At 42.7% G+C, this 144,179-nt stretch overlaps 2 protein-coding genes across 5 annotated transcripts; one reads left to right on the plus strand and one right to left on the minus strand.

Annotated features, from left to right (window-relative positions):
- The first annotated feature begins 11,763 nt into the window (after positions 1-11,763).
- Positions 11,764-45,323, plus strand: LOC135523507 (F-box only protein 11). 4 transcript variants are annotated; one of them, XR_010452833.1, is made up of 21 exons: positions 11,764-12,065; positions 29,024-29,154; positions 29,682-29,763; positions 30,061-30,205; positions 31,896-32,025; positions 35,729-35,812; positions 36,073-36,205; positions 36,475-36,581; positions 38,406-38,517; positions 38,856-38,962; positions 39,072-39,209; positions 40,017-40,234; positions 40,400-40,580; positions 41,038-41,160; positions 41,291-41,376; positions 41,560-41,636; positions 41,903-42,157; positions 42,511-42,618; positions 42,812-42,862; positions 43,214-43,312; positions 43,595-43,729. XR_010452833.1 is itself a non-coding variant. In XM_064950246.1 (21 exons), the coding sequence occupies exons 1-21, from the start codon at positions 11,978-11,980 to the stop codon at positions 43,722-43,724; spliced, it is 2,643 nt and encodes an 880-aa protein (XP_064806318.1). In that variant the 5' UTR covers positions 11,765-11,977; the 3' UTR covers positions 43,725-45,323. The 4 variants fall into 4 exon arrangements, 3 of the variants coding, with proteins under 3 accessions (XP_064806318.1, XP_064806319.1, XP_064806320.1); XM_064950246.1 differs by having other exon boundaries at positions 11,765-12,065; positions 42,812-42,920; positions 43,595-45,323; XM_064950247.1 differs by having other exon boundaries at positions 11,765-12,065; positions 30,064-30,205; positions 42,812-42,920; positions 43,595-45,323.
- Positions 45,255-72,920, minus strand: msh6 (mutS homolog 6 (E. coli)). Its single transcript, XM_064950245.1, has 20 exons — positions 72,545-72,920; positions 70,296-70,501; positions 69,022-69,200; positions 62,904-63,590; positions 62,488-62,640; positions 62,124-62,321; positions 60,602-60,748; positions 60,096-60,186; positions 59,513-59,772; positions 58,937-59,177; positions 58,485-58,783; positions 58,065-58,267; positions 57,790-57,904; positions 57,421-57,607; positions 50,909-51,198; positions 50,506-50,623; positions 50,118-50,207; positions 49,543-49,697; positions 48,129-48,331; positions 45,255-45,582 (listed from the first exon to the last, which is right to left on the minus strand). Exons 1-20 carry the CDS (start codon positions 72,802-72,804, stop codon positions 45,501-45,503), a joined length of 4,164 nt encoding a protein of 1,387 aa, XP_064806317.1. The 5' UTR covers positions 72,805-72,920; the 3' UTR covers positions 45,255-45,500.
- Positions 72,921-144,179: the final 71,259 nt, after the last annotated feature.

Raw genomic sequence — 144,179 nt, forward strand, 5'->3', positions numbered from 1 at the left:
AACGGTCAAAATAATTTCTAAACTAAGGAAGTAACTACTTTTTTGTGATGGTTCTAATTATAAGACCCCTTGAAGTATCAAAAATAATATTTGATGAGGAATTATTTTTGGCCTGACTGCTATTAGCCCATACAAATGCACTGAATAACAGATTCATTACATGGAACAACTATATGCCCCACAAAAAAAGTGTCTCCTATATCTGAGAGATGCACTAAACAGTCAACCCTGTCTATGCCGGGGGGTTCTACTAAGCTATATGGAATTGTTTTAAGGGCTGTCGAGTGGCGCAGCGGTCTAAGGCACTGCATTTCAGTGCTAGTGGTGTCACTACAGATACAGCCTGGATTCAAACCAGGGTATCACAACCGGACATGATTGGGAGTCCCGTAAGGCGGCGCACAATTGGCCCAGCATTGTCTGGGTTTGGCCGGTGTAGGCCAGCATTGGAAATAAGAATTTGTTCTCAACTGACTTGCCTCGTTAAAGGTTAAAAGTGTTAGATAGCCGCATGTGGTTTGAGATGGATTATTATGCTAATTAGATTTCCCGCTGGGGCACGGACATTGACTTTAGGGGATTTTAACAAGTCTTAGCTGATATATAATTATAGTCTTAGACCTAGATAATACAGTAGCATCCTCTAGTAGTGAAACGTTCTTTTATCAATGAGTTTACTTATAAACTTGGTGATGTAACACAGATAAATCTGTTTTATTCATGTCTAGATAGTATTTTCCTGGTGAATAACCCATTACAGTCTAAGCCCTGTTCGTGAGAGTCTCACCTTTACACTGAGGGATTATATTAGTGTGCAGCCCCAACTGTTCGGACGTTACAGACAGAAGTCGACAGATCGTCTGTGTCGACTTTAGAGTCCCAAGATGCTTGTTGGGGTCATTGAGCAACACCATGGTGTTCGTGAGAGTCTCAACTTTCCATGGAGGGTTCATAATAGGTTATAGACAAACCGTTCAGACGATTGTGAGAAGGACGATTGTTTTTGGATGTCTCATGGTTTGACAAACATTGCTCTGTCACCTTTCACTGCAGGTGCGGATGAGCGACATCGGAGGATGCAGTGGATTGAGACGCATCCAATGCAGAAAAACATATCAATTCAATTCAAAGGGCTTTATTGGCATGAGAAACATGTTTACATTGCCAAAGCAAATGGAATAGACAGTGAACTAAATAACAAGGGAAACATTAGTAAACACTCACAAAGGTTTTTAAAGAATATCGACATTTTAAATGTTACATTATTGGCTATGTACAGTGTTGTAATAATGTGAATGTAGTTGAAGTTTGGAAGGGAAAATAAATAAACAGATAAATATAGGTTGTATTTACAATGTTGATACTTCTTCAATGGTTGCCCTTTTCTCATGGCAATGGGCCACAAATTATGCTGCTGTGAATGCACACTGCAGTATTTTGCCTAACAAATATGGGAGTTTATCAAAGGTTGAATATGTTTTGAAATTCTTTGTGGGACTGTGTGATCTGTAAGAAATATCTCTTAAGTGGTCATACATTTGGCAGGAGTTTAGCAAGTGCAGCTAAGTTTGCAACTCATTTTGTGGGCAGTGGGCACATAGCCTGTCTTCTTCCTATGGCGGCCACTCTCAATAGCAAGGCTAAGCTCACTCAGTCTGTACGTAGTCAAGAATTTTCATACATTTGGGGTTAGTCACATTGGTCAGGTATTCTGTCACTGTGTACTCTCTGTTCAGGGTCAGATAGTATTCCAATTTGCTCTGTTATTTGATTGATTCTTTCCGGTGTGAAATAGTTATGTTTTTGCTTCCTTATAATTTGGTTGGTCCAAATATGTTTCTGTCCTGAGGCTGTGGGGTCTATTTGCATTTCTGAATAGAGCCCCAGAACCAGCTCTCGGTTCATCTCTCTGTAGCTGATGGCATTATTGTGGATTGTGTGGGCATCGCTTCCTTTTAGGTGGTTGTAGAATTTAACAGCTCTTTTCTGTATTTTGATAACTTGTCCTAATCATGCTCTGCATGGATTGTTTGGGGTTTTGCGTTGTACACTAAGTATATTTTTTCAATTGGGTGTTTGTCCCATTTCAAGAATTCTTGGTTGGTGAGTGGACCCCAGGCCTCACCACCATAGAAGGCAATGGGTTTGATAACTGATTGAAGTACTTTTAGCCAGATTCTAATTGGGATGTTGAGTTTTATGTTCCTTTTTGATGGCATAGAAGGCCCTTCTTGCCTTGTCTCTTAGATCTTTCACAGCCTTGTGGAAGTTACCTGTGGTGTTGATGTATAAGCTGAGGTAGGTGTGTGCTCTAGGGCAACAGTGGCTAGATAGAATTTGTATGTGTTGCCTGGCTACTGGACCTTTTTTGGAACACTATTTTTGTCTTACTGAGATTCACTGTCAGGGCCCAAGTCTGACAGAATCTGGGCAGAAGATCTAGGTGCTGCTGTAGGCCCTCCTTGGTTGGGGACAGAACCACCAGATAATCAGCAAACAATACACATTTGATTTATGAATCCAGTAGGGTGAGGACAGGTGCTGCAGACTGTTCTCGTGGCCTCGCCAATTCATTGATATACATGCTGAAGAGGGTGGGGCTCAAGCTGCATCCCTGTCTCACCCCACTGCCCTGAGGAAAGACATCTGTGTGTTTATTGCCCATTTCAACTGCACACTTGTTGTTTGTGTACATTGATTTTATAATGTCAAATGCTTTCCCCCCCAACACCGCTTTCCATCAATTTGTATAGCATACCCTCTTGCCAAATTGAGCAAAAAGCTTTTTTGAAATCAACAAAGCATGAGAAGACTTTGCTCTTGTTTGTTTGTTAATAAGGGTATGCAGGGTGTACACGCGGTCTATTGTGCGGTATTTTGGTAAGAAGCGAATTTGACATTTGCTCAGGACATTGTTTTCACTGAGAAAATGTTGGAGTCTGCTGTTGATGTACATATGTACATACTACCTCAATTGGCCCGACCAACCAGTGCTCCCGCACATTGGCTAACCAGGCTATCTGCATTGTGTCCCACCACCCGCCAACCCCACTATATGCTACTGCTACTCTCTGTTCATCATATATGCATAGTCACTTTAACCATATCTACATGTACATTGTCCCCCAATCAGCCTGACTAACCGGTGTCTGTATGTAGCCTCGCTACTGTATATAGCCTCGCTACTGTTTTAAACTGTATTTTTACTGTTGTTTTTATTTCTTTACTTACCTATTGTTCACCTAATACCTTTTTTGCACTATTGGTTAGAGCCTGTAAGTAAGCATTTCACTGTAAGGTCTACTACACCTGTTGTATTCGGCACACGAGACAAATAAATGTTGATTTGATTATACTGCAGAGGATTGTTTCTGATATTGGTGCTGACGCATAGTTCAAGGTAATTATTGGGGTCAAATTTGTCTCCAGTTTTGTGGATTGGGGTGATCCGGCCTTGGTTCTAAATTTTAGAGAATATGCCAGAGCTGAGGATGATGTTGAAGAGTTTAAGAATTGCCCATTTGAATGTGTGGTCTATATTTTTATAATATTGTTTAGTATACCATCAACACCACAGGCCTTTTTGAGTTGGAGGGTTTGCATTTTATCCTGTAGCTCAACCAATGTAATTGGAGAGTCCAGTGGGTTCTGCTAGCCTTTAATAGCTGATTCTAAGTTTTGTAAATTATCATGTATAGTGTATTCGGAAAGTATTCAGACCCCTGGCCTTTTTCCACATTTTGTTACGTTATGCCTTATTCTTAAATGGATTAAGTCCGGGCTCTGGCTGTTCCACTCAAGGAGATTTGAGTGGACATTCAGAGACTTGTCCCGAAGCCACTCCTGCATTGTCTTGGCTGTGTGCTTAGGGTCGTTGTCCTATTGGATGATCAACCTTCACCCCAGAATGAGGTCCTGAGCGCTCTGGAGCAAGTTTTCATCAAGAATCTCTCAGTACTTTGCTCTGTTCATCTTTCCTTTGCTTTTGACCAATCTCCCAGTCCCTGCCGCTGAAAAGCTTCCCCACAACAGGATGCTGCCACCACCATGCTTCACCGTAGGGATGGTGCCAGGTTTCCTCCAGATGTGACGCTTGGCATTCAGGCCAAAGAGTTCAATCTTGGTTTCATCAGAGCAGAGAATCTTGTTTATCAGGGTCTGAGAGTCTTTAGGTGCCTTTTGGCAAACTACAAGTGGGCTGTCATGTGCGTTTTACTGAGGAGTGGCTTCCGTCTGGCCACTCTACCATAAAGGCCTGATTGGTGGAGTGCTGCAGAGATGGTTGTCCTTCTGAAATGTTCTCCCATCTCCACATAGATACTCTGGAGCTCTGTCAGAGTGACCATCGGGTTCTTGGTCACCTCCCTGGCCGAGGCCCTTCTCCCTCGATTGCTCAGTTTGGCCGGGCGGCCAGCTCTAGGAAGAGTTGGTGGTTCCTGACTTATTCCATTTAAGAATGATGGAGGCCACTATGTTTTGGGGACCTTCAATGCTGCAGACATTTTTTGGTACCCTTCCCCAGATCTGTGCCTCGACACAATCATGTCTCGGAGTTCTATGGACAATTCCTTTGACCTCATGGCTTGGTTTTTGCTCTGACATGCACTGTCATCTGTGGGAGTTTATATAGACAGGTGTGTGCCTTTCCAAATCATGTCAAATCATTTGAATTTACCACAGGTGGACTCCTATCAAGTTGTAGGAACATCTCAAGGATGATCAATGGAAACAGGCTGCACGTGAGCTCAATTTTGAATCTCATAGCAAAGGATCTGAATACTTGTAAATAAGATATTTCTGTTTTTTTACATTTAATAAATTAGCAAACATTTCAAAAACAATATTTTCGCTTTGTCATTATGGGGTATTGTGTGTAGATTGATGAGGAATATATTTTATTTGATCCATTTTAGAACAACGCTGTAACGTAACAAAATGTGGAAAACGTCAAGGGGTCTGAATACTTTCTGAATGCACTGCTATATGTTTTTTGCCCTTGGTTCTTTGTTATATGGCCGAAAAGGTTGGAGAAGTGGTTTATACATCTCCATACATCTCCATTTTGGATAGATTGCTCTTTGTGTTGTTTGTTTAGTGTGTTCCAATTTTCCCGGAAGTGATTTGATTCTATGGATTCCTCGATCACAATGAACTGTTTTCTGTCATTCTGTTCCTTCTTTTTTCTTTGCATATTTCCGTATTGTTTTTGTGTTCCACCATAGTGAAGGCGTAAGCTAAGGTTTTCTGGTTCTCTGTGTTTTTGGTTGGATAGGTTTAATCAATTTCTTTCTTAGGTTTTTACATTTTTCATCAAACCATTTCTCATTGTTAGTTGTCTTAGGTTTTCTGCCAGAACTTACGTTTGATATGTCAGCTGAAAGGTCAAATATATTATTCAGGCTTTCTACTTCTAAGTTATGTTGTTGGCCAGTTGTTTGTTGATAGGTTAATACACTACCCACCTTCCATCTATACAATTTCTTAATAGTATGTAGTTTGTTCGGCTTTGATGCCTCATGCTTGATTCTTACTCCATTCAAGTAGATTGTGATTTTGCTGTGATCTGATAAGAGTGTCAGTGGGCTGACTGAACGCTCTGAGAGACTCTGGGTTGAGGTCGGTGATAACGTAGTCTACAATACTACTGCCAAGAGATGAGCTATAGGTGTACCTACCGTAGGAGTCCCCTCCAAGCCTCCCATTGACTATGCACTATGCACAACAAAGCTGCAAGAGTTGTGACCTGTTTTTGCTGGTTATGTTGTAGGTAGGCTGTCATTGTAAATAAGAATTAGTTGTTAACTGACTTTCCTAGTTAAAAAAATTAAATGCCTTTTTGAATTTCAAGCCAAATGTTTCTGTTTTGATTAATGTGATAGTTCATATAATAATGTAATAATTGTTCTTTTTAAAATGTTATTTTGTGTTATTGACTGTACGTTTGTTTATGTGTAACTCTGTGTAGTTATTTTTGTCGCACTGCTTTGCTTTATCTTGACCAGGTCACAGTTTTAAATGAGAACTTGTTCTCAACTGGCCTACCTGGTTAAAAGACTGGCCTACCTGGTTAAAAGACTGGCCTACCTGGTTAAATGACTGGCCTACCTGGTTAAATGACTTGCCTACCTAGTTAAAAGACTGGCCTACCTGGTTAAAAGACTGGCCTACCTGGTTAAAAGACTGGCTTACCTGGTTAAAAGACTGGCCTACCTGGTTAAAAGACTGGCCTACCTGGTTAAAAGACTGGCCTACCTGGTTAAATGACTGGCCTACCTGGTTAAATGAAGTTGAAAGAAAATAAATAAATAATAGACGAGTTAGGTCTTTTCTATACCAGATTAGCATACCCCCTGAGTACCTTCCCTGTTTCGCACCTGGTAGTTTGGTGGATGGAACTACCAGCTCTCTGTAACCTAGAGGGCAACCAGCGTCTCCTCTATACCATGTTTCTTGTAGGATGACAATGTCTGTATTTCTAATTTTTTGGTGAATTCCAGGTTCCTGCTCTTTAGGCCTTGGATATTCCAGGATGAGATAGTGAAGGTTTGTGTTCCATGAAGTAGCCAATGTTGTTAGTCCTGTGGTTTGGCCTCAGACCAGGAAGTATGAGCAGAGCTTGCTGAGCATCTGATACATGCCAATGGCTTGGGCAAGTGTAAGAGTGGGGTTGCTTCTGTTTGCCTGCTCATGGCCTGGGCGTATGTGTGATTTTCATGTTGAGGCCCTCTTTGCAGAGTTGGGGGGCAGGAGGGGCATAGGTCTGATCTGAGTGGGCCTGAGGAGAGGTGTAGGCATGGGGTGTGGGCATCTTTAGTTTGGGGGAGTATTGATTGGTCAGGGTCGGGGTGTGGATGTGGCTGGTGGTGCTGTGGTCTGGATGTAGGTCCTCTCAGCGTTGATTCTCTAGGTGTAGGTCCTGGGGGGTCCCGCAGGTCTGGGAGAGTGTCTCGCTGGTCTGGGCGGGGTGTCCGTTGAACTGTTGCTCCTGTGTGAGTTGTTAGGGCTGCGGTTGAGAGCGATGTCCTTTAGGATCCTGGCGAAAGTGGGCACTGCTGCCTTGTATAGGTGGACCTGGTCGTAAAGGTTGTTCAAGTCCAGGGTGAAGTGGTGAGCCAGGTAAACATTAGATTTTGAGGCAAAGTCACAGGAAATAATTGCGTTTACCCGCTGCATGGTAGCAGGGTAGAAGTCTTTTTGTGGTAGCAGGGTGGAGATAACCACTTGTGCGTGGAGTAATGTAGAAGAAGCCTTTTCAATCACTCACAAGCACACTGTGCCTGTGTTTCATTATTTGGCTGGGTGACCCTAATTGGTCCTCATACAGAAGGTCTAGGGCACGTTGGGTGTTTGGACACTAGAGTTTAGACACTGTGTGTTTGGGAAAAAGGTGTATTTTCTTGTATATATTTCTCGTTTGAGTCCATATGGATTACAATTTGTGGCTTGTTTGACAGGGGGGGGGTGCTAGGAGTGCGTGGGGTCCCCTGGGCTTGGGGTTCTTCAATTATCTGTCCTGCTGTGATGTCAAGGCTATGGTCAGGATCTGAGGTGGGATGTTCTGCTGGCTTCTCTAGCTTATCACTAGCTTAAACTGACAGATTTTAATGGGGATTTTGTTATTACGCCAATTAAACTTCCGTGGGGGTGCGGACATTGACATCGAATGATTGCCTACACCGGCCAAACCCGTGCCAATTGTGCACCCCCCTATGGGACTCCCAATCACAGCTGGTTGTGATACAGCCTGGAATCAAACCAGGGTGTTTGTAGTGACGCCTCAAGCACTGAGATGCAGTGCCTTAGACCGCTGAACCAGGGTCTGTAGTGACACCTCTAACACTGAGATGCAGGGCCTTAGACCGCTGAACCAGGGTCTGTAGTGACACCTCTAACACTGAGATGCAGGGCCTTAGACCGCTGAACCAGGGTCTGTAGTGACACCTCTAACACTGAGATGCAGGGCCTTAGACCGCTGAACCAGGGTCTGTAGTGACACCTCTAACACTGAGATGCAGGGCCTTAGACCGCTGAACCAGGGTCTGTAGTGACACCTCTAACACTGAGATGTAGGGCCTTAGACCGCTGAACCAGGGTCTGTAGTGACACCTCTAACACTGAGATACAGGGCCTTAGACCGCTGAACCAGGGTCTGTAGTGACACCTCTAACACTGAGATGCAGGGCCTTAGACCGCTGAACCAGGGTCTGTAGTGACACCTCTAACACTGAGATGCAGAGCCTTAGACCGCTGAACCAGGGTCTGTAGTGACACCTCTAACACTGAGATGCAGGGCCTTAGACCGCTGAACCAGGGTCTGTAGTGACACCTCTAACACTGAGATGCAGGGCCTTAGACCGCTGAACCAGGGTCTGTAGTGACACCTCTAGCACTGAGATGCAGGGCCTTAGACCGCTGAACCAGGGTCTGTAGTGACACCTCTGACACTGAGATGCAGGGCCTTAGACCGCTGAACCAGGGTTTGTAGTGATGCCTCTAGCACTGAGATGCAGGGCCTTAGACCGCTGAACCAGGGTTTGTAGTGATGCCTCTAGCACTGAGATGCAGGGCCTTAGACCGCTGAACCAGGGTTTGTAGTGACACCTCTAACACTGAGATGCAGGGCCTTAGACCGCTGTACCAGGGTCTGTAGTGACACCTCTAACACTGAGATGCAGGGCCTTAGACCGCTGAACCAGGGTCTGTAGTGACACCTCTAACACTGAGATGCAGGGCCTTAGACCGCTGAACCAGGGTCTGTAGTGACACCTCTAACACTGAGATGCAGTGCCTTAGACCGCTGAACCAGGGTCTGTAGTGACACCTCTAACACTGAGATGCAGGGCCTTAGACCGCTGAACCAGGGTCTGTAGTGACACCTCTAACACTGAGATGCAGGGCCTTAGACCGCTGTGCCACCCGGGAGCAATAGTGTGATGTGCATTTGATGGTGATTAAAGGTCCAATGCAGCCGTTTTATCTTAATATCAAATCATTGCTGGGTATCAATTAAGTACCTTACTGTGATTGTTTTCCATTAAAATGGTCAAAAACAGACAAAAATTGTTTCTAAGCTAAGAGCAATTTCTCAAGCAAGAATTTTGCTAGGACTGTCTGGGAGTGGTTTGAGTGTGGAGGAGAAAACAGAAAATTAGCTGAGAAATTTGGAACTCTTTCTTATTGGTCTATTAACTAATTTACTGCATGGTGATGTCACCATGGAAGGCCAAAACTCCCTCCCACCAAAACAGGCTGACATTTCAGGCAGTCTTTTCAAACAGCTCTAACACTACAAGGGCATTATCATAATTTTCACAATTTCACAGTATGATTCCAACCTCATAGTATGGAAATATAAAACCCGGGTAATCATGGTTTTGACTGCACTGGGCCTTTGAGCAGAGTGGGAATCTCACTGCTGCTGTAGTTTGTTGATGGTGCTGTTGATATTGCTGTTGTCAAAGAGGGAGCTGACTGAGACTGGAACAATTAGTAGTCTCTTCCCACAGCCCATAAAGGATTGAACAATTAGAAAAAACAAATCAGTAGAAGATTTGCATCCATCTGTGATATGTATCTCTTTTCATTATATGACATCTGGGGTGTAATCATTACACAGATTCTGTTGCAAAAAGTTTTTCAACAGAAACCGTTTACTCCAACGGAAAATGTAAACAAGAGTTTTTATTGAACAAATTCAGGTAGGTTCCTCCCCGTATCATTTGCTTCTTAAATGGTATACGGTTTCCATAATGAATACACCCCTGATCTTTTGGTTTGGAGTAAACAGATTCCATTGCAAAAGTTTGCAAATGTTAGCAACATTGTCTGACTAATGAATACACCACAGGGGTCATTCCTAGGTTTGAGGTTTACGTGGCATCATCATTACCTCCCAACAGATGGCGTTCTTTCCTACGTGACATTACTAACCCTTCGCAATGAGGAAATCAGTGCACGATGCCTCAATATGGCTCCATCTGTGAGTGAACATTCACTAGACTAGAGTGCATGAATAGATAGGCTACCTCCTCTCAGTCAAATGTATATTATTCATGATACCATTCCAGTGTTTCCCCTAGGACTTTTTTCAGCAGCAATGGCAAAGTTAGCGCAGGGCAGGCATGGCCAATTGCGCGGCTTCCGACCAAAGATTTTAGAGGCTCACCTCTTGGTCTCAGAGACAAAATTTTGCTTGTTTCCTGCATTCCTACACATTTTGCCACTGGGCTGTTATTTAAAAAAAAAATGCAGTTTCAAAGCTCATAATTTCCTGCAATTCTAAACATTTTGCGGCGGCCCGCCACTGCTAAATGAATATCGAAGAAACACTGCATTCAAGGTCCCATACATTAACACTTGAATGATCACTATTTCACTGAAATATTTAATCATGAATGAGCTTTGTTCAGAAATTTCACAAATAAACTGCCCATTGAAACTCAATATCTAACTCTCAGAATGTTTACCATACTATGACAAATACACAAGTACAAAGAGCATTTAATGAGACCTGAGCATTCTCTCAATAATTAACACTAGAGCTCAGAATTAGTAGCAGGACGGCCTACTACTGGATATGCTCAGTCAGAGAGACCCATCAATCCCTATGCATAAAATGTGGCTACCTCTTGTTGTAGTTCAATGATGCCAATTACTTAACAGACACTATTTGCCATGGGCATCAGTGTCTGCATCCCAAATGGCCTATGGGCCCTGTTCAAAAGTAGTGCACTAAATAGGGAATAGAGTGCCATTTGGGTCACAATCAGCCGGCCACCAACCACACAACATGTGGTCTATACAGCTGTCAGTCAGGAACTAAAATTAATGACAGCTGACCACAAAGGAGAAGACCTCAGCTGTGAGGTGAAGTTCAACACTGGTGATTGATAAAGTATGTTTTTATTACAGTGATTTACATAGACAGCTGAGCTGTGAGAAAGATCATGGACAGGAATAGTGATGTCTGTCTGTAGGCTTATTTGTTCCTTCTAAGCACTGAGTCAATCACTGGCAGTGGCACACAAACTCAGGGTTTGAATTACACATTGACTCTTGGGGTGCACGACAAGGTGTCTTATGGGTCCCACACATTGATATATTTGAAAATTGTGGGGGTGGCATATTGGTATTAAAATTCTTCTGAGGGGCCCTGATTTGATGACCCCTCTAGCCCACCTGTTATCCAAACCCTGTGCCCAACCCTATGTTGTCAGGGGGGAAAGAAAAGGGTCATCCAGTCTATCCTACAGGAGTCAATCAGGTGCCTGTTTAGACATCGTTATGCAAGGCATTTGTGCCAGATATGTCAGGACTGTAATAATAAACCTATACTGGCTTCTACTTCAGACAACACAAGGAAACCACATTGACCAATTATATTTTCCAATAGATGAATTGGCAAATAATACTTTGAAGTGGAGTGGGCTTCTTTAGCCATTATTGCCTTTGTTCTTCAGTCCCTATTGTGGGTTACTAGCCCCCTGTACTGAATAATGTCTATATATCTCGAAAGACTGTTCTGAACAAGAGACTCACAGGGTGTGTCGGGTTTGGTTCCAGCCTAGAACTATCACACATAATAGTGATCAGTAGGCTAATAATAGTTTAGAGGTAACGTGAGCCCATAATATACATTGTTTCATTCTCAGCCATTTTCAGACACACATTCATGTTTGCAGTGGCAAGAAAAAACGTCGAACTACGATGTGCTATTGGTGGAAGTTCTTCCCATGTGATTGATGTTCAATTTTCTTGTTGTCGGACGGTCTCTGCGCTAATGGCTCCTCCTGCAATAGCAAAACGCAGCTGAGCAAGGGTTGCAGGGGCAACGCAAATATACATTTTTTTTCTCAAGCCGAAGGAAAGGGGTGACTTATTGAGCAATGTTTAAGAAAAAAACATTTTAGATTGCGTGCTTAGACGTTCCAACTGCAGCGAAGGGTTCGGTTTTTCTTTTAAATTCTAAATACCCCAAATGAACTCCGTCAGAGCAACCAGCAGAAGACCCAGGCGAGTGTCGAGGCCGCGCCCGGTACAGCCGGAAAGGAACCACCAGGAAAGAGGTAATGCATTTAATGTAGTCGCTAAGCTAATTGGGCCCATTTCAAACCTTTACAGACACACGTTAATTACGTGACTTGTTGACTCAAGTTGAACGATTGCGTGTTGTCAGGTTGATTTTCAAAATTAGGGTTGAAAACATTTCCCTTTTGGTTGAGACGGTAGGAAACATCGAGGCATCCTGCTCTGTCCGCAATCCTTAAGGCCGCGCTTTGTTTGGTTTGTTCCTAGACCTAAACTAGTCCTTGCTGATCTTGACTAGCTACAGATCGTAGAAGAGAATACTCAAACGCATTGTAAATAATGGTTAGTCAGTCTCTTGTGGATGTCTTAGTATTTCTAGTCTCGCTAACATTAGTTTTTACTGGTATAAAGTTAGCCAGCTAAGTGAACTAGTAGTACGTTAACGTAACGAGCAAATTGGCAACACATGACGGACGTTATCGGTAGACGGCTAGCTAGCCAACTAGCTAGTTGGCTACGCCTTTGTTTAAATAACAATTAGGTAATTATCGAAGTGAACATTAATTGTTATTTGCACATTATGTAGAGGACCATTTTAGTTTCCTGTCATTACGCATTCCCCGTTACTAGTTTAACCAATGTTGCGTTCTCTAGAGTTGTGATTTGTTGGCTGGTTAGCTAGCTAACATTAACCAGCTAGCCAATGCAGCTAGCTACTGTTGCTGGTCAAATTGTAGAGAAAATAACTAACTAGGTGAATAAATCACGTTTTAGCTGTGGCTAAGGCTAGCTACTCTCGTTGGCGTAGACAGCTAACGTTAGTAGCTTGCTAAATTCGCTTGACGCATCTAAAGTAACTAACACATTTGTCTGTGCGGCGTCTCATACCACCTTAACCAAGGCCTGGTTGTTAGGATTAGATTAGTATCTATGACTGAGGACATCCACCGGCGTTGTACCGAGGCTCACAATGGGGTAACCAGGCACTCTTACGAAAGCTAACCTTTCAAATGTAAACAACGTTTAGGTTCTATGTGCGACAATCTCCGATGACAGCAATCGTTTAGTTACCGGCACGTTGACAGCTGATGGTTAGACAAAGCGAGCTAATTACAAAAGCAGGGGAAATTCACTTGGGACCGACCGTCAGAGCTTTTTGAGTAATAACATACTCCTTTCTCTATTTTGGTGCGAGCGTTATAGCTAGATGATTCTCATTTGTCTTGGTCTAACTATATTTGAGTCAATTTGCCAGCTACGTTTTTGTGAACATTAACGTGTAAGTATGATGAGGCTTCAAAATAGTCACGGCAACTTCACATGATGGTCTGAGGCCTCCAAAGTGAAGAGGTACATGTAGGCTATATTGGCTGCGCTGCCCAATTATTGGCAAAGGCGCTGATCTGATTGGTCAAAAGACCAATCAGTTGAGAAAATATCAGTTTTGGGCTGCCTGTGTACATGCAGCCATTGACATCTAAAATAAATTGGGAATAAGTTATGGGGTACTCATCATGTGACAGCATGACCAAGCAGAGAGGTACTACCACATCCTTTTTTAATACGACTACCTCCAATTGTTAGAAAAGAGGGCACTCTGTACTAATGTGTATTTTTCTAATTAAGTATTTAGGGTGTTTAGACAGGCAGCCAATTCTGATATTTTTTCCTGCTAATTGGTATGTTGACCAATCGCATCAGATCTTTTCAGAGCCGATCTGATTGTTCTTTTGAACAATGAGTGAAAAAAATATCAGAATTAATCTGCCTGTCTAAAAGCAGCCTTAGGGAAACATAGCTATGAAGTGCAATAAGTGTTTGATGCTGTCACTTGTGATCTGAGCTCTCAATACTACAGATTACAGGCCTACATATAGACATTTGCATTCTTCATTGGCCTGAAAGAGGGGAACATTGTTTTGTTTTTGGTCATGCTGCCACCTCTTAAACTGTTCCCAATTCATGGTATCCTATTAAATTAGAGACACATTTGTTTTTGTACCCTAAAAACCTGAAATGTTATTTATCAGAATTTGGCAAAGTCTTTAAAAGAGGGTCGGGATGATACCAGTAGCGTGACACTCGCTTGTATCATGGCAAGAAAACAAAACAAGACACGGACTTAATGTTGGAAACAAACATCATTATGTTGTCATCTAAAGTCACATGTATTTATTTTCCAAGCTATAGCACACTATTTTACATACAGCAGGTTTTTAAAGGACCTAAGAGTTTAGTGTGCTTCACGTCTTCATTTTTGCCATGGAAAAAATATTACAATACGGGTATTGCCCTTGCCCTACTGCCCATATCCATTGATCAGTTTGATTACTAACTAGTGGGGCACAGGAACAATGCAGCTATACTCTTTCGTTAGGCTGTCTTGATTAAGTGAACCCTGCTTCTTCCTGATGAGGTCTTTACTGTCTCCTCCCCACCATCCCCATGATCCGAACTCCGGTCTTGTTTTTTTCCCAGCAAGGATGCATTTTTTGTGCTAAAACAAAAGTGGAGCGCAATGCGGCACACTATATGTCCTTTGTAATGGTTGTCAACAGCAGGGAATCGGTTGGCTTTTCTGTGTACTGTGTTTTGAATAGACTATATGTACGGCTTTTAGGCCTAATGAGTTAGTTGCTTTAGTGCCACTTGTGTTTAGGATGCACTTGTTGTAGAAGACGAGAGATGATGTTGTAGTGAGCTAAGCAGAGACAGTGTTTGTAGTGGTTACTGAACTAGTAGCCTGGGAGAGCAGCCTTGCTACCAGAGCAACAGACAGTTTGCTGGAGCTAGGAGCTCCCAGCTTGGGTGGTTTTGATTGGCAACAGTTAGCCTATGGATTCATACGTTATGGATCCTCCAGGCAGAATGGACCTTTTGTTATTTCCCTGGTGAAGGTAAACGGTCTGCAGTCATTGCAAATTATTTGAATCCTCTGTCATCTGGGTGCTAGCAGGAGATGTAAAGAGTGTGTCTATGAATATGGTCAAAGGTTAACAATCTTTTGTCATAAACAAACACATTAGATTGTGCAGACAGTGGTCAATACGTTTCAGAAATTGATCTTCACAATTACTAATATATGGTCTGTCAGCTTTTTTATGGGACATTCATTTTATTCTGTGTTTCATGTATAGGCCTACTATGTAGTTTGAATGGTTCTCCCAATGGACTGCATTAGGCTTTACATGTGACACAATCTAATCAGAGGGAAAGCTCAGTAGCACCACACAGCTGCTTGAAAGTTTTAGCCAATGAAAATATCCTCCTCTGCCTTGTTAGAAGGCTCTGTGCAAAATTGCCAGAAGGCTGCAACATTTCAGGGACTGAACTTTTTTCATCTGTTGCAGCCCTCCCAAATGTTGTCATAGTCTGCTGTTCCCTGAGGAGGGAATGAGTCCTGTCTCAATTCTATATATGGTACCAGTCAAAAGTTTGGACACACCTTCTCATTCCAGGGTTTTTGTTTATTTTTTACTATTTTCTACATTGTGGAATAATAGTGAAAACATAAATTATGAAATAACACATATGGAATCATGAAGTAACCAAAAAAGTGTTACACAAATCAAAAATATATTTCAGATTCTTCAAACTAGCCACCCTTGGCATTGATGACAGCTTTGCACACTCTTGGCATTTTCTCAACCAGCTTCATGAGGAGGTAGTCACCTGAAATGCATTTCAATTAACAGGTGTGCCTTGTTAAAAGTTAATTTGTGGAATTTCTTTCCTTAATACGTTTGAACCAATCACTGGTGTTGTGACAAGGTAGCGGTGGTTTACCAAACAGTGCCATCTTCTGTATAAGACAAATTCCATATTATGACAAGAACAGCTCAAATAAGCAAAGAGAAACAACAGTCCATCATTACTTTAAGACATAAAGGTCAGTCAATCTGGAACATTTTAAGAACTTTGAAAGTTTCTTCAAGTGCAGTCGCAAAAACCATCAAGTGCTATAAAGAAACTGGCTTTCATGAGGACTTCCACAGGAAAGTAAGACCCAGAGTTACCTCTGCTGTCGAGGATAAGTTCATTAGTTACCAGCCTCAGAAATTGCAGCCCAAATAAATGCTTCACAGTGTTCAAGTAACAGACACATCTCAACATCAACTGTTCAGAGGAGACGACTGTGAATCAGGCCTTCAAGGTCAAATTGCTGCAAATGAATCACTACTAAAGGACACCGATAATGAGAAGAGACTTGCTTGGGCAAGAAACACGAGCAATGGACATTCTTCACCTGCGGGATTGTCTGAGACAAGCCACCCAGACAGCTGATGAAACTGAGGAGTATTTCTGTCTGTACGAAAGCCGTAAATAATTAGTCCTATGTCTTCCAGGCAGAACCCTTTTGGCTTTTCCAGGGGAACGTTCTGACCTGCTGCTTCTGAACCTACGATGTGGTTTTCTTTTTATGGTCTTTCAGACCTAGTGGAGGTCACGAATTACAAGTTTAGTAGTGGGAGGACTGGTCTGGGATCGATGTTCTTTATTGTTTGTGTTACAATTAGCCTACTTTCCCAAACGGCTCTTAATTTTTGTTGCTCCCGATCGAGGCCTAGAATCTGACCTCTCATCAGGAGAGTTAAATAGTCATAAAGCTGCTGCTGGCACAGAGTCATGATAGGATCGAGGCTGGCTCTGTTGTTGTTGCTACACTCTAGGGAGATCTTTGTAACCCATCTAAATGTGTTTAAGCCTCCTCCTTGTGGGCAAAGGGGCTGTGCCCAGATGTGAGCAAGCTGTTGGGTTGTTACTTAATTCACTGCTCATTTCATTTCTGTCAGGAGGACTTCTCATCCAGCAGCTAGCTTCGCTGGCCAATATCCTTGTATTTATTCTCTCTCTAACCAGGTTTTGGTTACGCGGTAATAGCTGGTTTTAGGGCTATTAAAAAAAATGGTTAAGCCAATAAATAAAATTGAGCCCGGGCCAATTGTCAAGGAGAAGAGATATTATATTGTGAAATAATGCATTTTAGCCTATTAATTGATGGAAATACATGCTTATTGGTTAACTTAGTGGAATTAAATTGGCGCGTGTGTACATAATTAAAATATTGTATCTTATCACACCCGTATAGCATACAGATAGATACAGAGCAGAGACTCTGTCACAGTGTGAGAGCTGCTACTGCAGCATCTCAAACGGCAACAGAAGGCAGGCTTCATCAGCATGTCACACACCACTTTGCAATGAGCTGGAGGCAGTAGGTTATGCATTTTGAAAATATACTTCATCGTTCGAAACCTGGAAGTTTACATACACCTTAGCCAAATACATTTAAACTCAGTTTTTTTCACAAATCCTGACATTTAATCCTAGTAAAAATTCCCTGTCTTAGGTCAGGTAAGATCACCACTTTATTTTAAGAATGTAAAATGTCAGAATAATACTAGAGAGAATTATTTATGTCAGGTTGTATTTCTTTGTGATGGCCACTCCAATACCTTGACTTCATTGTCCTTTTTTTGTCCCATTTTGCCACAACTTTGAAGTATGCTTGGGGTCATTGTCCATTTGGAAGACCCGTTTGCATCCAAGCTTTAACTTCCTGACTGTCTTGAGATGTTGCTTCAATATATCCACATAATTTTCCTACCTCATGAATCCATCTATTTTATGAAGTGCACCAGTCCCTCTTGCAGCAAAGCACCCCCACAACATGATGCTGCCACCCCCGTGCTTCACAGTTGGGATGGTAATCTTCGGCTTGCAAGCACCCCCTTCTTCCTCCAAACATAACTATGGTAATTATGGCCAAACAGTTCTATTTTTGTTTCATCAGACCAGGGGACATTTCTCCAAAAAGTAGGATCTTTGTCCCCATGTGCAGTTGCAAACTGTAGTCTGGCTTTTTTATGGCGGTTTTGGAGCAGTGGCTTCTTCCTTGCTGAGCTGCCTTTCAGGTTATGTCGATATAGGACTCGTTTTACTGTGGATATAGAAACTTTTGTAGCTGTTTCCTCCAGCATCTTCACAAGGTCCTTTGCTGTTGTTCTGGGATTGATTTGCACTTTTCGCACCAAGTACGTTCATCTCTAGGAGACAGAACGCGTTTCCTTCCTGAGCGGTATGATGGCTGCGTGGTCCCACGGTGCTTATACTTGCGTACTATTATTTGTACAGATGAACTTGGTACCTTCAGGCGTTTGGAAATTGCACCCAAGGATGAACCAGACTTGTAGAGGTGTACAATTTTTCTTCTGAGGTATTGGCTGATTTCTTGTGATTTTCCCATGATGTCAAGCAAAGAGGCACTGAGTTTGACAGTAGACCTTGAAATACATCCACAGGTACACCTCCAATTGACTCCAATGATGTCAATTAGCCTATCAGAAGCTTCTAAAGACATGACATAATTTTCTGAAATTTCCCAAGCTGTTTAAAGGCACAAGTCAATTTGGTGTATGTAAACTTCTGACCCACTGGAATTGTGACACAGTGAAATCTGTCTAAACAATTGTTGGAAATATTACTTCAAAGTAGCATATTAGATCTCCTCTTTTTCTCCATTTCTAATGGATATTTTCATCACTGTCACATGAAACTGTGGTGCCCTTTTGACAACAGTGTTTTCCAGCTAATTGCATTATGGAATGAACATTTGCGTGTGTCCTATTACCTTGTCCGCTTATAATGTGAAGGAATACTAGTTAATTTACATTTTAAGCCAAACATTCTGATATGTTGCATCAGACTCATTGCTTTTTAATGTTGTTTTTTTTTATGTAGCCTAGGCCTTGTTGTTGTATGCATTTGGGCTCTGTCTTCCCACAACTGTACTGGGGTCATAATCTAAATGTGATTTCTGTCATTCTGAGCACCGTGGGTGGACACCCTAATCAGGTTATGCACCCAGTGTATGTGTGTCCTACAGATTTCTCAAATGTCCGGTAAATTAAAATGTTGCCGGTGAAATGTCCAGCGCCACATATTCCTAACTAGTTTATGAATTTGTTAGTGCACTGCATTGTAATATTTATCTTATGTCATGCTGTCAAGGAACCTGAGACAGAGATTGTATAACACAGTGGGAAAGTTTGTGGGAAATGACTACAGCTAAAAGGAGAGGATAGCCAATGCTATAACAAAAGTCAAATAGATTAGAGAGGAGACTGAGAATTGGTGAGTGGGCTTGGTCCCTTCTGGTAATTCTATGATCTGTGATCAGCATACACCACCATCCATGTGTCACTGCGTCACTAGTAGTGATGCACCGATATGCCATTTTTGGCCGATACTGATATCTGATATTTTCCTTACCAAATAAAAAATGATACTGGTAACCAATATTTTATATTTTAGCAGCCTTTTAAGCATTCTCGTACAGTTAAATAGTTAAAACACACACATGGACTCAGCGGTCTAAGGCACTGCATCCCAGTGCAAGAGGCATCACTACAGTCCCTGGTTCGAATCAAGGCTGTATCACATCTGGCCGTGATTGGGAGTCCTATAGTGCGGCTCACAATTGACCCAGCGTCGCCCAGCCGTCGTTGTAAATAAGAATTTGTTCTTAACTGACTTGCCAGCTAAATAAAGGTTACACACACACACACACACACACACACACCACACTGACCAAAAGGTTATTTTGTTGACATTTACGTGTGACCCCATTACCAGTAAAACATCATCAAAAACCTTTTTATTTTACTTGCTGTTTTGTTGAGTCGTTTTATTCTCAACCAGGATTTCTATGGAACGGCGTTTGGGTCTTTGCGTGCCAAAAAATATATACGTCGAATAGCACTATTTGACAAATAAGCTTGTTGACCCATCAGGACCTGAATATGACTGCACATCACATAATAATTTAACGACTTGATAAACTTTTTACCAAGTTATTACACTATCACTCGTATATTATATGTCCCAACGATTCATCGATACGTATGCTATGATGCTGGTAAAGTTGTCTCGCGCACCTACAGTGCTGGTCATAAAAAAAGCTAGCTAGCTCATGGATGCAAACAATGTTCTTCCCCAAAAACATAGCAACATGACATCTGTTTCAGTAGCTATATAGTTAACTAGCTAACTATATAGCTAGGATTCATCTAAAATAACCCTAATTTACAAGACTGTTGTTATTTGATTAATGGTGGTCGGACCCATCTATGTGAAGCTAGCCATAATAGTGGACGTTGCGGTTAGCCTTCAAAATAAAAGTATGTCATTGACAGTGATGCAAATTGATACAAATAGTGGAATTATGCCATAATTGAACGGATCATGCTAAAAGAGGTTGCAATGTTATTGTGTCAAATGATTGTCTTTTGTTGATTTTATAATCTGTTGAAATCACACTGGATGTATTATACTTTAGAATTGCATTGGGGGCATACTTATTTCACTGTACAGTCTTACCCCATGTCATTGATTGACAATCCATAGGTATCAGTCTACTCAGTGACACACAGAGAACATTAGCGTCATAGCTCTTATTGCGGGACTCTGAAACAACTGTGAATTGAGACACATTTGTCAACCTATGTGTATTGAACACCTGAGGAAAAACAATACTGCGTGAATGTTTTGGAGTCTAACTCTGAAGAATATCTTGGGTATTGAGTAGACTGATACCCAATTTCATTGATCCCCAATCCTTAGGTAAAGCTGTACAGTGCAAAATGAATGTCGATACACACAATAAGCTGACTGGTGAGGTGATTTCACACAGTCACTGTCCAGCAATAAGAGCAACAACGCTAATATTTGCGTAAATTCTTCAGTTGTGTTCTGTAGGTGTCACTGAGTAGGCTGATACCCCATTTCATTGCTTCACATTCCAAGCTTGTTTAACTTCTTATGGCTGAGATCTCGTTACTGGGAGCGATATAACAACAACCATTGATGGTACAGGGCGCCACATTCAAAAGAACAAATCTCTAAATTAAAATTCCTCAAACATACATGTATCTTATATCGTTTTAAATGTAGTCTTGTTGTTAATCCCACCACAGTATCCGATTTCAAATAGGATTTACAGGGAAAGCACCACAAACGGTTATGTTAGGTCACCAACAACTCACTAAAATACACAGCCAATTTTACCAGCCAAAGAGAGAGAAAAGGCACATATAGAGATAAAATGAATCACTAACCTTTTGATAATCTTCATCAGATGACACTCATAGGACTTCATGTTACACAGTACATGCATGTTTTTTGTTTGATAAAGTTCATATTTATATCAGAAAATCTGAGTTTACATTGGCGTATTAGATTCACAAGTTCCAAAAACATCCAGTGATTTTGCATAGCCACATCATTCAACAGAAATACTGATCATAAATGTAGATGATAATACAAGTTATACACATGGAATTATAGATATACAGTGGGGCAAAAAAGTATTTAGTCAGCCACCAATTGTGCAAGTTCTCCCACTTAAAAAGATGAGAGGCCTGTAATTTTCATCATACCAACTATGACAGACAAAATGAGGGGGAAAAAATCCAGAAAATCACATTGTAGGATTTTTAATGAATTTATTTGCAAATTATGTTGGAAAATAAGTATTTGGTCAATAACACGTTTATCTCAATACTTTGTCATTGCCAACAAAGGGTATATAACAGAGGTCAAATGTTTTCACAAGGCTTTCATACACTGTTGCTGGTATTTTGGCCCATTCCTCCATGCAGATCTCCTCTAGAGCAGTGATGTTTTGGGGCTGTTGCTGGGCAACATGGACTTTCAACTCCCTCCAAAGATTTTCTATGGGGTTGAGATCTGGAGACTGGCGAGGTCACTCCAGGACCTTGAAATGCTTCTTACGAAGCCACTCTTTCGTTGCCTGGGCGGTGTGTTTGGGATCATTGTCATGCTGAAAGACACAGCCACGTTTCATCTTCAATGCCCTTGCTGATGGAATGGGGTTTTCACTCAAAATCTCATGATACATGGCCCCATTCATTCTTTCCTTTAATTGTTTTCAGGCTGGTTGTATTGGTGATAGCTTGGTACCAAACATAAGCTAGCTAGCTACTTGCAGTCGGACAAATAATGCTTTATTACCAATGCGGTATTGTAAACAGATCTTTCGTGGCCGGTGTACAGCTTTGACAGTGCTACTGATAGTAGTGGTGGCGCTTGCAAATTCAGAACACACAACTTTCTATAATAGAACTGTGTTATTTAACACATCAAATATTGTTCTTTGACGTGTATCTTTTTTGACATGCAAAAGACCCAAACTGCGTTCCATAGTATGCCGTGAAGCTAATAGCAGTGACGCTATTACAGTGTAAGTCCGGTAGGGCAACATCTGAAAAATAGCTCACTTGGTAACCTTAGTGTGTCTGGTGCTCGATCAGTCGCGAAAGCCAACATCACCCACGACAGAACGGTTGATTGTTAAGGGAAATTAATTTGTTGTCTTGCCGTTTAATGGATTTAGCCTTTTTAGTTGTCTTGCTGACATTTTCATAATCTTTCAAATGACTGCTCGACTTGTTGACTGCTCGCTCCACACAGCAGACATTGTGGGCTAGGTTAGGAATGCGGTGTTGCACATGTAGTGCAACATTTTACGTGGCGCCATTACATCATGTACCTACGTTAAATAGGTATGCACGTCAGCTTTGACATCGGTTTTGCACATCGACTTTAAACTAGACATTGGGCCGATACCGATGTTGGCATTTTTAGCTAATATCAGCCAATTCCGATATGTTCACCGATATTGTGCATCACTCGTCATGCAAGCCGGTTTCTCTTGGTTCTGTAACCTCCTCCGTTCAGCACAGCTGTTGATATTAGGTGCTTTCCATGACAAAGCGGGGTTTTGTAAACTGCTGCTTCTAATTTCTGCTCGGCATCACACATTCTGTGCTTCAGTTGCACTTCTCCACTTGGATGAGAATTCACCAACGGGCATTCTATCAGCAGACATCTCTCTGACTGTGTAGCTACATTTCTCGGCTTAGCCAGCCTACTTTTCTCTGGTAAAATACCAGATTAACTTTAGACAAAACATTAGGGAACGTAGCTGGCTACATTCGTTCTATGATAAACATTAGACATAGGATGGCCATGTGTCGTTTTTGCGGGGAAAGAACACCTTGCTTTTTCATTGTATGCTCATTTACTTGTGTGGCTGCTAAGCCAAATAGCCTTGCACTTCTGTTGTCTTCTGATGAATACGTTACGCTCATTTATTTTCTGTGAAGGAAAACTATAGTTGCATGTCCCTAATCACTCCATTGAAGCAAAAAACACAGCTGACTTTCAATATAAAACGCAGCCCTGTCAATACTCAGCTGGATTCACCTGCTCCCGCTTTCTCCTATTGTGCTTTTTACAAACACATGACGTGCTCAACCGCTCTGGTGAACTATGGTAAGCTTCATAATGTGACTGATGAAATTAAGAACGTGTATGCTTTATCCCCTAACATATTGCACAAGTTAACTGCAGGTATTCACTTAAGTAGCTTCAAATATGAACATTTATTGAAAAACGTCTAAGAAATAGTTTCAACAGTATTGAAAAACCATTGTGTGGTGGAGAAAGTACTCAATTCTCATATTTAAGTAAAAGTAAAGATGCCTTAACTCTTGAATCTCCCCATCCCGGATCTGGGATCGTGACTAAAGCCTCAGGCTCATTAGCATAACGCAACGTTAACGATTTCTGAAAATCGCAAATAAAATGAAAATAATGCGCCTGCTCTCAAGCTTAGCCTTTTCTTAACAACACTATCTCAGATTTTCAAAATATGCTTTTGAACCATAGCAATGGACTAATTTGTGTAAGAGTATGCTAAGCTAGCTTAGCATTTTGAGTAGCATTTAGCACGCAACATTTTCACAAAAACCAGATAACCAAATAAATAAAATCATTTACCTTTGAAGAGCTTCGGATGTTTTCAATGAGGAGACTCTCAGTTACATACCAAAAGCGCAGTTTTTCCTGAAAGCGTCTGTGTGTAGGAGAAATCGCTCCGTTTTGTACATCGCATTTGGCTACCGAAACGAACCGAAAATTCAGTCACCTACAACGTCAAACTTTTTCCGAATTAACTCCATAATTATCGACCGAAACATGGCAAATGTTGTTTGGAATCAATCCTCAAGGTGTTTTTTCACATATCTCTTCATTGATATATCGTTCGTGGAAGCCTGTATTCTTCTCTAAATTCCATGGAAAAATACTTGCAGCTGACTTTTGCGCACCAATTTCGGCGCAGGACACCGGGCGGACACCTGGTAAATGTGGTCTCTTATGGTCAATCTTCCAATGATATGCCTACAAATACGTCACAATGCTGCAGACACCTTGGGGAAACGACAGAAAGGGCAGACTTACTCCTCTCGCATTCACAGCCATATAAGGAGACATTGGAAAACAGAGCCTCAAAAATCCTGCTCATTTCCTGGGTGCCGTCTCATCTTGGTTTTGCCTGAAACTCACGTTCTAGGGCACGCACAGAAAATATCTTTGCAGTTCTGGACACGTCAGAGTGTTTTCTTTCGAAAGCTATCAATTATATGCATAGTCGAGCATCTTTTTGTGACAAAATATCTTGTTTAAAACGGGAACGTTTTTCATCCAAAAATGAAATTGCGCCCCTAGAGTTCCAAGAGGTTAATAGAAAATGACAAGTAAAAGTGAGTCAACAAATTTTTTCATATAGATACACACCCTATGTGTTTGAATAAAATAAACTACATATGCACTTTTATTTATTTATTTGACCTTTTATTTAACTAAGCAAGTCAATTAAGAACAAATTCTTATTTTCAATGACAGCCTAGGAACAGTGGGTTATCTGCCTTGTCAGCTCGGGGATTCGATCTAGCAACTTTTCAGTTACTGGCCCAACGCTCTAACCACTAGGCTACCTGCCGCCCCACTGACCTTGTCTAATGCTTTAAGCACATGTGTTTGATTAGATAATAGACGCACAAATTACTCAGAGCCTGATGGTCACACTGTTTAAAGAATAAATGACAGCGTGTGACTGGTGCACGTTGTCTCTATCTCCTCCCTACTGCAGCGAAAAGGCACCACAGCAAGTGTTTATTGCGCTGTCCGTGCTGAAGCCTCTACATCATTTCAGCCATTTGGTTACTTACTTGTTTGACTGAAAAGTTCTGTTACTGAAATCCCTAATTTGTTTAGGAAAAACATTCCCTATTCGCTCAACCCTAGCTCTCTCTACATGAAACATGTAAGCAGCATGTGAACAATATGGCCTGAGCTATAGCCTATCATAATCACCTCAATAAATTGGTTATAACAAACTCCGAACACAGTAACACATGACAGCAAAATGGATGTGGCGCATGTGAAAAAGAAACGCGAAACGGGTGAATGTTTACTGGTTGCCCAGGAGGGAAAAAGTAAGTCAGATCTGTGGAAGACATATGACTTAGTTGTGGAAACTACTGGAAATCCAGATAAATGAGAGTATAGGATCACGCATTTCTAGAGTATTGTGCCTGAACAGTTGCTGTTAGATGACAATCTAATTTTTTTGAAACTGTGTAAACAACACTAAATAAGTGTATCAGACAGTCTGTTTTAACGTAATTTTTTTTATTTTTAATATTATTTTATATATATCAACCTTTATTTACAGCGGTATAACAACGGTTGCATGCATTCGTGAATTGCGGTTGATTTATTGTTTAGGCTGATTATTCAAAGCTCCATTTTTGTTTAATTTTTAAACTACACTCCTGGATTGCATTTCAAAGCATGAATGTCTCGTATGCTGTGTGATGGAATGAATGATTGATTGATATTGTAGCCTATATATTGAAATATAGGCCCAATAAGTTGCAGAATTAAGACTAAACAGGACGCGCTCTTAGGCCGACAGCTCGATGGTGGTTATACAAGGATGCTATACTAAGCCTACTGATAACAACATTACATTATTATAATGATGATTGTAATAATAACAATAAGAAGGGGGTATAGGAGCGAGAGCTGCGTGCAGATGTTAGATTAGTTATTTTTCTGCCTGTTTGGAACAGTGTAAACAACACTGAATAAATGTTAAGTAATACCAGTCTGTTCTAATGTAAAAAATGTGTCAAGCCTTTATTACAGCCTAGCAAAGATTAGAAACAGCTCAATCTGTGAAATTGCTTTATCTGACATTTGCTGTTGCACGAGGCTTGGTGCTCATGGAATCAGTAGGCTATTAAACAAACACTCAAACAGGCAACAGAAGCAGGATCTGTCTTATTTATGTAGATATACAGTGGGGCAAAAAAGTATTTAGTCAGCCACCAATTGCAAGTTCTCCCACTTAAAAAGATGAGAGATGCCTGTAATTTTCATCATAGGTACACTTCAACTATGACAGACAAAATGAGAGAAAAAAATCCAGAAAATCACATTGTAGGATTTTTAATGAATTTATTTGCAAATTATGGTGGAAAATAAACTTTTGTTATTGACCAAATACTTATCTCAATACTTTGTTATATACCCTTTGTTGGCAATGACAGAGGTCAAACGTTTTCTATAAGTCTTCACAAGGTTTTCACACACTGTTGCTGGTATTTTGGCCCATTCCTCCATGCAGATCTCCTCTAGAGCAGTGATGTTTTGGGGCTGTTGCTGGGCAACACGGACTTTCAACTCCCTCCAAAGATTTTCTATGGGGTTGAGATCTGGAGACTGGCTAGGCCACTCCAGGACCTTGAAATGCTTCTTACGAAGCCACTCCTTCGTTGCCCGGGCGGTGTGTTTGGGATCAGTGTCATGCTGAAAGAACCAGCCATGTTTCATCTTCAATACCCTTGCTGATGAAAGGTTTTCACTCACGATACATGGCCCCATTCATTCTTTCCTTTACACGGATCAGTCGTCCTGGTGCCTTTGCAGAAAAACAGCCCCAAAGCATGATGTTTCCACCCCCATGCTTCACAGTAGGTATGGTGTTCTTTGGATGCAACTCAGCATTCTTTGTCCTCCAAACACGCCGAGTTGAGTTTAACAAAAAGTTGTATTTTGGTGTCATATGGTCAGATGAAATTCTCCCAATCTTCTTCTGGATCATCCAACTGCTAGCAAACTTCAGACGGGCCTGGACATGTACTGGCTTAAGCAGGGGGACACGTCTGGCACTGCAGGATTTGAGTCCCTGGCGGCGTAGTGTGTTACTGATGGAAGGCTTTGGTACTTTGGTCCCGGCTCTCTGCAGGTCATTCACTAGGTCCCCCCGTGTGGTTCTAGGATTTTTGCTCACCATTCTTGTGATCATTTTGACCCCACGGGGTGAGATCTTGCGTGGAGCCCCAGATCGAGGGAGATTATCAGTGGTCTTGTATGTCTTCCATTTCCTAAGAATTGCTCCCACAGTTGATTTCTTCAAACCAAGCTGCTTGCCTATTGCAGATTCAGTCTTCCCAGCCTGGTGCAGGTCTACAATTTTGTTTCTGGTGTCCTTTGACAGCTCTTTGGTCTTGGCCATAGTGGAGTTTGGAGTGTGACTGTTTGAGGTTGTGGACAGGTGTCTTTTATACTGATAACAAGTTCAAACAGGTGCCATTAATACAGGTAACGAGTGGAGGACAGAAGAAGTTACAGGTCTGTGAGAGCCAGTGCTTGGTTGAAGGTGACCAAATATTTTCCACCATAATTTGCAAATAAATTCATTAAAAATCCTACAATGTAATTTTCTGGATTTTTTTTGTCTCATTTTGTCTGTCATAGTTGAAGTGTACCTATGATGAAAATTACAGGGCTCTCTCATATTTGTAAGTGGGAGAACTTGCACAATTGGTAGCTGACTAAATACTTTTTTTGCCCCACTGTATAGGGATGATTTATAAAGCCAGGCACATTTAAGTTGGGTTATTGATTATAGACCTAATTAAGTTGATTTCTTCTCTCCTCACTTTTCTTAGACAATTAGGCTAATGCAAGGGCTGTTTACTCATCTCTGCTGCTGCTGCCTCCACCACATTGTTCTCAATCTCAATATGCTGTTTAACTTTGCTATTATGCACATAGCAACATAGGGAAAGGCGCAAATTCTACGGTGTTCTGAAGATTGTTTCAGAACCGGGGACAGCGACTGTATCCAATGTGGGAAAGTGCATTTATTATAAAATAATATTAGATTTATTAGTGATGCACCATTTTTTTATGTAATATAACCATATACAATTTCAGTATCACGTCTTAGTGTTGGACTGTGCCATCCACATGGCCTCTGCAATGGATTAGTCCACTCAGTCAGGCGCAAATCAGATGAATACAAATAATTGCGACAGGTCGACTAAATGGGGCCAACCCTACATCACACATATTCTAAGTGATTTCAATGGGTCTTTCTCCATTCTGATACTTTTTGGTTGAATTGAATAGTATAAAACAATTTTAATTTGAGGTCATTTCCACACTGCCACATAGGGCTACACGATATGGGCAAACAGTCTAGGCATTATTTTCTACCAAAATGTTGCGATTGACTTGTGATTTTGAGCAAAACACTTTGGTGAACTGTTGGAATCATGGACATAGAATGATTATTCTAAATCTATAGTTTGTTGAATACAGTGTTTGACATGACAACAAATTTAAAATGCCAGGGAGCAGTTATTGTGACAGGGTAGGAAGCAGTGTTTCCTAGGAGACCTTGGACTACATGAAATGTTTTCTCTTAGCTACTTCATGTAGCGTTCATTCTTCACGTATTCCTCTTTTACGTAGAAGATACTGACCGGAATGAAGGAGAATACTCTGCTGTCAGTCAGCGATCTGAGAGGCATGCCGACTTCTGAAACTGTACTCTGTGAAAGATTTTAGCGCTGAGCAGGAAATGTAGCTCACTACGGTGCAGCCGTAACATTTCTACTTGTCGTAGCTTAAGCTAAGAGGGTTTTGACTGTCTTCCTCTCCAGATGAGGACGTCCCCTGCAGATAGGGTTGTTTTGACTGTGTCCTCTCTTCCTCTCCAGATGAGGACGTCCCTGCAGATATGGTTGTTTTGACTGTGTCCTCTCTTCCTCTCCAGATGAGGACGTCCCTGCAGATATGGTTGCAGAAGAATCAGGTCCAGGAGCTCAGAATAGTCCGTACCAACTTCGAAGAAAGTCTCTACTACCCAAGAGAACAGCAGCGTGTCCAGCAAAGACTAACATGGAGGTGAGTCATTAGAATGGAATGTGTCCCAAATGGCTGCCTATATAGTGCACTATATAGATAGACATATGTTATGTAAAACAAACATGATGCCTCTGACATGTAGAATAATGACTAATTTTAGCTCTACTCATGACATTTCTATCTGTTTGCCTGCTGAACATGGATCTGCCATAATGAATCAGCTCACTTAACTCGGGCTGTTGAGTGCCACTGGTTATAAAGACATATTGCAGACATTATAACCTAGACTGTTGAGCAATATCAGTGGGAAATGCATTCCAACCACAATGGTGTCTTTAGCATGTCATCCTTTCACCCACGGGCTGAATTTGATAATTCATCTTTTGTCTTTGCATAATTGATTAGTATTTCACTAGCGGTAGTGATTAATTGAAGAATTTGATTTATTAAAAACAATGCTGAAATATTGATACGGTCGTTTTAAGCAGATGACCACTGTTTGTTCTATCAAAATGTGTCAAAGCTATCAATGCTTATAACCATCCTTTTAAACATTTTATGCGCAGGGTGCTTCCACTTCAGCCACAGAAGACTTTGGCCATCGGGCAAAACGGGCCCGAGTGTCAGGAAAGTCTCAAGATTTACCAGGTAAAATAATACTTTGATCTTTAACTTTTTGTTGAATTTTGATTTATTAGAATCATTGTCCTGTCACTTCTCACCTCTGGCTAATCTTACAAAAATCTTTAAAAGACAACAATGACATACACAATAGAGTGAAACCAACAAAGGTTTTGGAGGTGTTGGTTAACGTGTTATGATAATTGGATGTTAAAAATGACCCTGCTCTGTGTTGGACATTCTTTCTGTCCTGCTCTTGTTATTACTTTGGATGTGTGAAAACCTCCATTAATAAAGTGTCCATCTCGTTGCTTTCACCACTAGCAGCGCCTGCGGAGCACTACCTCGAGGAGAAGCTGCCAGACGAGGTGGTTCTGAAGATCTTCTCCTACCTGCTGGAGCAGGACCTGTGTCGCGCAGCATGTGTCTGCAAACGCTTCAGTGAACTGGCCAATGATCCCATCCTCTGGTGAGTGGCTGGTTCAGCTGTCCCTGTGTCTCTGTCTGGTTGCCTGTCTGTTTCAAATTAAATTGTATTTGTCACATGCACAGAATACAACCGGTGTAGACCTTAGCATGAAATGCTTACTTACAAGCCCTTAACCAATTTTGCAGTTCAAGAAATGGTTTAGACAATATTTACTAAATAAACCAAAAAATGTAATAAAAAGTAACACAAAATAACAATGAGGCTATATACAGGGGGTACCGGTACCGAGTCAATGTGTGGGGGTACAGGTTAGTTGAGAGAATTTGTACATGTAAGTAGGGATAAAATGACTATGCATAGATAATAAACAGTGAGTAGCAGCAGTGTAAAAACGGGCGGGGGGAGTTTCAATGTAAATAGTCCGGGTGGCCATTTGATTAATTGTTCACCAGTCTTATGGCTTGGGGGTAGAAGCTGTTAATGATCCTTTTGGATTTAGACTTGGCACTCCGGTGCCGCTTGCTGTGCGGTAGCAGAGAGAACAATCTATGACTTGGGTGACTGGAGTCTCTGACAATTTTTTGGGGCTTTCCTCTGACACCGCCTAGTATATAGGTCCAGCATGGCAGAACGCTTGGCCCCAGTGATGTACTGGTCCATACGCACTACCCTCTGTAGAGCCTTATGGTCAGATGCTGAACAGTTGCCATACCAGGCGGTGATGCAACCATTCGGGAATCTCTCAATGGTGCCTCTGTAGAACTTTTTGAGGATCTGGGGACCCATGCCAAATCTCTTCAGTGTCCTGAGGGGGAAAATGTGTTGTCGTGCCCTCTTCACGACTGTCTTGGTGAGTTTGGACTATGGTAGTTTGGTGGTGATGTGGACAACCCACTTCACTTCAGCCCTGTCATGTTAATGTGGGCCTGTTCGGCCCTCCTTTTCCTGTAGTCCACGATCAGCTCCATTGTCTTGCTCACATTGAGGGAGAGGTGGTTGTCCTGGCACCACACTGCCAGGTTTCTGACCACCTCCCTATAGGCTGTCTCATCGTTGTCGGTGATCAGGCCTACCACTGTCGTGTAGTCAGCAAACCTAATGACGGTGTTGGAGTCATGCTTGGCCACGCAGTCGTGGGTGAACAGGGTGTACAGGAGGGGACTGAGCACGCATCCCTAGGGGCCCCTGTGTTGTGGGCAGCGTGGCAGATGTGTTGTTGCCTACCCTTACCACCTGAAGGCAGCCCGTCAGGAAGTCCAAGATCCAGTTGCAGAGGGAGGTGTTTAGTCCCAGGGTCCTTAGCTTAGTAATGCACTTTGTGGGCACTATGGTGTTGAATGCTGAGCTGTAGTCAATGAATAGCATTCTCACATAGGTGTTCTTTTTGTCCAGATGGGAAAGGGCAGTGTGGATTGAGATTATGCCATCTGTGGATCTGTTGGGGCGGTAGTGGATCTAAGGTTACCGGGATGATGGTATTGAAGTGAGCCATGACCAGTCTTGTTTGACTGGTTGTGTGTGTCTGGATGGTGAGACACACTGCCATTCGTTCTGACTGGATGGATGGTGAGACCATAGCAATAGAATGAACATCCCCATTGAAGTCCCTCCCGCACCACTCAGTTAATCAGCAGTTTCAGCAAGACGATGCACAAAATCTAATCTAGATCACATAGTGAAGTAACCCTGTCTGATGGTGTCTGTCTGTGTGTCTTGCTTTGCTTCACAGGAAGAGGCTGTACATGGATGTGTTTGAGTACACACGTCCCATGATGCACCCTGAGGCGGGGAAGTTCTTCCAGATAAACCCAGAGGAGTACGAGCAGCCCAACCCATGGAAAGAGAGCTTTCAGCAGCTGGTAGGACTATGACCTCTATACCCCAACTGTCCTAATTGTTACTCAACTCTGTCCTCTATACTCTCACTGTTACCTCTGATCTCAGGACAGTGATTGTTTACAAACAGTTACCTCTGACCTCTACCTTCACTGTTACTCAACCATATACAGTCCATTCGGAAAGTATTCAGACCCCACGTCTGTAGCCATGAAGTGCTTTGAAAGGCTGGTCATGGCTCACATCAACACCATTATCCCAAAAACTCTAGACCCACTCCAATTTGGATACCACCTCAACAGATGATGCAATCTCTATTGCACTCCACACTGCCTTTTCCCACCTAGACAAAAGGAACATCTACGTGAGAATGCTATTCATTGACTACAGCTCAACATTCAAAACCATAGTGCCCTCAAAGCTCATCACTAATCTAAGGACCCTGGAACTAAATACCTCCCTCTGCAACTGGATCTTGGACTTCCTGATGGGCCGCCCCCAGGTGGTAAGGGTAGGTAACAACACATCTGCCACGCTGATTCTCAACACGGGCCCCTCAGGGGTGTGTGCTCAGTCCCCTCCTGTACTATCTGTTCACCCATGACTGCGTGGCCAAACACGACTCCAACACCATTAAGTTTGCCGACGACGACAAAACGGTGGTAGGCCTGATCACCAACAACGATGAGACACACTACAGAGGGTAGTGTGTACGGCCCAGTACATCACTGGGGCCAAGGTTCCTGCCACCCAGGACCTCTATACCAGGCTGTGTCAGAGGAAGGCCCCAAAAATTGCCAAAGACTCAAGCCACCCTAGTCATAGACTGCTCTCTGCTTCTTCATGGCAAGCAGTACCGGAGGGCCAAGTCTAGGTCCAAAAGGCTTCTTAACAGCTTTTACCCCCAAGCCGTAAGACTGCTGAACACTTAATCAAATGGCTACCCGGACTATTTGCATTGTCCCCCATTCCCATTTTTACTCTTACTCTGCTACTCTGTTATTATCAAATCAAATCAAAAATCAAATCAAATCAAATTTTATTTGTCACATACACATGGTTAGCAGATGTTAATGCGAGTGTAGCGAAATGCTTGTGCTTCTAGTTCCGACAATGCAGTAATAACCAACAAGTAATCTAACTAACAATTTCTAATCTACTGTCTTATACACAGTGTAAGGGGATAAAGAATATGTACATAAGGATATATGAATGAGTGATGGTACAGAGCAGCATAGGCAAGATACAGTAGATGGTATCGAGTACAGTATATACATGTGAGATGAGTATGTAAACAAAGTGGCATAGTTAAAGTGGCTAGTGATACATGTATTACATAAGGATGCAGTCGATGATATAGAGTACAGTATATACGTATGCATATGAGATGAATAATGTAGGGTAAGTAACATTATATAAGGTAGCATTGTTTAAAGTGGCTAGTGATATATTTACAACATTTCCCATCAATTCCCATTATTAAAGTGGCTGGAGTTGAGTCAGTGTCAGTGTGTAGGCAGCAGCCACTCAATGTTAGTGGTGGCTGTTTAGCAGTCTGATGGCCTTGAGATAGAAGCTGTTTTTCAGTCTCTCGGTCCCAGCTTTGATGCACCTGTACTGACCTCGCCTTCTGGATGATAGCGGGGTGAACAGGCAGTGGCTCGGGTGGTAGATGTCCTTGATGATCTTTATGGCCTTCCTGTAACATCGGGTGGAGTAGGTGTCCTGGAGGGCAGGTAGTTTGCCCCCGATGATGCGTTGTGCAGACCTCACATGTGCCTCACTACATGCATAGTCACTTTACCTCTACCTACATATTACCTGGACTAACCGGTGCCCCCGCACATTGACTCTGTACCGGTATCCCCTGTGTATCGCCTCGCTACTGTTATTTTATTGTTGCTCCTTAATAATTTTTAATTTTATCTATTTATTTTTTACTTCAGTATATATATATTTTATATATTTTGTATATATTTTTCTTAAGGGCTTGTAAGTAAACATTTCACTGTTGTATTTGGCGCATGTGACAAAAACAAATAGATTTGTTACAGCCTTATTCTAAAAAATGTTTATTTTTTTTATCCTCATCAATTTACACAGAATAGCCCATAATGACAAAGCAAAAAAAATAAAAAATAAAAATGCAAATGTATTCAAAATAAAAACTGAAATATCACATTTTACTCAGTACCTTGAAGCACCTTTGACAGTGACTTCAGCCTTGAGTCTTTTGGGGTATGATGCTACAAGCTTGGCACAACTGTATTTGGGGAGTTTCTCCCATTCTTCTCTGGAGGTGCTCTCAAGCTCTGTCAGGTTGGATGGGGAGTGTTGCTGCACAGTTATTTTCAGGTCTCCCCAGAGATGTTCAAGTCCAGGCTCTGGCTGGGCCAATCAAGGACATTCAGAGACTTGTCCCAAAGCCACACCTGCGTTGCCTTGGCTGTGTGCTTAAGGTCGTTGTCCTGTTGGAAGGGGAACCTTCACCCCAGTCTAAGGTCCGGAGAGCTCTGGAGCAGGTTTTCATCAAGGATCTCTCTGTACTGACCTAGTCTCCAAGTCCCTGCCTCTGAAAAACATCCCCACAGCATGATGCTACCACCACCATGCTTCACCGTAGGGATGGTGCCAGGTTTCCTCCAGACATTACGCTTGGCATTCAGCCCAAAGAGTTCAATCTTGGTTTTATCAGACCAGAAAATCACGTTTCTCATGGCCTTGGAGTCCTTTCGGTGACTTTTGGCCAACTCCAAGCGGGCTGTCATGTGCCTTTTACTGAGGAGTGGCTTCCGTCTGGTCATTACCTTAAAAGGCCTGATTGGTGGAATGCTGCAGAGATGGTTGTCCTTCTGGAAGGTTCTCCCATCTCCATAGAGGAACTCTGAAGCTCTGACAGAGTGGCCATCGGGCTCTTGGTCACCTCCCTGACCAAGGCCCTTCTCCGATTGCTCAGTTTGGCCAGGCGGACAGCTCTAGGAAGACTCTTGGTGGTTCCTAACTTATTCCATTTCAGAATGATGGGAGGCCACTGTGTTCTTGCGGACCTTCAATTTTGCAGAAATTTGTTGGTACCCTTCCCCAGATCTGTACCTCCACACAATCCTGTCTCGGAGTTCTATGGAAAATTCCTTCTACCTCATGGCTTGGTTTCTGCTCTGACATGCACTGTCAACTGTGGGAGTTTATATAGACAGGTGTGTGCCTTTCCAAATCATGTCCAATCAATTGAAATTACCACAGGTGGACTCAAGTTGTAGAAACATCTCAAGGATGCTCAATGGAAACAGGATGCACCTGAGCTCAATTTCGAGTCTCATAGGAAAGGGTCTGAATACTTATGAAAATAAGGTATTTCAGGTTGTTGTTTTTTTGTAGTACATTTGCAAAAAAATCTAAACTTTGTCATTTTGTAGTATTGTGTGTAGATTGAGGGAAATTGTGTATTTAATCCATTTTAGAATAAGGCTGTAACAAATGTGAAAAAGGTGAAGGGGTTTAAATACTTTCTTTATGCATTGTAGATACTGCTGCTGCTAAAACGTACTGTCAATGGTTTGTACAGACGTATGCATGCAAGAACAGAGTCCCAGTAATTCTATGGCGCAAGTAGTCCCAGTGGAATCTAGTATCACTTGAGGTTGCTGTGATTCTAGAAGGAATCTCACCATAAGTATTACTGTGTAATAATAGCAATGGCTAGATTCATTCTTTTTCTGCTTTCAGTATAAAGGAGCACACGTAAAGACAGGCTTCGCAGAACACTTCTACAGTAATCCTGCCAGATACAAAGGAAGAGAGAACATGCTTGTAAGAGTTGTTTGTTTGTTTCAGAGAGTTTAAGGGCCAGTTTCATTGACACATTGAGCCTAGTCCTGTACTAAAATGCACACTGATAGAAGAATGTCAATTTATATTGGCCTAACTTTTTAGTTTAGGACTAGACTTCTTAATCTGGGAAACTGGCCCAGAAAGTTCTGTTTGTTTTAAGGTTGTCATTGAGTGATTTGTCATCATGTGTTCACTGTGACTTGGCTTTAACACACTTCTCTGTTCTGCCTCTTCCTCAGTACTATGACACCATAGAGGATGCACTGGGGGGTGTTCAGGAGGCCCACTTTGACGGCCTCATATTCGTCCACTCAGGGGTCTACACTGACGAGTGGATCTACATAGAGTCACCCATCACAATGATCGGAGCTGGCACGTATTCATTATTGAGTTGCCCTACTGTCTGTTCGTTGTCTATCTGTACCAGTGGTTCCCAACCTTTTTGGGTTACTGTACCACCAAATCCATTTTGCTCTGCTTGTAGGCCTGTGGTCTCAGGAGTCTTCACAAGTACCCCCACCGAGTTATACCACTTGACCTGTTAACTAGGTTAATTGATTGTCGTTGCTGGACACCTTTTAGCTCGACGTTGTCTTCCTAACCTCGCCCTTTTAATCCTAACGACGTTCATTTTTCAACAGCACCTGGTAAAGTAGCGGACAAAGTGATCATTGAGAACACCAGAGACTCCACGTTTGTCTTCATGGAGGGCTCAGAGGACGCGTACGTTGGCTACATGACCATCAAGGTGAGCTATTATGTAATATGACTCGAGCCTAGCTGCCTGACTGTGTATGCAGGAACTCTGTACATTAGTGGTCCACATGTCATTATAAATACAGCTGGTTTGAAACAAAGGGCAGTCTTGACATATCAGTTGTGGTTGTTAGTCATACAGTGCCTTGCGAAAGTATTCGGCCCCCTTGAACTTTGCGACCTTTTGCCACATTTCAGGCGTCAAACATAAAGATATAAAACTGTATTTTTTTGTGAAGAATCAACAACAAGTGGGACACAATCATGAAGTGGAACGACATTTATTGGATATTTCAAACTTTTTTAACAAATCAAAAACTGAAAAATTGGGTGTGCAAAATTATTCAGCCCCCTTAAGTTAATACTTTGTAGCGCCACCTTTTGCTGCGATTACAGCTGTAAGTCGCTTGGGGTATGTCTCTATCAGTTTTGCACATCGAGAGACTGAAATTTCTTCCCATTCCTCCTTGCAAAACAGCTCGAGCTCAGTGAGGTTGGATGGAGAGCATTTGTGAACAGCAGTTTTCAGTTCTTTCCACAGATTCTCGATTGGATTCAGGTCTGGACTTTGACTTGGCCATTCTAACACCTGGATATGTTTATTTATGAACCATTCCATTGTAGATTTTGCTTTATGTTTTGGATCATTGTCTTGTTGGAAGACAAATCTCCGTCCCAGTCTCAGGTCTTTTGCAGACTCCATCAGGTTTTCTTCCAGAATGGTCCTGTATTTGGCTCCATCCATCTTCCCATCAATTTTAACCAACTTCCCTGTCCCTGCTGAAGAAAAGCAGGCCCAAACCATGATGCTGCCACCACCATGTTTGACAGTGGGGACGGTGTGGTCAGGGTGATGAGCTGTGTTGCTTTTACGCCAAACATAACGTTTTGCATTGTTGCCAAAAAGTTCAATTTTGGTTTCATCTGACCAGAGCACCTTCTTCCACATGTTTGGTGTGTCTCGCAGGTGGCTTGTGGCAAACTTTAAACAACACTTTTTATGGATATCTTTAAGAAATGGCTTTCTTCTTGCCACTCTTCCATAAAGGCCAGATTTGTGCAATATACGACTGATTGTGGTCCTATGGACAGAGTCTCCCACCTCAGCTGTAGATCTCTGCAGTTCATCCAGAGTGATCATGGGCCGCTTGCACAGTGCTCCTTGGGATGTTTAAAGCTTGGGAATTCTTTTTGTATCCAAATCCGGCTTTAAACTTCTTCACAACAGTATCTCGGACCTGCCTGGTGTGTTCCTTGTTCTTCATGATGCTCTCTGCGCTTTTAACGGACCTCTGAGACTATCACAGTGCAGGTGCATTTATACGGAGACTTGATTACACACAGGTGGATTGTATTTATCATCATTAGTCATTTAGGTCAACATTGGATCATTCAGAGATCCTCACTGAACTTCTGGAGAGAGTTTGCTGGACTGAAAGTAAATCAACAACAAGTAAATCTGAATAATTTTGCACGCCCAATGTTTCAGTTTTTGATTTGTTAAAAAAGTTTGAAATATCAAATAAATGTCGTTCCACTTCATGATTGTGTCCCACTTGTTGTTGATTCTTCACAAAAAAATACAGTTTTATATCTTTGTTTGAAGCCTGAAATGTGGCAAAAGGTCGCAAAGTTCAAGGGGCCGAATACTTTCGCAAGGCACTGTATATGTTATGAACATGACTCATATCTTAGTAATATAATATATGCCATTTAGCAGAAGCGCTTGACTTTTAGCCTGACGTTTGTCATGTCTTAGTAATATCTTAGTCATGTAATTAACTTGTCTAACTCCCGTATGTTTGTGGTCCTTTAGTTTAATCCTGACGATAAGTCTGCCCAGCACCACAACGCCCACCACTGTCTGGAGATTACAGTCAACTGCAGCCCCAGCATTGACCACTGTATCATACGCAGCACTTGCACAGGTACCTTACAACACAATGTCCCCCCAGACCTACACGCCTTTTATAAAACATAGTATTGCCCTCTCAGACCTACTTAGTGCAGTCCAATTATGGGGAATTGATTGGGTTATTTATAGGGCCTTTTCATTTTGGATTGCATTTTGACTCCCAAATGCATAATAATTATCATAGCACATAGGCTTCTACTCTTTAAAATAATGCTGGAGCTATGCTAGCTATTTTCAGTGTCTTCAACACATTCAATTGAGACAGTTGGTATCTGTCTGAGAAGTCTAACTTAGTTGATTCACGTGGCTCTAGCATGCTGACCTTGCTGGCTCTACACCTGTTTATTTCAGTGGGCTCAGCAGTCTGTGTGAGCGGCCAGGGAGCTTGTCCCACCATTAAACACTGCAACATCAGCGACTGTGAGAACGTGGGGCTTTACATTACCGACCATGCACAGGTAGGTAATGCAAACACACACACACACCTCTCTTTCCTTATGACACTTGATAACTCAAATAATCCCATTTCCAAGATTCTGCTGTGAAACTGAGACACTGTGTTTCCAGGGTATCTATGAGGACAACGAGATCTCCAACAACGCTCTGGCTGGGATCTGGGTGAAAAACCATGGCAACCCCATCATCAGACGGAACCACATCCACCACGGCAGAGACGTGGGCGTCTTCACTTTCGACCACGGCATGGTGAGATGACACTCCATATTGGTCTGGTCTCTATTGGTCTGATCTGGCTACCACTGAGATGACACGCCATATTGGTCTGGTCTGGCTACCACTGAGATGACACGCCACATTGGTCTGGTCTCTAATTGGTCTGATCTGGCTACCACTGAGATGACACTCCATATTGGTCTGGTCTCTATTGGTCTGATCTGGCTACCACTGAGATGACACGCCATATTGGTCCATTGTGGCCAGCTCTTTGTCTACTGTAGTGACTTAACCTTAAGGCGCCATCTCAATTCATCTTACCATCTCTTGCATCCTCTCACCTATTGCAAGAGAAAATCCAAGGTCACTCCCCTCTGACCTTCTTCTCCAATGTGTTTTGAGAAGGAGAGGATGCGAGGTAACAAGGAAAGAAGAATTGAGGAAGAACCTTCGTGTACTGTAGAACCTCAGTCTGCAGCCGTTTCTTCTTCAAGAGAAGCGTTGGCTTGCAGTTTAATCCATGTGTAGGTTTTAGAGACGCACCACTGATTTTAGTTACATAAGCCTTAATCCACAGCTTTTCCCTTTTTAAAAACATGTGAATGTGTTCCTACTCACACGGCAGCTTAGTTACATAACACATCGGATTGAGGTAATTTTCTCAAGAGGAAAGAACCGTTTAGCACCTTGCTCTTCTGAAACATATTAGAGAAGGTCCAAGGTTCCTCCTCACTGACCATCTTCTCCAATACTTTTGGAAAAGGAGGCAAGGAGAGAGAATTGAGAAAGAGCCTTGGCATTCTAATTATTTTGACTGACTGTGACTGTCACCCCCTGCAGGGCTACTTTGAGAGCTGCAACATCCACAGGAACCGAATAGCTGGCTTCGAGGTGAAGGCGTACGCCAACCCCACGGTGGTGCGCTGTGAGATCCACCACGGCCAGACGGGAGGGATCTACGTGCACGAGAAGGGCCGAGGACAGTTCATCGAGAACAAGATCTATGCAAACAACTTTGCTGGAGTGTGGATCACCTCCAATAGTGATCCTACAATAAGGTCAGTGGGGTTTTAAAGTCAAACACTTTCTATCGCCCCCCTTCTCTTTCCCGCTTTTTATATCGCTTGTGCTGTTGTCTGTTATACAACCCATATTAATTTATATTGATTCTGATGTGTAAATGGATACTCTGATGAAAATTTTCCACGTTGTGTCAATCACAGGGGCAACGCTATCTTCAACGGTAACCAGGGTGGAGTTTACATATTCGGTGATGGGCGAGGCCTCATCGAGGGGAACGACATCTACGGTAACGCCTTGGCAGGGATCCAGATCAGGACAAACAGCTGCCCCATCGTACGACACAACAAGATCCACGACGGACAGCATGGGGGCATCTATGTGGTAAGTAGGGCTTTCTTAGAACTTTAAAACAAAATGTGTATTTAAAGAAAATGTGTAGTCAAATACATAGCAAATACCTATGAGACATATAGCTGTGGTTTATTTGCAATCCTTTAGCATCTTTAACTACTAGCCCACCTTATTAGTGTCTGAAAATAAATTGCTCTAAAACGCTAGGCAGGTAGCCAAGCGGCTAAGAGCGTTGGGTCAGTAACCAAAGGTTGTTGGTTTTGATCCCCAGCCGACTAGGTGAAAAATCGGCCCATGTGCCCTTGAGCAAGGTAATTAAACCTAATTGCTCCTGTAAGTCGCTCTGGATAAGAGTGTCTGCCTGCTAAATGACGAAAATGTAAATTGATACAGAGCCATCTTGTAGTCAGTGGACTCTGAAAGACGGGGCAGTTCTCATTGGATAAGGGTATTAGTAATGTAATGAATCTGTGTGTCTCCCCTGTAGCATGAAAAGGGACAGGGGGTGATAGAGGAGAACGAGGTGTACAGCAACACGCTGGCAGGAGTCTGGGTGACTACAGGAAGCACACCTGTCCTCAGGAGGAACAGGATACACAGTGGGAAACAGGTACGGAGATGGAGAGAGACCCGTCTGTCTGTTCAGATGGCTCTATGGGCTACTCATCTCTTACAGATGAATGAATGACATTTGACAATAACCTGCAAACTAAACACTTGGCCTTGTGTGGGTCGTACAGGTTGGCGTCTACTTCTACGACAACGGCCATGGAGTGTTGGAGGACAATGATATCTACAACCACATGTACTCCGGAGTTCAAATCAGGTCAGAGATAGAGCAGGAACTCAAAATGAATGGCCAACCATACAATGGGACCTAATGGCAACCTGTGTAGATCATGTAGTGCATGTTGTAATACCTCACAGTGATATGAGCTTTGTTATAGCACTATCGATATTTTATTATATGCATTGATTGATTGATGGTTAATGTTTTCAACTGTAACAGAACTGGCAGCAATCCCAAAATCAGACGGAACAAGATCTGGGGAGGTCAAAATGGAGGCATTCTGGTTTACAACTCAGGTGAGAAACCAGTATCTATTATTCTGTCTTTATCCATCCTCCTCTCACACTGCTTGATCTTGTCTGGATAGGGGTGAAGTAAGCACACATGTACCTTTTCTACATTTTAAATTCATGTGCAGAACAGTGAAGACACCCTGGACTCACAGGTTCTGAATGAAGTGGACCAATCAAAATCCTGTGTAATTCAGATGCTCCCTCATGAACCTTCTAACCAGGATAAATGAAAAGGAGACCCATTGGCTGATATATTGACTCTGTTTCAGGTTTGGGCTTCATTGAGGACAATGAGATTTTTGACAACGCCATGGCGGGGGTGTGGATAAAGACTGACAGCAACCCCACTCTCCGAAGGAATAAGATCCACGACGGGAGAGACGGAGGCATCTGTATATTCAACGGAGGACGAGGTTTACTGGAGGAGAACGATATATTCAGGAACGCCCAAGCAGGGGTCCTCATCAGCACCAACAGCCACCCCGTCCTGAGAAAGAACAGAATATTTGACGGCTTCGCTGCAGGTGCATTAAGCAATTCTAGAAAGCAGGGTTCAATCCAGGTCGTGTTCATTAGGCACCATATGGTGGAAAGTGGAATGAAATGAGAGGGATGGACTACGTGGATTTGTCCAATAAGAAATCCAAATGTTCTGTTTTCCATTGTGTGCCCTAATGAACACAGCCTAGCAGTATTTTGCTTTGTATCCTTTTGATTAATAGTAGACAGAGTGAGGCCCAATCCAAAATGTGGAAGTTTCACCATGTTGCTTATACCAATCAAATCTTCTTGGATCTCCACAAGTGCATAGGGCTTAGGGGTCAGGCCTGAATCTCCACTTCCTCCACGCTGGTCCTGACCTGTCTCTATCCACCAGGTATTGAGATCACCAATCATGCCACGGCAACCCTGGAGGGCAATCAGATCTTCAATAACCGCTTTGGAGGGTTGTTTCTCGCATCTGGTGTCAACGTTACAATGAAAGGTAAGGGGGGGGGGGGCAGCAGTGTGTCACCATGATGTGATTTGTGGATGTTTTATTCCTGGAATCTAGCATTGTAGGATCTACTTACATCAGTTAGTCTTTGTCAAAAATTGAATGATCTTAAATTGCCTCATTACTTTTTCTTCTCTGTACCTGGACTGATCCAACTACACCTGACCTCCTGTCTCCCCAGATAACAAAATAATGAACAATCAAGATGCCATTGAAAAAGCTGTGAGCAGAGGTCAGTGCCTGTACAAGATTTCAAGTTACACCAGCTATCCAATGCACGATTTTTACAGGTAATAATTTCTTACCTTATATATCTAACTTCTACCAGTGGGATTTTCCAGAAAGCAGGATTATTAAATTAGCCATTTTAAACTTTGATAAACAGCCACTTAACTCTTCACTTTCTGGTTGATTTGAGAACACTATGTTCTGAAGATAACATTATTTCAAGCAATGTTGGACAGTTAGCTGGCTAACTCATTGATCCAGCTTTCTGCCCCAGCTGTCCACTTTAATTCATGTAACCTGGACAACTCGTTTGGCTCATCACCTGTTTCTTTGTTCTGTCCCTCCGTGTGGTCAGGTGTCACACCTGTAACACAACAGACCGCAACGCCATCTGTGTGAACTGCATCAAGAAGTGCCACCAGGGGCACGACGTCGAGTTCATTAGGCATGATAGGTACGTTACTCTTCCCTTGTTAATAAGACCCATACACACTGTATTTTACAGCGATACTTCATTCTAAATTACTTTGTAGATATGCAAATTCTGGTTTTGTTGCAGAACCTCTTCCTCTTGTGCCAAATGAAATGTTGCATTCAAACATGTTAGTATATCGTCAGTAATTGACTTTAATTTAAAAAATGTAGTCTACTAGTATTTCAGTGGCTACCTGATCAGTTGGTAGTTTAGTCTTCCATGTCATTTCCAGCATAATTCTTTCTTTTGTCTTCGCTGTAGATTTTTCTGTGACTGTGGAGCCGGGACGTTGTCAAACCCCTGCACGCTAGCCGGAGAGCCCACGCATGACACAGACACACTGTACGACTCAGCCCCTCCTATAGAGTCCAATACGCTGCAACACAACTGAGCTGGACCCCCCTTCAGACCCTTCCAGGCCTTTTCCCTATATAGTGCACTACTTTTGACTCAAACCCTATGCTGGCCCTGGTCAAAACTAGTGCACTGTAGGGAATAGGGTGTCATTTTGGACAGAGACTCCTGTTTGCTCAGCTAACTAGTCCACCTATGGGGAGGATGAAAAATACAAACTTATAAATATCACAATGTAAATAAATATGGGGGGAAATGGATGTCGTGATGGACAAAGACAAGCTGAAAGGAGACATGACATTTCTGCTGTGGAATCACTGACTGCACCGCTTCTCCCTTTTTATTTTCCTTCCAGCAACATGGTGATGAGGAGGCAATGGGACTTGGTCGGTGATGAATGGGTATTCTTATTCCCTTCATAGGGCACTACTTTTGACCAGGGCCATATTAGGGTCCTAGTCAAAAGTACCCTATGAACTGAATAGTGTGCCATGTCAGATATTGACTCAGGTTGGAGAATTCATGGGAAGCATTTCAGCTTTATAGCGGAGTTGTGGATGGACGCTAGACATTAATACCCCTCCCTTTCTTGGCAAAGTGGGCAAGTGAAGTCAGACTGCAGTTATTGTACAGAGCCATACGAGGAACTAGTTCCTCAGGCAGAGGAGGCAGCGCCTCGCCACACTGCTTGTCTGGCTACAGAAAAAAAATGACCTAGCACTTCGGGGGTTTTTTTAAGAAAAAAAGATTTTAAAATGCTTTTCTCATGTAGTTTTGTATTTTCATGCAGAAATGTTACTGTACTTGAATGTCTTAGTTTTTTTTGGTTTTACCCCCCCATGGACTTGGTGTAAGTGGAATGTCGCAGTATCTACATTCTTTCTGTGAAAGAAAACAAAGCAACATTTTCTCCAGCAATGTTGACTATTTTAATAGACTTAAGAAAAGCTGCGGAAAATACTTTGGTCTTGTTAACTTTTAGAATTGATCTAGAACTGTGGCCATTTTTGTTTTGACTCTTTGAACACCCAAATACATTTGTCTGCAATATGAAGATAAGGAACCATGAATGCTTCGCTACATATTATTTGGACCACACTGGAGGTAAACCTCTGTATAAATGACAAAAGTATTAAGGGTTGGATTCAATCGGTATCGTACCAGTTAAAATGTAAAGGACATTTCTGACTGAGCCGACCTGCAGCGTTTACCGATGACATTACCTTTAAAATTTAAATCGAGCTATAATGCAGATTGAGATACTGACTGAATCCAGCCCTAAGTTTTGTGAACTCACAGCTTTTCTAGCCTGGTCCCAGAGCTGTCTTGCAAACGCCTCTGGTTATGTAATTTCCCGTTGGCAATGCCACAAACCGATCTGAGCCCAGGTTAAGGCATATTTTCACATTGGAGTAAAGCTCTTAAATATAACCAGTATTTGGTTATTGCTTTCCCATTCATGTGTTTCGGTGACTGGGTTCTCAAACAGCCAGAATTGTATGCATGTACCATAACATCTAGACTTAATATATTGTGGAGTATTCAATAACCATTTTGTAGATGCTAGTGTGAATTAAAAGGGTTTAATTTCCTAGAGGAAAGTGGTCTTTTTTAAATAAACTTTATTCGATCATAATACAGTAGTGATGTGATGATGGAAAGGGGCGAAGAGCAAACTACAAAGAACAAAACATAGATGTGAAAGGTTTTAAATGTTGCAAATAGACTGAAGACAGTTTCCTATTCTACTCGATACAACACTCAAATTAGAGATGTAACGTTCTCTTAAACAGGCCCAAAAAACAAAACTGCTTCACAGGTTGCTGATCATCCGGAGGAGCAAGGCAAACTGTGTGCTGGCTGCTGTGGGGTCTTCAGCATACAAACACAGCTTCCTGTGGAGCAAACAGATGGAAATAACACGAGTTACTTGAAGACATTAACACCTGCTCTTTCCCTGACAGACTGACCAGGTGAACCCTATGGTCACTTGTTAAATCAATGTAGACTGAACACAAAGTAATTTGAGTTACAGTTCATAAAGAAAGTCACTGGGAATACAGATACTGTAAAAACATTTAAGGGGTGTGGCTCAGGCAGCGAGACATCTCCTTTGCATAGAGTTGATTATAGCCTGTAGAATGTTGCTTCAATGGCTATGCAAAGTTGCTGGACAGAAGCAGGAACTGGAACACGCTGCCGTATATGCCGATCCAGAGCATCCCAAATATGATCAATGGATGACATTTCCGGTTGAGTATGACGGCCATGGAAAAACAGGGACAGTTTCAGCTTCCAGAAATTATGTACAGGTCTCTGTGCAATCAAATTGTCAGGATTCAACCGTGAAGAGCACACTTCTCCAGCATGCCAGAGGCAATCGAAGGTGAGCAATATGCCCACTGAAGTCTGTTACGACGAACTACAGTCAAGTCAAGACCCTGGTGAGGATGACGAGCAAAAATGAGCTTCCGAGACAGTTTCTGACAGTTTGCAAACACAGTTGTCAGGGTGGCAGTTCTCAGACAATCCCGCAGGAGAAGCTGGATGGGGAGATCCTGGGCTTGTATGGTTTCAGTCTGCGGTTGTGAGGCCAGTTGGACATACTGCCACATTCTCAAACTACATTTAAAACAATCAATTATCTGGCAACAGCTCTGGCGCACATTCCTGCAGTCAGCATGCCAATTCAAAACTGCACATTTTAGAATGGCCTTTTAATTGTTCCCAGCACATGATCATGCTGTTTAATCAGCTTCTTGATATGCCACACCTGTGAGGTGGATGGATTATCTTGGCAAAGGAGAAATGCTCACTACCAGGGATGTAAACACATTTTGCCCAAAATTTGAGAGAAATAAGCTATGTGCGTATGGAACATTTCTGGGATCTTTTATTTAAGCTCATGAAACACAGGACCAACACTTTACATGTTTTTATATTTTTGTTCAGTGTTCATGAAGGGGAAGAGACAGATTAAGACATGGATTGTGTATGTGTGCCATTCAGAGAGTGAATGGGCAAGACAAGAAATGTCAGTGCCACCCGCACCAGTTTGTCAAGAACTGCAACACTGCTGGGTTTCACACACAGTCTCCTGTGTGTATTAAGAATGGTCCACAACCCAAATGACATCCAGCCAACTTGACAACTATGGGAAGCTGTTCTGAGGGGAAAAGGGCAGAGTGGGCAACTCAATATTATGGTGTTCCTAATGTTTGGTATACTCAGTTTAGTTCTACATGTACAGTTGAAGTCAGAAGTTTACATACACTTAGGTTGGCATCTATAGTTTTGTCAAGTCGGTTAAGAAATCTACTTTGTGCATGACAAGTAATTGTTTACAGATTAATTCACTCTCACAACTCCAATGGTTCAGAAGTTTACATGCACTAAGTTGACTGCCTTTTAAACAGCTTGGAAAATTCCAGAAAATTGGCATGGCTTTAGAAGCTTCTGATAGGCTAATTGACATCATTTGAGTCAATTGGAGGTGTACCTGTGGTTGTATTTCAAGGCCTACCTTCAAACTCAGTGCCTTTTTGCTTGAAATCATGGGGAAATCAGCCAAGACATCAGAAAACAAATTGTAAACCTCCACAAGTCTGGTTCATCCTTGGGAGCAATTTCCAAATGCCTGAAGGTACCACGTTCATCTGTACAAACAATAGTACGCAAGGATAAACACCATGGGACAACTCAAACCGATCAGGAAGGAGACGCGTTCTGTCTCCTAGAGAAGAACGTACTTTAGTGTGAAAAGTACAAATAAAAAACGTATCTATATATCCACAGTAAAAAGAGTCCTATATCGACAACCTGAAAGGCCGCTCAGCAAGGAAGAAGCCACTGCTCCAAAACCGCCATAAAACAGCCAGACTACGGTTTGCAAATGCACATGGGAACAAAGATCGGATTTTTGAGAAATATCCTCCGGTCTGATGAAACAAAAATAGAACTGTTTGGCCATAATGACCATCGTTATGTTTGGAGGAAAAAGGGGGAAGCTTGCAAGCCGAAGAACGCCACCCCAACCGTGAAGCACAGGGGTGGCAGCATCATGTTGTGGGGGTGCTTTGCTGCAGGAGGGACTAGTGCAATTCAAACTAGATGGCATGTGGATGGAAAGTTATGTGGATATATTGAAGCAACAGCTCAAGACATCAGTCAAGAAGTTAAAGCTTGGTCGCAAATGGGTCTTCCAAATGGACAATGACCCCAAGCATACTTCCGAAGTTGGGAAGGTGATTAAAGTAATAAAGCTTAAATAAATCACTAACATTATTCTGACATTTCACATTCTTAAAATAAAAGTGGTGATCCTAAAACAGGGATTTTTTTACTAGGATTAAATGTCAGGAATTGTGAAAAACTGAGTTTAAACGTATTTGGCTGTGTATGTAAACTTCCGACTTCATTGTAACTACAGTTTAACACATACTTGAAGACTCGTAGGGAAATGGTGCTCCTCTCAAACTCCTTGGCCTTCCTGTGGCCTGATTGTATAACATCCTCAGGCAGGTTGGCGAGGCGAGCAGCGTTGAAACCGTAGCTTTTAGGACAAGCTCCCGCGATAAACTTGTAGAGGAAGGTGATGGTCTCCTGACTAGGGTCCTCATCTCCCTCATTCTCCACCATACAGGCCTGAGGGGGACAGAGTGATTGGTTAATTGATGGGTTAATTGCTTGAACTTAGAGGATAGTGATGTCTCCTGGCGAGGGTCCTCATATCCTTCTTTCTCCACAATACAAGCCCAATAGGGGAAGACTGACTGGTTGATTAAAGGCCCAGTGCAGTCAATTATGTTTGCTTAATAGACTATTAGCAAAGAGTTCCAAACTGCTCTGCTAATAACAGCTAGTTTTCAGTTTCTCTTCCCAGGCAGTCCTAGGAAAATTGTTGCTTGAGAATAAGTTTAGCTAAAAAGCTATTTTTGCCCATTTTAAAAATGGAAATCTATCTAGTAGTTATGTTGTTATCCAAAATTCCTTCCAGAGATGTGTTTCCGTAAAATTGACCTGTTGCATATAAAAGGGTGTGTGAGATGACGTAGGGCACATAAAAATAGATTGCGGTTAAATTAGTAAGTACCAAAAAAAAAAAAAAAAAAACACAAGTCAAATAGGTTTCCATCGCATTTTTAACTGATGGTTTTCCTCAATTTCTTTTGCGTTATATAGCCAGTGTGCCCACTCTGATACTAGTCTAGCCAATGAATAACGCTATATACGTGCAGTTGGCTAGAACACACGTACAGCCTTCATGAATTTGTTATGGACAAACGAGCAATAATTTTATTTGTCAAACGACAGCCAAGCATCGATCATCATGTGAATAGAATAAGATCCTCACCTTGCACTTTCACCAGCCTATGAAGTTCATCATAACTGATTTAATCTGTAAAACAGCAAGCTCTCCTGACAAGTCGTAGTAGAAGGAACACAAGATGTCCTCACATACTTCGATATGATGGTTATCAATATTTGCGAAGAAAATTATTTCCACCGACAGTTCTAGCATAATTAATTTTACCGACACAAAAAGATGCCACATTGTCTAGCGAATGTGTTGTGGACATTTGGAAAGTTTCCACCAGTCCTGCCATTTGTTATCCGAATGTACTTTATAAGCATAAAAAGGTTGGCTGGAAACCTGGTTAGAAAAGTACGTAATTGTTACCCAGAATTATTTGATATGGCTATAAAAGTCTACAATTTGTGATTGATTGACAGAGCTGAAAATAACGTGTCCAGCCGTATAAAATCCGAAGGCACAATATTTGTCATTGAATTGTTATGTCCGTGTACTGTATTGATTATCATTGAGCTTGCTTGTGTGTGTGCCGTCTCCTCACCATGTGTCCGAGCCGTACAGCAGGGTTGTTGGTGTAGTCTTCTACTAAGGAGTGGTAATGTGTGGAGAAGAGGGTCCGACAGCAGATCCTTTTCGCCAGCTCGTTCACCACAGCACTGGCTATCGCTGTGCCGTCATATGTGGCTGTGCCCCTTCCTGTCACACAACGGATCAGTTTCTCTTTCACTTAAACTTTATGGGCCGATTTCCCAGACACAGATTAAGTCTGACTTAAAAACATGTTCAAAAGAGAATCTCCATTGATCATGCTTTTAAGTCCCAAACTAGTCCTGTGTGGCTCAGTCGGTAGAGCATGGCGCTTGCAACGCCAAGCGTCGTGGGTTCGATTCCCGCTGGGGCCACCCATATGTAAATGTAGTGGCCCCAGCCGACTTGTAAGTCGCTTTGGACAAAAGCGTCTGCTAAATGGGATATATTGGGACTGAAACTGGCCAAAGAACTATGCCTCAGAAGTGGAGGATGAACCCTAAAGCTACATTCTTGTAGTACCCACACCATGTTGAATTCAACACAAAGATTTAAAACAGACAAATAGATAAGAGATGTGTTGTTTACCCAGTTCATCCAGCAGCACCAGGGAATGCTTGGTCCCATGGTGGAGGATACTTGCAGTCTCACTGAGCTCTACAAAGAAGGTGCTCTCCCCTGGAACACACAGACCAGGGTTACATTCACTTAGTTCAGGAGGACATCTTAAGGAACTCCTGGAACTCGGGGAAAACACTTATGTATCCCAATTCTCAACCCTTATGCCCCAAGTGTGCACTTGTTCACTTCACACTTAATAGGAAAGGTTGAATAAATATGGTCAAAACTCCCAGTTGCCCATACTTACACCAATCAAATACTTTTAAAATGCACGGGGAGCAGTGCACAAGTCCACACTTCAGAAGAATTGGGACACACCCATTCACTTGCTGGGGAGTGGGGTACGAGTCCTTACCAGCCATGATACGGTCCGATGCTCCCAACCGGGTGAAGACTCTGTCCACAGGGGTAAAGGACAGGCTCTCAGCAGGAACATAGCAACCCAACTGGGCCAAGACCACCACCAGACCACACTGCGGGAGGAGTGACCAAGCACAGGAAATAATACACATCAGGACCAAGGAAATCCAGAATCATATTAGTCCAGACTGTGCCAGGAACACAGAACCACCACAGATGGAAATCTAACAACTTCAAGCCAACAACTACAGGAGAAGCAAAAGTACACACATGACCTAGGTGAGGTTCAAGATCAACTGCCATTCCCGTTAAATGTTTATTTGTTGTCTTTAATGTGTGATCTTGCAGCACAACCACTTTCTCTCTAGGAAAAACAAAGTTGAAAGAAAAACCCATACCTGTCTCATAAGAGTCGACTTTCCTCCCATGTTAGGCCCAGTGACCAGCACGCAGGGTGCATGTCCTTTATCCTCCTGGCCCTGCTCCTCGCCGCCAGGGCACCCAATAGCAATGTCATTAGGGATGAAGTCGTCACCGAAGAAGGTTTTGGTGACACAGGGGTGGCGGGAGCCCCTCAAGTCAAGGAAGGCTGCTGATTGGCTGATGTCACCAGGAAGTAGTACTTGAGGCCGTGCCATTGGTCCTCCATCACCCCCCTGGCTGTACCGTGTCAGACTCAGTAACACATCTACACAGGTAAAAGCAGACCCTAACTTAGTATATAAACATGCATTTTGTTTTTGTATATATGTAGATGTGTTGTTTCTTGTGTATAAATCCAGTTACATCCTACAAAATAGTATTTAAAACACACATGACGATAACATAAAATATAGACCAAATGTCAAATGCATTTAATATTGTGATTGGGGTTGCACATTTTGGGGAATATTCAGAGATGGAAACTTTCCGTGGGAATTAAAGGGAATATATGGGAATTAACAGAAATATGCAAATTAATACCATTTAAACGTAGATGTTTTTTTGTGTTGGATATATTTACCATAACATATGGAGACAGAAACAAACCTTTTACCTTATAAGTAGACAATTGCAAATTATTAAATCCTTCCAATAGAAAAAAAAAAAAAAACTATTTAGTTACGAATTGAACTTTAATTAAATGAGTTGACTCTTCACATGGGATGATTTCACTAAACAACAAAAGGGAATATTGAATGATCCATCGCATCACCCAAAAACGTTTTCAATATCTGTAAAATGTCTAGAAACTAAAGCTTTGGTTGTCTTCCTCTCAGGCTTCCATGTCTTCTCCCTGGACCTCCTCAATGTCCACCTCTTGAACATCAGACTGAGGCCTCATTTTCACTGTCACTTCCCACCCTTGTTGAGGATGGCTCGTTGTCAGGCTCAAAAAGCCTAAAATTTGCCCAGATGGCCACCAATTTTTTAAACCCTTGTATTGGTCAGCCTGTTGCGTGCTTTGATGTGTGTTCCCAAACAAGGACCAGTTGCACTCTGACGTGGCTGATGTTGGTGGGATTTAGAGAATGATGGAGGCAACAGGGGAAAGAGCCTCCGATCCACGAAGTCCCTTCCACCAGGTGGCTGATGAGATATGTTGGCACGACTGCCATATTGCATCTCCATCCCAAAGCCCTTGCTTGGAAGTGTACTTCACCAGACTGCCACGAACATTGCCCTCATCCCGGCAGCTCTCAGTTTTATTTTACTGCGGAGCCCCTAGTCCTGCTCAACATGCCTCCGAAAGCCCCCCTTGTCCCACCCACCATACATGCGGAGACCGCACCTAGCTTAACTGGCGCCTCCAGAGATAAAACCTCTCATAGTCACTCAACACCTAGGTTTACCCCCACTGTACTCGCACCCTACCATACCCTTGTCTGTACACTATGCCTTGAATCTTTCCTACCACGCCCAGAAATCTGCTCCTTTAATTCTCTGTTCCCAAAGCACTAGACGGACAGGTCTTATAGCCTTTAGCCGTACCCTCATCCTACTCTGTTCCTCTGGTGATGAAGAGGTTAACCCAGGCCCTGTGCCCCTCCCCACAGGCGCTCTCAATTGTTGACTTCTGCAACAACAAAAAATCTTTGGGTTCATGCATTTTAACATCAGAAACCTCTTCCTTAAGTTTACTTTATTCACTGCTTTAGCACACTGCCAACCCTGACGTCCTAGCAGTGTCTGAATCCGTCAAGACAGAACTGCTAAAGGGGGCGGAATTGCAATCTACTGTAGAGATAGCCTGCAGAGTTCTGTCATACTATCCAGGTCTATGCCCAAACAGATCGAGCTTCTACTTTTAAACATCTCTATAAACAAGTCCTTCACGGTTTCCGCTTGTTATAGACCCCCCTCAGCACCCAGCTGTGCCCGGGACACCATATGTGAATTGATTGCCCCCCATTCATCGTCAGAGTTCATACTGCTAGGTGACCTAAATTGGGATATGCTTAACACCCCGGCCGTCCTACAATCTAAACTAGATGCCCTCAATCTCACACAAATTATCAAGGAACCCACCAGGTACAACCCCAAATCTGTAAACATGGGCACCCTCATAGATATTATCCTGACCAACTTGCCCTCTAAATACACCTCTGCTGTTTTCAACCCGGATCTCGGCGATCACTGTCTCATTGCCTGTGTCCATTATGGGTCCGCGGTGAAACGACCGCCACTCATCACGGTCAAGCACAAATCGACCTGGCCCGGGTATCCTGGGAGGATATTGACCTACAGACCAATATCTATCCTGCCCTGCCTTTCTAAAGCCTTCGAAAGCCAAGTGAACAAACAGATCACCGACCATTTCAAATCCTCCCGTACCTTCTCCACTATGAAATCTGGTTTCCGAGTTGGTCACAGGTGCACCTCAGCCACGCTCAAGGTCCTAAACGATATCATAACCGCCATCGATAAAAGACTACTGTGCAGCTGTCTTCATCAACCTGGCCAAGGCTTTCGACTCTGTCAATCACCGTATTCTTATCGGCAGACTCGATAGCCCTATTTCTCAAATGACTGCCTCGCCTGGTTCACTAACTACTTCTCAGACAGAGTTCAGTGTGTCAAATCGGAGGGCCTGTTGTCCGGACCTCTGGCAGTCTATGGGGGTGCCACAGGGTTCAATTCTCGGGCCGACTCTTTCCTCTGTATACATCAATGATGTCGCTTTTGCTGCGGGTGATTCTTTGATCCACCTCTCCGCAGACGAAACCATTTTGTATACATCTGGGCCTTCTTTGGACAATGTTAACTTTTTATGGATCAAAGCCCGTTAGCGGGATCGGTGAAATGGCAGAACGCCAAATTAAATTATAAATATTTAACTTTCATACAATCACAAGTGCAATACACCAAAATAAAGCTTAACTTCTTGTTAATCCAGCCACCGTGTCAGATTTCAAACAGGCTTTACGGCGAAAGCAAACCATGCTATTATCTGAGGACAGCACCCCATCAAACAAACACATGACAATTATATTTGAACCCGCCAGGCACGACACAAAACTCAGAAAAAACTATATAATTCATGCCTTACCATTGAAGATCTTCTGTTGGCACTCCAATATGTCCCATAAAGATCACAAATGGTCCCTTTGTTCGATTAATTCCATCCTTAAATCCCCAAATGTTCATTTATTTGGCGCGTTTGATTCAGAAAAACACTGGTTCCAACTCGCCCAACATGACTACAAAGTATCTAATAAATTACCTGTAATCTTGGTCCAAACATTTCAAACAACTTTCCTAATCCAACTTTAGGTATTTTAAAACAAATAATCGTTCAAATTTAAGACGGGATAAAATGTGTTCAATAGTGGATAAAATGAAAGTGGAGCGAGCTCCAGGTCACGCTCCCCAAACAAAACAGTCCATTTGGCTATACACTCAGAAAGGAAAGGGACACTTCTTCATTACTCAAAGGAGAAACATCAACTAATTTCTAAAGACTGTTGACTGTTGTATTTTATACTGATAACAAGTTCAAACAGGTGCCATTAATACAGGTAACGAGTGGAGGACAGGGGAGCCTCTTAAAGATGAAGTTACAGGTCTGTGAGAGCCAGAAATCTTGCTTGTTTGTAGGTGACCAAATACTTATTTTCCACCATAATTTGCAAATAAATTCATTAAAAATCCTACAAATGTGATTTTCTGGATTTTCCCCCCTCATTTTGTCTGTCATAGTTGAAGTGTACCTATGATGAAAATTACAGGCCTCTCATCTTTTTAAGTGGGAGAACTTGCACAATTGGTGGCTGACTAAATACTTTTTTTGCCCCACTGTGTGTGTGTGTGTGTGTGTGTGTATATATCTCACTGGTCATCCCTAAAGCCAACACCTCCTTTGGCCAACTTTCCTTCCAGTTCTCTGCTGCCAATGACTGGAACGAATAGCATAAATCACTTAAGTTGGAGACATATCTCCCTCACTAACTTTAAGCGTCAGCTGTCAGAGCAGCTTACCAATCGCTGCAGCCTTACACAGCCCATCTGTAAATAACCCATCCAACCAACTACTGACATCATCCCCATATTTGTTTTTCTGCTCTTATGCACACCAGTATTTCAAGTTGCACATATCACTCCAGTGTCAATTGCTAAATTGTAATTACTTCCCCACTATTGGCCTATTTATTACCTTACCTCCTTACTTCATTTGCACACACTGTATACAGATGTCTGTTGTGTTATTGACTAAACGCTTGTTTGTCGCACTGCTTTGCTTTCTTGGACAGGTCGCAGTTGTAAATGAGAACTTGTCTACCTGGTTAAATAAAGATGAAGGAAAATAAACATATATTTTAAAAAACAGTCATGGTCAAAAGTAGTGCACTATAACAGGTAATAGGATGCCATTTGGGAAACATTCCATGCTTAGCAGAGTAATGACCCAGACAAGGCTGTTAGTGAAACACATTATGTTGCTGCAGTAGAGCGCAATCATTAACAATGCAATCATCTCCTTTGCCCTTCTGTTTTCATTAGAGCAGAACTGAGTATGGCTAATGTGGCGTGGTAAAAGTGTAGGCATGCCAAGTGAGCAGGGGTTGGAACCTAAATCCCTTTCCAATCGTTTCGTCTGAATAGAACCACTATTTATCTTGTTCCGTTCTACTGTTCCAACCAGAAAAATAGAGTTCTGAACTGGTACGAACCCCCCAAACTGTACAGGTTTATATTGTTCCTTTAAGTTCCTTATTTAACCTGTGCAATCATTTATTTATTTATTTTTACATTCAGCTCCGTTGGATTCTAGCTTGAAATATACTTATTCATGTTACCATACTAGAACATATTGATTACTTTACATGTGTAAGAAATGTATTTGGGTCAATAGAGGGTGGATAAGAACTAGATGTATGGAAAGTTACTGAGTGAGGAAGGGGGAGTACAGAAAGTTTACATTCTGTTAAAACATGGTATTGTTAAATCTCAAGGCTCTTAAAGAGGCAAAGGGCAACAGTCTGGTTTCAGTCTCTGATAAGGTAGGACAGGCGTGGAGAGGAGCGAGGAACTCATCCCGAGGTCAGGTCAGATGAACAGTCCTATACCACACATATTTCCACTCCCAGGTTTTAGCAGGAGGCAGGGCCATGAGTACACCAGTGAAAGGAACCAATTTAAGTTCCTGACTAGCAACAGATATATTGGCTGTCTAGACGTGCAAACAAACTGACTCCGCCTAGGAGGGTATAAATATATGTGCTTGTGTAAACATGTCTTTGCAGCTGTTTCACCCAGTGGGGAATAAACTGGGTTTTAGCTTTTCCTAGTCATTGGTTTGAGTTTTTACTATGTTTAGAACCAAACAGCTCATTGAATTACTTCAATCAGTGCGGCTAGAGCAGCTTGCTATGAAGCAGGTAAGCTAGTTGTTTACATGCATGATGGACTGACAAGTGTAGGGAGTGAGATGCGACACATTGAGGGTGTGGAGAGAGAGGTTTGGCTTGAAGTGCTGGGCATCTTGTTATGACATGCATTACCTGAATTAGATACACACAATTATACCTAGGAGCTTCTATGGAGGAACTTTGAATGTCCTTTGAACTTCACGCTGGACCACTGGTAGCTAACAAGCTTGTGTGTGCAGAGCTGCACCAGAATTAAAAACACATTCTTTTTTTGTAGTTAATGAATCCATTGTGAAATGTGATAAGGATACTATAGTTAACTAGCACTGAAAAAGTTAATCCATTCTTCTGTAAAATCTGTCCCCATCTTCTGAACCATGCTTGTATAGTCAGTAGGCTACAGTCGTCTATGCTTCGCAGGGGGGAGGGGCATGTAGCTTACACACACACACTGGCAAAGATTTTCAACGGCAGGCAGACACTGGAATAGGTTTGAGTGAGGGCGTTGCTTAGGTGTTATGAAAAAAAATGCCAGCAAAATAAAATACAATTATAAACCAGTTCCCATGCTTTTAAAATAACAGTTATATTCCAGAACAGTAGAGATCACTTTCGTTCCAATGCAGAAAAAAAATGTCCCTTTTCCAGTTTTTGGTTTGGTTCAAACCCCTGCCAAATATGATTATAAAGCCTACTGTTTATAATGGGTGTAAAATATCAGTTTGCAAATGTGTTCAGGCATTGTCAACAAACCAATGTCTGTGGCTCACCAGGTGAATGAACTGTATTTATGGTAACCAGCAGTACCTGGTTGCAACTCAATATTAGGTATAATGCACCTCAATACAGTGAGTAAGCTGTAGGTTTATGGAATCGTTGATTCTTTTGAATTCAACTAGCCCTACATGATCATGAGAAGATGTTGATCAATGTGCATTTGATTTGACTATTTAAAATACATACAAATGTTACACCAGGCAACAGATGTATACCAACAATTGCCCAGGATACTCAGAAGACTCATTAAGCTAGTTAAATAAACCTAATAAATCAAAGCTTACCTAGCACAGCCATGCACTCCACCCCAGTCTGCCAGTCCCTATAGTTCTTGTCAAAGTTGTAGAAGAGTCTTCTCATGCAGTCCTTCAGAGCTGCGTCTCTCTTCTCCTCAAGACTCTGGAGCTCTGAGAACAGACGCTCTATCTCCCTGGTCCAGTAGCGTTTCCAGCCCTTCTTAGTGGACTTCACCTGATTAAATAAAGTTCAGAAAAGTTTGCTAAACTGTCACTCCACAATATTTTACAAGACACAGTACAGATTAAAAATCACATTGAGAAACACTCAGTATTTCTAATTTGGCAGACACTTCTTTTTTTCGCCCCAGCGGGAATCAAACACCTGAAAATGGCATTGCTAGCAGCCACTCTGACCTTGTACTCCTCAGGAATGTTCCTCTCCGAGACACTGTCTGGTACTTCCATCTGAAAGCGGTTCCGTCCCGTCCCCCAGTAGGTCAGGTTCCTGCAGCCCAGCCTCTTCTTCTGCCTGGCAACATTCAAGTTTGTTAACTGCATTTAACATATACATTTGTCCAAGAAAAATATAGCAAAAAAGCTCATTTCAGTTCACCATTGGGCATGCTTTTTGTAGTGTAATGTGACCCTGGGAAGGTGTCCTAAATGTGTTTCTCAAGAGATGAAGGTACCTGTCCAGGTAGTCCTGTAGGTCCCTCTCACAGGCCTTGATGCCACTGAGAGCCTGGTCAAACTCTGGGTCAAAACCAGTCTTAGGGGTGATGACTCCAGTGGCGCGGGCCTTCTGGTGGTCGAAGGCTGTGTCCCAGCGTTTCAGCTCGGCTGACAGGTCAGGGAAGAGGCCCTCCTGACCGTCATCCTTCAGGTTGACCACCTGATGAGATTACATGAAATTGTAATTTATTAAATCGCCAAGAGGAAAACAGTTTGTCATACTTGGTTACAACCATAGTAAAAACAAACAAATACTCAACATTTAAAACAAATCACAAGACAACACCAATAAATACAGGACATTTAAAAAGTACAGAATTTATATAGTAAAAAGCACAATTAGTGACAGGTAGTGCTGTGGTGTGTAGTGTACAAACCTGGCGCAGCAGCCTGGACCGGAAGTCGACTGCAATTGGTCCTAGTATGGTCACAATCTCCTGCATGGTCTTGAAGCCCTCCAGAGCCGAGAGGAAGTCCGCAATCTTTTTCTTACTGTAGGTGACCTCTTCATACAGAACAGCCCTGCTGTCTGGGTGGTCCTGACCCTTCGGAGTACCGATGCTGTGGATCTTACTAAGGAGCCTCTCCAGATCAGGGAGCTTCTTGAGCAGGTCTGAGACCTCCGTAGCCTGGGCCTGCACTCCCATCAGGTCCTCCAGGGCATCCAGGCGTTCCCCTATAATCATTATAATACATGGGGTTTATATAGCACATTTCAATGACCGAGCAAATCAGAAGAAATAAGACAATAGCAGACCAACCAATGAAAACAAGAACAGGATTCAAAACAATAGGTTTCTGCATTTGTGTATTTTCGTGTTCCCCTCACCTATGGATGTGGGGTTACAGAGCGGGGAACAGAGCCACTGCTTCAGCAACCTTTTACCAAATGGAGTACTACAGGTATCCAGGCGTTCCAACAAGGTCCCCTCTGTACCCCCCGACACATTCTGCAGGATCTCCAGGTTGGCTAGGGTCACCCCATCCAGGACCATACGCTGACGGGTCTGGGAGAAGAAACTGGTCGGCCCGGCTGCCTTCTCCATCTCCACGTCCACTGGGATATATTCCTAGAATTTGGGATAAAATCATAACTTCGTGCACCCCAGAACCTCTTGCCTAGGCGCCAGGCTGTTTCTGTTCTCTTGACAACTCCATATGGAATCATCCTGCCATGTTTGGTTTGACAGTGACAAAAGAGTAGGCAAAAGCATAAACAGATCTGGGACCGGGCTACGCCTGAAAGGCTCAAACTAACCAACTAACTACTTATTTTCCTACAACATTCACTAATTTATGCTTAGCAAATGTTCATAATACAAATGAAGCATTAAACCAATAACTTAATTGGTTTAATTGCTTAATTATTATGGTGGGCTAATCGGTTAACCATTGACATCCCTACCTGGAAGTTAGTCATGGACAGCAGCTCCTGGTCAACCAGACATTTTTTTAAGTAGAACATACAGCCTCCCAGGGCCGACAGAGCCAACTCATACCCCTCCTTAGGGGTCAGACCCAACGAGTCGCTCTCAGACGTCATGGATTTGAGGACAGAGGGGAGAACACTGCTCCCAGACTCCTCATCCTTCCTCACACTCTCTTTAAAGTAGTCTTCTTCAGCTAGGGTCTTCAGGGTCTTCTGTGCGTCCCAGAACTGGGAGCCTGTTGAGAGGGAGGAGGGTGTAATGTAGTGAACATTACTGTTATTCCAGTCCATCTTTTCATTATATTGATAACCGATATACAATATTCCAGTCCATGTTTTACTCATGCACTAGTTGAGCGAGAGAGAGCAAGTAGTTCAGACACCCAACCAATTTCCATAAACAAAGACTGACGTTACAGACTGGAAGTAAAGGAGAGGAAGGGGTCACTGTAAAGCTGTAATCAGCATCATTGTAAATAAAGTACTAAAAAGTGGATGAAGTGAAATATTGATATATACAGACTGACACGATAAAAAAAGTATTGAAAAAGAACTGAACCTGCAGTCAGCCCCTCCTGCATCGCCGAGGACAAAGAAGCCTTGAAGATTTTACGGGTTTCGGCTGAAGGGTTCCCCTTCTCAAAGAGCACCTGTGTAAACAAAGAAAATAAGGGAGCATTTTATATACATGTTCCTTTATGTCTAAAAACTTTTACGACCAGGATGGGGCAGATCAATGTAGTGTGTCTTGTTGTTGGGTGATTGTGATATGCTGTAAGTGTTGTGAAAACTAGAAAGGGTAATTTCCCTAAATAATAATTGTGTGACTTGCTTCAGCTGTCCGAACATGAACATATTTTTATGGTAGTGACCGAAGTTAACAAGTTTAAATTGTTAGTGTTGAACAGTGGAGGATGGCTCATAATGGCTGGAACGGAGTGAATGGAAAGCATGTGTTTGATGTATTGGATATCATTCCACTTATTCAGCGACAACCATTACCATGAGCCATTCTACCCAATTAAGGTGCCACCAACCTCCTGTGCTGTAGAAGTAGTGACTGACCTGTGCAGGGGTGTAGTGAGACAACAGGGTGCGGAGCCGGGAGCAGTGTCGGTCGTCCTGGAATTGGCCCACATGGAAGTACCCTACAGATGTGTCCACGAAGCTGACCCCATAGGTCCTGCAGCGCCCTGAACTCTCCTCCTCTGCCTTGAGATGAGAGGTGATACTTTGATACAAAACACATTACTGCAACCTCCATGTCACACAATATGGAAAACTAAAGGTTAGAGGAATTTGACCCAAACATAATTATTAGATAAACTAACCCTGTAAAAAGAGTAGTAAAATACATGTAGTTCAACTAGTAATTTAACTACATTTTGCAGTAGCTTGGTGGTAGTTGAACACAAAGTTGTGTTGGTAGCTGGAAAAGTGGGTAATCTAATTTTTCCCAGAATTTCCCCAAACGGCCCGCCCAGCAAAGGAATGGCACCCTGTGCAAAACATTCAGAGAGAAACTCTGAATTAGATACATACATATACATACATACACATACATACACATATATCATAATCGGTCGACCTCTAGTAAGGTTTACTGTATCCGGCGCATGTGACAAATAAATGAGTCGATCAGTCTTAAATGGAAGAAATTTGAAACCACCAAGACTCTTCCTAGAGCTGGCCGCCCGGCCAAACTGAGCAATCAGGGGAGAAGGGCCTTGGTCAGGGAGGCGACCAAGAACCTGATGGTCACTGACGGCACTCCAGAGTTCCCCTGTGGAGATGGGAGAACCTTCCATGAGGACAACCATCTCTACAGCACTCCACTAATCAGGCCTTTGTGGTAGAGTGACCAGACGGAAGCCACTCCTCAGTAAAAGGCACATAACAGCCCGCTTGGAGTTTGCCAAAAGTCACCTAAAGACTCTTGGTTTCATCAGATGGTGAAGCATGCTGTTGAGATTTTTTTCAGCAGCAGAGACTGGGAGACTAATTAGGATTGAGGCAAAGATGAACAGAGCAAAGTGGAGAGAGAGATCCTTGATGAAAACCTGCTCCAGAGCGCTCAGGACCTCAGACTGGGGGCAAAGATTCACCTTCCAACAAGACAACGACCCTAAGCACAGACAAAACAATACAGGAGTGGTTTCGGGACAAGTCTCTGAATGTCCTTCAGTGGCACAGCCAGAGCCAGGACTTGAACCCAATCGAACATCTCTGGACAGACCTGAAAATAGCTGTGCAGCAACGCTCCCCATCCAACCTGACAGAGCTTGAGAGCATCTGCAAAGAATGGGAGAAACTCCCTAAATACAGGTGTGTCAAGCTTGTAGCGTCATACCCAAGAAGACTCAATGCTGTAATCACTGCCAAAAGGGCTTCAACAAAGTACTGAGTAAAGGATCTGAATAGTTACGTAAATGTGATAGTTATTTTGTATTTAATACATATGCAAAAATGTCTACAAACCTGTTTTTGCTCTGTCATTATGAGTATAAAAGATTTAATCCATTTTAGAATAAGGCTATAAGGTAACAAAATGAATATACTGTACAACGCATCACAAAACACTTCCTACCTTCTCCTTGATGCTGAGGAGGTATTTGCTGTGTGTCTCAGAAGGGGCTCCGTCCAACACGCTGTAGGTCTGCGTTCCCCGTGTGATGATTCGGCACACCTCACGCTGTACCACCCGGTCAAACTTGGTGGGCTTCAGCATGGTCTTACAGCGAGCCTCCATCATGTCTGGAGTCTCCGTCTGCTCCACACGTGCCACCTAACACAAGAAATACTTTATTAATGACTGAGGAGAAATTGGTTTGATAGCAAAACAGCAGTGATGGGGGGGAAATAGTGACATATCGCAATATTATTTTGGATAATATTAAACCTTTTAAAAAGGATGAGTCTAAGCTTTCTTAAAAAACAAAATAGCTCCCCACCTTGTATCCCCTCTGCACCAGTCCATCTGAGAAGCGTCCAAAGCCTATCTCGGGGAAGCCAGAGTGGGCCCAGGCCCCCTTCATGAAGGTCAGACCCAGCTCGTTGACACCAATCACAGCATCCATGTGGTACAGCTCATAGAACTTACCCACCTGAGTAATAATACATTTTACTTGCACCTTTCAAGATAGATGAGGACACTAAAGGCCAGATTCACAGCCACAAATTCTGCCTAGTCCTAGACTAAAAAGCATGTTCAAAGGTGACTCTCCATGATTTCAGGCTGTTCTGGAGGCAATGGGGGGTCCGACCCTGTACAAGATGGGGGTGCCTAATAAACTGGCCAGGGAGTCAATGTTAAACAAAGAAGCATTGCACCTCCACCAAAATACAGCACTTTAATGATTTATAGTACCTTGAAGAAGAGCACGGCATCGAACGTCTCCGACTTGAGCTGCCACCAGCGCCGCATGCCTGGGGTCGTTTTGTTCAAGAAGTCTTCTGGGACATACAGAGTCGTGGGATCGTAGTCTTCCTCAGACTGTCTCCGTCTCTTGGCGTCTTTCCTCCGGCCTTCCTGTAGCCAATCAAGCTTCTCATGGTCCCATACCGTAGCCCCACCTTGCCCGCCGGCACCTGAGCCATTCGCCTGGCTGTCGAAGCTCTCTGGGGCCGAAAAGGCTGAGAGTCGAGACTTGGTGCCGGCTGTGATGGTGCTAGGTAAGGGGGCTCTCTTGGCGGTTTCTGGAAGAGTGGGAGTCTTGGGTTTTGATTTGGCACTGGATGGCTTCTCTACGGGTCGTTTGCGTTTCACCGGTTTAACTGGGCTGTCGGGTTCAGCCTCACATTCACTTTCTACATCTTCCTCCGACATACTGTTCACTACCTCTTCCTCATCTTCCTCACTGCTGCATCCGGCCTGTTCTGGTTTGAATTCGTCACCCGAGCCTTCACTGTCGGAGGCGACCACGATGCGGCGACGCTTGGACTTGCTGCCCTGTTCTGCTGTGGCACGGGAGGAACGGCGACTAGGCTTAGACTTCACTGTCTCCTCATCTTCCTCTTCAGTCAAATCTTCGTCAGTCAATGTTGACTTATCAAGCTGTAGAAGGAAAGGCAAATTAAAATACAGTACTTCAGTTTTTCAAGACCAAAAAAATATGGTCTCCCGAGTGGTGAAGTGATTTAAGGCATTGCATCTCACTGCTTGAGGCATCACTACAGACACCCTGGTTAAAATCCAGGCTGTATCTAAACCAGCCATGATTGGAAGTCCCATAGGGTGGCGCACATTTGGCCCACTGTTGTTCGTTTGTTTTATTTTTATATTCAACACATTTGCTTTACACATGCCAGTTTGCACACAAGACAAAGAGTAATATATGTATATATAATGATACAGTATTTATCATTATTGAGTGGTAAGTTCAATGTTGAAAATAACTTGTTCTACACTACCAGATGGGAAAAGTTTTGATACTGGCTTACATTTTTCGATGCAAATGTGTCGAGATCGTAGGAGAGTAGTTGATCCATACGGATCAACCGCCCACGGTTCGGCACGCGTGTGAACTGCAGATCAATTGCAAAGTTTAACCATCAGAGTGAAATACAGTTTTTCTGCCAATGTTACTTTTTAAAGTCATTCCCTAAATCTCGATGCAAAGTTGCAGTGAAAAGATAAAGACAGCTCTGTGTTTTGCTCTGAAGCCTGATTGAATAATTGTTTAAAAGCAGGTGTGTTTACGGTTCACGTGAACGGAGCATGTTGAATCCCAACGTATCAATCATGGATGCTCGTGTTGCAAAAAGCAAAGAAGAAAAGAGCAGTGACAGCCATGGTTGGCAGAGGAGCTGAAGAACAGGAAAAGCCTCCCGCTTCATTTAAGTCTCATTAATGGGAGAATTTTGGCTTCCCTGTCAAATATGACGGAAGAAGGGTGGTGGACAACACCATTACGGTGTGTTGGCATTGTGCCACAAGAAAGCCGTATGATCATGGAAATACATTGAGCATGACCACACATTAAAAGCGTCACCCTGGTGTGTCAGTGATGGGAACCAACTCAGCCAAGAGACAACAACGTCTCACCGCAACATTTAAGCAGCCCGTTGCTGTAGAATCAGACCGGGCTAAAGCCATCACCAAATATATCGGGATGTTTATCTGCAGACATGAGGCCATATTCTGTTGTGGAAAACAAAGGGTTTAAAAATATGGTGAAAGTGCTTGAGCCATTCTACAAAATCCCCTGGCGCACCCACTTCAGTATAAAGATCATGCCAGATCTTTAGGAACCGGAAAATAACAAAATTGTCGATGAATTATCCAAGGCATCCTCTGTTGCTCTCACCTCACACAGGTGGACCTCCAGGGTAACGGAAAGCTTTGTGACTGTTCACTACACCAGAGGAGAGGGAGATGTGAAGTCCGGTGCTATAGACACGCCCTCTATGAGAGAAACAAATCTGGCGCAGGTACTGCTAGGAGCAGGAGCAGAGTGGAAGCTAGAGAGGCCCAATAGCAATATCCCAATCACCACAGATAACGACAAGAACCAAGTAAATGCAGTGATAGAGGCTGGACTGGGGCCACAGATAGCTTGCATTGCACATGTGATCAATTTAGCATCTCAAAGGGGAATCTCAGTAAACCAGATGGACCGCCTCCTTGGGAGGATCAGGAAGGTTTCCTTTTACCACCGGAGCACAGCCACTCATGTGCTTAACACCAAGCAAGAAATGCTACAGCTCCCAACTCACAAGCCCATACACCATGTCACAACAAGATGGAACTCCACCTATGACATGTTGGAGCTCGATCTTGAGCAGCAGGCAGCTGTGAAAGTGGCAGGAAGAGGTCCTCCAGGTGCTCAAACCCCTCAAAAACGGTTACAACCTTATTGAGCACCGAAACTGCACCTTCGGTGTCCATGATCCTACCTCTGAAAACAAGGAATAAAGCACCATATCATTAGAGATGTCAAGGCTGCCATTAGAGGACCTGAACCCAAGATACCCCCCTAATGTACAGGACTACCTTCATAGATCTACCGCACTGGATCCAAGGTTCAAGTCAAATGTTATGTTATGTCACATGTGCCAAATACAACAGGTGTAGACCTTACAGTGAAATGCTTACTTACAAGCGCTTAACCAACGATGCAGCTAAGAAAATGTAAGAATAAATATTTAAAGAGCAGCAGTAAAACAGTGGGGCTATATACAGGGGGTACCGGTAGAGTCAACGAACGGGTGCACCAGTGGAGGTAATTGAGATAATTATGTACATGCAGATAGCCACTTTAACAACCCTATGTATAGATAACAACAGGGAGTAGTAGCAGCGTGGGGGGGGGTGGGGCAAATAGTATGCGTAGCCATTTGATTAGCTGTTCAGGAGTCTTATAGCTTGGAGGAAGAGGCTGTTTAGAAGCCTCTTGGACCTAGATTTGGCGCCCCGGTACCGCTTGCCCTGCGGTATCAGAGAGAACAGTCTATGACTAGGGTGGCTGAAGTCTGACAATTTTTAGGGCCTTCCTCTGACACCGCCTGGTATAGAGGTCCTGGATGGCAGGGAGTTTGGCCCCGGTGATGTACTGGGCCGTAAGCACTATCCTCTGTAAGTGCCTTGCGGTCGGAGGCCGAGCAGTTGCCATACCAGGCAGTGATGCAACCAGTCAGGATGCTCTCGATGGTGCAACTGTAAACCTTTTGAGGATCTGAGGACCCACGCCAAATCTTTTCAGTCTCCTGAGGGGGGAATAGGTTTTGTCGTGCCCTCTTCAAGACTGTTGTGGTGTGCTTGGACCATGTTAGTTTGTTGTTAACCTGTTCCGCTAGCAGAACCCCCTCACCAACAGCCAATGAAATTGCAGGGCGCCAAATTCAAAATCAACAGAAATCTCAATTCAATTCTCTCAAACATACAAGTATTAGACACCATTTTAACCTGTTTGGGGTAGGGGGCAGCATTTTCACTTTTGGATAAATAGCGTGCCCAAACTGAACTGCCTCCTACTCTGTCCCAGATCCTAATATATGCATATTATTATTAGTATTGGATAGAAAACACTTTAGTTTCTAAAACTGTTTGAATCATGTCTGTGAGTATAACAGGTCTTATTTGGAAGGCGAAACCCAGAGGACAAACCATTGACTTTTTTTCAAGTCAGTCTTTTCAATATGTTTTCATGGGGAATCCAGAATTCTAATCGACTTTCCTGCAGTTCCTACCACTTCCACTGGATGTCACCAGTTTGTAGAAATTGGTTAAGGTTTTTCCTTTGTGTAATGAAGAAGTACCATTCCTCAGAACGAACGTGACTTCATTCTGTATCAAACGTGCCAAATAAATGGACATTTTGGATATATAATCAACGGAATTAATCGAACAAAAAGACCATTTGTGATGTTTGAGACATATAGGAGTGCCAACAAAAGAAGCTTGTCAAAGGTATGATTTATATTTTATTTCTGCGTTTTGTGTCGCGCCTGCAGAGTTGAAATATGCCACTCTCTCATTGTTTACTGTTGTGCTATCATCAGATAATAGCATCTTATGCTTTCACCGAAAAGCCTTTTTGAAATCTGACATGTTGGCTGGATTCACAACGAGTTTAGCTTTAATTTGCTATCTTGCATGTGTAATTTAATGAATGTTTGATTTTTATAGAAATGCATTTGAATTTGACGCTCTGCATTTTCCCTGGCTATTGGCCATGTGGGACACAAGCCTAACATAATGATATGTTCTGTCAGCAACTAGTCACAGAAAGCGATTTTCCAACCAAAGAGAGGAGTCACAAAAAACAGAAAGAGATAAAAATTAATCACTAGCCTTTGATATTCTTCATCAGATGACACTCCCGGAACAACATGTTACACAATACATGTATGTTTTGTTCGATCAAGTTCATATTTATATCCAAAAAACTACATTTACATTTGGCTTTGCCTCCAAAACATCCTGTGAATTTGCACAGAGCCACATAACAGAAATAATAATAAACATTGATAAAAGATACAAGTGTTATTCACAGATTTAAAGATATACCTCAATGCAACCGCTGATTTCAAATAAACTTTACAGAAAAAGCAAACCATGCAATAATCTGAGTACAGCGATCAGAGACCAAAACAACCCAAAAAGATATCCGCCAAGTCAGAAATAGCATTATAAATATTCACTTAATCACTGCCAGACCAGTGACTCAAAGATTCCTTATGAGCCACCCCTTTATAGTAGAAGCCTCAAACAAGTTTCAAAAGACTGTTGACATCTAGTGGAAGCCATAGGAAGTGCAAAATGACACTATAGACACGGTGCATTCCATAGACACTGTGTATTCGATAGGCCAAGAGTTTAAAAAAAACTACAAACCTCATATTTTCCACTTCCGGGTTGGATTTTTCTTAGGTTTTCACCTGCCATATGAGTTCACCTGCCATATGAGTTCTGTTATACTCAGACATCATTCAAACTGTTTTCTATCCAAATCTACTAATAATATGCATATATTAGCAACTGGGACTGAGTAGCAGGCAGTTTACTCTGGGCACGCTTTTCATCCAAATGTGAAAATGCTGCCCCCTAGCCATAAGTTAATGTGAACGGCAAGGAACTTGAAGCTGTCAACCTGTCTCACCTAGACAATGCATTACACCGGAGGACATACAGTGACCTTGTCACTGAGATTGTAGCCACTGAAGAGGTAAAAATAAAAAATCTTAGTCTACACTATTGCTATTAGAATCATCCATTTTTGAGTTGTAATAATAATGGTTTTTATTAAATTTATTGCCACAATTATAGTTCTATGAAATTTGAAAATAAATAGTTTAATAGATAGTCCTTTTTTCTGCAGGGTCAAGCCAGAGCCAAAATAATTTGTCCATGGAGCTTTTCGGGGAGACTTTTGCGAGCAAGGACACAGGCAAGACGTTTGCCAACACCATCAAAGAGGTGGTGGCATCCTACAAGGCAGCAAGCGGCATTCCAGTGGATGACATGGTGGAAAAGCAATAAGTATAAATACCCTCACATTGCCATGATGGCAAGTTGCGACCTGGCTGTGCCTGGCACTTCAGGTCAAAGCGAGAGGGTGCAAAGAGGTCAACCCTCTCCCCAGACAATGTAGACATCCTCATCTTTCTTTCTTTTTTACATTTTTTTTAAATGTTGACACAGGCTATTTTTTTCATTCACTATTGTTCAAAGGAAGAAGGTATCATGCCGCATATTGCACTTTAAATTAACAATTGCGCATTAAATTTTATTTAAAGATTTTATTTAAACATTGCAAAGTTCCTTGCTTTAAGTGTTCTTTAAGTAATAAATGGAAAGCAAAGTTATTTGTCTCCCTTTTTTTTTGCAGAGCTGAAAAATGATCCGAGCCATGACTCAAAACCGTGAGTTTTGTGATCCGTTGCACCACTACTAGATAGACAAATTGATACTTTATTAATCTACAATCTATCAAATGGAAATGCAATGTTAGCAGCAGTACATACAAACGGAAAGGTTCTCTCACCTCCATATCCTCCTCCTCCTCGTCTTCCTCAGCATCAGATGGGTCCATACAGACAGGCATCTTCAGTCTAGTCTCTGGGCTGTCTGGCATAGCAGCATCAGCCAGCTCCATGGCCCTGCGGATCACAGGCTTACCACTGAAGAACACCCCTCCTGTCTTAGCATCACTGCTGTCCGAGCCTGGGATGGAGTACAAGTGAGAAGCGGCATTATTTTTAGTACACTCCAAAGTGTATATAGCTCGAAAACAATGTTCCGTCTAAGCTGCGCGCACAGTAGCTCTGAGACTGCCGAGCAGCTCCCCTGGACTGTCCGCAGAAATATTAGCCCACAGAGAGAAGCACGAGATTGAACTTCACTCAACTTTCTAGAGCAGTGGTCACCAAGGCATTAATAGTGGATCACCAACAATTGTGTAAAAAACCCAATGATAAAGCAGTGATCCTTTCCCCCCCCACATTAATTTCATATAAAGCAAGTCTTATGTGCTCAGTTTTAGGACAATTTTAAGCAGAATACATATTACAAAAACAAATTCTTATTTACAATGACGGCCTAGGAACAGTGGGTTAACTGCCTTGCTCAGGGGCAGAAGGACAGATTTGTACCTGCATTTTCTTTTTCACATGTCGCATGGAATGCAGCCCTACATTGAACACCACACATTGGTTGCTACTACTGTAGGCTGAATGATAGAACAGCGATTTCCATGTTAAAATGTTATGGAATGCATTTTCTCCATTGTTTTTGATGGTAGGCCATTCTGGTAGGCCTACATTATGATCAAATAGCCACAGTAGCCTCCATGGCCACTTAACACTGTAACCTAAAGCAGGTACAGCCTCAGAGTTCACAGTAAACGCACGCTGGAAGTTGCACCAAATTTTCACAACATTCAAGTTTGCGCTCAGCAGACCTGAAATTTGCTCAGTGCCGAAAACATTGCTTTAGAATCAATAAAACCCTTTTTTGGAGAAGCTATTGCTGTAGTAATATAGCTTACCTCTTAACTGGCATCTTACATCACTAACTGTAGCATAGCTAGAATTAGCCTAATATCAGATTTTCTTGTGCCGTCTTGCAAACTCCTATGGTCATTGTCTTCCATGACAACAAACATAAGAGTTGGAAAGACAGAACATACAGATCTGGGACCAGGCTAACCAAGAATAGATAGACAATAGATGTCCACCTGCACAGGCTAAGTGAGTGACGCAGCACACTGTAGATGGTAAAGGAAGGGCGTTTTGGACAGGTAAATCATAGCTTTCTCACCTTGATACTCGCGGATATATTTGGTGCTGACCCAGCCCCTGGTCGGTGGCTCATCGAAGAAGTGGACATGCAGGCGCTGGCTTTTACCCCTACCCCTCGTCTGCTGCCCGCCGACAGGCTGGGGAACTACCATACAGGGCCACCAGGGGTGCCCCTCTAGCTTGGCCCACACCAAGGCTCCGGCACTGAATGGACATGGTGCTGGACTGGAAGAAAATAAGATGGAGAATTAAAATATCCGACAACAGGTTATCTAGTAACAATCTCTCCTGTCTACCCAAGTGTCTACTTGTTGAACTTCCCTTTATGGATTTGAAAGGAAATCACTGGTATAGTAGCTCCCTTGTCTACTCTAGCCACTGCTTACTCCAATCCAATTACTTTTTACATGTGGGGAGCAGTGAACGAGTGCACACTTTAAGAGGAAAGGGAAATTGAGGGAAATATGGATCCGTCCCATTCATTTGTTTTACATTAACCTAAGGTAGCAGGCGTAAAAGAAAACACCCAAACAGAGTTTCCATATCCAGTTTTCAGCGGAAAATTAATTTAGATTGTGATACAGCTAATTCAACCGTATTCAGAGTTTCTAAACCCAGAGGCGCAAGATCATGAGACTTCAGGGGAATGCTTGTGAAACAGACCAAGCCAGGTTGTGGGGTTTGATTAGTAAAAAAATAAAATCTCCCTTGTTAATTCTCAAAATCTAAAAAAGATACAACCTAGATTCGAGCAAATGTCTTAAGTAGTTAAACATATTACTCCAACCTTGTGAAAGTGAAACTGACACATTTACATTTTTGCCAAAAACAACTTCATGTCAAAGGAGCGCCTTTGATTTGATGGCCTGCACAGGTGCAGTTCACCACAGGTTGACCGTTAGACATGGACGTGTTTCTGCGCATAGTGTCTAAAGGTCGCCTACAAGTGTGATCGGTGATTTATATTGAAGCAGCTTCTGCCCAGCTCTGGCTTTATCCCTTAAAAGCAGATGCATCCGGTTGTCGTCAACTCAGCTCACGCCTCCTTCACACCGACAGCATATTTGGATGTGTGTGGATGTGTGTGCAACAAAAGTTCAATAGTCACCTTCCTCTACCATTTCTGTCAAACCATCTAGGCAAATAGTTTTACAAATACATTCGATAAATTAAACACAATGTTGCAGGCAAACGCAGCATTCCACTGGAAATTAATCTACTTCCACAGATAGAACAATGAGTCAAATGTTTCACCAGATGTATAAATGTGAGGCATCTGCTTGGTGTTGCCACTCACTACCAAATATGGTAGTGAGAGGAAGCCCAGTGGCTGGCAGTGGGAGAAGATGGATTTTGACAGACTTTCTCATCATCAAAATATTTGATCTCAACACAGTTCTGTTCCCAAAACTAAAATGTTATTTACAGAGTGGACTACATTTTGTAGGCTTTACTCTTTGCCAAAGTTGCAAAAAAAGAAATTGCGTGGTTTAGGAGTGCAAAGGCGAATTCAGTTATTGCACACGGCACTTGATAGAGTAGGCCTTCCCTAACGGAAATATGCAGATGCACGCAAGAACGTGTCAATAGGATCTCGCTAACTCATGCTTGGCTCTGTCCATCTCCTTGCTTGTTCTGCCCACTATAACTAATTTGTTCCCATTGGAAACGGCAGGCTGTTGTCTATCTTGGTTCAGTTATAAAAACAATCATTGGTACTTCAGGTGTTCCAAAATGCAATGACACTGATCGACGCTTAATAAACCTAGTTTCACATAGACCTGAAGATATGGTATGATGCCTTGCCCCTTTGAATATAATTGGTCCCCATGGGTTTACGTCCACCCGCATCGTGCCAGTCACGAAAGTGTTGAATTACATGACACGTTCTCCCGCCAAATAAGGACGCATGCATGTTACTGTGCACTTTGACATGCTTGATCAAAATGTATCATTACTCCAACACTGTCAGACAACGGATACACAAGGAAGAGTGTTGAAGGGTTGAGACACAAATAACATTAACGTTACTAGTTAAGTAATACGCTGACTGGTTAGCCAGTTTTATCCAGCCACTAATCTGTCTAAATCGTATTGCATTACATAACGTCTGTCCTTTATAGACGAGAGTTAGCCATTTCACAAATCAATGAGCATTTCTGCATGAGTTATAATTAGCTACTGTGGCTAGCTACCGCTAAAACCACTAGCCACAACAAAGCAACTCGTTGTTTGTGCTAGCTAACTAATTTGAGCCGCCTGTCTTACCTCTCCTTTATTGTTAGTGTCTTATTCCCAAAGAGTTTGCCGAATCCGCCTTTGCTCGCTTTTGCATTAAGAGGTTTTGCAGGAGTCTTTTTGGTGGTGGGAGTTTGAGATGCATGCTTAGCTTCTTCTTTTGGAGAGCTGTTCTTTTTTCGAACTGAGGATGGCAAATCTGCTTCTGCAGGCGAGGGACTCGGTTTCGCCTTCAGAACCGGTGGCGGAGACTTATTGAAAAAATTGAAAATGCTGCTTTGCTTCGCCATAAAGCCTGTTTATGGAAAAATGTATAATAAAGTGATTTAGTTCATCAAATGTTTAGTCTGCTAACTCTGTCTGGTCTGCAGGCATCAGTGCTCGTGCACTGTTCGCGGGAAATTCTCAGAAGGTAAAAGGTCATGTGGGAGTGGCTCCAAGGGAATTCAGCCAATCGCAAACCATCTTTATTCTTGGTATTTGTTAATGAAATAAATATTTTAGGGTTCATACTGGTTCATGTCAAACAATTAAAACATGTATTTTCTCTTCCCGAGTAAGAAAAAGTTAATACATATTTGTATTTATTTAGGAGTTACATTTCATCATGATACAGAACGACTATGTTATGCGATAGCCACATCACCAGCAGAGTGCAGTCGTGGTATTTGTATAATTGATTGCAGATTATGGGAGACGTGTGTAAACCTAACGTGAATTCATTCATCATAGATAACTTTGGAATTCACCCTGTGAATTGTTCGTCCCATTTCACAAACTGTGAGTTTCCCTTATATTTTGATTTACCATTCTAATATTTTCATCACAACACTTTCACTCTACTCTTCCCCAGTATGAGGACCGGGACCCTCATTTTTTTCTACCTGGTTGTTGGAAACAAACTGGTGTAAACTAACCACACCCCAAAAAATATCTGGTGATATGTTTTTATTGAGAGTACCCTCCCATCAAACTAAACAGCACAGATTTGTAAAACATCTCATATCTTACCAGGCACAACTTTGGTTTTAGAAGTGGTGAGGAAAGACATCTAATCTCTCCCCTCTTCTCTATCCATATATATATATGAGAATATGCATTTTTTATATATGAGAATGTGAATTTTTAAGTCAGAAAAATATAAAAAATATATAAAAAATGTACACATCCAACTTAACAGGTGCAGAACAGAAGCAGGTTTTAAAAAAAGGAACATCCACAACTCTGGTATGTTCCCATGGTGATTTAATCATCAGGTCAAACCACTGGAGTCACATGACTTGGACTTGAGTCTGACTCGAGTCACAAATTTGATTTGGACTTGCAAGCATGAAACTGAATATGTATTTGAATAGGTTACATAGGTGGCCTACCATTTACATTTTATATGTATACCTTAACTTATTTGATCAGGTCACTAACATAGGCCTACGGAAATGCACCAAATTATTGTTTCAAAGACATCTATCAATCGGTGCTTCAGAACCAAAAAGTTGATTGTTGACTAGTGACGCGTAATCACCATTGGCGCGCAAAGGAAGTAGCAGGTATCCAGATTACAGTTTTTTCCAACTGCTTACACAAAATCTTTTCATGTCACCAGATTTTTGAAACCTCTCACTCAAAGTGCAAAACTACACACCAAATATCCAAAACCATACGCTATTTCTCAGCCTTTGACTCAGTTGGCAATTGCATAAAACACTTTTTTCAAAACACTACACACAATTCTCTACCTAAAACACAAACATCTAACAGGAAGTGACTTGCTTTCCTTTTCCAAACACAACCAATCAAAATGCTACACTTATTCTCCAGGTCATACACAAACTCCTCACATGTGCAAACACTAATAGCTTAACTGATCACTAACCAATCACTGCTTTACTGTAGTATAGGCCTATAAATAGGTCAAAGGTCAGATTACCTGTTTTGAACAATGGATGCCAACAATGGACAGAGAGCAAGAGGAGTAAGAGGAAGAAGAGGACGAGGGCAAAGAAGAGAAGGAAGGTGAGCCATCTCTGATGAGATTAGGGCAACACTTATTGATCATGTGATCGATCACCCACGGTTTGACCATGAGGGAGGCTGGACTGAGAGTCCAGCCCAACTTGAGTCGATTTACAGTGGCGTCCATAATTCAAACCTTCAGAAATGACTATTTTAGCATTACAGCAATGTACTGTAAAATACATATGACTGCATAGCATTGCATAAACATTTGTAACTCTAAGCCATCCATTTACTGCACTGCATTGAATGAATGAGGTTGGTTATCATGCTGTACTACCTTTTTTTGGACATTGTTTACAGTTCCTATGCTGAACACATACTGTGTTTGAATTCTGTACAGAGTGGAAAGGCAAAGACATCATGGAGGACGAGGACGCTTGTTTACAGATGTACAAGAGACTGCAATTATAAATATGGTTTTGGCCAACAATGCAATTAGGACTGAGAGATGAGAGTGCATATCTTGAATAATGACACCATATTTAACAACATCAATGCTGTAAGCCTGTCGACCATACAACTCATCCTCCAACGGCACCGAGTGACGATGAAACAACTTTACAAGGTGCCATTTGAGGGAAACTCTGACAGAGTCAAAATATGCGACATTACTTTGTAGAGGTATGTATGCAACACTACTTCCAGTACTTCAGACATACCATATTTACTCATCTGTATATCCTTTTGTCTGTTACAGAGAGTATTGGAGCTGGAAGCCCATGTAATTCGCCATTAATTTATTTATGTGGATGAGGTTGGCTTCAACCTCACCAAAACCAGGTACCGCGGAAGAACTGTAATAGGACAGAGGGCAATTACCAATGAAAAAAGTGACCATAACTTTCCAGGCAAAACATACAAATAGATTATTTACAATCAAAGCCTCAGAATTCAGTCAGCGCAATGGCTGGGAATGGAACCCGGGCCTCCCGCGTGGCAGGCGAGAATTCTACCACTGAACCACCAATGCTATGGGAAAAACTGTGTCTCCGCAAATAAACTCAATTTACAAGTAAAATCAAAATACTATCTAATCAGTTTCTAGAGCTCAATTTCCCAGATTTTGTAGATTATTTTAAACTTCATCTTTATCAAATTATCCATTTAAGATACCAACTGAAAACCTACGTACGTCTACAAATGGGCGGTTTAAATTGTATCTAATCATTCTCAGCATTAATTTATCAAATCTCTAGTAATTGATTATACACACATACAATTTATCATAATTTCAAATAATTCACAGAATCCATATAAAACTTAAGAAATCTTAGGTACTCACATAGAACTTTCAGGATCATCCACACAGGATTGGTCAAATGTTTACACAGAACTGGTCAGACGTCCACACAGAACATCAGAAAAACGGTTTGCCCACACAGAGTCAACCCTACCCCGCTCACACAGAACTGTCCGACAACTATTACCTAGTGATCCCATAACAAAATACTCACACAGAGTAACCCAGGGCATACCTGGCTAGCACATTTAAAATAATTGGAATTCACCACATCTGAGGGTCACTTAGACAAATCACACAGAATCACAGAATGAGGTCCATCTTCCAATAGGGCTTCACCAAGTGCCGTGTTTCACCTAGAACACACAGTCCCCTTGGCCCCTCACCCCGACAGACCTCACCAAATCCCCACTGTGATCAATTCAGTGTCATGAGGGCTCTTGGTCACTGGCAACCGGACAGTGCAGAGTATCTTTTGAGTCCACAAAACCCCCAGATTACTCCCCTCTGACTCGGCCCTGCTTACGCCGCCAAGGTGCCTTCCTTACAAAGGAATTCACGCTCAGAGTATACGTAACAGGCATAATTAAAAAACTCGACTTCAAATCTGTGTGTGGTTCGCTCACCTTTTTCTTTAAAAAAAAACTCAGTTCGAGATGTGGTATCCACTCGGCTCGCTTCCTCTTAGATCAAAGGTTGGTCCATCTGCTTCGTTCCCGAAGTGTGGTTTCCCCGAGATCCCAAGTTTAGGGGATCCCTCGTGCACGATTTATTTACCTAGATCGTAGGAACGGTCACCGAGTGAAGATTCACATCCCCTAGACGACATGACAATCCACAGGTCCCAGGAACTTACACAAAGAAAGACTTTACTTCAGAGAGGAGTATCCCCTAGCCAGACAGAGTTGGCTATAAATTATCGTTCAGTTTGGTCTCCTAAACAAAGCTCTTATTTCGTCCTTGGTACAAAATGGTACCAAGACATTACCCCCACCCTATGATATATAACAAATTGTAATTTAGATACAACCAATTCTAAATCCAACCAATCCTGGACAAGCTCACAGAGAGGAGAGTGAGGCTATAGGTTAAGATAGAGGGAGCATAGAATGATTCCAGACACCGCCATCCTCCTCTCCCCGATGGGAAAAGTAGGGAGTGACTGGCACACAGACACAGTGGAGCAAAAGATATGTTTACACATGATGACACCTTGACCTCTCCCCTCTCTGCGGCCCAAGCAACTTAGTCCTGACAGAGAACAGATAACTGCCAATGGCCACCACTATAGTACAACAAAATATATTCTTATGAGAAATAACTCATGAGCCTATCATGAAAATAAAACATCCTATCTATGTTACCCAACTAATTCTGATTATTCCCCAACAAAATGCAGGCATACAACGCATTTTATTTCTGTAAATAAACTCAGCAAAAAAAGAAACGTCCCTTTTCAGGACCCTGTCTTTCAAAGATAATTCGTAAAAATCCAAATAACTTCACAGATCTTCACTGTAAAGGGTTTAAAAACTGTTTCCCATGCTTGTTCAATGAACCATAAACAATTCATGAACATGCACCTGTGGAACGGTCGTTAAGACACTAACAGCTTACAGACAGGAGTCAATTAAGGTCACAGTTATGAAAGCTTAGGACACTAAAGAGGCCTTAAATTGCAATGTCCGTACTGTGAGACGCCTAAGACAGCGCTACAGGGAGACAGGACGGACAGATGATCGTCCTCGCAGTGGCAGACCATGTGTAACAACATCAGCACAGGATCAGACCCACCATCGCTGGACCAGACAGGACTGGCAAAAAGGGCTCTTCACTGACGGTTTTGTCTTACCAGGGGTGATGGTCGGATTCACGTTTATCGTCGAAGGAATGAGATTAACACCGAGGCCTGGACTCTGGAGCGGGATCGATTTGGAGGTGGAGGGTCCGTCATGGGCTGGGGTGGTGTGTCACAGCATCATCGGACTGAGCTTGTTGTCATTGCAGGCAATCTCAACACTGTTCGTTACAGGGAAGACATCCTCCTCCCTCATATGGTACCCTTGCTGCAGGCTCATCCTGACATGACCCTCCAGCATGACAATGCCACCAGCCATACTGCTCGTTCTGTGAGTGATTTCCTGCAAGACAGGAATGTCAGTGTTCTGCCATGGCCAGCAAAGAGCCCTGATCTCAATCTCGTTGGGCACGTCTGGGACCTGTTGGATCGGAGGGTGAGGGCTAAGGCCATTCCACCCAGAAATTTTCGGGTACTTGCAGGTGCCTTGGGGGAAGAGTGGGGTAACATCTCACAGCCAGAACTGGCAAATCTGGTGCAGTCCATGAGGAGGAGATGCACTGCAGTACTTAATGCAGCTGATGGCCACACCAGATACTGACTGTTACTTTTGATTTTGACCCACCCTTTGTTCAGGGACACATTATTCCATTTCTGTTAGTCACATGTCTGTGGAACTTGTTCAGTTTATGTCTCAGTTGTTGAACCTTGTTATGTTCATTCAAATATTTACACGTTAAGTTTGCTGAAAATAAACACAATTGACAGTGAGAGGATGTTTATTTTTTTGCTGAGTTTAGTATGGTGATCAAGAATATGAAACATTTACTTTGCAAGCTCAACAGCAATGGGGCACCAATTACTAGCGTTGGCCTACTGGTCTTTTGGTACGTCAAAATTGCTTGAAATTGATCATTTACTTTTGAAGCTTACATTTGAAATTTGTTGTTAAAATGTATTACTACATAATAAAAATGTGTTGTAGACAAAATAATGAAAATGGCTGACTGATAGCCTCAATAAGTAGACAAAGATTTGTAGTTGAACAAGTCATTGCCTGTAGTTATGTTTTTACTTGACTTGAGACTTGTCTTGACTAGCTCTTAGAATCCACGACTTGGACTTGACTCGAGACTTAACACATTCTACTTGGGACTCGACTTGAGACTTGGACCGTGTGACTTGCTTGTGACTTGAATAATAGTGACTTGGTCCCACCTCTGTCACACACTACTGTGAAACACACCTACTGTACTTAAATAACCTCTAGAGGCATGTACATCCGGTCAACTGAAAACATATAATACATTAACATCATAATAAATATTACATAGGAGACGTGAATACATTTTGGTTTGTTTATCCATTTCTATTGATATTGGAGCACAATAGATTAAAAACTTGAGACAAATGAGTCAATCATTTTGTAAACAATATTACAGTGCCTTGCGAAAGTATTCGGCCCCCTTGAACTTTGCGACCTTTTGCCACATTTCAGGCTTCAAACATAAAGATATAAAACTGTATTTTTTTGTGAAGAATCAACAACAAGTGGGACACAATCATGAAGTGGAACGACATTTATTGGATATTTCAAAATTTTCTAACAAATCAAACACTGAAAAATTGGGCGTGCAAAATTATTCAGCCCCCTTAAGTTAATACTTTGTAGCGCCACCTTTTGCTGCGATTACAGCTGTAAGTCGCTTGGGGTATGTCTCTATCAGTATTGCACATCGAGAGACTGACATTTTTTCCCATTCCTCCTTGCAAAACAGCTCGAGCTCAGTGAGGTTGGATGGAGAGCATTTGTGAACAGCAGTTTTCAGTTCATTCCACAGATTCTCGATTGGATTCAGGTCTGGACTTTGACTTGGCCATTCTAACACCTGGATAGGTTTATTTTTGAACCATTCCATTGTAGATTTTGCTTTATGTTTTGGATCATTGTCTTGTTGGAAGACAAATCTCCGTCCCAGTCTCAGGTCTTTTGCAGACTCCATCAGGAGTTGATGCTGCCACCACCATGTTTGACAGTGGGTATGTTGTGTTCAGGGTGATGAGCTGTGTTGCTTTTATGCCAAACATAACGTTTTGCATTGTTGCCAAAAAGTTCAATTTTGGTTTCATCTGACCAGAGCACCTTCTTCCACATGTTTGGTGTGTCTCCCAGGTGGCTTGTGGCAAACTTTAAACAACACTTTTTATGGATATCTTTAAGAAATGGCTTTCTTCTTGCCACTCTTCCATAAATGCCAGATTTGTGTAATATACGACTGATTGTTGTCCTATGGACAGAGTCTCCCACCTCAGCTGTAGATCTCTGCAGTTCATCCAGAGTGATCATGGGCCTCTTGGCTGCATCTCTGATCAGTCTTCTCCTTGTATGAGCTGAAAGTTTAGAGGGACGGCCAGGTCTTGGTAGATTTGCAGTGGTCTGATACTCCTTCCATTTCAATATTATTGCTTGCACAGTGCTCCTTGGGATGTTTAAAGCTTGGGAAATCTTTTTGTATCCAAATCCGGCTTTAAACCTCTTCACAACAGTATCTCGGACCTGCCTGGTGTGTTGCATGTTCTTCACGATGCTCTCTGCGCTTTTAACGGGCCTCTGAGACTATCACAGTGCAGGTGCATTTCAACAGAGACTTGATTACACACAGGTGGATTGTATTTATCATCATTAGTCATTTAGGTCAACATTGGATCATTCAGAGATCCTCACTGAACTTCTGGAGAGAGTTTGCTGCACTGAAAGTAAAGGGGCTGAATAATTTTGCACGCCCAATTTTTCAGTTTTTGATTTGTTAAAAAAGTTTGAAATATCCAATAAATGTCGTTCCACTTCATGATTGTGTCCCACTTGTTGTTGATTCTTCACAAAAAAATACAGTTTTATATCTTTATGTTTGAAGCCTGAAATGTGGCAAAAGGTCGCAAAGTTCAAGGGGGCCGAATACTTTCGCAAGGCACTGTAAGTTCTGTAAGGCACTGTGAGGCACTGTAAGTTCTCACTTGCTTTGTTCTCACCTTTGTCTCTCCCACTCACTTCTTGTTCTTCTTCTCTCCCTCCTGCAAATGAATTACATCACTGTGCTCCCTATTGTTTTGGTTCTACCTGTTTCTCACTTCCTCCATATTGTAGGATTTTCAACCCCTTTTTCCCATTTTCAGGTTATGTGTTCCTCATTGCACCTCTCTCCATATTTTTGGGGGGTTCTAATCCTCTCCCCTTCTCCCTATTTGTAGGTTCTAGGTGTTTATCACACAACATTCCTTATACCTCTACTGTTGAGCAATGTTCACTTCCAAACCTTCGTACTAAGTCTGGTTTCTCACTGATTTAATTTCTTTGGCAGCTCCATAGAGCATGTGTGTTTAGCTTGACTGTGTATTACATGCTTTTTGAAGCGCCTACTGAATGCATGATCATTGAAGCTCTGCTATGCATGCATAATAATTGAGTGGAAAGTATTTGAGATGTGCTTTAAACCCCTATACCTGGGAGGGATGTATAGGCTACCATTTTCTGTGGAATTTGAAACTATTCAAATTTGAGCACGTTTGTAGTGATATTCTGTGGGAGAAAAAAGGACTTAGGTTGCCAGATTGCCTGTATCAACCTGTAAGTCCCATGTTTGTCATCTCCCCTCTGACAGAGTCTCATGTAATCTGCTCTATGAACTGTACTGTGTTTATTCATTTAATTATAATAAAAAATGGTTTAATTTGCAAAACCCCATGCTTGCTGTCTGTGGTGTCTTTGGAAACTGTAAGAATCTGGTGTGTGTGTGAGAGAGAGAGAGAGAGAGAGACATTTTAGACGTTCTAGCCCTTCTCTACTCAACTCTCCTCTGCTGACATTTCTGTCTCACTATGGTGCAATAGTCTTGTACTTTGGGTTTTCCTCACAGAAAGTGTTGCCTCTTTGGGGTGAATATTGATGATTTGAGAGTATCCAGTATCAAGGTAGAGGTTAGAAGAACACCATTGCAGAGTGTGGTCTCTGTGTGTGTGTTGTGTTGTGTTGTGTTGTGTTGTGTTGTGTTGTGTTGTGTTTGTGTGTGTGTGTGTGTGTGTGTTGTAGTAGTAGTAGTAGTAGCCTACTACTATGTAATGCCCTCTACACTCCTAGTCAAAGTCATAGTCTAGACCATTCCTATATTATTACGACTATTATGATGTCCCCCTGAACATGATTCATCTCTACACTCAGACCAAAACCTGCATCCCAAATGGCACCCTATTCCCTATACAGTGCACTACTTTTGACCAGGACTCTGGTAAAAATGTGTGCATTGTATAGAGAATTGAGTGCCAATTAGGATGCAGCCTCAGACCAAAACAATGCTCACTATTTCTCATAATGAACATCTCTGTTTGAGGGCATCATTGCTCATAACACTCTGAACTAATAGTTATTTTGGATAATTACACCAAATTACACCTATTAATTACACCAGCTCCCTTGTCCCTGGAGCCAACCTGCTGACCAGACCGGACACGTCGCGTGCACAAGCGTCACAAAATCATTTTAGAAATCCATGTTATTCAATTATTGCACCCACACTGCTCGCGCGCGCTGACGAACGTCTGTGTTGCCAAGGGGTAAAATAGAAGTAATTCCTATTCCTGACGCAGATCGCGCTGCAAGTCCTGCCTCCCCCATCTCCTCGTTGGTTTATAGAAGCAGGTACCCATGTGCCATCTCCTCATTGGTTATACGCACGTTGGTGATTGAAAGATGAAATGTTTTGGCGGTTGTCGTGGTAATACTATGAAAGTGTAGATGCCAATCACCATATACATTCAAAAATGAAAAAGCCTGGAAGGAGGAGAGATGACTAGAAACGATTCGGTTGGCCATTTTATGTGTGGATTAATTGTCGGTGTAGAGGACCTTGTGCATTTCAGGTAAAATAACAACTCAATGTTTATATCCCAGGACAAATTAGCTAGCAACAGCAAGCTAGCTAAATAGGACAAATTAGCTAGCAAGTGCAAGCTAAGTAGCTAAATTGCCATACATGTTTAATGCTTTTCAACCTGTCCCCAAATTAATGTCATTGGTTCAGAGTTTGTTTTGATATTTTAACCTGCGTGTCGTAATCGCGTTTGGTGTAGGGGGACAAAATGTATTTATGCACGATAGTGCACGACAGTGCACGATAGTGCACACACGCAGCCGGTTTGGGTCCCGTGTTAGCTATTCAGTGTTCTCACATCTGTGTCATCTCAAATTAACAATGTAAAACACAGTGCATAAAACCATATCTGGTTTCAAATACTATTTTAAATAATTGAGCTTGATTGAGCTTGCCTGTTGCAATGAAACCATTAGAAAAGCCTAAAAAGTTCAAACCCCACACACGTGGCACTTCAGGAAGGCTAAACCAAACTGTCAAAGTATTTCAAAGATTTCAAATAGTATTTCGACCCAGGTATGCATGAAACTAACTACAGTAACGATGGCTGCGTCACACAGGCAGCCCAAATCTATTTTATGTTTTACTAATTGGTATTTTGAAAAAGATTTGATGTGAAAAGATCTGATGTGATTGGTCAAAATACCAATGAGAGGTAAAAAAGATCAGAATTGGTATGCTTGTGTAAACACAGCCAACAGTATGTGATGGGTTGGGTCAGTTTTTTCGGTTGTTTTTTCTTTGACTTCCAGCATTATCCACTAGGTTTGCTGCAGGTAGAAAATACTAGAAAATTGTATTTAATGGACACAACCTGTCTGAAATAAATCAATCAATGTCTGGTTGTGCGTGAATGTTTGGTGGATGGATTGCCTGACTCAGGGGTTGTGAAGCTCTACAAATCTTTATTGTACCAAGTCTATTGTTTGGCAGGGAACACATTTTGTAGATCAGTGATTCTATACCTCACTTTGCTCAAGCTAATCCTATCCAACATACTGGCCTCTTGGCATAACGGTTAAAAGGATACCTCAGGATTTTGGCAATGAAGCCCTTTATCTACTTTCCCAGAGTCAGATAAACTCATGGATACCATTTTCAAGTCTCTGACTGCAGTTTGAGGGAAGTTGCTAACTAGCATTAGTGCAATGACTGGAAGTCTATGGTAACTGCTGATACCATAGACTTCCAGTCATTGCATTAACGCTAGTTAGCATTGGCTCGCGACACTACCTCTAACTTCCTTCATAATGGATGCAGAGACATTAAAAAGGTATCCATGAGTTCATCTGACTCTGAGGAAGTAGATAAAGGGCTTCATTGCCAAAATCCTGAAGTATCTCTTTAAGGCACTGGACAAAAGGTACGGACCTCTTGGTGTAACGGTTAAGGTGTTGGCTTGAAAGTCACTGGACCAGAGTTTGATTCCCGGGCAGGGCTACCCCCGAGTTAGCTACAACATACTTCCATGGTTGGTTTCATCCGTTGGAGAGGATCAGCTTGAAAAAAGTCTTCCCTGCCGAATAATAGACTTCGTGCAATTAATATTGGTAAAGCTATGCCTTCCCTGACTTAGGCAATCCCCCCACCAAACACTCACGCACAAGCAGACATTGGTTAATTGACTGATTGGAGACAGCTTGTGTCAATTAAATAACATTTTCAATAGGATTTTCAACCTGCAGCAAACCTAGTGGATAATGCTGGAATTACCAGTCAAAGGAAAACGACCAAAACAACTGGCCCTTAGTGATGAGTCAGCCTTATCACCTCCATTGAACAATGATTCATTAAATAAAATATCTCTCTCTGCTGTAAAAGTATACATAATTATGCAATGTGGTAGCCTAATTGTCACAGGCAGCCCAATTCAGATTTTTCCCCACTAATTGCTATTTTGACCAATCAGATCAGCTCTTTCGCCAATAATTGGGCAAAAGGTCAGAATTGTGCTGCCTGTGTAAATGCAGCCGACATGCTTTAAATGAAAAGTGTTTATATTTCTAAGTATTAGACAGACAATTTTCTCTGGGAACAAGTCAGGGCCATAATTTAATCAAGCAACCATGGATGAAGGCATCCCGGAAACGGCAGGCAGGGCATTACGAAAGGAAAGGGTACTGTATGTTTAGAGAAGAAAAGGTTTTGTATGCCCTCAGAATAGCCTCAATTTGTCGGGGCATGGACTCTACAAGGTGTAGAAAGTGTTCCACAGGGTTGCTGGCCCATGTTGACTCCAATGCTTCCCACAGTTGTGTCAAGTTGGCTGGATGTCCTTTGGGTGGTGGACCATTCTTGACACACACAGGAAACTGTTGAGCGTGAAAAACCCAGCAGCGTTGCAGTTCTTGACACAAACCAGTGCACAGTCCATGTCTCAGTTGTCTCAAGGCTTAAAAAGCCTTAATTTACCAATCTCCCTTCATCTACACTGATTGAAGTGGATTTAACAAGTGACATCAATAAGGGATCATAGCTTTCATAGCTTTCATCTGGCAGCATCTCTCTCTCTGTGTCTCTCCATGTGTGTGTCTCTCTCTCTCTCTCTCTCTCTCTCTCTCTCTCTCTCTCTCTCTCTCTCTCTCTCTCTCTCTCTCTCTCTCTCTCTCTCTGTCTCTCTCTCTGTGTGTGTCAGTCAGGGTGCCACTCTTTGTGGCTTCTTAAAGAGCTCAAACTCACTATTAGCTTGTCCTCCAGAGCTGTTGTTGATACTGACAATGCAATACATTCCTCAGTGCAATACATTTTCACTGCTCTCTTTCTCCCTCTCGGTTTCTTTCACCCTGTCTCTCTCTTAATTTCTCTCTCTCACTCTTACTCTCTCTACCTCTGTGTATGTATCTTTCTCTACTCTCACAAATCCTCTCGCTGTTCACCTCTCTCTCTCATTCTCTCCACTCCCACTTCCTATCTCTCTCTCTCTCACCCCCCCTCTCTCTCACCCCCCCCCCTCTCTCCTGTTTACTGTTATTTTTGGACTGGCCTCTGCTATGTTGGGACAGCATTACAGACTCCTGTCCACACTGAAAATCCCTTGTCACTCAAACTCTCAATCCCTTAAATGTAGAGCGAGAGAGAGAGAGAGAGAGAGAGAGAGAGAGAGAGAGAGAGAGAGAGAGAGAAAAGCTTGAGCAGCAGCACTGAAACACCCAGAGCTATGAAGTAAATGCTTGTCTCCTTCTCTCCTTGTGTGAAGTAAATGCCTGTCTCCTTCCCTCGTATGAATTAAATGCCTGTCTCCTTCCCTCCTTGTATGAAGTAAATGCCTGTCTCCTTCCCTCCTCGTATGAAGTAAATGCCTGTCTCCTTCCCTCCTCGTATGAAGTAAATGCCTGTCTCCTTCCCTCGTATGAAGTAAATGCCTGTCTCCTTCCCTCCTCGTATGAAGTAAATGCCTGTCTCCTTCCCTCCTCGTATGAAGTAAATGCCTGTCTCCTTCCCTCGTATGAAGTAAATGCCTGTCTCCTTCCCTCCTCGTATGAAGTAAATGCCTGTCTCCTTCCCTCTTCGTATGAAGTAAATGCCTGTCTCCTTCCCTCCTCGTATGAAGTAAATGCCTGTCTCCTTCCCTCCTCGTATGAAGTAGATGCCTGTCTCCTTCCCTCCTCGTATGAAGTAAATGCCTGTCTCCTTCCCTCCTCGTATGAAGTAAATGCCTGTCTCCTTCCCTCCTCGTATGAAGTAAATGCCTGTCTCCTTCCCTCTTCGTATGAAGTAAATGCCTGTCTCCTGCCCTCTTTGTATGAAGTAAATGCCTGTCTCCTTCCCTCTTCGTATGAAGTAAATGCCTGTCTCCTGCCCTCTTCGTATGAAGTAAATGCCTGTCTCCTGCCCTCTTCGTATGAAGTAAATGCCTGTCTCCTTCCCTCTTCGTATGAAGTAAATGCCTGTCTCCTGCCCTCGTATGAAGTAAATGCCTGTCTCCTTCCCTCCTCGTATGAAGTAAATGCCTGTCTCCTTCCCTCGTATGAAGTAAATGCCTGTCTCCTTCCCTCCTCGTATGAAGTAAATGCCTGTCTCCTTCCCTCCTCGTATGACGTAAATGCCTGTCTCCTTCCCTCCTCGTATGAAGTAAATGCCTGTCTCCTTCCCTCCTCGTATGAAGTAAATGCCTGTCTCCTTCCCTCCTCTTATGAAGTAAATGCCTGTCTCCTTCCCTCCTCGTATGAAGTAAATGCCTGTCTCCTTCCCTCCTCGTATGAAGTAAATGCCTGTCTCCTTCCCTCCTCGTATGAAGTAAATGCCTGTCTCCTTCCCTCGTATGAAGTAAATTCCTGTCTCCTTCCCTCCTCGTATGAAGTAAATGCCTGTCTCCTTCCCTCCTCGTATGAAGTAAATGCCTGTCTCCTGCCCTCGTATGAAGTAAATGCCTGTCTACTTCCCTCCTCGTATGAAGTAAATGCCTGTCTCCTTCCCTCCTCTTATGAAGTAAACGCCTGTCTCCTTCCCTCCTCTTATGAAGTAAACGCCTGTCTCCTTCCCTCCTCTTATGAAGTAAATGCCTGTCTCCTTCCCTCGTATGAAGTAAACGCCTGTCTCCTTCTCTCCTTGTATGAAGTAAATGCCTGTCTCCTTCCCTCCTTGTATGAAGTAAATGCCTGTCTCCTTCCCTCCTCTTATGAAGTAAATTCCTGTCTCCTGCCCTCGTATGAAGTAAACGCCTGTCTCCTTCTCTCCTTGTATGAAGTAAATGCCTGTCTCCTTCCCTCGTATGAAGTAAATGCCTGTCTCTTTCTCTCCTCCTATGAAGTAAATACGTCCCCTCCACATATACCATAAACCCCCTCCACATATACCCTGTCCTCCCCCTCCACATATACCCTGTCCTCCCCCTCCACATATACCCTGTCCTCCCCCTCCACATATACCCTGTCCTCCCCCTCCACATATACCCTGTCCTCCCCCTCCACATATAACCTGTCCTCCTACTCCACATATACCCCTCCTCCCCCTCCACATACTCCCCCCCCTCCACATACTCTCCTCCTCTTCCACATATACCCCCCTCCACATATACCCCCTCCCTATATACAAACCCCCCTCCACATATACCACCTCTCCCCCTCCACATATACCCCCCTCTACATACACCTCTCCTCCACACATACCACCCTCCCCCTCCACATACTCCACCCCCCACCTCCACATATACCCCCTTCCCCTCCACATACTCCCCCCTCTACCTCCACGTATACCCCTCCCCCTTCACATATACCCTGTCCTCCCCCTCCACATATACCCTGTCCTCCTACTCCACATATACCCTGTCCTCCCTGTAACGGTTTTCTTTACTTGAAGGAGAGGCGGACCAAAACGCAGCGTGGTTATATTGATTCATGTTTAATAAAAAAAAGATAAACACGAACACTACAAAACAATAAACGTGGAAAACCAAAAACAGCCCTATCTGGTGCAAACACAGAGACAGGAACAATCACCCACAAACACACAGTGAAACCCAGGCTACCTAAGTATGATTCTCAATCAGAGACAACTAATGACACCTGCCTCTGATTGAGAACCATACTAGGCCGAAACATAGAAATACCCAAATCATAGAAAAACAAACATAGACTGCCCACCCCAACTCACGCCCTGACCATACTAAATAATGACAAAACAAAGGACGTGACACTCCCCCTCCACATATACCATGGCCTCCTACTCCACATATACCTTGTCCTCCCCCTCCACATATACCCTGACTTCCTACTCCACATATACCCTGTCCTCCTACTCCACATATACCCTGTCCCCCCCCCACATATACCCCCTCTCCACATATACCCTGACTTCCTCCGCCACACATACCCCCCTCCACATATACCCCCCTTCACCTCCACATACCCCACTTCTCCACATATACCCTTCCTCCACCTCCACATATACCCCCCTCCTCAAATACCCCCCCTCCCCCTCCAAATATATCCCCCCTCCACATATACCACCCTCCTCCTCCTCATATACTTGACAGGTCATTTTCTTGACTGCATCGCATCCTGGATGAGACCTGCTGGAGACGGACGGGAGTGTGTAAGTGCGCACATGTGTGCGTGCAAGCGTGTGTGTGTTTGTGTGGTATGCACAGGAGAGGAGAGGAGACCAACTCCATCTTTGGTTGATTGGCTGGGCTGAAAGAGCTACTACTGCCAGTTGCTGTTGCTGCTAGATGTTGCTGCTAGATGATGCTGCTAGATGTTGCTGCTAGATACTATTGGTGCTAGATGCTGTTGGTGCCAGATGTTGCTGCTAGATGCTGTTGGTGCTAGATGCTGTTGCTGCTAGATGCTGTTGGTGCTAGATGCTGTTGGTGCTAGATGCTGTTGGTGCTAGGATGTTGCTGCTAGATGCTGTTGTTGCTAGATGCTGTTGCTGCTAGATGCTGTTGGTGCTAGATGCTGTTGGTGCTAGATGCTTTTGGTGCTAGATGCTGTTGCTGCTAGATATTGCTGCTCGATGTTGCTGCTAGATGCTGTTGTGTTGTCGTTGTGAAGGGAAAATGACATGCTGCTAGCAGTGAGAGACCTACCTCACAATTTTTATTTTATTTCACATGCTAAATCATGTGAAAAACATGTTATCACATGTTGCTTTACACCCCCACCTACATGTACAAATTACCTCATCTAACCTGTACCCCCGCACACTGACTCGGTACTAGTGCCCCCTGTATATAGCCTCGTTATTGTTATTCTTATGGTGTTACTTTTTATTATAACTTTTTATTTTAGTCTACTTGGTAAATATTTTCTTAACTCTTCTTGAACTGCACTGTTGGTTAAGGGCTTGTAAGTAATCATTTCACGGTAAAGTCTACACTTGCTGTATTCGGTGCATGTGACAAATAAAGTTTGATTTGATTTCATGTCACATGTGATCACATGAAAACTTTTTTTCCATAAGGGCTTGGATATGTTCCATATGGCACCATATTCCCTATTTAGTGCACTACTTTTGATCAGGGCCCATAAGGGCCCCCTGCCTCAGCTCCACTCTCATTAAAGCACAACGTGTAATTACAGTTAATGTGACATATCAGCCCCAGGATTAAGACCTGTGTGCCCTCTCTATATCTTCTGTAACTGGATCGCTGTGTGTTTGTCTCTCTCTCTCTGTCTCTCTCTCTCTCTCTCTCTCTCTCTGTCTCTCTCTCTCTCTCTCTCTCTCTCTCTCTCTCTCTCTTTCTCTCGCTCCCTCTCTCTCTCTCTCTCTCTTGCTCTCGCTCTTTCTTCAATCATTATTACTATATTATCTCTAACCTCTCGCAGTTTATGAGGGTCTATCATTCCAGGATGTGATCATTGAGGATGTTTTCATCTATAACTAGGGCCTTATGATAATGTAAATGTGAGATAAAACAAAATGATAATTTACAAGGTAACACTTGCCTTTCTCAATTACCTCCTCTCCTTCCCTCCTCCCTCCTTATACCTCTCCTCTTTTCTCGTTACTTTCACTTGTGTCAAAGTCCCCCATAAAAAAACTGCAATAGAAAGAAATTGCCTTGATCTCCCATTTCTCAACGCTGCTTTCCAAGCCTATGACCCTAACTTTAGCTAGTTATGTAGCTCGATAAATTATAGATTTCATTCAGGCTGCTGACTCTGCTCTATTACCATAACCCTAACGGCATCCTATTCCCTATATAGACCCTATGGACCATGGTCAAAAGTAGTGCACTCTCCCTCTCTTGACCGGAGCGCCAAATCTAGTGCACTGTATAGGGAATCGGGTGCTATTTGGGGCGCAGCCCATGACAGCTGTGATTGATGGAGAACTGGTGCAGGTGTGGGAGGCAATAAGAACAGGAATCAAGGAGATAAACCTGATGTTGAACACTAGACAGCTAGGGGTGGATGTTCCTACACACACACACACACACACACACACACACACACACACACACACACACACACACACACACACACACACACACACACACACACACACACACACACACACACACACACACACACACACACACACACACACACACACACACACACACACACACCTTGTCTCCTTTTTTTCCTGTCTGATCGCAGACTGTGGTGTTTCCAGTCAGGAATCCTCCTAATGATATATAAACTACTATCTCTGTTACACATTGCAGAGAGAGAAAGTGTGTGCGTGTGTTTGTTTGAGAGAGAGAGAGTGAGAGATAGAGAGAGGGTGTGTGTGTGTGTGTGTGTGTGTGTGTGTGTGAGACAATTGTCTCTGAGACACATTGCCTTTGTGTTGATATGGACAGGTTATTCAGTTGAGGGTGAATCCTACCTTCCACAATAGTCTTATTTTTACTCAGTAATGCACTGATGTCAATGTTAGACTAAGTGAAAATTTGACTTGAGTAGAACTTGGGATTCACCTCTTAGACAGATTTAAGTCATTTCAACACAGCTCAAAGGGACATCCTCCTTTCCACTAATTGGATAAAAGTGCCCAGGATCAGGATATCGTTGAAAGGTTTGTATTGATACAGTTGATACAATACAAGGCAGAGGCTTGTATTGATGCAGTTGAAAGGCAGAGGCTTGTATTGATGTAGTTGAAAGGCAGAGGCTTGTATTGATACAGTTGATACAATACAAGGCAGAGGCTTGTATTGATGCAGTTGAAAGGCAGAGGCTTGTATTGATGTAGTTGAAAGGCAGAGGCTTGTATTGATACAGTTAATACAATACAAGGCAGAGGCTTGTATTGACACAGTTGAAAGGCAGAGGCTTGTATTGATACAATAGAAAGGCAGAGGCTCGTATTGATACAGTTGAAAGGCAGAGGCTTTTATTGATACAATAGAAAGGCGGAGGCTTGTATTGATACAATACAAGGCAGAGGTTTGTATTGATACAGTTGAAAGGCAGAGGCTTGTATTGATACAGTTGAAAGGCAGAGGCTTGTATTGATACAATAGAAAGGCAGAGGCTTGTATTGATACAGCTGAAAGGCAGAGGCTTGCATTGATACAGTTGAAAGGCAGATGCTTGTATTGATGCAGTTGAAAGGCAGAGGCTTGTATTGATACAGTTGATACAATACAAGGCAGAGGCTTGTATTGATACAGTTGAAAGGCAGAGGCTTGTATTGATACAGTTGAAAGGCAGAGGCTTGTATTGATACAGTTGAAAGGCAGAGGCTTGTATTGATACAATAGAAAGGCAGAGGCTTGTATTGATACAGCTGAAAGGCAGAGGCTTGCATTGATACAGTTGAAAGGCAGATGCTTGTATTGATGCAGTTGAAAGGCAGAGGCTTGTATTGATACAGTTGATACAATACAAGGCAGAGGCTTGTATTGATACAGTTGAAAGGCAGAGGCTTTTATTGATACAATAGAAAGGCGGAGGCTTGTATTGATACAATACAAGGCAGAGGTTTGTATTGATACAGTTGAAAGGCAGAGGCTTGTATTGATACAGTTGAAAGGCAGAGGCTTGTATTGATACAATAGAAAGGCAGAGGCTTGTATTGATACAGCTGAAAGGCAGAGGCTTGCATTGATACAGTTGAAAGGCAGATGCTTGTATTGATGCAGTTGAAAGGCAGAGGCTTGTATTGATACAGTTGATACAATACAAGGCAGAGGCTTGTATTGATACAGTTGAAAGGCAGAGGCTTGTATTGATACAATAGAAAGGCAGAGGCTTGTATTGATACAGCTGAAAGGCAGAGGCTTGTATTGATACAGTTGAAAGGCAGAGGCTTGTATTGATACAGCTGAAAGGCAGAGGCTTGTATTGATACAGTTGAAAGGCAGAGGCTTGTATTGATACAATAGAAAGGCAGAGGCTTGTATTGATACAGCTGAAAGGCAGAGGCTTGTATTGATACAGTTGAAAGGCAGAGGCTTGTATTGATACAGTTGAAAGGCAGAGGCTTGTATTGATACAGCTGAAAGGCAGAGGCTTGTATTGATACAGTTGAAAGGCAGAGGCTTGTATTGATACAGCTGAAAGGCAGAGGCTTGTATTGATACAGCTGAAAGGCAGAGGCTTGCATTGATACAGTTGAAAGCCAGATGCTTGTATTGATGCAGTTGAAGGGCAGAGGCTTGTATTGATACAATATAAAGGCAGAGGCTTGCATTGATGCAGTTGAAAGGCAGAGGCTTGTATTGATACAGTTGAAAGCCAGATGCTTGTATTGATGCAGTTGAAAGGCAGAGGCTTGCATTGATACAGTTGAAAGGCAGATGCTTGTATTGATGCAGTAGAAAGGCAGAGGCTTGTATTGATACAGTTGAAAGGCAGAGGCTTGTATTGATGCAGTTGAAAGGCAGAGGCTTGTATTTGTAAAAATGTGCGCTGAGAGACGGGAAGCAAGTTCAGTTTAATAAATAAACACAACAAAAACACTCACCGATGCTTCCCTTAGGTGTGGTGTTATTCTGTAATGAGGGCGCTGAGAGTCGGGAAGCAAGTTCAGGGAATGAGTGTTTTAATAAATAAACAAAACAATAAACACAAAAAACGCACCGACATGAAACAGAGTCAATAACACCTGAGGAAAGAACCAGGGGGAGTGACAGATATAGGGAAGGTAATCAAGGAGGTGATGGAGTCATGAGACACTGGTGCGCTTGACGATGGTGTATAGTCAGCAGCCTGCTGACCTAGAGGCCGGAGAGGGAGTATACATGACAGTATTTTTACAGTTGAAAGGCAGAGGCTTGTATGGATACAGTTGAAAGGCAGAGGCTTGTATTGATACAGTTGAAAGGCAGAGGCTTGTATTGATACAGTTGAAAGGCAGAGGCTTGTATTGATACAGTTGCCTTATCAGTTTTGAAGAGGTATCACTACTGTATCTCATTCTCCTTATTGCACATGTGACAAATGATACTGTGGTGCTAACAGTTTGGCTACTCCACTGCCCCTGTCTGTACAGGGACTGGAACTAGTGGTCCTTTGCTTAGGAAGCACACGTGACCACCCTGCTTGACAACGTTCTAATCAGTTGCACCACCAAAAAGGCAGCTCCATTGGCAACATTTCAAGCTGTTGAGTGTGCTTACTGGTCTGATCTAACTCTGTCACACATCATTGATGGTTACCATTTTCAATACACTGGCTCTTCTACAACTGGGACATAAAGACATTTTCTTCACCTTTATTTAACCAGGTAGGCTAGTTGAGAACAAGTTAAAATTTGCAACTGCGACCTGGCCAAGATAAAGCATAGCAATTCGACACATACAACAACACAGAGTTACACATGTAATAAACAAAACACACAGTCAATAATACAGTAGGAGAAAAAAAGTGCAAATGAGGTAAGATAAGGGAGTTAAAACCTCTTGGGGTTAGGGGGCAGCATTTTCACTTTTGGGTAAATAGCGTGCCCAATTTCAACTTCCTGCTTCTCATGCCAAGAATAGAAGATATGCATATTATTAGTATATTTGGATAGAAAACACTCTGAAGTTTCTAAAACTTTTTGAATCATGTCTGTGTGTATAATAGAACTTATGTAGCAGGCAAAACCCCGAGAACTAACCGTTCAGATTTCTTTTCTGAGGTCTCTGTCTGTTCAGTGAGGTCTCGTTGGCAAACGATATTTCTTAGGAACTGGTTTTCAGTTCCTACCGCTTCCACTGGATGTCACCAGTCTTTGGAATTTGGTTGAGGTTATTCATTTGTGCAATGAAGAAGTAGGCCAACTAGGAACTGGGTAACACTGTTGAGAGTTGCACAAGATGTGAAAAGTAGCGTTGGTTTGTTGTGTTCCTGTATTGAACACAGATAGACCCATCTACAATTTGATCAATTATTAACGTTTAAAAATACCTAAAGTTGTATAACAAAAGTAGTTTGAAATATTTTGGCAAAGTTTATAGGCACCTTTTGAAATATATTGTAGTGACGTTGCGTTTTTTGAAAGCTGTTTTCTTCTGGATCAAACGCGCTTTATAAATTGACATTTGGATATATATGGACGGAATTAATCGAACAAAAGGACCAATTGTGATGTTTATAGGACACATTGGAGTGCCAAAAAAAGAAGCTTGTCAAAGGTAATGCATGCTTTATATTTTATTTCTGCGTTTTGTGTAGCGCCTGCAGGGTTGAAACATGCTACCCTCTTTGTTTACTGGTTGTGCTATCATAAGATAATAGCTTCTTATGCTTTCGCTGAAAAGCCTTTTTGAAATCTGACATGTTGGCTGGATTCACAACGAGTGTAGCTTTAATTGAGTATCTTACATGTGTGATTTAATGAAAGCTTGATTTTTATATCATTTTTTCAAATTTGCCACGCTGCATTTTCCCTATTTTTTTGCCGAAGTGGGACGCGACTGTCCTGCCTATCCGTAAGATGTTTTAAGGCAATAAATAGGCCATGGTGGCAAAGTAATTATAATATAGCAATTAAACACTGGAATGGTAGAGGTGCAGAAGATGAATGTGCAAGTAGAGATACTGGGGTGCAAAGGAGCAAGATAAATAAATAAATACAGTATGGGGATGAGGTAGATAGATGGGCTGTTTACAGATGGGCTATGTACAGGTGCAGTGATCTGTGATCTGTTCTGACAGCTGGTGCTTAAAGCTAGTGAGGGAGATATGAGTCTCCAGCTTCAGTGATTTTTGCAGTTTGTTCCAGTCATTGGCAGCAGAGCATTGGAAGGAGAGGCGACCAAAGGAGGAATTGGCTTTGGGGGTGACCCGTGAGATATACCTGCTGGAGCACGTGCCACTAGTGGGTGCTGCTATGGTGACCAGTGAGCTGAGATAAGGGGGGTTTTACCTAGCAGAGACTTGTAGATAACCTGGAGCCAGTGGGTTTGGCGACGAGTATGAAGCGAGGGCCAATCAACGAGAGAGTACAAGTCGCAGTGATGGGTAGTGTATGGGGCTTTGGTGACAAAACGGATGGCACTGTGATCCAATTTGTTGAGTAGAGTGTTGGAGGCTATTTTATAGATGACATCACCAAAGTCGAGGATCGGTAGGATGGTCAGTTTTACAAAGGTAGGTTTGGCAGCATGAGTGAAGGATGCTTTGTTGCGATATAGGAAGCCGATTCTAGATTTAATTTTGGATGGGAGATGTTTAATATGAGTCTGGAAGGAGACTTTACAGTCTAACCAGACACCGAGGTAGACACAGTGTCCTCCATAGAGTTAAATGAAATATAGAATTACCCCTGTGGTTTATTCCAACCTACATGCTATCATGCAGCATATAATCTTCATGCAACATGTTAGAACTTGCAGGAATCCAATATAGGAGGATAAATATTAAATGGTCCACTGGCTGTATATATGTATATATTTCCTGTCATGTTGTGCTGAGATTGATCGCCTTGCATTCCAAATGAATGTCTCCCACATCCATTTGTGAGAAATTAAATCAGAGAAAGAGAGAGCGAGAGCGAGAGAGAGGAAGGATGCACACACGCACACACACTCTCTCTCTCGTTCTCTCGTTCTCTCTCTCTCTCTATCTCTCTCTCTCTCTCTCTGAAGAAAACAATGAATTGAAACACCTTCCTTGGACATTTCTTGCAGTAAAGGCATGCGTCCCAAATGGCACCCTATTCCCTTTATAGTCCGTGCTTGACTTGGGCAGAAGCTCACCAGAGCTGAGTACCGGCACCTCAAATGTTCTCCTGCTTGAGCTGCTGTTCCTCTTGTCGAATATTAGCTCAAAAGCATTGTGGAGCTCCTGCACCTACATATTAACTGTACCTGCACCCAAAATGAGTACCGGAACCTATTTCCGTCCAAGTCAAGCACTGTTTGTAGTGCACTACTTTTGATCAGGGCCCACAGGGTACTGCACCATGTGGGGAATAGGGTGCCATTTGGGATGCTACCCTACTGTAGGACATATAGTTTTGTATTATGCAGTCCAGATGCACGCCAGCACCTAACCTTGAACATCTTGTTATGCCAAGTTACCATCCTCCCACTCGGTAACCATATGGTATGTGGGTGATAGAAATATCATTAACATCATATTAAATATCATGCATGATAGGGTAGAGATATGTTTTTACTCAGTGGTAGGGAACTACTTTGCATATACACTGTTATAATAATTCACAAACATGATTGATTCTTCCTTTTGGGGAGTTTCTTTCTTGCCACTGCTTCAGCTTGCTCTTCTGCTGGCGTCTAGGCTGGGTTGCTGTTGATATAAAAGTGCATGCAATAAATACGTTTGATTGATTGATTGACAAACATGGTCTGACATTAGGCTGGCTGGGATATGCTGTTGTCATGTGACAGGATTCCACTAACTCAAAATTAGCTACTGAATGTGTGTGTGAGTGTGAGTGTGTGTGTGTATGTGTGTGTGCATGCTTGCGCGGTCTGTCTGTCAATTAGCTGCTGTAACTATGATGACGTTTAGATCCTGTTATAACCTTGCTCTGATGAAGGTCGTGGTGACCGAGAGCTTGGCACTTTCAAACACTGACTATTTGCATGGATTTAAGTGTTCTTTACTAATCCCAGACCTATCACCATGTACATTTCTATTTCATATTCAGTATACAAAGATAATTGAGAAGATCTAGCCTCTCATTGCTTAACCGTACATGCAGATTGCATGTTCATACTCATTGCAAGTACAGCTATCTGCTCCCTAAATGAGTTCGATGGCTGTCGCTTAGAGCATCAGACTGTCAAAATGTTCTAAAATGGAACAGCCTGTATGCAAATGAGGCTGATGCAAGGACTGGGTATGGATGCATCCCAAATGGCACCCTAATCCCTAAATACAGTGCCTTCAGAAAGTATTCATACACCTTGAGTTATTCCACAATTTGTTGTGTTACAGCCTGAATTCAAAATGCATCTATACACAATACCTCATAATGGCAAAGTGAAAACATGTTTGCAGAAATGTTTGCTAATTTCTTGACAATGAAATACAGAAATATCAAATGTACATAGGTATTCACACCATAGGGTCAATACTTTTTAGAAGCACCGTTGCCGGAGATTACAGCTTTTCACAACCGAATTGTAAAATATTTGACCATTATCTTATCTACCAAATTCTTCAAGATCTGTCAAGTTGATTGTTGATCATTGCTAGACAGCCATTTTCATGTCTTGCCGTAGATTTTCAAGCTGATTTAAATCAAAACTATAACAAGGCCACTCAGGAACATTCAGTATCGTAGCAACTCATAGATTTAGCTTTGTGTTTTAGGTTATTGTCCTACTGAAACGTGAATTTGTCTCCCAGTCTCTGTTGGAAAGCAGACTGAAGCAAATTTTCCTCTAGGATTTTGCCATCCCTGAAAACATGAAGATTGTTACTTAGTGAAGTGTTGTGTTGGATTTGACCCAAACATAATGCTTCGTATTCAGGACAAAAAGTGAATTTATTTGCCACATTTTTTGCAGTGTTACTTTAGTGCCTTATTGCAAACAGGATGCATGTTTTAGAATACTTCCTTCTTTTCACTCTGTCATTTAGGTTAGTAATGTGGAGTAACTATGTTGTTGAGCCATCTTCAGTTTTCTCATATCACAGCCATTAAACTCTGTAACTGTTGTAAAATCACCATTGGCCTCGTTGTGAAATCTCTGAGCAGTTTCCTTCCTCTCCAGCAACTGAGTTAGGCAGGACATCTGTATCTTTGTAGTGATTGGGTGTACAGTACACTAGCATAATTTTTTTTCTTCACATCTACCAATCGATGCCCTTCTTTATGAGGCATAGGAAAACACTCCCTGGTCTTTGTGATTGAATCTGTGCATGAAATTCATTACTATTGAGGACCTTACAGAAAATGGTGTATATGGGGTACAGATATGGGGTAGTTACAAATTTGTATTTATTTTATTTCACCTTTATTTAACCAGGTAGGCAAGTTGAGAACAAGTTCTCATTTACAATTGCGACCTGGCCAAGATAAAGCAAAGCAGTTCGACACATACAACGACACAGAGTTACACATGGAGTAAAACAAACATACAGTCAATAATACAGTATCAACAAGTTTATATACGATGTGAGCAAATGAGGTGAGATAAGGGAGGTAAAGGCAAAAAAAGCCATGGTGGCAAAGTAAATACAATATAGCAAGTAAAACACTGGAATGGTAGATTTGCAATGGAAGAATGTGCAAAGTAGAAATAAAAATAATGGGGTGCAAAGGAGCAAAATAAATAAATAAATAAAATACAGTAGGGAAAGAGGTAGTTGTTTGGGCTAAAATATAGGTGGGCTATGTACAGGTGCAGTAATCTGTGAACTGCTCTGACAGTTGGTGCTTAAAGCTAGTGAGGGAGATAAGTGTTTCCAGTTTCAGTGCTTTTTGTAGTTCGTTCCAGTCATTGGCAGCAGAGAACTGGAAGGAGAGGCGGCCAAAGAAATAATTGGTTTTGGGGGTGACTAGAGAGATATACCTGCTGGAGCATGTGCTACAGGTGGGAGATGCTATGGTGACCAGCGAGCTGAGATAAGGGAGGACTTTACCTAGCAGGGTCTTGTAGATGACATGGAGCCAGTGGGTTTGGCGACGAGTATGAAGCGAGGGCCAGCCAACGAGAGCGTACAGGTCGCAATGGTGGGTAGTATATGGGGCTTTGGTGACAAAACGGATAGCACTGTGATAGACTGCATCCAATTTGTTGAGTAGGGTATTGGAGGCTATTTTTTAAATTACATCACCAAAGTCGAGGATTGGTAGGATGGTCAGTTTTACAAGGGTATGTTTGGCAGCATGAGTGAAGGATGCTTTGTTGCGAAATAGGAAGCCAATTCTAGATTTAACTTTGGATTGGAGATATTTGATATGGGTCTGGAAGGAGAGTTTACAGTCTAACCAGACACCTAAGTATTTGTAGTTGTCCACGTATTCTAAATCAGAGCTGTCCAGAGTAGTGATGTTGGACAGGCGGGTAGGTGCGGGTAGCGATCGGTTGAAGAGCATGCATTTAGTTTTACTTGTATTTAAGAGCAATTGGAGGCCACGGAAGGAGAGTTGTATGGCATTGAAGCTTGCCTGGAGGGTTCTTGATACTCCCCATCCCGGATCTGGGATCGTGAATAAAGCCTCAGGCTCATTAGCATAAAGCAACGTTAACGATTTCTGAAAATCGCAAATAAAATGAAAATAATGTGCCTGCTCTCAAGCTTAGCCTTTTCTTAACAACACTGTCATCTCAGATTTTCAAAATATGCTTTTGAACCATAGCAAATCAATCATTTGTGTAAGAGTATTGCAAGCTAGCTTAGCATTTTGAGTAGCATTTAGCACGCAACATTTTCACAAAAACCAGATAATCAAATAAATAAAATCATTTACCTTTGAAGAGCTTTGGATGTTTTCAATGAGGAGACTCTCAGTTACATAGCAAATGTTCAGTTTTTCCTGAAAGAATCTTTGTGTAGGAGAAATCGCTCCGTTTTGTACATCACATTTGGCTACCGAAATGAACCGAAAATTCAGTCACCAAAACGTCAAACTTTTTCCGAATTAACTCCATAATATCGACCGAAACATGGCAAACGTTGTTTAGAATCAATCCTCAAGGTGTTTTTCACATATCTCTTCATTGATATGCAGTTCGTGGAAGCCTGCTTTCCCCTCAGAATCGCATGGAAAAATACCAGCAGCTGAAAAAGACGCACCAATTTCGACGGAGGACACCGGGCGGACACCTGGAAAATGTAGTCTCTTATGGTCAATCTTCCAATGATATGCCTACAAATACGTCACAATGCTGCATACACCTTGGGGAAACGACAGAAAGGGCAGGCTCATTCCTCTCGCACTCACAGCCATATAAGGAGACAATGGAAAACGGAGCCTCAAAAATCCTGCTGGTTTCCTGGTTGCCGTTTCATCTTGGTTTTGCCTGTAGCTCCCGTTCTAGGGCACCCACAGATAATATATTTGCAGTTCTGGAAAATTCAGAGTGTTTTCTTTCCATAGCTATCAATTATATGCATAGTCGAGCATCTTTTTGTGACAAAATATCTTGTTTAAAACGGGAACGTTTTTCATCCAAAAATGAAATTGTGCCCCCAGAGTTTCAAGAGGTTTTAACACAGTGTCCAAAGAAGGGCCAGAAGTATACAGAATGGTGTCGTCTGCGTAGAGGTGGATCAGAGATTCACCAGCAGCAAGAGCGACCTCATTGATGTATACAGAGAAGAGAGTCGGTCCAAGAATTGAACCCTGTGGCACCCCCATAGAGACTGCCAGAGGTCCGGACAGCAGACCCTCCGATTTGACACACTGAACTCTATCAGAGAAGTAGTTGGTGAACCAGGCGAGGCAATCATTTGAGAAACCAAGGCTGTCGAGTCTGCCGATGAGGATGTGGTGATTGACAGAGTCGAAAGCCTTGGTCAGATCAATGAACACACAAATGAATAATGTTAACCACTATTATTGAACACAGAATGAGTACATGCAACTCTAATGCACTTTGTTAAGCACATTCTTACTCCTGAACTTATTTAGGCTTAACAAAGGGTTTGAATACTTATTTACTCACAACAATTCAGCTTCAAATGTTTTATTAACTTTCAAAAATGTTATACAAACAAAATTCCATGTTGACATTATGGGGTATTGTGTGTAGATCAGTTACACAACATCTCAATTACATGTACAGTTGAAGTTGGAAATGTACATATACAGTGCCTTGCGAAAGTATTCGGCCCCCTTGAACTTTGCGACCTTTTGCCACATTTCAGGCGTCAAACATAAAGATATAAAACTGTATTTTTTTGTGAAGAATCAACAACAAGTGGGACACAATCATGAAGGGGAACGACATTTATTGGATATTTCAAACTTTTTTAACAAATCAAAAACTGAAAAATTGGGCGTGCAAAATTATTCAGCCCCCTTAAGTTAATACTTTGTAGCGCCAACTTTTGCTGCGATTACAGCTGTAAGTCGCTTGGGGTATGTCTCTATCAGTTTTGCACATCAAGAGACTGAAATGTTTTCCCATTCCTCCTTGCAAAACAGCTCGAGCTCAGTGAGGTTGGATGGAGAGCATTTGTGAGCAGCAGTTTTCAGTTCTTTCCACAGATTCTCGATTGGATTCCATTGTAGATTTTGCTTTATGTTTTGGATCATTGTCTTGTTGGAAGACAAATCTCTGTCCCAGTCTCAGGTCTTTTGGAGACTCCATCAGGTTTTCTTCCAGAATGGTCCTGTATTTGGTTCCATCCATCTTCCCATCAATTTTAACCATCTTCCCTGTCCCTGCTGAAGAAAAGCAGGCCCAAACCATGATGCTGCCACCATCATGTTTGACAGTGGGTATGGTGTGTTCAGGGTGATGTGCTGTGTTGCTTTTACGCCAAACATAACGTTTTGCATTGTTGCCAAAAAGTTCAATTTTGGTTTCATCTGACCAGAGCACCTTCTTCCACATGTTTGGTGTGTCTCCCAGGTGGCTTTTGGCAAACTTTAAACAACACTTTTTATGGATATCTTTAAGAAATGGCTTTCTTCTTGCCACTCTTCCATAAAGGCCAGATTTGTGCAATATACGACTGATTGTTGTCCTATGGACAGAGTCTCCCACCTCAGCTGTAGATCTCTGCAGTTCATCCAGAGTGATCATGGGCCTCTTGGCTGCATCTCTGATCAGTCTTCTCCTTGTATGAGCTGAAAGTTTAGAGGGACGGCCAGGTCTTGGTAGATTTGCAGTGGTCTGATACTCCTTCCATTTCAATATTATCGCTTGCACAGTGCTCCTTGGGATGTTTAAAGCTTGGGAAATCTTTTTGTATCCAAATCCGGCTTTAAACTTCTTCACAACAGTATCTCGGACCTGCCTGGTGTGTTCCTTTTTCTTCATGATGCTCTCTGCGCTTTTAACGGACCTCTGAGACTATCACAGTGCAGATGCATTTATACGGAGTCTTGATTACACACAGGTGGATTGTATTTATCATCATTAGTCATTTAGGTCAACATTGGATCATTCAGAGATCCTCACTGAACTTCTGGAGAGAGTTTGCTGCACTGAAAGTAAAGGGGCTGAATAATTTTGCACGCCCATTTCTTTAGTTTTTTATTTAAAAAAAAGTTTGAAATATCCAATACATGTCGTTCCACTTCATGATTGTGTCCCACATATTGTTGATTCTTCACAAAAAAATACAGTTTTATATCTTTATGTTTGAAGCCTGAAATGTGGCAAAAGGTCGCAAAGTTCAAGGGGGCCGAATACTTTCGCAAGGCACTGTACCTTAGCCAAATACATTTAAACTCAGTTTTTTCACAATTCCTGACATTTAATCCTGGTAAAAATTCCCTGTCTTCGGTCAGTTAGGATCACCTCTTTATTTTAATATTATGGGTCAGAAGTTTACATACACTCAATCAGTATTTGGTACCATTGCCTTTCAATTGTGGCAATTGTGGGGCAGCAGGGTAGCCTAGTGGTTAGAGCGTTGGACTAGTAACCGGAAGGTTGCGAGTTCAAACCCCCAAGCTGACAAGGTACAAATCTGTCATTCTGCCCCTGAACAGGCAGTTAACCCACTGTTCCCAGGCTTTCATTGAAAATAAGAATTTGTTCTTAACTGACTTGCCTGGTTAAATAAAGGTAAAATTAAAAAATTGTTTAACTTGGGTCAAAAGTTTCGGGTAGCCTTCCTCAAGCTTCCCATAATAAGTTGTGTGAAATTTGGCCCATTCCTCCTGCCAGAGCTGGTGTAACTGAATCAGGTTTGTAGGCCTCTATGCTCGCACCTGCTTTTTTAGTTCTGCCCACAAATTTTTTATAGGATTGAGGTCAGGGCTTTATGATGGCCACTCCAATACCTTGACTTTGTTGTCCTTAAGTCATTTTGCCACAACTTTCGAAGTATGTTTGGGGTCATTGTCCATTTGGAAGAACCATTTGCGACCAAGCTTTAACTTCCTGACTGATGTCTTGAGATGTTGCTTCAATATCTCCACATAATTTTCCGTCATCATGATGCTATATATTTTGTGAAGTGCAGCAGTCCCTGCTGCAGCAAAGCACCCCCACAACATGATGCTGCCACCACCATGTTTCACGGTTGGGATGGTGTTCTTCGGCTTGCAAGCGTCCCCCTTTTTCCTCCAAACATAAAAATGGTCATTATTGCCAAACAGTTCTATTTTTGTTTCATCAGACCAGAGGACATTTCTCCAACAAGTACGATCTTTGTCCCCATGTGCAGCAAACCGTAGTCTGGCGTTTTATGGCGGTTTTGGAGCAGTGGCTTCTTCCTTGTTGTGGCTTCTTCACTCCACCTACTCAATCAAGGATTTTTCTTTATTTTTTCTATTTTCTACATTGTAGAATAATAGTGAAGACAACAAAACTATGAAATAACACATATGGAATCATGTAGTAACCAAATTTTATTAAACAAATAAAATGTAATATTTTAGGTTTTTCAAAGTAGCCACCCTTTGCCTTGATGAAAGCTTTACACACTCTTGGCATTCTCTCAATCAGCTTCACCTGGAATGCTTTTCCAACAGTCTTGAAGGAGTTCCCACATATGCTGAGCACTTGTTGGCTGCTTTTCCTTCACTATGCGGTCCAACTGATTCCAAACCATCTCAATTTTGGTTGAGGTCGGGTGATTATGGAGGCCAGGTCATCTGATAAAGCACTCCGTCACTCTACTTCTTGGTCAAATAGCCCTTACACAGCCTGGAGGTGTGTTGGGTCATTGTCCTGCTGAAAAGCAAATTTTAGTCCCACTAAGTGCAAACCAGATGGGATGGCGTATCACTGCAGAATCAGTGACTAGATAAAATATATGTCACGTTCGTTATAAGGATCGGACCAAGGCGCAGCGTGTTTTGCGCACATTCTTATTTATTGAAAGAATGAACACTGAACAAACTAACAAAATAACAAAATGAAACATGAAGCTATACAGAGACCCCGGACTGGGGACCGTTGCCGGAGGTTCCGGACTGGGGACCGTCGGTGGACACCCCGGACTGGGGACCGTTGCTGGAGGTTCCGGACTGTGGACCGTCGTTGGAGGTTCCAGACTGCGGCCCGTCGTTGGAGGTTCCGGACTGTGGCCCGTCGTTGGAGGTTCCGGAATGTGGCCCGTCGTTGGAGGTTCCGGACTGTGAAACGTCGCTGGAAGCTCTGGACTGGGAACTGTCGCCAGAATCTCTGGACTGTGGAGGCGCACTGGAGGCCTGGTGCGTGGGACCGGTACAGGTGGCACCGGGCTGAAGACACGCACCTCAGGGCGAGTGCGGAGAGCAGGCACAGGACGTACTGGACTTTGGAGGTGCTCTGGAGGTCTGATGCGTGGTGCCGGCACTGGTGGTACCGGGCTGGTGACACGCACCTCAGGACGAGTGCGGGGAGGAGGCACAGGACGTACTGGACTGTGGAGGTGCACCGGAGGTCTGGAGCGTAGCGCTGGCACAACCCGTCCTGGCTGGATGTTTATTTTCACCCTGTAAATGCAGGAGAGGGACCGAATCGGGCAGAAGTTGTGACAGTACCCCCCCCCCCCCCTTGACGCGCAGCTCCAGCAGTGCGTCGATACCGGCCTGGGGGACGACCCGGAGGGCGAGGCGCAGGGCAATCCGGATGGAGACGGTGCAACTCCCGCAGCATCGAAGGGTCCAACACGTCCTCCACCGGCACAAGGCATCTCTCCTCCGGACCATACCCCTGCCACTCCATGAGGTACTGAAGGTCCGTCGCCCAACGCCTCGAGTCCAGTATGGATCAGACTGCATACCCTGGGGTCCCCTCTAGTTCCAGAGGGGGCAGAGGAACCTCCTGCAACTCAGACTGCTGGAGTGGACCAGCCATCACCAGCCTGAGGAGAGACGCATGGAACGAGGAATTAAGTTAATACGGTAATCTGGGGGAAGCTGTAAACTGTAACAAACCTTGTTTACTCTCCTCAGGACCTTGAATGGCCCCACAAACCGCGGACCCAGCTTCCGGCAGGGCAGGCGAAGGGGCAGGTTTCGGGTTGAGAGCCAGACCCGGTTCCAACACCGGGGCCTCACTGCGGTGGCGGTCAGCGCTGGCTTTCTGACGCCTCACGGCCCGCTGGAGGTGCACCTGAGCGGCGTCCCATGTCTCCTCTGGGCACCTAAACCAGTTGTACACCGCAGGAGCCTCAATCTGGCTCTGGTGCCACGGCGCCAGAACCGGCTGGTACCCCAGTACGCACTGGAAGGGGGCGAGGTTGGTAGACGAGTGGCGAAGTGAGTTGTGGGCCATCTCTGCCCAGGGTATGAACTCCCCCAGCCGGTCCTGGCAATAAGACCGCAGAAACCTACCCACATCCTGGTTTACTCTCTCCACCTGCCCGTTATACTCGTGGTAAAAACCTGGGGTAAAGCTGACAGAGACCCCCAGACGTTCCATGAAAGCCCTCAAGACCCTTGACGTCAACAGATACTATGGCCTTAGGCACCCCGTAGTGCCGGAAGACGTGTGTGAACAGGGCTTCTGCAGTCTGTAGGGCCGTAGGGAGACCGGGCAAAGGGAGGAGACGGCAGGACTTAGAAAACCGATCCACAACGACCAGGATCGTGGTGTTCCCCTGTGAGGGAGGAAGATCCGTCAGGAAGTCCACCGACAGGTGCGACCACGGCCGTTGTGGAACGGGTAAGGGTTGTAACTTCCCTCTCGGCAGGTGCCTAGGGGCCTTGCACTGGGCGCACACCGAGCAGGAGGAAACATAAACCCTCACGTCCTTAGCCAAGGTGGACCACCAGTACTTCCCACTAAGACAGCGCACCGTCCGACCGATGCCCGGATGACCAGAGGAGGGTGATGTGTGGGCCCAATAGATCAAACGGTCGCGGACAGCAAATGGAACGTACAGACGCCCAGCTGGACATTGGAGGGGAGTGGGCGCTCAGTGTCCAAGCGCTGAGAGAGCACGGCTCCTATCCCAGCCTCGGACGCGTCCACCTCCACGATCAACATCAAAGAGGGATCTGTATGAGCCAGCTCTGGAGCCGAGGTAAACAGAGCCGTCAGGTGACCAAAAGCCCTGTCCGCCTCAGCCGACCACTGCAAACCCACCTGTCCCCCCTTCAGCAGTGAGGTAATGGGAGCCGCTACCTGACCAAAACGATAAACCACTGGTAGTAGTTGGCAAACCCTAAAAAATGCTGCATTTCCTTTACCGTGGTGTGAGTCGGCCATATACGCACGGCTGAAATGCGGTCACTCTCCATCTCCACCCCTGAAGTGGAAATGCGGTACCCGAGGAGAGAGATGGACTGTTGAAAGAACAGGCAATTCTCAGCCTTGACAGACAGGTCATGCTTCAACAGTCGACCAAGCTCCCTGCACACCAGGGACACATGTTCGGCACATGTAGTGTAGTATATCGGAATGTCATCGATATACACCACCACACCCTGCTCGTGCAGGTCCCGGAAAATCTTGTCTACAAAGGCCTGGAAGACTGATGGAGCATTCATCAACCCGTACGGCATTATGAGGTACTCATAGTGCTCTGAGGTGGTACTAAATGCTGTCTTCCACTCGTCTCCCTCCCAGATATGCACCAGGTTGTAAGCACTCCTGAGATGCAATTCTGTGAAGAAGCGTGTCCCGTGCATTGACTTGATCGCATTGGCTATGACAGGTAGTGGGTAACTGTACCTCACTGTGATTTGGTTGATGCCTCCATAGTCAATACATGGGCGCAGACCTCCATCTTTCTTCTTCACAAAAAAGAAACTCGAGGAGGCAGGTGAAGTGGAGGGCCGAATGTACCCCTGCCCCAGAGATTCGGAGACATATGATTCCATAGCCGCCTTCTCCTCTTGCGACAGGGATACACGTGACTCCTGGGAAGTGCTGCGTCTACCAGGAGATTTATCGCACAATCTACCCGTCGATGGGGTGGTAATTGAGTCACCTTCTTTTTACAGAAGGTGAGAGCCACATCGGCATATTCAGAGGGGAAGCGCATGGTGGAGACCTGGTCTGGACTTTCCACCATAATAGCACCGACGGGAACCCATAAACAGGGCCTGTTTGGCCCTGTCCGGGGGTGTCCTCGGTGTACTCCTTGCTGTCCCCAGTCCACCTGGCCGTGCTGCTGCTCCAGTTTCAACTGTTCTGCCTTATTATTATTCGACCATGCTGGTCATTTATGAACATTTGAACATCTTGGCCATGTTCTGTTATAATCTCCACCCGGCACAACCGGAAGAGGACTGGCCACCCCACATATGCTCTCTCTAATTCTCTTTCTTTCTCTCTCTCGGAGGACCTGAGCCCTAGGACCATGCCCCAGGACTACCTGACATGATGACGCCTTGCTGTCCCTAGTCCACCTGGCCGTGCTGCTGCTCCAGTTTCAACTATTCTGCCTTATTATTATTCGACCATGCTGGTCATTTATGAACATTTGAACAACTTGGCCATGTTCTGTTATAATCTCTACCCGGCACAGCCAGAAGAGGACTGGCCACCCCACATAGCCTGGTTCCTCTCTAGGTTTCTTCCTAGGTTTTGTCCTTTCTAGGGAGTTTTTCCTAACCACCGTGCTTCTACACCTGCATTGCTTGCTGTTTGGGGTTTTAGGCTGGGTTTCTGTACAGCACTTTGAGATATCAGCTGATGTACGAAGGGCTATATAAATACATTTGATTTGATTTGAAACACCTCCCCGAGCACGTTCGTGCCCACCCCGAGAGAGCCCTCTGTTGTCACGAAATAGTGGGGTCATGACAGGCCAACCAGGAGTCATGACAGTGGGGTCATGACAGGTTTCCCATGGTGCTCCCAGGCTCAGCACCATGGGAAACGCATGAGAATCAATACGGAAGAGACTGATTCTCTCCTTATGACCCTCCTGCATAACCACGCCCAGTGGAGCGGTGGCCTCCCTAATTAGCCCTGACCCTAATGGTCGACTATCTAGGGCATGCACAGGGAAGGTCATATCCACAGGAACAATGGGGATCTCTAAACTATGGTCAAATGAATCGCCTGAATCTTCGAGCGCCTTATGCTGGGAATGCGGAGAAAAATCAGGAAATTTAATAAACAAAGACATGTGAGCAACAGGGGGTTCTGGGTGAGCCTGGTGCCGACTCACCTAGGGTGACACGAGAGTACCCTGCCTGCTGCCTCGACTCCCAGAGGAACCTCCCCGGCACCGAGGGTCCGGAATTCCAACGCAAACTCCTGTGCGCTCCTCGTCCCCTGCCTCAGGTAGACGAGACACTCACCCGCCGCTCTACCCTCAGGCGGGTGGTCAAAGACTGCCCGGAAGCGGAGGGTGAAATCCTTGAAGTGGTCCAACACCGCTTCTTCTTCTCCCCATACGGTGTTGGCCCACTCCCGGGCTTTAGCCTCCAGCTCTAGCTGGAGCAAGAATCCCACTGGGCCCGGGTGAAGGAGGGGTGAGTGATGGTGAGACTGGTGGTGCTGGGGGGACGCTGGAGGAACTCCTCTTCTCTCTGTGCTCCATGGTTTGTAGAACACGATCCATGGCGCTGCCCAGATGCTGTAGCATGGCAGCGTGCTGCTGGACTCGCTCCTCAAACCCTACTGCAGGGGCACCTGCTCCTGCTGACTCCATTCCGAGTGGGTGCGTGTTTTTTTCAAGGCTGTGGGTAACTGGTGAAAGGAGTCAGGCGTAGGAGAGCTGAGATGCGTGGAGAAGGTATTTAATACAAGATACACCAGTATAAACTGGTGAAAAGTATTTTGAGTGGGTCCCTTTATGGATAATATGACAGAGATAAGGTTAAAGCATTATTTGACTGTCTACAGGGTCTGGGAAATAGTCTCAGAAAAAGATTGGCGTATATCCACTTTTGGTAAAAGTATGGGGAATTGACTTATCCCATACCAATAAAACTATAAACGCTTATGGGATTTTCCATCGAATAAACCCTTTTTCTGTGAAGTTCGATCTAATTAACACAGAATATAGACGTAACCTGTAATTTCATTATGTCTCAAGAGGGAAGATCTGCTTTTATTAAACTCGCCAGATCTTTCTGTATCAAGGGATGTCGATTAAACTCATTTGACTATTATGACTGTAAATAAATCCCCTTGATGCTTGTGAAATCTCTGCAAAGAAACACTTGGACAAACTTCAAAAAATTATTTGGCTATTTTCTGGTAATTGTGTCGTTATTATGTGTCAGATGTTAAGACAACAAACTATTATAATTGGGTTATTTGCGGGATTTACTTTGGGTCTATGTTACTCACTGAAATCGGGTTTATGATTGTGGTTTAACTTTGCCATGGTTTGCTTAGACAGCCTACAGTAACCTGGGTAAGATGTCAGTGGGATGTGGGCTGAACGTTGTAGCAGTTTGCTTAGTTCCAATTGACAGACGAATCTGTTCAACATGAATAGTGAGGTGATTTCGAGGTGCGGAGTTCTTGTGTTGCCTAATAGCCTGCTGGAAAAGGCTACTGAGAATGGGGTCGTAATTTCAATCACTGAATCAAATATTAATAATATGGATATGAACTGAATATATGCTTGTCAACAACAGCCAGTGTTTGTTTTATTACCTGCAGCCTAATCTTACAGACTGTTACCTAAATCTAAAGCATTCTAATAACAGCCGATTGACAATTGCGATAGAGCTGTGACCATGATCACAATTGATAACTTTCAGTTTAATTAACTAAACATAGCCATTAATAATTGCATAATTAAGCAAGGCTACAACAACATTAAATGTAAGTTTTAAGCAGAAAGTGAATATCCAACAGAGGTTGGTAATAAAATATAGAATAACATTGTTAGGGTAGACTACAATGAAAACAATTCCTTCTAATAAGAAGAGAATTATCATGTTTGGTTTGTTTTGTTTTCTAAACCTTACTCAGTGACAGTGACAAAGACATTGATAAAGAGGGTTGATGTGGAATTGTATGAGTGTTGACAGTATGTGTATGGTAATATTTTATAGTGGTTTTTGGATAGAATTCGAATAATGCCATATTTTAGAAAATTGGGACATTTGGAGCAGAGGTATGAATAGTTGAACAGGAGACGTTATTTTTTTTAAACAATTTCCAATTATTAGTACTACATTTTATAGTTTCGGTAACACCACTGAATTTAAAACTTCTTACGGCTGAAATCGCGTTAACGGGATCAATTTGACAACAGCCAGTGAAAGTGCAGGGCGCCAAATTGTACAACAGAAATCTCACAATTAAAATTCCTCAAACATACAGGTATTATACACCATTTTAAAGATAAACTTGTTGTTAATCCCACCACAGTGTCCAATTTCAAAAAGGCGTTATGACGAAAGCATACCATGTGATTATGTTAGGTCAGCACCTAGTCACAGAAAAACACAGCCATTTTTCCAGCCAAAGAGAGGAGTCACAAAAATCAGAAATAGAGATAAAATGAATCACTAACCTTTGATGATCTTCATCAGATGACAATCATAGGACTTCATGTTACACAATACATCATGTATGTTTTGTTTGATAAAGTTCATATTTATATCCAAATATCTCTGTTTACATTGACGCGTTATGTTCAGTAATGTTTTGCTTCCAAAACATCCGGTGATTTTGCAGAGAGCCACATCAATTTACAGAAATACTCATCATAAATGTTGGTGAAAATACAAGTGTTACACATGGAATTAAAGATATCCTTCTCCTTAATGCAACCGCTGTGTCAGATTTCAAAAAGCTTTACGGAAAAAGCACACCAGGCAATAATCTGAGTACAGCGCTCAGGCACCAAAACAAGCCATACAGATACCCGCCATGTTGTTGAGTCAACAGAAGTCAGAAATAGCATTATAAATATTCACTTACCTTTGATGATCTTCATCGGAATGCACTCCCAGGAATCCCAGTTCCACAATAAATGTTTGTTTTGTTTGATAAAGTCCATAATTTATGTCCAAATACCTCTTTTTTGTTCACGCGTTTAGTTCACAAATCCAAATTCACGAGGCGCGGGCACTTAGTCCAGACGAAAAGTCAAAAAAGTTATATTACAGTTTGTAGAAACATGTAAAACGATGTATAAAATCAATCTTTAGGATGTTTTTAACATAAATCTTCAATAATGTTTCAACTGGACAATTCCTTTGTCTTTAGAAATGAAAAGGAACGCAGCTCGCTCTCACGGCCGTGCGCATGATTTAGCTCATGGCATTCTGCCAGACCTCTTAGTCAAACAGCTCTTATTCGCTCCCCCTTCACAGTAGAAGCCTGAAACTGTCACACCCTATGTGACTAGGGTGGATATGCTAGTTTTTGTATTGTCTAGGGGTTTGTATTGTCTAGGGTTTTTGTATGTCTAGGGTTTGTAGGTCTAGGTATTTGTATGTTTATGGTGGCCTGATATGTTTCCCAATCAGAGGCAGCTGTTTATTGGTGTCTCTGATTGGGGATCATATTTAGGTAGCCATTTCCCCTTTGGTGTTTGTGGGTTCTTGTCTATGTGTAGTTGCCTGTCAGTACTCATTTGTATAGCTTCACGTGTCGTTTTGTTATTTTGGTTAGTTTGTTCAGTGTTCATTCTTAATATGATAAAGAATGTACGCATACCACGGTGCGCCTTGTTCCGATTCAAACGACGAACGTGACAGAAACAAGGTTCAAAGACTGTTGATATCTAGTGGAAGCCTTAGGAAGTGCAATATGACCCCATAGTCACTGTATATTGGATAGGCAAAGACTTGAAAAACTACAAACCTCAGATTTCCCTCTTCCTGGTTGGATTGTTTCTCACGTTTTTGCCTGCCATATGAGTTCTGTTATACTCACATACATCATTCAAACAGTTTTAGAAACTTCAGAGTGTTTTCTATCCACATTTACTAATAATATGCATATGCATAGCTTCTGGGCCTGAGTAGCAGGCCGTTTACTCTGGGCACCTTATTCATCCAAGCTACTCAATACTGTCCCCCATCCATAAGAAGTTTTTAAGCAAGAAGGTAATGTCATTTAAGATAATCTGTTTCCATTACGAGGAATAGTGTTTAAAATTAAGGTATATCTAAGTAAATGTTTTAGTTCCGAATATTAAGCTGATAAACCAGCACCAACCTTTTGAAGGTACTAACAGATTTGTTAAACAACAGGTTTTATATTTTGACTACATTAATGCAACAGGTTAAAATGATAAGATTACCGGAAAGGGGCTCTGAGATTTTTTTTTTAAGGTGTCTATTCCACTTAATGGGACACTGTATTATCTGATGTGTCTTAAGTAGGATTCTTTCTTCCAGGACTGACGGAAGTCCACTACACAGTATGTTAAGGGAGCTCCTAATTGTTAGTGGTGTTAATACCATGTTTCATTTATTGTATGGGGTCTATTTCATTTGGTTTAGTGGGTTTTTCACAGGTTAGAAAGGATGCACCTTAAAGGGCACACAGAATTTTCTGAAGTTTTCATTTTCTGAGCTTTCATTGAACACATGTAAATTCTTTTGGGGTGGCAGGTAGCCTAGCGGTTAGAGCGTTGGGGTGGCAGGTAGCCTAGCGGTTAGAGCGTTGGGGTGGCAGGTAGCCTAGCGGTTAGAGCGTTGGGTGGCAGGTAGCCTAGCGATTAGAGCGTTGGGGTGGCTGGTAGCCTAGCGGTTAGAGCGTTGGGGTGGCAGGTAGCCTAGCGGTTAGAGCGTTGGGGTGGCAGGTAGCCTAGCGGTTAGAGCGTTGGGGTGGCAGGTAGCCTAGCGGTTAGAGCGTTGGGGTTGCAGGTAGCCTAGCGGTTAGAGCGTTGTGGTGGCAGGTAGCCTAGCGGTTAGAGCGTTGGGGTGGCAGGTAACCTAGCGGTTAAAGCGTTGGGGTGGCAGGTAGCCTAGCGGTTAGAGCGTTGGGGTGGCAGGTAGCCTAGCGGTTAGAGCGTTGGGGTGGCAGGTAGCCTAGCGGTTAGAGCGTTGTGGTGGCAGGTAGCCTAGCGGTTAGAGCGTTGGGGTGGCAGGTAGCCTAGCGGTTAGAGCATTGGGGTGGCAGGTAGCCTAGCGGTTAGAGCGTTGGGGTGGCAGGTAGCCTAGCGGTTAGAGCGTTGGGGTGGCAGGTAGCCTAGCGGTTAGAGCGTTGGGGTGGCAGGTAGCCTAGCGGTTAGAGCGTTGGGGTGGCAGGTAGCCTAGCGGTTAGAGCGTTGGGGTGCAAGATCAAAGGTTGCAAGATCGAATTGAAGATCGAGGTAAAAATCTGTCGTTCTTCTCCTGAACAAGACATTTAACCCACCGTGCCGTCATTGAAAATAAGAATTGGTTCATAACTGACTTGCCTAGTTAAATAAAGGTAAAAATAATAAAAACCTGATACACAAAATGTTAAAGGTTTGAAATATCTTTGAGTCAGAGTAAGAGAGAAACACTCACTTGAAGGGGTTGAATGAACTCTGACTTTCAGGTTTGGCCTGATCATCCTCACTATAAGGCCTGAAGAACGGGTGAGATTAAAATGTTATATGTAAACAATAATAATTAGGAAGAAGTTTATAATTTAGCAATCGTCCTATGTGTGATTCGGACCATGACAAAGACAGAGAGAGTGCGCTGACTCTGAATGAGGGACAGCTGTCGCTAGTCAATTTTACTATTCCTTGAATTACCTTATGGGATACAATTAAGTTAAAATGGAGTTATCAAGGGTTGTAATTCTAATTGTATTTGTTATTTTTTATTTAACAGGCAGTGTGAGTCATGTGAGTCATGTGTCCAAAGGTGGAGTCCCCTGAGGCCTTTTAGTAAATATGTAAATAGATTTTCTTCACATCTGCCTGTAAAAGGAAAAAAGAGATGTTGGTAATGGTTGACAGTACTCCAAATTGGTTAAAGTTTTACCCACCTCGAGTGATACAGTTGAAGTCGGAAGTTTACATACACCTTAGCCAAAAACATTTAAACTCATTTTTTCATAATTCCTGACATTTAATCCTAGTAAAAATTCCCTGTCTTAGGTCAGTTAGGATCACCACTTTATTTTCAGAATGTGAAATGTCAGAATAATAGTAGAGAGAATGATTTATTTCAGCTTTCATTTCTTTCATCACATTCCAAGTGGGTCAGATGTTTACATATACTCAATTAGTATTTGGTAGCATTGCCTTTAAATTGTTTAACTTGGGTCAATCGGTTCGGGTAGCCTTCCACAAGCTTCCCACAATAAGTTGGGTGAATTTTGGCCCATTCCTCCTGACAGAGCTGGTGTAACTGAGTCAGGTTTGAAGGCCTCCTTGCTTGCTTTTTCAGATCTGCACACACATTTTCTATGGGGTTGAGGTCAGGGCTTTGTGATGACCTCTCCAATACCTTGACTTTGTTGTCCTTAATGATTTTCCAGTGTTGGTGATTGCGTGCCCACTGGAGCCGCTACTTGTTTTTAGATGATAGGAGAGAAGTCCAATGTGGTTGTCTGCTGCAATAGCCCATCCTTGACAAGGCCCGCTGTTAACTCGCATTCTCCTTTCGACCTCTCATCAACGAGCTGTTTTCACCCACAGGACTTCGCACCATTCTCGGTAAACCCTAGACACTGTCATGCGTGATAAGCCCAGGAGGACATCCGTTTCTGAGATACTGGAACCGGCACGCCTGGCACCGACGACCACGCTCAAAGTCGCTTAGGTCACTCGTTTCACCCATTCTAACATTCAATCAAACAGTAACTGAATAGCTCAATGCCTTTACTCGTGGTAACGACTGGAGCAGAATTAGTGTAATGTTATCAAACACATGGTTTGATGCCATTCAATTCCAGCCATTATTATAAGCTGGACTCCCCTCAGCAGCCTCCAATGGGGCTCTCCAAACCTAATCAAGTGTTTGACTTGATTCTAATAATTAGCTGGTTGATAAGATGAATCAGGTTAGTAGGGAGGGCAGTTCTCCAGGAACAAAGTTGGAGAGCCCTGGTCTATGTCCTAAAGAGCTCTCTCTCTCACACAAACCTTTCTCTCCCTATATCCCTCTCCTCCCCATCTCCCTCTACTCTCACTCTTTCCCTTACTCCCTCCATCTACATGTGTAGTCCTTTGGTGCAGTGCTGTGTTTGTATGTGTGCTGTGCTAAGCAGTAATGAGGAGTGGAGTTCTCTCTCTCTCTCGCTCTCTCTCTCTGCTCATCAAGCACCTCACCCTCTCAATTAGTCAGATACCGTTTATCTTTCCACACTGCATAGTGAGAGGCGAAATATCAACCTGCAGTCCTCCACTCCATCATTTCAGAACTGTTTGGTCATCATGACCATTGTTATGTATGGCGGGAAAAGGGGGAGGCTTGCAAGCCGAAGAACACCATCCCAACCGTGAAGTACGGGGGTGGCAGCAGCATGTTGTGGGTGTGCAGGGACTGCTACACTTCACAAAATAGATGGCATCATGAGGACGGAAAATTATGTGGATATAGTGAATCAACATCTCAAGACATCAGCCAGGAAGTTAAAGCTTGGTCGGAAATGGGTCTTTCAAATGGACAATGACCCCAAGTATATTTAAAGTTGTGGCAAAATGGCTCAAGGACAACAAAGTCGAGGTATTGGAGTGGCCATCACAAAGCCCTGACCTCAATCCTATAGAACATTTGTGGGCAGAACTGAAAAACCGTGTGCAAGCATGCAGGCCTACAAACCTGACTCAGTTACACCAGCTCTGTCAGGAGGAATGGGCTAAAATGCACCCGACTTATTGTGGGAAGCTTGTGGAAGGCTACCCAAAAAGTTTGACACAAGTTAAACAATTTAAAGGCAATGCTACCAAATACTAATTAAGTGTATGTAAACTTCTGACCCACTGGGAATATGATGAAAGAAATAAAAACTGAAATAAATCATTCTCTCTACTATTATTCTGACATTTCATATTCTTAAAATAAAGTGGTGATCTTAACGGACCGAAAACAGGGAATTGTTACTTGGATAAATGTCAGGAATTGGGAACAGAGTTTAAACGTATTTGGCTGAGGTGTATGTAAACTTGACTTCAACTGTATGTATATGGCTGACTTTTGTTATGATAGCTGATGTTTTTACTGTGCTTGCCTACGGAGCTGTGAGGGGAACGGCACCGCAGTACCTCCAGGCTCTGATCAGGCCCTACACCCAAGCAAGGGCACTGCGTTCATCCACCTCTGGCCTGCTCGCCTCCCTACCATTGAGGAAGTACAGTTCCCGCTCAGCCCAGTCAAAACTGTTCGCTGCTCTGGCCCCCCAATGGTGGAACAAACTCCCTCACGACGCCAGGACAGCGGAGTCAATCACCACCTTCCGGAGACACCTGAAACCCCACCTCTTCAAGGAATACCTAGGATAGGATAAGTAATCCTTCTCACCACCCCCCCCACCTTAATGATTTAGATGCACTATTGTAAAGTGGCTGTTCCACTGGATGTCAGAAGGTGAATTCACCAATTTGTAAGTCGCTCTGGATAAGAGCGTCTGCTAAATGACTTAAATGTAAATGTAAATGTAAACAGTCATTCTCAGTGCAATAATGACCGTTCTGTCACCACTGAGCACAGATCAGTACAACAAGCAATCTACTATAGTGCCCATGAATTTCACATTTGTGGGAAGAAGCCAATTTGGATGTAGTCATTTAGGTTAATATTTGGATGCAAACTCTTAATGAAATACATTTCAACTCTATATCTAACATGGTACCAATGACTTCTTTTTTAAAGAGCATAACCATGTGCGTGAGGTGTATACTTTAGTTTCAAAGTAGAGTTGGTTTAGACTACCAATAATCACCCTGATTTAGACTACCAAGAATCACCCTGATTTAGACTACCAAGAATCACCCTGATTTAGACTACCAAGAATCACCCTGATTTAGACTACCAAGAATCACCCTGATTTAGACTACCAAGAATCACCCTGATTTAGACTACCAATAATCACCCTGATTTAGACTACCAAGAATCACCCTGATTTAGACTACCAAGAATCACCCTGATTTAGACTACCAATAATCACCCTGATTTAGACTACCAATAATTACCCTGATTTAGACTACCAATAATCACCCTGATTTAGACTACCAATAATCACCCTGATTTAGACTACCAAGAATCACCCTAATTTAGCCCACAACAGTAAAAGGTTAATCAGTAAAAATAAACAAATGAGTGATCAGCTATAGTACACCTACAGGACCACTTTGAGTTCTGCTAGGTACCCACTGGGCACGTACAGTATTCAATTCAACGTATATTTCATGTTGGTTCGAGGTAATTTGATTGAAATGACGTGGAAACAGATTGTTTAACAAGCCATCCCTCGCAGGCTACCACCCAGTTACTCATTCCTGCACATTAGAGGCTGCTGCCCCATAGAAATGGAATCACTGATCACTTTAATGTTTATATACTGCTTTACTCATTTCATATGTATATACTGTATTTTAGTTAATAACACTCCGACATTGCTCGTCCTAATATTTACAAGTTTCTTAATTCCATTCTTTTAGATGTGGGCATTGTAAGATACTACTGCACTGTTGGATCTAGTAACACAAAAATTTCGCTACACCCGCAATAACATTGCTAAATGTGTATGTGACCAATACGATTTGATTTGTGTGCCCAGGGGGTGTTTTCTGCGTCCAGGTCTTTGGTCAAAAGGAAGTGCACAATATAGGGAATAGGGTGCCATTTGAGACTAGAGCCATCGGGTTGTTACGCTGTCTGTAGTCTGTTCTACACAGAGGTAATCTGTTCAGCATGAGGAGTTCTACCAGCCAGCTAAATAGGATGTAAACAGCTGAAGTTGCTAAACTGTTGGACAAAACCAACAGCAGATGAGATAACCTACTGCACATAAGGAAATTAGAGGGGTGTGTTTTCATCCAGACAAATGCTGTTCTAGCAACCTGGATTCAAAAGTAAATGACAATGTATTTCCGGGACACTCCAAATAGTTTGATATATTGAGTTTCATATGGTATACATATCAGAAGTCTGTATTATTGATTGTGTGTTTGTTTATTCCATGTGTAACTCTGTTGTTGTGTGTGTCGAACTGCTATGCTTTATCTTGGCCAGATCGCAGTTGTAAATGAGAACTTGTTCTCAACTCGCCTACCTGGTTAAATAAAGGTGTTCTCAACTAGCCTACCTGGTTAAATAAAGGTGAAATAACAATACATTTAAAAAAGGTGTGGACTCGAGTCACGTGATTTGGACTCGAGTCAGACTCGAGTCCCAAATATGACAACTCGATTTTGACACCAATGACTCGTGACTTAACTTGGACTTGAGCCTTTTGACTCGAACTGACTTGCCCAAGCCCAAATATTAAAAATGCTATTAAAAACAAAAGTGGATCGCTATTGGGGGGGTATTATGGCTCCCCATGTATTTCCATGGAAACAGTTTATTTCGAAAGCAATAGATTTTTAAAAGCATTCATGATTTGCGTAAAAGTAATATACTATTACTCTTGTTAAAATATTAAATGGTATTACATTTGGTGAAGAGTACATTAGGACTTGTGTAGGACGTGAGACTTGACGGTCTTGACTTGGGACTTACAAAACAATGACTTGGTCCCACCTCTGGTGTATATTAAGTTGTGGATGTCCATCATTCATTTTGTTTGATCTGTTACAAATTGCAATTCACGCAATGTGTACAAATTGCAATCTGTACAATATGTTACGAATTTGAAAAATGTATGATACGTTATGAATTCCAATTTGCTATGGCTAACATTAGCTAGGTGGTTAACATTTACATTAGCTTAGCTGGCTAATGTTAGCTAGGGGTTAGGGTTAATGTTGACTAAAACTTGAAGTGTTGCAACGTTGTTAATTAGCTCAAATTGTCTGTGATGAGATTAGAACACGCAACATTTGGGTTGCTTAGCGTCATACACCTACCCATCCACCCTACTTTCATTTATACCTTAAGTATCCGTCCCACTAGGAACAGATGTCAATTCAAAATCTACTCCACGTCGGGTCAATGTAACTTAATTGAAATTAAGACACGAGACCCAGATGCAGACACAGGAGGCAGATGGTTGGAGTATAAACTGTTTAATAATCCAAAAGGAGTAGGCAAGAGAATGGTCGTGGACAGGCAAAAAGGTGAAAACCAGTTCAGAGTCCAGGAGGTACAGAGTGGCATACGGGCGGGTACAGAGTCCAGAAACAGTCAAGGGAAAAACTAGAAAAAGAAGAATTGCAAAAGAAAAACAAAAAAAAAGGAGAACGGGAAAACCCACTGGTTGACTTGGAAACATACAAGACAAACTGGCACAGAGAGACATGAAACAGGGATAAATGCACTGGGGAAAATAAGCGACACCTGGAGGAGAAGGAGAAAATCACAAGGACAGGTGAAACAGATCAAGGCGTGACAGAAATTATGCGGAAACAACTCTGATTTAACCAGTGTGTGCCCAGAGAGTTCTCTCTAATACAACCATACTAAATCTAACATATCATAACAATTTGAGTGTCCCGGATTTACATTTACTATGTTACGTCTAGTCTATGAGACCAGGCTGGTTCGAGACATACTGTCTGTGTGTGTCTTTGGCATTGTTGTTGTTTGAACTGCAGATTGTCCCTGTAAGCATAGTTTGAGACATTTTGACACATGAAATCGTTTGGAAGAAATGAAATTGTGCTACCAAAGCCAGGATAGAATTGGATAGGTAACATAAAGCTTATCGTTTTAGAATAATAAAACTGTATTCCTAAATAAGCATTTTCCACAGAGCCAAACAAGTGAAGGAGATCACAGATGCTGGCTGTACAAATGACACTTCAGATAATTTCCCCTGTTCCAGCTCTGGAACTTGAAATCAAAGATCAGAAAGCACATCTGTGATTTGCCTTATAAAACATGGTGAGGGGGAATAAGAGAGGGTTGATTCTTTACCACTTCTGTCAATTTACTATGAAAATATCAAAAAACGTATCCAAATTGTATCTGATATTTCAGTCCTGCTTTGGTAAAGGAAAGTAAAATGGCTCCTACATATAAATGGCTCAATCACCCCTCTAATTGTAGCTGAGCTGATTGGCCAACAGACCTAAGTGATTTCCTGGCATGAGATGCCACTTCAAGCCCTCTCACACACACACACACACACACACACACACACACACACACACACACACACACACACACACACACACACACACACACACACACACACACACACACACACACACACACACACACACACACACACACACACACACACACACACACACACACACACACTCAATCTCTTTCTCTCTCTCTCCATTCTCTCTCTCCTTCCATCTCACTCTCTCCCCCCTCTCTCTCACACTATCTTTCAATTTCAATTAAATTTCAATTAAATTAAATTTCAATTTAAGGGCTTTATTGGCATGGGAAACATATGTTTGGATTGCCAAAGCAAGTGAAATTGATAATAAACAAAAGTGAAATAAACAATAAATGACAGTAAAATAATAAAAATGAACAGTAAACATTAAACTACCAAAGGTTCCAAAATAATAAAGACATTTCAAATGTCATATCATGTGCAAATAGTACAAAAGTACAAAAAAGGAAAATACAGTGCCTTGCGAAAGTATTCGGCCCCCTTGAACTTTGCAACCTTTTACCACATTTCAGGCTTCAAACATAAAGATATAAAACTGTATTTTTTTGTGAAGAATCAACAACAAGTGGGACACAATCATGAAGTGGAACGACATTTATTGGATATTTCAAACTTTTTTAACAAATCAAAAACCGAAAAATTGGGCGTGCAAAATTATTCAGCCCCTTTACTTTCAGTGCAGCAAACTCTCTCCAGAAGTTCAGTGAGGATCTCTGAATGATCCAATGTTGACCTAAATGACTAATGATGATAAATACAATCCACCTGTGTGTAATCAAGTCTCCGTATAAATGCACCTGCACTGTGATAGTCTCAGAGGTCCGTTAAAAGCGCAGAGAGCATCATGAAGAACAAGGAACACACCAGGCAAGTCCGAGGTACTGTTGTGAAGAAGTTTAAAGCCGGATTTGGATACAAAAAGATTTCCCAAGCTTTAAACATCCCAAGGAGTACTGTGCAAGCGATAATATTGAAATGGAAGGAGTATCAGACCACTGCAAATCTACCAAGACCTGGCCGTCCCTCTAAACTTTCAGCTCATACAAGGAGAAGACTGATCAGAGATGCAGCCAAGAGGCCCATGATCACTCTGGATGAACTGCAGAGATCTACAGCTGAGGTGGGAGACTCTGTCCATAGGACAACAATCAGTCGTATATTGCACAAATCTGGCCTTTATGGAAGGGTGGCAAGAAGAAAGCCATTTCTTAAAGATATCCATAAAAAGTGTTGTTTAAAGTTTGCCACAAGCCACCTGGGAGACTCACCAAACATGTGGAAGAAGGTGCTCTGGTCAGATGAAAACAAAATTGAACTTTTTGGCAACAATGCAAAACGTTATGTTTGGCGTAAAAGCAACACAGCTCATCACCTTGAACACACCATACCCACTGTCAAACATGGTGGTGGCAGCATCATGGTTTGGGCCTGCTTTTCTTCAGCAGGGACAGGGAAGATGGTTAAAATTGATGGGAAGATGGATGGAGCCAAATACAGGACCATTCTGGAAGAAAACCTGATGGAGTCTGCAAAAGACCTGAGACTGGGACAGAGATTTGTCTTCCAACAAGACAATGATCCAAAACATAAAGCAAAATCTACAATGGAATGGTTCAAAAATAAACATATCCAGGTGTTAGATTGGCCAAGTCAAAGTCCAGACCTGAATCCAATCGAGAATCTGTGGAAAGAACTGAAAACTGCTGTTCACAAATGCTCTCCATCCAACCTCACTGAGCTCGAGCTGTTTTGCAAGGAGGAATGGGAAAAAAATTCAGTCTCTCGATGTGCAAAACTGATAGAGACATACCCCAAGCGACTTACAGCTGTAATCGCAGCAAAAGGTGGCGCTACAAAGTATTAACTTAAGGGGGCTGAATAATTATGCACGCCCAATTTTTCAGTTTTTGATTTGTTAAAAAAGTTTGAAATATCCAATAAATGTCGTTCCACTTCATGATTGTGTCCCACTTGTTGATTCTTCACAAAAAAATACAGTTTTATATCTTTATATTTGAAGCCTGAAATGTGGCAAAAGGTCGCAAAGTTCAAGGGGGCCGAATACTTTCGCAAGGCACTGTAAATAAACATGAATATGGGTTGTATTTACAATGGTGTTTGTTCTTTACTGGTTGCTCTTTTCTTGTGGCAACAGGTCACAAATATTGCTGCTGTGATGGCATACAGTGGTATTTTACCCAGTAGATATGGGAGTTTATCAAAATGTGTTTGTTTTGTGGGCAGTGTGCACATAGCCTGTCTTCTCTTGAGAGCCAGGTCTGCCTACGGCAGTCTTTCTCAATAGCAAGTGTATGCTCATTGAGTCTGTACAGATTGGGTCAGTCACAGTGGTCAGGTATTCTGCCACTGTGTATTCTCCATTCTCTCTCTCTCTCCCTCTTCTCTCATGTTCTCTCTCTCTCTCTCTCTCTCTCTCTCTCTCTCTCTCACACTCACTCACTCGCTCTCTCTTTCTCACTCTTTTTCTCTTTCCCTGTTTCTCTGTCAATCTCCATTTTCTCTCTTCTTCAATCCCCAATCCCCCAAAAACATGAATATTTTAATGTGAAAGCCACTGAAGGAGACTTGTTAAAGCAGACTACAGCTGCTATGCTGTTAGGTGGAATAGGGCCTTAGGGTTAGTGTCTAACGCCACGATTACACCGACAGCGTCATTGCATACGTTTGATGAATAGCTTAGATAAATCCAAGGTATTGTCACGACTCCTACCGAAGGTGGCTCCCCTTCCTGTTCGGGTGGCGCTCGGCGGTCGTCGTCACCGGCCTACTAGCTGCCACTGATCTCTTTCTCCCCCTCCTTGTCTGTTTATTAGTTACACTTGTGTTTAGTTAGGTTAATTAGTTGGGCTTTATTATCCAGCCGGCCTGCCTGCTGGGTGTGCGGTATTGTTTTATGTGTACTCGTGTACACGCCTGTAAGTCACGGTTGTTCGTGTACGTGAGTTATTCGGGACTGTTTAGTTCCCCTGTGTTTTGGGGCATTTGTATAAGTGGTGTTGTTTTCGACTGTGTGGTGAATAAAGAAATAGCGCTACTCTGAACTCTCTGTTTCCTGCATCTGACTTCTTCCGCCACTACACCCCGGCCATTACAGGTATGCACCACACAGAACGCACTGCAACTAACTCCGCAAAGCAATGCAGCAAGGAAAACGCAGCACTCCATTGGAAATGAATGTACTTCTGGTGTACCATAACGAAATGATGCTGTCAGTGTGATCGAGGTGTAAATGTGAGTGCAGATTTGTATTTACGTGTGTGTGTGTGTGTGCCAGATAAACTACACTTATATTCTATTCCATCTGTATTTGCAGTAGGAGAGGAATAGAACAGGAGAGAAGGGAACCTAAGAGAAAATACTATCAAATAGCTCCAGCTCAGTGGAGGTTTCTGAGGGGAGAACGGCTTATAATAATGGCTGGAATGGAGTGAATGGAATGGCATCAAACACCTGGAAACCATGGAAACCATGTGTTTGATACCATTCTACTGGTTCCGCCCCAGCCATTAGCACAAGCCTGGCCTCCCTAATTAAGGTACCACCAACCTCCTGTGCTCCAGCTACGGCCACTTCTTGATGGGGAGCAAAATGTTTCTGTTCTCGTGAAGACTGTCTTGGGGTAGCATGGCTCTGTCACCAGTTAATACCCTGAGGAGAGGAGAGGAGAGGGGAGGGGAGGAGGGGATGAGATGAGAGGAGGGGGCAGGGGAGGGTAGGGGAGGAGAGGAGAGGAGATGAGGGGAGGGGAGGAGAAAAGAAGAGAAGAGATGAGTGGAGTGGAGTGGAGTGGAGTGGAGTGGAGTGGAGTGGATTGGATTGGAGTGGAGTGGAGTGGAGATGAGGAGATGAGATGAGATGAAGAGAGGAGGAGTGGAGTGGATCCCAGGCTACTGTTTGAGATGCTATGTCCTGCTGGGCTGCTGCTCATTAGGCTACTGTGTGTGTGTGTGTGTGTGTGTGTGTGTGTGTTTTACAGCTAAAAAGCAATCTCTTAAAGAGCACGAAGAGCTTCTCCTCTCTGTGGTGTGTATGTGTGTGAGTGTGTTTGTGAGTGTGTTTGTGAGTGTGTTTTTGAGTGTGAGCGAGAGTGTGAGTGTGTTTGTGAGTGTGAGCGAGAGTGTGAGTTTGTTTGTGAGTGTGAGTGTGTTTGTGAGTGTGAGCGAGAGTGTGAGTGTGTTTGTGAGTGTGAGTGTGAGTGTGAGCGAGAGTGTGAGCGAGAGTGTGATTGTGAGTGTGAGTCTGAGTGTGAGCGAGAGTGTGAGCAAGAGTGTGTTTGTGAGTGTGAGTGTGTTTGTGAGTGAGAGTGTGAGTGTGTTTGTGAGTTTGAGCGAGAGTGTGAGTGTGAGTGTGCGTCCGTGTATGCATGCGTGCCTGTGTGATGTCACCATTGTAGAAGTACTTGTCTATTTGCTGATGTAAAATAGTAGGCAGGCGGGATAAAGGTAACTCCTCAAATTAATGCAATTACAGGTTTCCTCAATCGACCAACATCCTGATCCAAGTACAGTCTCCTAAAGTGGCTCATTGTGTGTTGTCATTAGGAAGAAGTCCTTTTACTTGCCTGGTGAGAGGGTCTTCATCAGCAAGAACATGCTATTCTATCTGCAGCACACACTCCTATTGTTGATGTAAATCCCATTTAGAAACAGAAGTCTAATCTTTTCCCATCTCCCGGGAAGAACGGGCAGAAAACATAGAAGACATCTGCTTGCCTGTGAGGAGAAACAATTTCACAAATGAAAGTGCTGATGGAGAAGCTGAGATGACGAGATGGAGAGAGGTCCTTTGCTTCCAATGAGTGTTAATGCCCAGATACAGTATGCATCCCACTGACCAGTGTACACTATGTCAGTCGAGAGGCTGAGATGCTGAGTGGTCCTTCTAATGAGTGTCAATGTCCAGGTTTTGCAGAGATGTACTATACTGTACGTCAGTCGCTGACCACAATGCCAGATAAGGGAACAATGTTTTGGTTAGTGACCAGAATCGGACTTGGGCAGAGTTCACCGAAGCTGAGTACCGGCACCTCAAATGTTCTACTGCTTGAGCTGCTGCACCTCATAGAATATTAGCTCAAATGTATTTTGGAGCTGCTACACCTAAATATAAACAGTACCAGCACCTAAAATGTGTACCGGCACCTATTTCAGTCCAAGTCAAGCCCTGAATATAGGCCACTTAGCAACACTTCTCTAAACCTATTAACAGTATATTAACAGTATATGAAAGCCAGATAATGGAATAAGAACAATGTTTTTGGTTAATTTCCTTACTATTCAGAGGATTTCCTAGAACAGTAGTGGTGTTTCTCTATATGCACACTGTTACGCACGCCTCTATGAAGAGGGAACGCAACACCCTGCTACAACTAAACTCTCCGTGAAGTGAAAAATGTATGACTGTAGGTGCAAGAAAGAATGACAACATGCAGAATGTGGTACCGTTTACAAGGACTTTATTCCTTTACACGGTAATATGGGGAAAAGGGGCTGGACGGAACCAAAGCAAAGAAAGTAAATCTCAAAGCCCCCCCCCCTCTCCTATCTTACCTGCCTACCCACTACTTACCTAATTTAGCACCACCTGGTGCCCTAACCAAAATACAGGCGGTGGTCCGCCCAGGTCTTACCTAGTGAGCCTAGACAGCGAATATGCTACGGGTATATGTATGCCTGCGGGCCTCTTGCCTAAGCACTCCCTAGGTGCCTTCCCCTTCCCCCCTGGGAACAAATGAAACAGAATATTAAACAATTTTCGCAAACAAACTAAGAAACAAAGGATGTCAAATAAGCTCTATCTGAGCAACAAACTCACTAAACATACCAACTCTCAGCAATGAACTCCCAGCAAAATCTCTAGCAAAATATCTGCAATGACCTCCCAGCAAAACTCTCTAGCAAATCTACCTCTAGCAACTCTACCTCTAGCAACTCTACCTCTAGCAACTCTACCTCTAGCAACTCTACCTCTAGCAACTCTACCTCTAGCAACTCTACCTCTAGCAACTCTACCTCTAGCAAATCTACCTCTAGCAAATCTACCTCTAGCAAATCTACCTCTAGCAAATCTACCTCTAGCAAATCTACTTCCAGCAAAATTCTCTCCTCCTGCACAGAACACTGGCTTTTATATAGCTTCTGATATAGGTAATTGGAGACAGCTGCGTCTTGACGAGGGGGCGGGGTCAGCTCTCCAATTAGCCCTGGAGTCGACCAATCAGCTGCTTGATGGATTTCAGGAAGCCATTTCCTGAAATAAACACATGCAAATACACAAACTACAACACATAAACTGGGGAACGTAACACACACTCTCATGCTCCTTCGTTCTCCCAGGACGTTCTCTTGACTTCGTTCTTGTGTGTGAGTGTGGAGAACACATACAATGTTACATTATTCGGAGGACGCATGGCTCTCGACCTTCGCCTCTCCCGTACTGACTTGCAGCGATGAGACAAGACTAACTGATACCACGAAATTGGGGAGAAAAAAAGCGGTAAAAAGCTTTTTTTAAAGAAACAGAAACTTTAAAATAAACCCTCCCCAAAATGACCACAGTATGTATTTATTAACGTATCAAGATAAGATCTTGTAGTCAGGCAACATATGAGAGGCGAGTTGGAAACTTTTCATTCCGAAATCGGAGTGAATTTTCTCTCGCTACAGCTCAAAACCAGCCGCAGTTGTTTCCAAGAAATGTTACATTGTGTTTAACCTGGTTGCGTCATATTATATCAATAATCCTGGGAATATTTTAGTTGAAGCTTGCATCGATACATGCTTCAAAAAGTGTAGCCTACAAACAAAGTATGTATTTGAAAACTTCACTCTGTTTCACATACTTTGATTTAGACATACTCCGAGCGTTCCGTGCTCAGAGCATGGTAGTAGTATGCATATTGAGAAACACCCTAGTTTTAAGTTATGCTAAGTTATGAGGAGAAATTGTATTCTTGTATGCATCTTATTGATGTTACAGTATTTGGCTGGATGTGCTATGGTAGTGTATCTGCATACTCCCAAACAGAGTCACAGGTCAATGTTATCACCAGCTTCAACAGATGGGCCCATCTACAGCAGCTGAATCATAGACCATACAATGGAGCGAGAGTGAGAACGATAGAGAGAGGGAGAGAGAGATTGAGAGAGAGAGAGAAACAGAGAGAAAAAACTGAGAATGGAGAGAGAGATAAACAGAGAGCGAGAGAAACAGAAAGAGGATGGAGAGAGAGAGAGAGAAACAGAGAGAGAGGATGGAGGGAGAAACAGAGAGAGAGAGGATAGAGATAGACTGTAAGCTGGTTTCCATTGACCCAGGTTAATGTGTAATGGAAACGGCAGCTATAGGAGAAATGTTTTAAACATTGAAAACACTTGTATCTGTTCCACAGGGTGGATGTTTGTTTTGCCAAACTTTCTTTATTGCAACAAGTGTTGATGGAAACTGTATTTATCTGAAAAAATTATGATTGCCGAATCATTTTGAAGGTATGAAAGGCACGTGATGTTATCACGTTGGCCTAACTACACTGCTCAAAAAAATAAAGGGAACACTTAAACAACACAATGTAACTCCAAGTCAATCACACTTCAGTGAAATCAAACTGTCCACTTAGGAAGCAACACTGATTGACAATAAATTTCACATGCTGTTGTGCAAATGGAATAGACAACAGGTGGAAATTATAGGCAATTAGCAAGACACCCCCAATAAAGGTGTTGACCACAGACCACTTCTCAGTTCCTATGCTTCTTGGCTGATGTTTTGGTCACTTTTGAATGCTGGCGGTGCTTTCACTCTAGTGGTAGCATGAGACGGAGTCTACAACCCACACAAGTGGCTCAGGTAGTGCAGCTCATCCAGGATGGCACATCAATGCGAGCTGTGGCAAGAAGGTTTCTGTGTCTGTCAGCGTAGTGTCCAGAGCATGGAGGCGCTACCAGAAGACAGCAGGCAGGACCGCTACCTCCACCTTTGTGCAAGGAGGAGCAGGAGGAGCACTGCCAGAGCCCTGCAAAATGACCTCCAGCAGGCCACAAATGTGCATGTGTGTCTGCTCAAACGGTCAGAAACAGACGCCATGAGGGTGGTATGAGGGCCCGACGTCCACAGGTGGGGGTTGTGCTTACAGCCCAACACCGTGCAGGACGTTTGGCATTTGCCAGAGAACACCAAGATTGGCAAATTCGCCACTGGCGCCCTGTGCTCTTCACAGATGAAAGCAGGTTCATACTGAGCACATGTGACAGACGTGGCAGTGTCTGGAGACGCCGTGGAGAATGTTCTGCTGCCTGCAACATCCTCCAGCATGACCGGTTTGGTGGTGGGTCAGTCATGGTGTGGGGTGGCATTTCTTTGGGGGGCCGCACAGCCCTCCATGTGCTCGCCAGAGGGAGCTTGACTGCCATTAGGTACCGAGATGAGATCCTCAGACCCCTTGTGAGACCATATGCTGGTGCTGTTGGCCCTGGGTTCCTCCTAATGCAAGACAATGCTAGACCTCATGTGGCTGGAGTGTGTCAGCAGTTACTGCAAGAGGAAGACATTGATGCTATGGACTGGCCCGTCCGTTCCCCAGACCTGAATCCAATTGAGCACATCTGGGACATCATGTCTCGCTCCATCCACCAATGCCACATTGCACCACAGACTGTCCAGGAGTTGGCGGATGCTTTAGTCCAGGTCTGGGAGGAGATCCCTCAGGAGACCATCCGCCACCTCATCAGGAGCATGCCCAGGCGTTGTAGGGAGGTCATATAGGCCCGTGGAGGCCACACACACTACTGAGCCTAATTTTGACTTGTTTTAAGGACTCTCTTACTATAGTATCTCTCTCTGTTTCTCTCTTACTATAGTATCTGTCTCTCTCTCTCTGTTTCTCTCTTACTATAGTATCTGTTTCTCTGTTTCTCTCTTACTACAGTATCTGTTTCTCTCTTACTATCGTATCTGTTTCTCTGTTTCTCTCTTACTACAGTATCTGTTTCTCTCTTACTATAGTATCTGTCTCTCTCTCTCTGTTTCTCTCTTACTATAGTATCTGTTTCTCTGTTTCTCTCTTACTATAGTATCTGTTTCTCTGTTTCTCTCTTACTATAGTATCTGTCTCTCTGTTTCTCAATTCAATTCAAGGGCTTTATTGGCATGGGAAACGTGTTAACGTTGCCAAAGCAAGTAAGGTAGATAATATATAAAGTGAATATATAAAGTGAAATAAACAATAAAAATTAACAGTAAACATCACACATACAGAAGTTTCAAAACAATAAAGACATTACAAATGTCATATTATATATATATATATACAGTGTTTTAACAATGTACAAATGGTAAAGGACACAAGATAAAATAAATAAGCATAGATATGGGTTTATTTGCAATGGTGTTGTTCTTCACTGGTTGCCCTTTTCTCGTGGCAACAGGTCACAAATCTTGCTGCTCTGATGGCACACTGTGGAATTTCACCCAGTAGATATGGGAGTTTTTCAAAATTGGATTTGTTTTCGAATTCTTTGTGGATCTGTGTAATCTGAGGGAAATATGCCTCTCTAATATGGTCATACATTGGGCAGGAGGTTAGGAAGTGCAGCTCAGTTTCCACCTCATTTTGTGGGCAGTGAGCACATAGCCTGTCTTCTCTTGAGAGCCATGTCTGCCTACGGCGGCCTTTCTCAATAGCAAGGCTATGCTCGCTGAGTCTGTACATAGTCAAAGCTTTCCTTAATTTTGGGTCAGTCACAGTGGTCAGGTATTCTGCCGCTGTGTACTCTCTGTGTAGGGCCAAATAGCATTCTAGTTTGCTCTGTTTTTTTGTTAATTCTTTCCAATGTGTCAAGTAATTATCTTTTTGTTTTCTCATGATTTGGTTGGGTCTAATTGTGCTGCTGTCCTGGGGCTCTGTAGGGTGTGTTTGTGTTTGTGAACAGAGCCCCAGGACCAGCTTGCTTAGGGGACTCTTCTCCAGGTTCATCTCTCTGTAGGTGATGGCTTTGTTGTGGAAGGTTTGGGAATCACTTCCTTTTAGGTGGTTATAGAATTTAACGGCTCTTTTCTGGATTTTGATAATTAGTGGGCATCGGCCTAATTCTGCTCTGCATGCATTATTTGGTGTTATACGTTGTACACGGAGGATATTTTTGCAGAATTCTGCGTGCAGAGTCTCAATTTGGTGTTTGTCCCATTTTGTGAAGTCTTGGTCGGTGAGGGGACCCCAGACCTCACAACCATAAAGGGCAATGAGCTCTATGACTGATTCAAGTATTTTTAGCCAAATCCTAATTGGTATGTTGAAATTTATGTTCCTTTTGATGACATAGAATGCCCTTCTTGCCTTGTCTCTCAGATCGTTCACAGCTTCGTGGAAGTTACCTGTGGCGCTGATGTTTAGGCCGAGGTATGTATAGTTTTTTGTGTGCTCTAGGGCAACAGTGTCTAGATGGAATTTGTATTTGTGGTCCTGGTGACTGGACCTTTTTTGGAACACCATTATTTTGGTCTTACTGAGATTTACTGTCAGGGCCCAGGTCTGACAGAATCTGTGCATAAGATCTAGGTGCTGCTGTAGGCCCTCCTTGGTTGGTGACAGAAGTACCAGATCATCAGCAAACAGCAGACATTTGACTTTGGATTCCAGTAGGGTGAGGCCGGGTGCTGCAGACATTTCTAGTGCCCGCGCCAATTCTTTGATATATATGTTGAAGAGGGTGGGGCTTAAGCTGCGTCCCTGTCTAACCCCACGGCCCTGTGTGAAGAAATTTGTGTGTTTTTTTGCCAATTTTAACCGCACACTTGTTGTTTGTGTACATGGATTTTATGATGTCGTATGTTTTACCCCCAACACCACTTTCCATCAGTATGTATAGCAGACCCTCATGCCAAATTGAGTCGAAGGCTTTTTTGAAATCAACAAAGCATGAGACGACTTTGCCTTTGTTTTGGTTTGTTTGGTTGTCAATTAGGGTGTGCAGGGTGAGTACATGGTCTGTTGTATGGTAATTTGGTAAAAAGCCAATTTGACATTTGCTCAGTACATTGTTTTCATTGAGGAAGTGTACGAGTCTGCTGTTAATGATAATGCAGAGGATTTTCCCAAGGTTACTGTTGACGCATATTCCACGGTAGTTATTGGGGTCAAATTTGTTTCAATTTTTGTGGATTGGGGTGATCAGTCCTTGGTTCCAAATATTGGGGAAGATGCCAGAGCTAAGGATGATGTTAAAGAGTTTTAGTATAGCCAATTGGAATTTGTTGTCTGTATATTTGATCATTTTATTGAGGATACCATCAACACCACAGGCCTTTTTGGGTTGGAGGGATTTTATTTGTCCTGTAACTCATTCAATGTAATTGGAGAATCCAGTGGGTTCTGGTAGTCTTTAATAGTTGATTCTAAGATCTGTATTTGATCATGTATATGTTTTTGCTCTTTATTCTTTGTTATAGAGCCAAAAAGATTGGAGAAGTGGTTTACCCATACATCTCCATTTTGGATAGATAATTCTTCATGTTGTTGTTTGTTTAGTGTTTTCCAATTTTCCTAGAAGTGGTTAGAGTCTATGGATTCTTCAATTACATTGAGCTGATTTCTGACATGCTGTTCCTTCTTTTTCCGTAGTGTATTTCTGTATTGTTTTTTCTCTCTTGCTATAGTATATGTTTCTCTGTTTCTCTCTTACTATAGTATCTCTCTCTCTGTTTCTCTCTTACTATAGTATCTCTCTCTCTGTTTCTCTCTTACTATAGTATCTCTCTCTCTGTTTCTCTCTTACTATAGTATCTCTCTCTCTCTCTGTTTCTCTCTTACTATAGTATCTGTCTCTCTCTGTTTCTCTCTTACTATAGTATCTCTCTCTGTGTTTCTCTCTTACTATAGTATCTGTCTCTCTCTCTGTGTTTCTCTCTTACTATAGTATCTCTCTCTGTTTCTCTCTTACTATAGTATCTTTCTCTCTGTCTCTCTGTTTCTCACTCTCTCTTTCTCACATTATTTCTTTCTATTGTTTTGTGGTGGCACAGCAGTGCTAGAGGCGTCACTACGGACCCTGGTTTGATCCCGGGCTGTGTCGCCAAAATTGTGGAGAAGAGTGTGCAAGAGTGTGCAAAGCTTTTATCAAGGCAAAGGGTGGCTACTTTGAAGAATATAAATTATGTAACACTTTTTTGGTTACTACATGCTTCCAAGTCTGCTATTTCATAGTTTTGATGTCTTCACTATTATTCTACAATGTAGAAAATAGTAAAACTGAAGAAAAACCCTTGAATGAGTTGGTGTGACCAAACTTTTGACGGGTACTGTAGATTTAGCTAGCAGTGGGCATTTAGAATGAAATGTGGGGTGGACCATTATACACTGCTCAAAAAAATAAAGGGAACACTAAAATAACACATCCTAGATCTGAATGAATGAAATATTCTTATTAAATACTTTTTCTCTTTACATAGTTGAATGTGTTGACAACAAAATCACACAAAAATGATCAATGGAAATCAAATTTATCAACCCATGGAGGTCTGGATTTGGAGTCACACTCAAAATTAAAGTGGAAAACCACACTACAGGCTGATCCAACAAGAGAAACAGATACTGTAGTAAGAGAGAAACAGAGAAACAGATACTATAGTAAGAGAGAAACAGAGAGAGAGAGAGACAGATACTATAGTAAGAGAGAAACAGAGAGATATATACTATAGTAAGAGAGAAACACAGAGAGAGAGAGAGAGATAATATAGTAAGAGTGAAACAGAGAGAGAGACAGATAATATAGTAAGAGAGAAACAGAGAGAGAGACAGAGAATATAGTAAGAGTGAAACAGAGAGATAGACAGATAATATAGTAAGAGTGAAACAGAGAGAGACAGATAATATAGTAAGAGTGAAACAGAGAGAGAGACAGAGAATATAGTAAGAGTGAAACAGAGAGAGAGAGAGAGACAGATAATATAGTAAGAGTGAAACAGAGAGAGAGAGAGAGACAGATAATATAGTAAGAGAGAAACAGAGAGAGAGACAATAATATAGTAAGAGTGAAACAGAGAGAGCTGCTTTACAAAAATACAGATTTAGAGGTAGATAAACTTGGATTTTTTTCGTCAGAGACATATACAAGATGCTACCACCTACAACATAACCTTCACTCCAAATCAAAATTCAATACCTACAACCTGATTTTGGATGGAATTACAACTACCAAAGATAATTACTCCAAAGCTATACAGCATATGCTCTGGAAAACAGTACATACCTGAAAACACCATCCAACCTGGAACTGAGTGAGTCATGTTTAGACTGAAGCTATATTTTATTTCCAAAAGCCAAGAAGAAAAATATATTACATTATTTTATAAGGACTGTATGCTAAATTAAAGCTACCAAGCTTGATACAACTTCAATTAGCACTGACGTGTCAAGTGAGAGGTGTCAAAGCCCTTTAGCCCAACAATGACAGGAGAGTCGCACAGTCTACTCCAACCAAATGGAGAGGCCTTAGAAGCTGCCTCCCGCTGTTCAGAGGTAATTAAAATACTGTACCCTGTGCATGTAAAGAATGATAAGACACAAAAAGAGCACAAAATGAAGCTCCTTATGGAAAATCAAGAGACACGTTTTGCTGACTGTTATAAAAATGGGAACATCAGCAACCTCATCTTCCACACAGACCATCCCCTGGCATGGCACAGTGCTAAATTAGCACACTACTCCTCTGTTAAGAGGGGTGTAAACTCAGGATATTAGACAATGAAGAGTCACTTAATATAAATCTCTATAAGTCTGGAACAGTATTGGTACAGGGCAACCCCAAACAGTTTCAGCTGGACTTTCACCTAATCAAAGAATTAGCCCAGCAGGAGAAGCTCTCCCTTGAGAAAGATCCCCCCACCCCAAGCGGGTCAGACCAGATCTCTTCATTATATAACTCCACAGACGAGCAACCCCAAGCGGAAAGTCAACCTTCCTTCACAGAGTACTACTCCCTCATTGAAATGAAGGATACATTCACCCAGCTGGAGGTAAGGCAGGTCAAGATGGAACAGCAAGTGATTACACTCCAGTCAGCACAGACCCAGACAACAGTCCAGCACAACAACACCCCCTTAACCAGACCCGGAGAGCTGGAGGTGGAGAGAGACATATCTCCACTCTGGACTGTGGTGAGACAACTTCAACAGGAGAAAAAACAGGAGCAGGAGAAGCACAGAGCACTAGAGGAGAGGATCAGACTGCTGGAGGAGAGGGTAAGGGGGATGACATGTGACAGAGAACAACCTACTGGAGAGGTGGCCACCCCCACAGAGAAGCCAGCAGAACAGCCCACCTCAGCTCCCAACAAAAGTCTTGACACCAGAGCAGAACAGTCCACCCCAGACCCTGACCATAGTGTCGACATCACAGCGGGACAGACAAATGAAGAACCCCAAGCCCAGGGGCTCTCACTCCCTCTGAGCACCTCCCCTGTCAGCCACCTCGATAGCCCTCCTGACAACCCCCACACCCACTGAGGACATACACAAGACACAGATTGTACTCCTTATGGACTCAAATGGGAAAAATATACAAGAAATACTGTCTAAACTCTGATGTCCAAACACCCAGACCTTCTGTGTGAGGACCAACTAGAGTCACCTAGCCACATAATAATACACACAGGCACAAATGACCTGAGAGCACAGCAGGAAAGGGTGGCCACAGAACTCAAGGGAATGATTGAATAAAGGTTCTTCTACTTTCTACAATGCACAAGTGGTTATATCCACCCTGCTACCATACAGCGGGTAAACGCAAATATTTCCTGTGACTGTGCTTCAAACCCAAATGTTTACCTGGCTCACCACTCCACCCTGGACTTGAACAGCCTTTATGACCAGGTCTACCAATACATGGCAGCAGTGCCCACCACTCCACCCTGGACTTGAACAGCCTTTATGACCAGGTCTACCAATACATGGCAGCAGTGCCCATCTTGGCCCGGACCCTAAAGGACATCGCTCTCAAACTCAAAACCCAAATACTTCACACAGGAGCAACAGATCAACGGACACCCCGCCCAGACCAGCGAGACACTCTCCCAGACCTGCGGGACCCCCCAGGACATATACCTAGATGATCCACGCCGAGAGGACCTACATCCAGACCACAACACCACCAGCCACATCCACACCTCTACCCCAATCAATCAACACCCCCCAAGTCAACCATGCCCACACCCCATTTAGGCCCCCTCAGATCAGACCTATGCACCTCCTGCCCACCCCATGCACCCCACCGCGCAAAGAGGGCCTTAACATAGAAGTCACACATACGCCCAGGCCGTGAGCAGGCAAACAGGCCCAACCCCCACTCTTACACTAGCCCAAGCCAATGGCATGTACCAAATGCTCAGCAGGCCCTGCTCACACGTACTGGCCTGAGGCCAAACCACACGACCAACATTGGACACTTTATGGAGCACAAAGCCTTCACTATCTCTTCCTGGAATATCCAAGGCCTAAGGTCATCTACCTTTGGCCTAAAAAGCAGGAACCTGGACTTCATCAAAGAAATCAGAAATACAGACATTGTCATCCTACAAGAAACATGGTATAGAGGAGATGGACCTACTGGTTGTCCTCTAGGTTACAGAGAGATGGTATCCCATCCACCAAACTACCAAGTGTGAAACAGGGAAGGGACTCAGGGGGTATGCTAATTTGGCATAGAGCAGACCTAACTCTCTCCATTAAATTAATCAAAACAGGAACATTTTACATTTGGCTAGAAATTCAAAAGGCAATGATCTTAACAGAGAAAAATGTCCTGCTACATATCCCCCCACTAGAATCCCCATACTATAATGAAGACAGCTTCTCCATCCTGGAGGGGGAAATCAATCAATTCCAGGCCCAGGGACATGTACTAGTCTGTGGCGATCTAAATGCCAGAACCGGACAAGAACATGACACCCTCAGCACACAGGGGAAAAACACCTGCCTGGAGGTGACAGCATTCTCTCTCCCATATGGCCCCCTAGGCACAACTATGAGAACATAACCAACAAAAATGGGTCACAACTCCTGCAGCTGAGGCGCATGCTGGGTGTGTACATAGACAATGGTAGGCTTCGAGGTGACTCCTATGGTAGGTTCACCTATAACTAATCTTTTGGCAGTAGTACTGGAGACTACTTAATCACTGACCTCAACCCAGAGTCTCTCAGAGCATTCAGAGTCAGCCCACTGACACCCCTATCAGATCACAGCAAAATCACAGTCTAATTGAACAGCGCAATACTCAATAATGAGGCATCAAAGCCAAAGGAACTGAGAAATATTAAGAAATGCTGTAGACGGAAGGAAAGTGTGTGAAACCTACAAAAAACAACAATTAGGCAACAACAAATTCAATCCCTTTAGACAACATCCTGAACAAAATGTTTCACTGTAATAGTGAAGGTGTAAACTTGTCAGTAGAAAATCTTAACAGTATATTTGACCTCTCAGCTTCCCTATCAAATCTAAAAATGTCAAACAGAAAACCGAAGAAAATGAACAACAATGACAAATGGCTTGATTAAGAATGTAAAAACCTAAGTAAGCAATTGAGAAACCTGTCCAACCAAAAACATAGAGACCCAGAAAAGCTGAGCCTTCGCCTTCACTATGGTGAATCACTAAAACAATACAGAAATACACTACGGAAAAAGAAGGCATAGTCAGAAATCAGCTCAATGTGATTGAAGAATCCATAGACTACCCACTTATGGAAAATTGGAAAACATTAACAAACAACAACAAAGAACTTTCTAATTATCCATCCAATCTTTTTGGCTCTATAACAAAGAACAAACAGCGAAAACATATACATGATCAAAGACATATCTTAGAATCAACTATTAAAGACTACCAGAACCCACTGGATTTTCCAATTACATCGAATGAACTACAGGACAAAATAAAATCCCTCCAACCCAAAAAGACGGTATCCTCAATTAAATTATAAAATACACAGACAACAAATTCCAATTGGCTATACTAAAACTCTTTAACATCATCATCAGCTCTGGCATCTTCCCCAATATTTGGAACCAAGGACTGATCACCTCAATCCATTAAGTGGAGACAAATTTGACCCCAATAACTGCCATGGGATATGCATCAACAGCAACCTTGGGGAAATCCTCTGAATTATCATTAACAGCAGACTCATACCTTTCCTCAGCAAAAAAAATGTACTGAGCAAATTATTACTGATACCAAATTATCTCATGACAGACCACCTTGCACACCCAAATTGACAAACAAACAAAACAAAGGCAACTTCTTCTCATGCTTTGTTGATTAACAAAAGCCTTGGACTCAATTTGGCATAAGGGTCTGCTATACAAACTGATGGAAAGTGGTGTTGTTGCTGATAATCTGGTGCTTCGGGCACCAACCAAGGAGGGCCTACAGCAACACCTAGATCTTCTGCACAGATTCTGCCAGACTTGGGCCCTGACAGTAAATCTTAGTAAGAACAAAATAATGGTCTTCCAAAAAAGGCCCAGTCACCAGGACAACAAATACAAATTCCATCTAGACACCGTTGCCCTAGAGCACACAAAAAAACTATACATACCTTGGCCTAAACATCAGCGCCACAGGTAACTTCCACAAAGCTGTGAACAGTCACAGACAAGGCAATAAGGGCATTCTATGCCATCAAAAGGAACATCAAATTCAACATACCAATTAGGATCAGTTATAGAACCCATTGCCCTTTATGATTTTGAGGTCTGGGGTCCAACCAAGAATTCACAAAATAACACCAAATTGAGACTCTCCATGCAGAATTCTGCAAAAATATCCTCCGTGTACAATGTAAAACACCAAACAATATATGCAGAGCAGAATTAGGCCAATACCCGCTAATGGGGCTCTGTTCACAAACACAAACAGACCCCCTGTCACTCCCTGACCACGGAGAGCCATTGTTTCTCTATGGTGTAGTAGGTCAGGGTGTGACTGGGGGTGATCTAGTTTATTTATTTATATGTGGTGTTCTAGTTTATTTTTTATGTTGGTGATTTGTATGATTCCCAATTAGAGGCAGCTGGTAATATTTGTCTCTAATTGGGGATCATATTTAGGTAGCATTTTTCCCACCTGTGTTTGTGGGATATTGTTTTGTGTTTGTGCATGTGCACCACCTAGTCACATTTCGTTGGTTGTTTATTTTTGTTTTTTGTTTGCTTAAGTTTCAATAAAGATGTGGAACTCAAACTCCGCTGTGCCTTGGTCCGTCTCTACACACGGTCGTGACAGCCCCAGGACAGCAACACAATTAGACCTAATCAAATCATGAGAAAACAAAAAGATAATTACTTGACATTGGAAAGAATTAACAAAAAAACAGAGCAAACGAGAATGCCATTTGGCCCTAAACAGAGAGTACACAGTGGCAGAATACCTGACCACTGTGACTGACCCAAACTTAAGGACTATGTATAGACTCTGTGAGCATAGCCTTGCTATTTAGAAAGGCTGCAGTAGGCAGACCTGGCTCTCAAGAGAAGACAGACAATGTGCACACTGCCCACAAAATGAGTGTCAGATCGTGTGTGCAACTGGTCAACTAGAGTCAGGTGTAGGAGAGCAGAGATGAGTGAACAGGCACACTTTAATTGGCAAAAGAACAAGTGGGACGGAACAGCGTCACAACACTCCAGCCAAAGGCAAAAGTGAAATAGCGCACTGGTCACTATAAAATAAAGAACAACAATACCACGGGTTGAACCAACACCCGGAAAAACCCAGCCTGACGTGTCACACAATACATGTAACGACCAATACTACATCCAGACATGGGGGGAACAGAGGATAACATACACGTAGAGTGATGAGGGGATGTAAACCAGGTGTTTGGGAAAACAAGACAAAACAAATGGAAAATGAAAGGTGGAGCGGTGATGGCTAGAAAACCGGTGACGTCGACCGCCGAGCGTCACCCTAACAAGGAGAGGAGCCGACTTCGGCGGAAGTCGTGACAATGAGGTGGAAACTGAGCTGCACTTCCTAACCTCCTGCCAAATGTATGACCATATTAGAGACACATATTGTCGTCAGATTACACAGATCCACAAAGAATTCGAAAAAACAAACCCGATTTTGATAAACTCCCATATCTAATGGGTGAAATTCCACAGTGTGCCATCGCAGCAGCAAGATTTGTGACCTGTTGCCACAAGAAAAGGGCAACCAGTGAAGAACAAACACCATTGTGATGGAGTCCAGGTGAGTCTGATGACGCGCAGGTGCATATAACGATGGTGACAGGTGTGTGCCAAACCCAGCAGGCTGGTGACCTCGAGGCCAGAGAGGGAGCACACGACAGATACTATAGTAAGTGAGAAACAGAGAGACAGACACTATTGTAAGTGAGAAACAGAGAGAGAGACAGATACTATAGTGAGAGAGAAACAGAGAGAAAGACAGATACTATAGTAAGAGAGAAACAGAGAGAGACAGACACTATTGTAAGTGAGAAACAGAGAGAGATACATATACTATAGTAAGAGAGAAACACAGAGAGAGACATACTATAGTAAGAGAGAAACAGATACTAAGGTAAGAGAGAGACAGAGAGACAGATACTATAGTAAGAGAGAAACAGAGTTTGTCAGAATTAATGTTATATTTTTTGTCTTTAATGTGTTTCGCGTTTTTAATTACATAAATATAAAAAGTACAATCATTGGTATAAATGTGCAACTTGCAAACAGAATTAATTTGCATACATTAAATAAATGGCACACCACGATGCAGGAAACATGGGACTTAAGGAGGGACACGTACCAAGGTGTGGAATGGTGATGATTTTGGTGCATTGTAAAAAATGAGGACTTAGCAAATATTACCACCAAAAATCTATGATTTTCACATAAAAATGCAGTTTTCTGGTTTTACTTCAATATTTGAAAAGCTTACTAAATTGTTATGTGTTCAAAAAGCAGGACATGTAATTTAATATACTGCAAACTCGAAACAATTATTTCTGAGTAAAAACAACAACAAGCGAAATTGTATTTAAATTCGTCAATTTTCATATTTTCTATCAACTTAAGAATTTTAAGTTCTTGCAACAACTTGCCATGTGGTTTAGAGGACTGTGGGTAATTTTGTGACTTCCTGATACTTTTACACAATGTTATAAGAAAGAACAGTATATTTCTATGACAGTATTAAGCAGTTTGTTGTTATGAGGCGTAATGGATGATGATGAACGGATAGCAAAACCGTTGGACAAATTGAAGTTCAAAGATGAGACTATTACCACCATTGACAAGGTCACGTGCACAACCCTTCCCCACTGGGCAAAAACTGGTTGAATCAACATTGTTTCCATGTCATTACAACTCAAAAATTCTATGTGATGATGTTGAATTAATGCAAAAAAGCGGATTGGATTTGAGGAAATTCATCAATGTGGAATTTCATATTTTTTCACCCAACTTTTATCCTGAATCCAATGACGTTGTGATTTATTTTTGTTGAATTCAAGTTAGTTGACAACTCAATGTAAATCAAATCTAGACGTTGAACTGACATCTGTGCCCAGTGGGCCATGAAAAAGGCAAATACAACATCCTACAATGCTAGGAGCTCTTCCTCCACTTAGGCTTCTGCTAGTGGATTGAGCACTGTGCTCAACAATGCCTGCGAAAGTGGGTGAAAATGGCTAATAATCAAAAACATAATGATAAACGATAGACACGATCACTGAAAGTAACACATCAAACGGAAGTAGATCTAACCAATAATAACAGTTGTGGAATTGATCAAATGAAGTTCAATCTAAGCTATTTTTTGGATGCTGGACTTAATATGTTAGTGTTTGTAAAACACCAAAAGTTAAGTATATTATACATAAGAATACGTCATGTTGGAAATATTCAAAAAGCTGATGCAAATAGTTAAATCATTTTAAAAAAGTTGAATATATTTTAGACAGTGTGGAGAGCAGGGCAGGGGAGGAAACATAACTAAGGATGCCTCCTAACTTTATTTTCACCTATTCATTTATTGATGTCAATGGGAGACTAGCTGAACATTTGACTTGAGGATTTGCCCCTTAGAGTTCATTGTCTTACAAGAGGTGGCATGAGTTTTACACGACACTAAGTCCCTCGAATGACCGTCAGTGCAGATGGAGTCAAACTATCAGACCTAAGACCATTACAATGTATATATGTGAAGTCAGAGACTCAAGTACTGTCCTACATTTCAAATGAGTCATTCTATATGTGACTAAAGCCTTGGGTTGGGCGACCAGCAGAGCACCTTATCCTGTGAATGCAGAAAGTCAAGCTATCGATCAATGATTCCTCTAACAGCCTTGCTGACTAGCAGAACAAAAAAGCTTCACTCTGCTGGAGTTATTACTTAGAGGCTGTATCACAAATGGCACCCTATTCACTATATAGTGCACTACTTTTGCCAGAGGCCTATGGGAATAGAGGTGCTCTGGTCTGGTCTAAACGGAATAGGGAGCCATATGGGATGCGAGCCCAGTGACTCAGCTGTTCCATTCACTGCTGAAAGGCTAGTTTAAACAGCCCATTGCAAGTGTAAAACAACAACTTAATTTATGGATCCTTTGGGTTACATTTAAAGCCTGTCGGTGTAATACTTCACAACTTGCTCCAAGCATTTAAGAGGCTTTATAATATCTTATAATAATGTGTAATGTCTTTCAAATGGACTTTGTTCAGGCACAGCCAACAAACAGTCACAGAGAAAAGCCCAGTAGATAACAGCTCTGTATACACACACGGTTTGCCTGGTAATAAAATAAGATGTGGTTTGTCATGATTGATGGAGTCTGACTGTCTCAAACAAGATACATGATAATCATATAAACTGACTGACCGAATGATCACATGATAATTCCATTGCTGGACCATTAAGCATGAACCCCCTATGTTTTTATTCCAAACTGTCAACAAAGCCATTGGAGGCTCTTAATCCAGTCTCCTGTGACCGACTTATCACGCAAGATGTGGTTCCTGTTTCAAGATTTTTTGTTGTTGTCAAAAAGCCAAGTTTCAGCCAAGACAAAACAGATGGCCTTGCGCATTGCACCGCAGAGACTTCACCTCACAGCTCCAGGCTTCATGCAGTGCTGCTGCTATTGTCAGCATCACCAACACCAACCGGCAAGCTCAACAATGATTTACTAACAGTCTTATACACACTGTAAGTCAAGCTCAACAATGATTTACTAACAGTCTTATACACACTGTAAGTCAAGCTCAACAATGATTTACTAACAGTCTTATACACACTGTAAGTCAAGCTTCACAACGATTTGCTAACAGTCTTAAACACACTGTAAATCAAGCTTCAAATTCATAACATCTGTAGTCCCTTGGAGAGATCAGTCTTTGCTTCCGGCCACATACACACTGTAAGACTATAAATCACAGGACTTATGGTCATTATCACTGATGTGTGGCTGGCTGCCATGTTATTCCCTTCATAGCATCTTCTACTAATGGGCCTTTGAGAAGCGTGGAAGATATGGGATGTGTCCAAAATGGTAACTTGTTCCCTACATGCATTATTTGACTCTGTTCGAAAGAAGCAGTGCATTATATAGGGAATAGGGTGCCATTTGACACACAGACATTATCCTATATGATCCTTCTGTTAACAAGCCATTTTACATTTGAGTCATTTAGCAGACGCTCTTATGCAGAGAGACTTACAGTCAGTGCATTCAACTTAAGATAACTAGGTGAGACAACCACAATAGCTAGGTGAGACAACCACAAGTCACAGACTAGTATATTACACTGTGATGATTTATGATCCACCTATGTTATGGTCATCCCATGATATTATGTTACACTGTGATCCACCTCTGTTATGGTCATCCCATGATATTATGTTACACTGTGATCCACCTCTGTTATGGTCATCCCATGATATTATGTTACACTGTGATCCACCTCTGTTATGGTCATCCCATGATATTATGTTACACTGTGATCCACCTCTGTTATGGTCATCCCATGATATTATGTTACACTGTGATCCACCTCTGTTATGGTCATCCCATGATATTATGTTACACTGTGATCCACCTCTGTGATGGTCATCCCATGATATTATGTTACACTGTGATCCACCTCTGTTATGGTCATCCCCATGATATCCCATATATTATGTTACACTGTGATCCACCTCTGTTATGGTCATCCCATGATATTATGTTACACTGTGATCCACCTCTGTTATGGTCATCCCATGATATTATGTTACACTGTGATCCACCTCTGTTATGTGACGGTCAAGCCAGTGATATTATGTTACACTGTGATCCACCTCTGTTATGTGACGGTCAAGCCAGTGATATTATGTTACACTGTGATCCACTTCTGTTATGTGATGGTCAAGCCAGTGATATTATGTTACACTGTGATCCACTTCTGTTATGTGATGGTCAAGCCAGTGATATTATGTTACACTGTGATCCACCTCTGTTATGTGATGGTCAAGCCAGTGATATTATGTTACACTGTGATCCACCTCTGTTATGTGATGGTCAAGCCAGTGATATTATGTTACACTGTGATCCACCTCTGTTATGTGATGGTCAAGCCAGTGATATTATGTTACACTGTGATCCACCTCTGTTATGTGAT

The sequence above is a fragment of the Oncorhynchus masou genome, chromosome 31 (assembly GCF_036934945.1).
Source record: "Oncorhynchus masou masou isolate Uvic2021 chromosome 31, UVic_Omas_1.1, whole genome shotgun sequence".
Classification (NCBI taxonomy): domain Eukaryota; kingdom Metazoa; phylum Chordata; class Actinopteri; order Salmoniformes; family Salmonidae; genus Oncorhynchus; species Oncorhynchus masou.

What these genes read in the sequence shown, in the direction of transcription:
- msh6 (XM_064950245.1), bottom strand. Translation starts at nt 72,804, where the DNA reads ATGGCGAAGCAAAGCAGCATTTTCAATTTTTTCAATAAGTCTCCGCCA. An exon ending in ATGCCGTGCTCTTCTTCAAG is followed by an intron (nt 62,641 to 62,903) that starts GTACTATAAATC and finishes ATTATTACTCAG; the next exon opens with GTGGGTAAGTTCTATGAGCT. An exon ending in CTGTACGGCTCGGACACATG is followed by an intron (nt 48,332 to 49,542) that starts GTGAGGAGACGG and finishes TGTCCCCCTCAG; the next exon opens with GCCTGTATGGTGGAGAATGA.
- LOC135523507 (XM_064950246.1), top strand. Translation starts at nt 11,978, where the DNA reads ATGAACTCCGTCAGAGCAACCAGCAGAAGACCCAGGCGAGTGTCGAGG. An exon ending in GCCAATGATCCCATCCTCTG is followed by an intron (nt 30,206 to 31,895) that starts GTGAGTGGCTGG and finishes TTTGCTTCACAG; the next exon opens with GAAGAGGCTGTACATGGATG. An exon ending in AGCATGGGGGCATCTATGTG is followed by an intron (nt 40,581 to 41,037) that starts GTAAGTAGGGCT and finishes TCTCCCCTGTAG; the next exon opens with CATGAAAAGGGACAGGGGGT.